Below are 128733 nucleotides of genomic sequence, written 5' to 3'. Positions count from 1 at the left end.
TCTAGTGGTCCCCAGATGGTGCCCTCATTCACGAGAAGCGAGAATACCATGTTTATTATTCTGGTTTCAAGTCATCCTGTGCAGTGGAGGAATCTCAGAAACAAGCATCGGGCTCATAACCTGAACTCAATGTCTTTTCAATCAGACGTACATGTTTATGGTATAATTTCTTCCTCGTTCTCTTCCCTGGGGTGGTTTCGTCTCACGGTTATTGACAAAATCCACAGCATATCTCATTTGATGATCTGACAGAAAGTCAGGAAAATGTGTCCTGTCGGTCATACTTTGAACAAGATCATTTGAGACTTGTTTTGGGAAGAGCATTGCCAAGATCTATCGCCTGGAAGGTCTTCGAGCAGAAAGTCAAGGAAAGCGTTCGGGAAAGACATCGTGAATCGCGTCGTGTGTGAGCGATATGGGCATTATGCAGCACTTGATGATAAAGGGGAAAAATGAATAGGTAGATAGTCGCAGCTAGTGTGAGGTACATAGAAGAATAGTCAGCGTGCAAGGTTTCTGTCCCCTGTGTTTGAAGTTCGACGTCTTCCATAATTGTCGCAGTGGCGTTCCAAGACTTGACTCACGGACCAAGCGTTCGAGCTCTCTGACAACTACTTCGGTCTCTGGACAGCTTCGGAAATGGAGATGTTGTAACGATGAGGGTATGATGAATGACAATATGTAGGGAACAATGGCCATGTCGAAGAGCAACAGGAAGATTATATTTCCAGGTCTTGCCCATGGCCAGCAATCCTGCAGCCATTCCTCTGTCGTATATAAGAGCAGAAACAGGGTTTCAAGCGCACAACAGGGAACAAATAAATCACATTGGTTTATATTGTTAAGACAGACACCCTGGTGGATTGTATATCAGCGAATAATGGGTAAAAGTCGCACTGAGCGGAAAATTCGGCTTCAGCCGATATATAGTTAAAAAAGCTCCTTATTGGTCAAGTGCTTTTTGCCGCTATAAACAGGGGCCGAATCAATGCCCTTGCAGTGGTCACAGAAATTATCTCGACTAGCCTATCGGGCTTAACTGAGATATGTAGTTTCGAGGAATGCCATGCCTGCGATAATTAATACTGTAGCTGCTGCAAAAGTCGCAAAGGCGGCCCTAATGGGTAGCTCATAATAACAGCATGCAGCGGCAGAATCTATAAGTCTTCTCCAACATTGTCTTGTTTGATGTCTGGTTCCAACGAAAGGGAAACAGCTATCAGACCCATAGCTCCCCCATACCGCCGAGTCTGAGGGCACTGGCGAGCTTTTAGAATAGCAGCGAAGAGGTGAACAGAATGTGACAAAGAAAGTGCGATCTGCAATTTGCGCATCCTCTGGTAGCATAGTATTGCCAAGTCATGCTGTTACATACTGAGTTATAGCATGGCGATGATACTGACTTCGTAGTTTCGTCATCCTAGTTTGGTATGCCAAACACTTCCACGGCCGCTCGAGGCGCACCTGATTTGAATACCCCAGATCGGAGCCTCATGGCCCCCCTAGCCGGATACTTTCTCATTTCGCGGAGTGCCTGGAGCGCATCTTTGTCATCGCTATGCTTCTGCTCAAGAGACAGGCTGCATTCATCCCACGCCATAGCACAGATGGGGCCTTTGAAAAAGCTCGGACTTATGGTAATTTATATGGTGCCTCATGTCCCAAGTGGCAATACCTGCTACTTGTCGCTATTGGTGAGAGGAATGTGGCGTCCCTCGAAGATAATCTGCGCCGTAGGAAAGGGCTCAGGCCTCCCTGAACACTCCGAATGGCCATGGTATCATCTGATGAAATGATGCTGAAGAAATTTGTAAAGATCCCAGCCACGTCCAAGTAAATAACGCAGGGGTAATTATGCTTGAGAGAAGGTCAAATACCAAAAGTCATGGTAAGAAAGGTTGATTGCGTAGGTAACTGACTAGGCAGCTGCGACATGTCTTCATATGTGTATATAGTACTTTTTTTCTTTGTAATTCTTGTGCCACGTTCTTGAATTTTATATACAAGCGTGAGTTCTGCATTGCTTTCCACTTGCAAACTCTGTGAAAGCGTTTGTGAGAATAAGCCCATCATACAGGGACGGCCGACCAGCCATGATAACGGCGTTAGCAACAGCTCGTTGTAAGGTGGCGCCCGAAGCTCCTTGGCCACGTCACAGAAGTATATCCTGGTTTGCATGCGCTGCAGCAAATGAGGGAGAGGCATCTATGCTCGTTATTATAGTGGGATCCACGGTCATGACCGTAGTTTCGAAGACAAAGATTGAGCAACGCTTCGTCAGAGGGAAGGCAACGTTTATATGTAACAAGTCCTCTTCCTGGACTTGGAGTTCCCAGATGCGTTCAGTTTCAATTGCAACTTGTTGAGTTTCATTCTGCTCTTTTTGCGCCTTGTAACACCTATATCCTGGGTCACATCCCACATTTTCCATGGCCAGATATGACGGAAGCATCGTATTCATGAATCCCCCAGGGTCAAACACGGCATGATTGAAGGAGCGCATCTCCTTGGAGGCCTTGTTGAAATCAAACGGGAAGCCTGTACGCTGAATGCAGTAGTACGTAGTAGAGGGGCTAGCACAGGAGCCATTCGATACCGGATGTGAAGCACGTTCATACCATTCTTTTCATGTTGATATGCCGGATCAACGACGTATTTTAGAGTCACTCCTCTTTCAAGACCTCACATCGTGATAACTGCTTGAAGAAATCGAGGAAGAGCAGGCACTAAGTGGAGACCACAAGTAACTCAAAAAAATGAGGTGACTTTTACTTATCGAGACTTAATTCAAGCTGATCTGGTCATAGATCTGGTGCAATGTCGCAAGAATACCCCCCTTCTTTGTGGAGAGATTTCTCGGCACAGTTGCGTCTGCCTTCTAGATGAGACTGGAATATCTGTGAGCAGGATGTGAAGCTTCTATTCACCTAGCATCACTGCACGGATCTCGAGCAATGACATGGGCCGTGATACTGTCCTTTTGTTGGTCAATGATTCTGACCCTTGGCATGTCCGCGTGAAGGCTGAATTTGTGCTTGGTTTCTGCTGGTGTCCTTCGATCTCAGACTGAGCCACAATGACGTTTCTTGTCTCCGAATACGGTCTGAATAATAACCTTAAAGCTCAACGATGAAGCCAAGTTCATGAAATGTTGGCTATTCGTCTAGAGACACCACCACCGGAATTGACGGTGGAGTCTTCTGAACAATACCCCTGCCCTGCGTATTACGCCATTTTTGCCACTAATGGTAGATGTTCTTTGGGAGAGCAGGTGATGCTATCAGTTGGGATTATTCGAGCAAGTCACTCGACAATGGTGCTTTTGACGAGAGGAAGCTCGAGTTTAGTCTCAAATATGTCGGCGGTCTTGAAAGGAAAATCATGTATTCGGCCACGGAGGCGACTGAGAAGGAGGTCTGGGGCATTTATATACGTGTTCTAAGACCACTAGAATGTTAATTCAATATTGACGACTCACATGAAGAATCACGGGCCACGTAGCAGGCCATGGGCAAATTGAAGTGCCTGCTAGGTGAATCTTTGTATCTGTACGGCAGAACACCGGGAAACTTGAAACCTTGGGGGTATTTATACTTTTTCTGATGAATAAACTGCCCTTCGTCAGTCGGTCGGAAAAGTCCAATTCCCTTGTCATCGTCTCCGACTAATCCTAGGGAACTGCCGTGAATCCAGACCGTTCCCGTGCACCACTCTCTGAGTTGGGAGATGCCGACAAAGCCGCCGTTTGACAAGTGTTATGAGGTCATGAGAATCTCTGCCTTTGCTCAATTATGACGCTGTCAGCAGATCTGCGTGAAGTATTAGTATTGAGGTGTACAAAGAGAGAAAATACAGAATCCTAGTTTAAGTAGATTAGATAAAGAGTAAAATCTTATTGTTTACTTTCAGAAGCATCTCAAGAATTCCCGAAATACGAAGGACTAATGTGTTTCAATATTCAAGCCAAAACAAGCTCTGATGAGGTGACTCGGTAGGCCCTATAACTGAGGATAACCAGGCAGTAATTTATCAGGGACCAAATCCATCAGAACTATCAGGATTGCCAGAGCTACAGCTGATACCAATCCACGTCTGAGAGTCTGGAAATTGAGCAACGTTTGCAGAAATTGTCTGGCTGGTGTCGCCCTGACAGTAGTTATTCCTACTTTTGTGAGTTGATTGATCAATTGGAGCGGGACAGACGCGCAGTCATACGGGTACAGAATACAGAACTCATCCGATGCGACGCGGACAGATCCAATAGGGGCATCTCTATGTTGCAGCAGACAGTAGTCAGTAAATTGCTTTCTTCATAATAGGATGAGGTGTTAGGACAAGGAAAGAGTGGCACTCACCCAGGCAGAGTGATGCAGCCACCAATACTAGTGACAGCGGTGCCATCACTACCATGAAAATTTGCCAATGGGAAGAGCAATGTCTGGACCGCCAGTAAGTACCACACACAGAGAAAAAGCGACCAAGATGCAATGATGCAATGGCGCGTGATGCTCATGGACTTGACTTACGTGCTCAAAAGGCGTAGACTGCGCTGCAGTCAAGCTTGCCATGAAGGCGGGCAAGGATAGGGCCGCAAGAAGTCTCATTTTGATGTCACCAGTATAGAAGAGATGCACATAGAATTTGGATGGGGAGCTAGAATCAGCAGCCAGGTCGGAGAGGCAGGCGTATTTATGATTGAAAGGATGGGTGGCGCGACCACGAGGAGCTGAAATCGCAAGGCAAAGGACTACCTGTTCCTCCAGAAACCTATAGTGCCTACATTCCGGTGATTTTTACACAAAAGTGGAATCTGGGAATGCCTCCCTCTAAATTGTCCGCGGATAGACAGACTGTGTCATCATTCTCAAACTGCCCGCCATCTTGCACTTGTCTCTTCAGTACCATTACTCAGAGTGTAGGTATGGCAGAAAGCTCTGGATATGCTGTGCTACTGTTCAAACACAACTTGCTTATTGCCTCGGGTCCAATCTTAGAGACATTTCTCACAACTCCGTTCAGAAATATACTCCGAGTGAGCGAGTTAGTAGAAACAGTAGCCAACCCGGCGATTGTTGTTAAGACTGAAGGCTTTCACTACATGTTCTCATGGCGTTAAGTAAAGCTGCAGTTAGTTAGTACCGGAATAGAGTTCCATAGAGGGTCTGTGTGGATCATGGCTGCTTATTTGTATATACTCTCCTTCGTAGCGTTCCTTGTGTGGCATTTAGAATGTATGCCCCAGAAATATTACCCCAATTTACTTAGTGGTTGGGTTGCATGGGCTCACGTTAGGTTGAGGGATTAAGGGAGGTGTAGAGTCACATGCTTGATGCATAGAATGCCGCCGCGGAGCCTATTAGAAGAAGAGTATATTGGCTATCATTGAGGCATTGGATTGAAACCTTCGGAGTTTCCTCTGTCATGGTGGTAAATTTGTCGTCTCCGATCATCTCTGGGAAGTTGCTGAGAGGCCATTCCCACGCGGAGTTCCTGAGCGGCGGATGCCGATAAAGTGAAGCCTTCTCCCGAAATTTCCCTTTTTGGAGTAACTTGGAGGTTAAAGATAATATACTATTGACTGATGTTGGTCCCTCATCTAAAACCTTTTTCACAATTGTTAGCCTAACAGAGAACAACAGTAAGAAACACATGAGAGAAAATTCTTTTGTGACATAAGATGTACCCCATGATCAGTGGTGGATATTATTATGGCCAGTGTCTTCATGACAATGGTTTGTTTTCTGTTGTTCAATATTGAACGATTGAAGTAAGGTACCGTGAAGTGTAAGGCTAAACTAGTGATATGCATTATTACTCGTGATTGATTGCAAATGTCTTATTCCCGGATTGGTCTTCACTCACAGTGAAACAATAACTACATAAGGTAAGTTCCTAGTAAGAAAAAATCTGCCACTAAACACAGCCATGTCACTCGATATTCATTCTTATTCCTTATTGTTATTCCAATCCGTGGCAGGAGAAGCTATGGATTCTACTGATCCCTAAAACATTAACGTAATCAGGTCCTGTGAAAGTCCTCCCACTCTGCCGAATCACCTGTACGACATTGTACCCCCTACGTCCAAAACCTACCATGTATGAAACCTCGAACTCCATGCGGGGATTTCCGCTATTTGAGCACCAATCGCTCCTTCACAGAATAATCTCAATGACTGCATCTACAAATACCACCACCGTCCCATTCAATTTACTCAGTAGTCGCATTTACATTGGCCTTCCTCCTCCGCCCAACCCTACCAGACCGAGACTTCCGATCAATCTCATATTCACCCTTCCCGACTAAAGATGGAATGCGAGGGCTCACTGGATTACAAGGCTCTCTACTTGGAAGCCAAGGCAGAACTGGACAGAGAGAGGGAAAGAACCAAGAAAGCACAGGAACGCGCTGAGATGTATTGGAAAATGACTCGTGAAGCACAAGAAAGAGAAGAAGAAGCACAAGAAGAATTGCATGAAGCTCGAGAGAAGTTGCATGAAGCACGACAGCAATTGCATGAAACACGAGGAAGAGAATTTGATGCATGGAAAAGACTTCTAACAAGCACAGACGGAGAGTATATTTATTAAAAAAATATCTAAGAGCAACAGCAAAAATAAAACCGAGGACATCAAGAGCTCGATAAAGCACAAGAACAGGAAGCGAGGATAAAGAGAGAAGCGGAAGAAGACACAGCTTAGCAAGCGAGAAATAGAGAGCGGTGTCTACTATAATTCACTGCAATACAGACTCAGAGAGCAGTGACAGCAATCTCAACGAATACAAACCTTCATTCTGCACCCATAAATGCGTACTTGGAAAACTTCAATTACCATCTCCACAACATTGCACTCTACCAGGAGGCAGGACCAGATATCCAATACCACCCAACCCTTGCGTCTCTCCCAGAAAATCTGAGACATTTGGCATATAAGAAGCTTTCATATATTTCTAGAGACTTCTTTGAGAAGACTGGTAAATCTCATTTACCTGTACCATTGTCTTCAACTAGTCATAGGAAGTTGCCAAGACTCCTCTTTGTCCGTTCTGTTGTCACTATAACAATGTTTGCCTTTCATTGAACACACATGTCATTGATAGCCTGAGTACGGTGCAAGAAGCCACTGGGTTCGAGAGTGAATAAAAGATACCTCGCTATAAATACACTCTAGACTTGTGATACATATTAGATTCCTTGCTGCAATTATTGCTGTGCTTGATTCTACTTGCGGATACTCCACTAGGGCCCATGGAACACCGCCCCCCCCCCCCCCCCCCAAAGTATCCATTCAATAGATCGCAGTAGGCATTAGTAAGAAGATAGCGTGTTTAGTACAAGTCTGGACTAATCTAGGCTTCTCATAATGGTGGCAAGCCAAGCATGCAATCACGCGGGTTAACACATGCGGAAGACACCGACCATAAAGTTACTCATTCAAGCATCCCTAAAATCACACAAAAACGCTCAGGACATGTGTCCATACAGCCTTATTACCCCCACGCCAGCCCTGCGTTTGAATTTTTGTCTAACTTTAGCTGGATAAACGCGACTTATTGGCATTCGAATGTCCGAAAGTTTGAGTCACTCTAGACTGATCCACCAGAGACTTCTCCTGATCTGCGGGACCTGCCAGGCAGAATCCGACATATTCAGTATACAATTATGAGCTCGTCCAAAGATCGCTCTATGCCTGATGCTGAAGCTCTGGGATCTGGAAATTTCTTTTGTTTTTGAGCTGTCAGAACCACCTCTGTTTGAAAGGTGGGTTGGTACGTGCTTTTCCGTTTTGACGTGATACAGTGGCTCTACGATGCAGAATAGCAAACAGAGAGATTCTGGACAAAGGAGAAGTAATAGAAAACAATGATTTGGTTATGGTTGGAAAACAAGAGGAAAATCTAAATCGTCATCTAGCGAAGAGACAAATATGAATGGTTTCTGAACTGTTCTTGATACGATCTTCTCGATGATAGTGGAATGAAGATGAGAATGACAAGAGAGAATGGAACACCAGGAACAATGAATCTGGTCTGCAATATCTGATCAGGCGGGACGACACGGATTTCTCCGGTTGTTGGTACGACCTCAGCGATGGAAGTCTTTCAGGTACCTACATCTGCATCTGTTCTCCCCCTCATCAGCCCCCCATGGTGGACGCATCTTCCAGGTGGTATAAATGTATATCTCACATTAACAGAAATTTCGCGTTCTTTGCTTTCTCTCTCAACAGATGCCACCAAACCAACTCTTCGGGATCCCTCTATTCTCTTTGCTCGTGCCACCCCAAAAGCTGCATTTTCTTTACTATTTCCAGTGTGATATCCACACATAATGGATCGCGACAGCACCCCTGAGTACAAGACCCCCCCAGAAGAGATTTCTGAAGCATATAGCGCGGCTAGTGCAGCAAATACAACAGCTAATACAGCCCTTCAACGAGCTCGTGCAGCAGAGAAAAGAGCTGATATAGCAGAGAAAAGAGCTTATATAGCTGAGAAAAAGCGCTAATACAGCAGAGGAGAAAGCTAATGCAGCAATTCAAGAGGCTCATGCAGCCAAACAAAATGCCGAGGAGAACATCCAACGGGCTCAGGAAAATGAGAAGAAAGCACGGAAAGAGGGGGAAAGGTTGAGAGAGGAAATGGAGCTGGAGAAGGAGCGATCGAGACGTACGACATTTGGAGAGCTTCTTCAGCACTGCCATACCATATTTTCAGCACCCCTAAAAGTCGAAGAACTCACTCGCTGCACGAAGGGAAAGATCCCGCAGCCGAAAGGAAAATACTGCCCCTTGAAGTTCGAGCATTGGGAAGACTGTGACACCGAGCAACAGAAAATTTATCAGACTGTTCGCGAATATCTTGAACCGCCAGGAAGTGCTGCGTTAAGACTCTTTACATCTCGTCTTGGTTTGGAAAGCATGGGCGAATATTTTGGCAGGCCAATAAGCAGTGAACGAGATGTGGAAGCTCTTGAGCGATTTACCGTGGAGAGCCCAGTTCTTAAGATTATTACGGAGCTCTGCAATATACCGGCTGCAAGAGACGAATTTCATTTGGGAACTGGAGCTCGGTTCGACAGTCATGCAAACTGTCTTGATGTTGAAGCCGATAGAGAGCAAGACTGGACAGCGGAGAAGGACAAGGAGCCATCAAATTGCCAGAACCCGAGACCAGACCAGTATTGCATCTACCAAGTCGACGGTGACAATGACAACCTGATAATGACAGTCGAATACAAACCACCCCCACAAGCTACCTGTCGAGACTATCCGCTTGGGACTGCACCCAATGGAATTCTGGAAGGAGATAGTGAACACTAGAAAGATTCCCACCGGTCAGGAGGATAGAAAAATGTATGATGCGGCTGTTCTGACGGGTTCCGCTGTTGTTCAAGTGTATCATGTTATGATAATGAATGGACTCGAGTATTCTTATGTGAGCACTGGACTGGCATTGATCATGTTGCGAGTCCCCTCCGAACATCCGGGCACTCTGTACTACCGTCTCTCTGAGCCCAACAGTGAACTCGCTTCACAAGTTGACAAAAGACTCACAGCTCCCTTAACATCCGTGGCGCGAGTCTTGTGTCTCTGTCTGATGAGTTGTAGCTCGGAAGTCCGTGATAAAGTTTGGCGAGAAATAGCAAAAGAGGGCCTACCGACCTGGACAACAGGCTTCGATACTAAAACTTCCACAATTCCGCAATATGAGCCGAACACAAATCCCGCTGCTCCGCAATATTCTAACACCACGACCACTGCGACCACCAAAAACTACTCCACCTCCTCCACGGAATACCAACCATCCCATCATTCTGTTGCGCCATCGCCTGCAGAAGACTACAGGATGCCGACTCAATCCAATACACGGCGCGAGCGTACCCCGGACGAAGATATCGATACAAGCCCCAGTAGACAGAAGCGTCGGATTGGCGACGCCGCTAAGCAATCAGAACGCCAGAAAGGCCCTTTGTTTAGTGGAGGCAAGTCCTATGAAGATACACCCTTTTGTACTCAGCGTTGTCTGCTTGGTCTGCAGCGTGGGGGAGGTCTGGACAAACAGTGTCCGAATGTTGCGCTGCACCGACAAGGTGCAGATGTTGACCAGCACCCGATTACTGCTGAAGCCTTGGTCCAGCAGATCAACCGGCAGCTTAATGAAGATGTTACTAGCCATGGGTGCACACCCATGCGTGGCTATGGGTCAACCATTGCACCGTTCAGAATCACCTCTTCTGAATATGGATATACTGTGGTTGGCAAAGGAGCGTCATCTGATGCGTTCTGGAGAGAGAGTTCCTCGCGTGAAGCAGACGTCTATCGCATACTTTACCAAGCACAGGGATCTGCAGTCCCTGTTTTCCTTGGGACAATTGATCTGAAGATGGCTTACTTACATGGAGACCTCGAGGTCGACCACATGCTCCTCGTGGCATGGGAAGGAGAACGGATCAGGAGCCGCGATGGAAAGTCCTTCAAACGCGAAGTCAGAAGATCTGAAAAGGAAGTTCGCTCTCTAGGAGTATTATGCCATAACCTCCGGCCCGAGAATACTCTGTGGAATGCTGAGCTACGCCGGGCGTTAATTATTAACTTTAATCATTCGCAACTCGACCCACTTCCTTTCAAAAAGCGACAAATCCTAACGGGGAAGACAAACCGTGACCCCTACGGCCGAAAGCGGCCATGTTCAAACCCGCTCGATTTATAGGCTATATATCAACCTAGCCTCTTTTCATATTTTCTGTCTAACAAACCGGTGGCTTTATAGCGCTGCTTGTTGTTAGCATGTGCTCGACTTATTTCATATAGACGCAGCTCATTCATGCTGCCTTTTTTTCCCTCTCAGATGATTCATATTAGACTAGCTGAGATGTATATTGGATATGATATTGAATATTATAGTGAATTCTTAGATAGAAAGAAAGCGGAGAAGTTCTGTGTTTAAGGACAAAAGTACAAACCTATTGCTCGGGAATTTCAATATCGTTGATTTCTATCTAAGCAACTAGCATCATACAAGTATGAGGAATCATGGATAGAGCACCAAGAATAGATAATCATCAATAATACGTCGCCAAAAGCTCAATCTTCTCAACCACTTCCTCTCCCTGTTTATTGAACATCGACAATGTCAGATTACTCCCCGATTGCGTGCCTTTATACCTACAACACAACCCCCAAACATCAGTAACGCACTCATCGAGTCCAAGGCAACTAGCCCAGGAAGAAAGGAAGAAAAATTAGAATACCAGTAATAAGTCATCTCCCTCTCCCCATATAAGAACTCAATCTCCTTCTCCCCGGTCGACGTGATAACCGCCTTATCGACAGTCCCCTGCGCAAAGGAATTGGCTTTTGGCTGACCGGCACCATCTCTAGTCCATTGGAGGATCACGGCTACTTTCTCGCCTTGTTGCATGTTGTTGCTGAATATGACGGCGAAGAGCTCGTTCATGGCGTAGGGGGGGTAGTTTAGTTTGCCGAGGAAGATGAGCACTTTTATTTCCTTCTTTTGCTTTGTTTTGGTGGTTTGGGGAGTATTTGGGGTGGGGGGCTTGTGAGCAATGAAATACTGTCCACTGTTGTAGTCTGTGAGATCAATCATGAGGCGTATATGAGCTTATATAGAGGGGCTGATGCAAAGATTGTTTAGAATCAAGGATACATGGAAGCTGACATGGTCTGCATGGACACAGGAGTCAAGATACGAATCCCACGAGCGGTGTTATTTTCTATTGTCTATAAAGTGAACATCTTAATTCTTGTCTTGGCAGGAATGATCCTCTATCATGAGGTCAGTGCAATGTAAGTGACTCGATATAGCAGTTGGATTTGCAATAAGCCTCGTCTCGTGGTCGACACCCGTGAGGCTGTCAGCAAGGTAGATCCTTCGGACCTGCGTCATGTCTAATGTGGCTTGGGGATTGTGTCGAACGGTCAGGCAACTAAGTAGTAATAGTACGTAGTTATCATTCATGTCTAAGCGGGGTGATAGTGCCTACTAGCATGCCTTGTGTCGTGGCGACTGCATGGCCCAATGGCAAGGCAATTCAAGTGCAGAGGCACGGGTTACGAATATTATGAGTTGCATGACCTCATCGACATTAGTGATAGTAGGAATATGAACACCAACACCATCTCTCATCACTATTACCCGGCCAATAGTCTATTTCCAAATCCAACGGTATATACAAACACACACTCACACTCTGGCAGTATCAACAACACACACAAAGCTAATAAGATACATCCATCCGCCATCGTTGATCCCACCTTCCACACAATATAGTATAAAATCATTCATATGAGCACATAAGCACAATCCTGTACATGACCCAAGGTCAGAGGAAAACAAAAAAGCAAACACCGCTCCCAAGGTAACAGAACAACGCCATATAATCATGGTCCGGCAACCGGTAAGATGCAACGGGACATATAATAATAAGAGAAGAATAAGATATGTATGGTGTATGTAGGATTATGGTTTTTTCTTCACGTGACTCCCTGATTCGGGCGGGGAGCTCGCGTCATCGCCTTCTAGGATGCGCCAGAGTCGGCGGGGAGAGAAGCCGCTGCTGAAGAGGTAGATGCCCACGAGCCAGGCGGCGAAAAGATTAGTGAGGTGATGGAGAAGGTAGCCGTAGGAGACACCGTAGACGGCGGAGTAGATGGCAAGGGCGAAGAGAAGGAGGGAGGTGATGTTTTTTAGCCTGCTCAGTTAGTTTGGTAGGATACTATGTAGCAGATTGGACATACCGTGTGCTGACTCGAGGCACCATCGTCCCCGTGGTCATGGCCTCAACGAGCAGAATAAACGGCATGACGGACAGCACATTGTGGTGGGAGGAGAATGGCATAAACCAGTGCACCACAAGGTTATGCGCCCACACGAGCAGGACAAGGATGTTGATCGGCAGGATCCACAGCATCAGGAGAAAGATCGAGTATGTAAAATTGGCGAAATTATAATGAGTCGTAGATTTCTAAAAAAAAAAAAAAGTATTAGCAAACGCTAGTCAACAAGGCAAGTATACACACCGTTTCTTTCGCATGCCATTGGGCTCGCACGCAAGTAGCGAGCTGCACGATGCATGCCACCATATAGGCAAACTGATATGGGATAGTAGTCGCGACGAGAAGCAGCAGAACAGCCGTGTTGATCAACCGCCGTCTCGGTGTAGGTGTCGAGAAGATGGGAAGGTTGCTGACGGAATTAGCAATATTCACAAATAACTGATGACGACTTACCCCTTGTCATCACGCTTGATGTACCCCGACTTGCTGTTCAGGAGACCATAGAAGAACGACAAAACCGAGAGCAGGGACAGCGCCACGTAATTCATCATCACGCAGACACCGACGCTGATCAGACCGAATATAGGGACCAAGAACCAAAAGAATGCGTCTTGCGATCCCAGCAGTAGGTCGTTCTTCGTGAAATCAATGGGCGATTCCGTGGAGTTAGTACGCCAATGAAATGGATCATCGCTCGGAGGCAGCGTAGTCGATGTAGCCAGAGATGAAGCCAGCAACGACATGGCGAGCAGCAAAATTGGCAAAGACGACCGCAGTGTGCTATCCAACCCTTCTGCGAAGGTGATGAAATAACCTGTCTCGTCATACACCTGAAACTGTTTGCGCAAAACCAAAGCAATTACCAGAATCGGGAAGGCAGCAAAAACGGTGCGATACCGCATCACGAGCTCACCCAGACTGCCCAGAACGTCCACTGACAAGGAGATATCAACCGTTGACTCGCTGCTCGGATCCGTCCACATCTGGAAAGACACTCCACCCAAGCTGGCTTGCTCGCGAAGAGGCGGTGGCATGAACGGAGCGACTCCGTGCAGATTGACATTGACCTGCTTCACATTGACAAAGAACTTGGACTCGTGGGGATCAGGGATCGACTGGCGCAATAGCGGTGCAAACAGCTCGGGCTGTTCTCCGTAACCCCGACGGACGATCTTGAGCTTGTAGTTCAACAGACTCGAATGCAGCGCCGGAATCTTCACCTCAGTGAGCATTGGGCGGTTCGCCGGAAGTCTCATCTTCAGTCCAGCACTGAGCAAGCCGCCCAAACCCACACGAGCCCGGATGACCGAGTCAGAGCTGTCCGAGAATTCCGCCACCACCCAGCCGCGAGTTGGAGACCGCGCTTTGTCGACCACAGCCACAAACTGATGCTCGACCAAATCCTCCAGATCGTACTGGAGATATGAGAAGGGAGAGGTCCGGTCATACGCCTGCTTAGAGGTCCGCGTCGACGCTGGCAGGTGTATGCCATCCTCCGCAGCGTTCTTGCAAGCCAGACGCGTCGAGCCCGCGCTGCTCCCAGAGAAGTCCATGTTCATCGAGAAAACGCTGGCAAACTTGCCGTTGTGCAATGGGAAGACACTACAGAAGAGAACCTCCAATGTCCCCTGCTCTCCGGGGTTGTCCAATTTCTGATCTGTGAGAAGGGTGAACTTCTTCCCTGACACACCTTGCGGCGGGACGGGAAGCAGGTGGACGTTGGTATTCGGGCTGTGGCCGAGCTCGCGAAGAATCAGACGCTGGCCTTGCGGCAGGATCAGGTTGGTGCTGTCCTCCAGCGTCAATAACGTAGACGGTTCTAGTAATGGTCAGTAAGAGCATCGCCGAGCGTTATCACATACATACCTTTCTGCGGAAGCGTTCTTTCAGCGGTCGGCTCCAGCCCGGTCAAATACCATTTCTTGAAAATCCGCATGCGCTCGGCCCTGGGCTTTGTCTGGCTGGCCCGGCGGACATCGACCACATCAAACAACGACTTGATGATCGCCTTGCGGAACTGGTCACACCACGTGATAGATAGATGGTCCATACCGATCCAGACATCAGGGATCGTCGATGTAAATACCGTGAAGCCGTGCGTGTCCGGTACCAGGGACGAGATACTAGCGTAGTCCGACGGAACCACCGTATCGCGCGAACCACCCGCGATCGAGATCAGTGTGAGGTGCCACAGCGGGTTATTGTTGGCCCAGGTCTGGGAGTAGGCCTCGCGCCAGTAATCGTTGATTTGCTTGTATGTATGAACGATGTCCGATTCGAACGAGACCGGGGGCTTTGCGTGCGGTGCAGACATGGTGACAATTGTGTTGACCGAGTTGGCCTGGTAATTCGTCATTGTCAACGCCGTGCGTGCAACAATGCCTCCCATGGAATGCCCAATTAAAATGACCGCGCTGGGGTCGGGAAGGCTAGGGTCCCTCCGTGACCGTCGCGGATCATGATAGAGCGAGAGAATGTATGACACGGCTTCGTTGACGTATTCCGCTTGATCGAGTAGTGTCTGGCCATGGAAGGCCGCCAGGTCCTCGTTGAAGTCGATCATGAAAAAGTCCAGGCTGCGGGTACCAGATTTGAGCCGCTCCTCGTCATGTCGGACGACGTCGGCATAGTGTCTCGAAGCTTCGGCGGCCAAAGAGCGAACTTGTCGATAGCTGCCGGCATTTCCGGGGAGGAAGAGGACAGGGGCACCGTTTAACTGGATGCAGCAAAAAAACACAGTCAGCCTGAGATCGGGGAGGAAACGCCACAGCCACGCGACACAATCATTGGCCAGGTACTTACGCCCAAGTTCTCCTGGTTGTACGGGTCGACACCCTCCTCCCGATAGAGGAACAGATTATACTTGCTCGCGAACCGGGTATGTTCCGTATCGAAACCCACCATGCGGAGGAAGGTAGGACTCATGACGGGAATCCCACAGCCATCGCCGCCAATCTGCCGTTCGGAGAAGGACCGGAGGATGAAAAAGAGGAATATCGAGGCGACTAGGGTGGTGAGCGCGGTCAGGATGGAAACGGGCCAGGGACTGCGGAGGCGCGACGGTCGAAAGCGGAGGTGACCGTCCGGGGAGGCTTCCATGGGCAATCGCTGGGAAGCCAGCGGCATCATAACGGCGGAGGAGCGGGATTCAGTGGAGGAGGAAGTGCGCCAAAGGCTAGAATTTCGGGAACGCGGATTGGAGGCATCTCGACGAAGATCGAAGCTGGTGCCGGTCCTGGCAGCGGCCTGCGGACGCGATTTTTCCGGCGGGTCGAGGACTTGAGGCGCAGGACTCGGGTCTGTCGGGGTGCGAGAGACGGGGGCCAGGGATTCTTCAGCGTCGTCCTCGGCCGGCGAGCCAGACGAGCGTCTGTGCATTGGAAGAGGCGGCGATCGGGATACTCATCCAGCGCGTAGGGGGAGGGGGAAAGAGCCGGGTTCGTAAGCAGAAGAGGAGGAGGAGAAGGCGGCGGCGGCGGTGGTGTTTCGGGGGGAAGAGGGTAGGATCGTAAGGAATCTGTGGGGGGAAGGAGGAGGAGCCAGGCGGCAAGGGGATCACGGCTGCTTGTTGGACCCTGAGGAAAAGGCTGGAATGCGCCAACGGATCGGATCGCGAGGAATTGAGCGAATGAGGGATTGCAGATGCTGGTCGGATTAACGCAGGAGAGATATATTAGTCGCGTTGGAGGTTGAAGCTGCTCCTCGTCTTCTCTAAGCTTTTCCCTCTGCCCCCTGTGGGCGTTGAGATCGGACCCTTGCAGTCGGGGGGTTCGGATTGGGGACGAACGAGGGAGTGGCCGACCGAGGGGAGATGAGGAGGAAGGAGAGATCCCAGGAAAGAGAAGAAAAGGGACCCGAAACGACCGAATGGGAGAGGAGGAGGTCAAAAAGAGAGGGAGGGAAAGATGAAGCCCGAAGCGGCGGAGGAGAGCGAAGAGCGAAGCAAACGAAGGCAAGCAAGTGGAATGAAAGTTGAACGGAAAGTGAGAGCAGCGCCAGTCCCGGTCCGGGGCTTGGCGGTTCTGGTCGGCGTCTCTCTTTCGCTCTCCTCTGGCTCTTGGTGTCGGGATGACGATCTCAATTCCTTCTTGACTCGTGGGGGGAATATTGTGAATAACTTGAGATAAAGGATATCTAATACATCTGCATTACAAGTAGAAATCGTGGGTAGGGGCGAAAAACAAAAAAAAAAAAAGAAGGATGAGGTGACGATGTTCGAAACCCCGAGGTAGTACCGTCAGGATACATCCACCAGGAGAAGCTAGTTGATTGATGTCAGAGACAGCAGGGGAGACCACATAGAGTGAGATTCATCCATGGTATCCTCCATCTCTCCACTGAAGAATGACAGCTATCAACCATGTTGGTAAGAACCATAAACCATAAGCTCATCACTCCATCAGCCAACTCAAATTAAGGTCATGAATCAGACCCTGAGAAAGAGCATCGCCGATCTCCGCTCCACGAGATTGCGATGCCAATGTCCGAGAGTGGATCCGTTTCCTTTGATCTCGATCTAAACTCAGACAATTAGCCATTCTACTGACATTCTATACGAAGAGTTAGTCATGATTTCCTACGAGTAGAAAGTAAAATCCAACGTGCATTACAGAACTGTCAGCATCCCTGTTCACTGCAATGCAGTTTAGTTTCATCCGTGCGGGGTTGGCTGGTTGGTTGCCTCAGGACCTCTCCTGACCGGCTGGCTGTATAAAAGGGTCCGTGTGCCCAGGGGAAAGGCCACTATTCGGACATTTTGCTTACTTTCTTTCATCAACATGGACATTCAAATTTCTACAAAGTGTCTTTAGTCCAGTAAGTCAAAGCTTTCCTTGCTACTCAAGAAGAAGAGATGAGTTCAATGATGATCCTCCATCTTCAACCCGGTGATCGGTCCCCAGGGGATTGATGAGCATTGATTATTAAGCAGATCCTGATGTCTTTCTTCCTTCTACTGTCAATTTTGGGTGTCATCGTACCAATGTCTAGACTAATGATATAAATCGGATTACTTTAGGTATCTGCGACATCCCCACTGATCTGCTCTGTGTAGTGGACTCTACAACACGATAGGGTGTTGGGCTAGGTGGAGTGAGACATCTCGGGACGGAGTTAAACAACAATTCGTCCACTGCTTTGTCCAGCGGGCTGCTGTTTGCTGCGGCCTATGTTTGACGCAGAGATGAATAATACAGAGGCAGAAATAAGGTCGAATTGTGCCAAATTGTATTGTTCGATCTTAATTAAGGATCAAAGTTGCAGACAGCAGACATAGGATGGGGCGAAAAAGTGCAGCTAGTCGGCGGTTCCCAAAAGAAAGGTGCAGGTCCTGCCTGCGATGCAAATGTACTAAACAACAGAACATACCATACAATCTCATGCAATGCGATCGGCTATATAAGTTGATACTATATGTCACTCTTCTCATTACATCATAACATCATCAGCAGCACATCTAACCAATAGATCAAATCAACCCTCCACCATCCTCGATGTACCCTTCTCCGGATCACCCTCTACCTCCACCTCCCCATCCGTACCCCGTTGTGCCGCCACGACCGCCATATCCCCATCATGCGCGACATCAAACTTACGTCCCAGTCTCTCGGGGCCGATCAATGTCACCAGAATCGTATATCCATACACACACCCCATGAAGATACAAATGACCTTGCCATACTGGTACCGCTTGGTACCATCCTCCGTGGGTGGCAAGGGGAACCGTTCCCCGATCGTGGACTCGATCGTCGAACTAGCCGACGAGACCAGGTTGCCCAGCTGGTAGGCCGTACCCACCGCGAAGGTGCGAATAGCACCCGGCGACAGCTCCATCAAGTGGATGGGGATGACACCCCATGCGCCTTGCACGCAGAATTGTTCAAAGAAGGCGGCGGCCATGACGTTGTGGTTCGTGACAAAGGTGTAGGGGTAGAGGAGTGCGCCGCCAATAATGCAAATGAAGACGATGGAGAAGCGACGACCGAAGATCTGACTGGCCCAGCCGCAGGTGGTACCACCAGTCAGAGCGCCAAGGTTGGCGACGACCTGGGTGACGGTGACGGCATCGGCGGAAAAGTTGAATTGATTTTCAAGCATGGTTGGGTAGAGATCTTGGGAGCCGTGGGACTGGGATTTGGTTAGTGATGCTCTTATAATAGAACAGATGGAGTAGAAGGATAAATACAAACGTACCATGAAGTTGAAGCCAGCCATGAGCAAGACCAGATAGATCAGAAGCAGCCAATGTCTCTTCAAGGCCGTGTTACCCTCTGACAAGAAAGTCGTAGTCACTCCACCTCGAACATGCTCGCGAGTGGCCTGGCGCTGGAGGAAGGTATCGGTCTCAGGCAGGAACATCCGGTAAATGATGATGAGCACGGGCGGACAGGCACCGAACCAGTAGAGCGGTCGCCATCCATGGGAGGTAGTATTAACCAGGCCGCGGGCAAATGCCGTAGCCAGCAAGTATCCAAACGCATAGCCTTGCTGCAGCAAGCCGGACACAATACCGCGCGCCTCCATGGGACAGTCCTCGAGCGCGGTCGCCGCGGCATTGCCGTACAACCCACCCATGGCAATCCCAAAGAGAGCGCGACAAGCCAAAAATTGCTTGTAGGTCTGACAGAAACCCGTGCCCAGCTCCAACACAACAAACAGAAGATTATTCACGATAAAGGGCCACTTCCGACCCCAGCGATCGGCAGCGACTCCAAATGTAATGGCGCCCACGGACCGAAGCATCAGCACCAGGGTGATTCCCCAGGTGATGTCAGTGACAGATTTGTCGAACGTCTTAGCAAGATCGGTGGCAGTCAAGGACACGGTGAAGAAATCGAAGGCATCCCATGTCCAGCCGGCAAAAGCAACCTACAACCGCGGTTAGTCATGGCGCAAAAACGGGGTTCGACATCGGGGGTGAAACATACCCCAAAAAAGAGCCATTGCTTCCGATTGAGGAGCATGAGCGCCTTAAAGGGATTGGGGGCTGGGTTCATCGGAGGCACCAGAGTTGTAAGACGAGTGGCCATATACTTGATGGGACTCATCGTGGGCTGCTCATCCTCGTCAGCAGCCGATAGCTGGACGGGAACGGGCGCCCCTGTGGAGGGCTTGTCCCCTTCGTAGTAGTGGGACATGATGGAAGAAGGGAGGAAGAAAACCACAGCGAGAGCGCGTCTACGAGCGCTGCGCGGGTGGGAGACACGAGGAAGTGGGAGGCAGGAGAGAAGGATGAGCTGGAGGGAGAAAAAAGAAACGGACAAGCCACCAGCTGGCGGGGGACAGGCTTATATGCCCCGATTATCGGGCAGAAGGACGAAGCCCGTGAAATAGGAGCACAAAGCCGACGACGGTGAGCATGGCCGGACAGGTGCCGATCCCTCCCATGACGAGCAGGAGGAAGATGCATCTTCCGGAACAGATGGGTCCCGTCAAGTCATCTGGAGAAGCTTTGGAAAGCTAGAAAGGAACAGAAAGCAACGAGAGAGGTTGGAAAGCTTAACGCCGCCCCTCAACCAAAGTTTCTGAGCAAATAGTGAGTGACCGGGGGATTTCCTTAGTCAGGCCGGATGCCATCATCACACACTGCTTGGGCCTCCTCCACCAGCACTGCTTGTTGTTCCTTTGTTGTTGAGGTTGTTTAAATTGTATGAGCACTTTATTTATTTCTTGACACATCGTTCGCCATGCCAATTGCTCATCTGATGTCATCGAGTGATCTGAGAACACTGGTTTCATTCCTTCTTTGTTGTGTGTATTTTCCCCCGCCAAGATTTCCCCAGATTTACTGCCAAGAGGCTCTCCATTTTCAACTCCACCAGCCAAGCCCGCCTTGTCACGGCTTGTCTCTTTTCTCCCTCTTCTTGTTTTTCTCCCCAGTTCTGGGCTTCCGTCCATGAGAAACTCTCGATGGTGTTTACTGTTCCATCACCTGCTTTTTTTTCTTGCGCCGCAATTTAATGGCTGCACAGGGTCCTATCAACTCTAAATGAATTCCAGACCGCCAATGGCCGCCGGGGTAAGCGAGCGCACCAGGATGAGAGAGAAACCCTCACCCCCCGGCCGTGCGTGGCTCCATCGCGGGGTAAAACCCCGAGCTATCCTTACCCTTAGTTCTCATCTAGTCCCAGACTAAACTTTTAATCTCCCACTGGCATCCCGTCAGCCACCAACTTGCTCGCCAGGTTTCTCTCCCAACGAATCAACGGTTTTCGGCCCGGACACGAGACCCAGTTCGTTCCATCCCAAGAATCCTTTTGCGCGCGGATTTTGCCCGAGCGCCCCTCCCATGTTGGCCGAATTACCATTTCTTTCCCTTCCTTATTACCTATCTGTCGCTTCTCAGCTCCGCGGGGGTGCCATGGGGTGAGCCAGTCCCCATTTCGGCCGTGGTCAGCTGGTGCCACACAATCGCTGAATGGTAACCAATCCCCGCTGAGTGGAAAAGAAATTGGCCACCGTCTTACTTGGGAAGTAGCCTATATCCCTCTCTGGGGTTTGTTTTGAAAATAACCCTGCTTTGACTCACCGGTGCGGTGGTCGCACAGAACGCCTACATGTCGGCCATCTGGTCACTTACGCGCGTACGACTTTTTTATGCAATAGTTCATTTCATAGTCAACACTTGTGCAATAATGATGGTGAAAATTGCAAGACTTCATTCTAGGCCAGGCTAGAGTGGTAGTACACGCTTACATAGACCCCCGCCTGGCTGGTATACGCTAGCGACACCCACGAGTGAAGCCGGGCTGACTGTTCAAGGTCTTCATCCGGACTATCCTCAACGTCAGTCGGAATAATGGGGATCAAGGAAGGTCAGAACTCACAACAGATACTGCACGTTAGCCACATAGCTCCGAGCCTCGTCCGCCCAGCCGAGGGTGTCAAAGAAGCGCGCCAGCGTCTTGGCCACGAACATGTCGTTCCGCCCAAGAAGAGGGAGGTACAGCTTCGGGATGGGCTCATCGCGGCCCGGTCGGATCTCATAGTTCCACATCAGTATGGGCGCTTTAGAAGGCTGTTGGCCTTGCTGACTATTGCCGTTCAGCAGGTCCCATAGCCGTCGGACCAACTCCAGGCCCTGCATCGTAGCCGGATCCTTCAGCCTTCCACCCATGGTCCATACTTCCGTAACCTTTTCCGTCCTCAAATCCCCGAGTACCCCATAAACCTTGATTCGGGACTTGGCCGAGTCGACAAAGTCCCAAGCCAGGTATGTGTACTCATTGAATCCCCCTCCTTCTTCCATGTATTCAATCACCTTTTGAACTGCTTTTCTGTCTCTTCTCTCTGCTGTCACATCCAGCTGGTTCAATGATTCACGTAGCAATTGTTGCATAGGCACGCCAGATGCCCTCTCCTTCAACCTGAGAAACACATACCCCTTTGTGTCCACACTAGCTGCCCCCATTCTTTCAAAGGTGAACCCTATATTATACATTGACTGTACCGAGTCCCTCTTAAATTCCCCTTGCTTCGCCTTCATTGTTTCCATTTCAGTGATCCCAAAATCCCTAGCGAAATGATGGTACAGCCTGCGATCCAGCCCTCCCAACGTAGACAGCCGACCAACTAACCGCTCCGTAGCAGTCTGGTTGAATCGATCGCTGGATGTTCCCGCGAACTCACTGATCGGCTCGATGCCCACACGCACAGTCGATGCATGATGATCCTGGAAATTCACGCTCATCTCAATCGGTAGGTCGGTATAGGTCATGACGCTTGGCCAGCGCTGCGGGTACGGTCCCAGGGCGGGAACAATGTGATTCCGCGCGAAGATTAGATACTCGAATTGCATAGGCACAGAGTAGCCGGTTACTTGCAAAAGTCGGCCAAGGAGCGGGCCAATGTCCCGCCACCAGGACGATTCGGCGGCATTAGTTGAGGTTGGGTAGTTGACGATTATATCCCATGGCTTGTGGGTTGACTGGGCGTCGGATCCAACGCTTGCCTTCTGATGTTTAGGTGAATCGTCAAGTGGTGATGCCTCCACCTTTTCCGAATGAAATGTGGCTTTGTCCATCGGAGAAGATGAAACCGTCTTTGTTCACAGGCGTCTCTCGGGGTAGATGATGTTCACAGAATTTCTGGTCCAGGAGGTTGATATTTCAATATCAACAACCCACCAGTCTCTTTCTGAAGGAGGTTGAAGAGTGCCCTGCAGGCATATAGGCATTTAAACAAAGCACGAAAAGGCACGCACAAAGCAAACGCCTGTGTAACCACGAAGATATTTACCGATAGACCTCTTGAACATTACACTGCAGTAACTAAATTCTCCGAACTCCGGTGCTACAGCCTGATGTCCACGACCTACTCCAGCCATGAGCGACTTTAGGGTAGAGTATAGGTCGTAGCCCAGGAGATAACAGGTGCTTGAAGAGACCTCGATTAGGCCTTGAAGATACTCTTAAGCAGGCGCCAACTAGATATAGTTTTCTATAGTTTATTTTGGAAAGGGAACTATGATGACCGGGCTGGGGTGCAAAAATGCATGAAGGATTGACAGACGTAACTCTGCCAGGAACAACGTACAACCCTAAATACCGGCTCATTGGAGATTCTCCACCTGCTGCATGCCGCAAGCCTGGTAACTAGCTCAATCAATGTCAAGGATGGGTACCGGTCTGTTTAATTCACGGTAGGACCAGCGTCTGCGACTGCGAGAAGCGATAGGGCAACTGCGGATAGGGGTATCAGTCTCATGGCCCCCAGCATGTCGTGCTCGAGATTCTCTGCTTCATGCGGCCGCGGGGGTAAGATGTGCAAAGGGATATGGACAGGTGACACCTATTATTGGCGATGCTTGTACTACCTGAATTTATCAGGAACACTTAGGCAGCATCTATACAACTCCACTATTGCAAAGCCTTGTTAGAATACATGTCGCTCTTTAGCTTTCCCTACTATCACTAAACGTTCTTCCCCTCCTTCACAAGATTTGTTCAGATTCCTGTGGCATGAATTTGGAAAATGGGCTACAGCTAAAAGCCGGAGCTTTTGCTCTAGGCGTGCTGGCTCATAGCGTCTACTTTCGCCCTGGCGAGCACCACCTCCATCCAATCCGATATCTCTATGCATACGGTAGCTTAGGGATACTGATTGCTGCAATCCTCTATTATGCGCAGAATATCTCTCTTACTCGAGCAAGCACCGTATCCCTGAGCCTAATCTCAACACATCTGCTGGGCCTATACTGCAGTCTCATCATCTACAGAGCGTTGCTTCATCCGCTCAGACGATTTCCCGGCCCCCTTGGTGCACGCCTGTTTGGATTCTGGCTACCAGCAAAGCTTCTTCACCGTCCCCTCTACCAGGTTCTCGAAGATCTGCATAAGAATTACGGACCGTTTGTACGCATAGGGCCCTCAGATCTATCCATAACCCACCCGGACGCCGTCAATATCATCTATGGATTTAAATCCGTGTGCACTAAAGCGCCCTTCTATGATCTCGGTGCACCAGTGCAATCATTACATGCACATCGGGACAAGGAAGCTCATGACCAACGACGGAGAGTATGGAGTCTAGGGTTCAGCGATAAATCACTTCGAGTATACGAGAAACGCATTCAAGTCTACCGACAAAAACTGATCGATCTTTTAACGTCAGCCGGTGATGATCAACCCATCAACATCAGCAATTATCTCACATGGTACAGTTACGATGTGATGGGCGACTTGGCTTTTGGTAGAACTTTTGGCATGCTAGATGCTAGTGCCAACCACTGGGCAATACAGATCTTGAACGACATGCTGAAGCCGTTGGAATATTCAGTGCCTATATGGGCCCTTCGACTGCTGGGCTCCCTACCGGGGATGAATGAGGATGCGTTGAGATATGAGGAATTTAGTCATCGGCGTCTGAAGACGAGAATGGAGGTACAGTCTTGACTATTTCTGATGCTTCATATTCGATCGAATTGCTTACAGAGTCTCAGGAAAAGCCCGAGATGCCCGACATCAGCTCATCACTGCTCGAGGAGTTGCAAGGACGAGACCCTACAACGAAAGAATACTATCAGTTGCTTGGAGATGTTGAATTGATAATTGCAGCAGGAAGGTATGCAACGCTTCGAACTTATTCTCATAACAAGATAGGCTCACATGTGAAATGACAGTGACACTACCGCGGCAGCCCTAATCACCGTTATTTACGAGCTGGCCAAACACCCAGTACATGTGGACATAATCCGCGAAGAGCTTAGCCTATGTGCTGTCGAGCCTAGTGGAGAGTATATGCACGAGAAAATAGCAGGTCTAAGACATCTAAATGGATTCATCAACGAGGTGCTCCGCCTACATCCACCAATTGGAAGCATTATCCCCAGAAAGACACCACCGGAAGGTATCACTATCGGGGACACCTACATACCAGGAAACATGACGGTCTCCTGCCCGCAATGGGTAATCGGAAGATGTAGGTGTACTGCATATGCCTTCAGTACAACAACTTGAAGCAAACGCTCACCTTTGTAGCCGATCTCTTCTACGAAAATTCACATCAACTCCTCCCTGAGCGGTGGTACAAATACCCTGAGGCGATGAAGCATAAATCTGCGTATGCTCCTTTTTCAGTCGGTGAGTAAGCTTTTATCACTAATTATGCAAAACATTCCGCCAACCTGACTAACGACACTCTGCTCTGCTACCAAACTGCGCGTCATTCCACAGTACTGACTTATATCAAGGCCCCTACGCCTGCATCGGCAAGCCACTAGCACTCATTAACATGAGAACAACTGTTGCCCGTATAATAATGGCATTTGACTTGCAACTGCCATTGGACGATGACGGCACATTACTCGATAAGAATATGAAGGAACATTTTTCTAGCTACGTCGAGGGCATCTACATTATTTTTAGGAAACGGTCTCAGAACTTCCAGACAGATTAGTCTTTCTTTGAAATAAAAATATATTAGGAAAAGCAGTAATAAAAAATGAAAAAGAAAAAGAAAAGAAAACAGGCCGGGGCGATCGTTGGTTACAACAGATAATCCGGCTCGCATCCGCTGCCAAGAGGACCCGTTCGCAGCAAGTTCCAGGAGAGGTGGGCTAAACAGTGGAAGACTGGCCGTACGGCTGCACCTACCAGGCGCCTGGTCCAGGCTCCCAGTAAAGAAACAGTAGGACTCTACGGAAGTCTTCCCAAGGCGTACACATTCATAATCATACAAATACGCACGCACAGGATCGGTCTAGCGCACTTTCTATATAGAATCAAGGCGCAGGAGAGTAACTGATACAGCTGCGGGGAGAGATCACAGACCCCGAAGCACATGCTTCTAGCATACTCATGCTTTGCAGGGCTGTATAACCAGATGGCTCGATCAGGTATAAGAATATGAATTGAATTGGATTGTATTGAATTGAATCGATCGTTGGTTAAACCAACGATTTCAACTCTTTCACAACTTTCTGGACAGCGGCACTTTCTTCATCGCGGTCTTTTCTAGCTGCCACCACGTCTTCCTCCTTGGCTTCTTCCGGAGCCTTAATCTGCTCCCTGTGCCACTCCTCTCTGGCGGCCCACAAATCCTCCTTTTCGTGGAGGATTTTTCTCTTCAACTTTTCAGCCTCTTGCCGCATGGCCAGTTCCTCGCGTAGCTCTTTCTTCCGAAGGCGTTGCGCGGGCGTGAGCTCCCGCGGGAGTGCGGTGGTGAGCGGGACGAGCAGGAGGCGCAGGAGCAGGAGCAGGAGGCCCAGAAGCAGGCTCATGGTGGGTGGCGGGGGTCTTTGGCATATGGTTAGGAATGTATGTCTGCTTATAGTATCATTGACTTGCCCGTGACTCTCTCCATGTTCTCCAATAGCCCCCTCGAGGGGCGCGGCGGTTGGTATGCTATTGACTCAGATATTAGCCTATGTCTTCAGAATCATCAAAGGACAATGTGTGAAGTTTCTCATCGAATGACTTCTTATGAGGCTGTCTTTTTCGTAAGAAAGATTGTTTCTTGACTGACTTGGTGGTTGCTTTTGTGCAAGCCGGTATCCCGCTGGGTAGGTTTCAGGGTGATGGAGGAAATGAGCGGAAAGTAAAAGTACGGTGAGCCTGCCATGTAAAGGAGTTGATGGGTCGTTCCGCAGCACCCCGCCGCCTCTTCTCCTTAATCCCCCCAAAACTCCTCAATCTGCTCCCGGATGTGGCGGAGGTGCGCCTCAGTAGCCTCCAGTGTCTTCTCCAGCGTCTCCCTTCGCCGCCAAGGAGAAGAAGCGGCGTAAGCTGATGGAGCAGTTTCTTTTGCGCGGAAGATGATCTGATACGTCACTCTCTCGAGCTCGAGGAGAAGGAGAGATACTGGAGGGAGAGAAGGGAGAAGCTAGAGAAGAGAGAAGCTAGAGGCCTCCTCCAGGCTCCACGTGAGTTATCATTAGCCACTATCATCATGAAAGACATAATATCACGTACTAACTATTGCGGCTGACCACGGCCCGGTCGGTTGTTGCTGCTCCTTTAATGAACCTCAGTTGGTATCAGGGTCAAGTATATTATACTGAGGTGATGAATGTTATATTGTGTTGATAGTGAGAGGTGCTGTATATCCGACTGAATATCGTTGTTGACGGGTGTAAGCGAGAAGACTGGGAGTTATGAGAATTTGGGAGGTTACTCACTTCGCTGGTTAGAGGGAAACAGTAAGTATGTTTTGATAGATTATGGAATGATGTGGGATCTTCTGAGGTGGTACTTACCAGGCATGGTCGTGGTGGAGATGGCGATGATGGAGATGGTAGCTGAGACGAAAAATCTAAAGACAAGAAGGCGCGGCCCTCATACTGTAAACAAATCACCTGACACCCTGCCTTTTGTGGCATTCACTTTCAAATATCCTTCGCCGGTATGGACTCGCTGTAGGAAAATGATCTAGTACCGGTGTACATCAATTAGGCAACATACCGGGGGCTCCTTTACAGGATCATCATTGAGGGACGAAGTCTGCACCAGAAAAAGTATTCCTTTCTACGCAATACATCTGTAGCCCAATAGGCTCTCCATAGTATTGGTGGCGGTCGTGACATGGCACTATGTCTCGGATTTTAGTTGGCCAGTCTTCCATGGACACTGTCTTCGAGTTCCTTGTTCTCTCAGACATCTTCTCCTACACACATCCTCTTTGTCTGAACTCTCGCTATCTTCATTAACTCCTGGTTTATCCTTCGAAGGACAATTGCCTGATATATCCAGAGTTGATAAATTGGAGTCTTCCATTCAGATGCGCGCACTTTAACCGGAATTTGTTGACTATCCGAAGAACCATATCTATCATGGACCCAATTGCTGACTTCTTGTTCTATTATAGTACTACTTCATCATCCGAATCTCTTATGTTACTACGAGCGATTCCAGCTACCAGAATCAGAAACTGACCAACATCCCCTAACTCCCTCCACATGCAATCACTGTCCCCCTGCCAGCCTACTCCGATACAATGATGCAGAATAGGATCATGTCAAGAACACCTTTTTGTCGCCTACAAGCAACCAAATGAACTATATACCTCAGCCGGCATGAAGCACCTCCACGTAATAAACAGCTTCCGAATCAGTTTTCGGCCCACTAGCATCCACATCAAGCACCCAGCCAGCCAGAGTCTTTACAACGGAACAGTAGCGAGGCCAGAGTACAAAAACCAGGAGAAGAATGGTTACTGAAACCGCATAATCATGGTAAAGATGTTTGAGATGCAATTGCTTCCATTCTTTCTCGGTCAGTCTTTCCACATTTTGAATCGTTGCACTAGAGTCCCGGGCGTCAGCGCGCTAACCTGAGTTCCAAGTGTTAGATAAAGCATTCGTATCCGAATTATCGGCCAATAAGTGCCCACTTCTCACAGTGAGCTATTAGTACTATCCTACACACATCCGCACAAGACCTAGTTCACAGAGAATTTGCTGGATCAGGTCACGATTAACAGCCAACACGCTTGATTGGATTTTCGCGCATATAAGATTGCGTATTAAGACCTGCATCGACGTCTACTAGAGTATTCGTGCTGGCTTATTACCTTCTATCCCGATCTACGGTCCAGCTTCACTCCAAGTGTCCGTGATCTTCAGGCAGTCTTGAAGGTGGAACGCCATACAGGCGGGTGGGTTAGAACTGCAAAAGGAATACTACATTAATCTAGGTGATGCTCTTCTTTCCATTCAACGTCTTAAGATTCTCACTGATATGATGCTTCCTGACATTCAGGTCATGCTTTCCACTTTGTATCATCGCAAGAAGTACTTCATTGTGCTTGAATAACTAGAGATGCTACATCATATTAGCTTCGTTCTGCCACCGCTCCCTTGATTTACGATATTGATAAGATTATTGTATCATACACTAGGGGAACTCCAGGTTGCTGACGACCGTTGATCGCGGAATGCCCCTGCTCCATGAGGCCATCCCTGTAGTTCCTCAACCGATCAGATATTCCGTAGCCTAAGCTTCCTGAATCCCCTCATGGTCTAGGATCTATCTTTAGCTCTCTCAGTACTTTTCAGTACGGTCGTGGAGTAGGATAATGTATCAGCGTGGTCCCGTTGGGGCCTCCTCACGCCTTGTTGCACGTACTGTCTCAACCACTCGACTAGTGCCACATCGCGATCTGTATAATTGTTGACCCCATAAATTGCATCAAAGCGTTCTTATGTTCAGGCATCGCCTTCCACATCAATAAGCCACCCTTCCCAATTATTGTATCCGGTTGAAGAACCTCCCGTTCCGGTCCGCATGTATGCCTTTCCATGGGATTGAAGGATGTTTAAGAGATTCTAATGGTTTCTGTCATCTCAAGACTGCGCATGTTAATATAATTACACAGTACACTGAATACTTGTACGTATGGAAGAAAAATATAATAATACCTTCGAGCATTAGAAGATAACCTAGGTCGATAGGCATATCAAAAGCCGCAAGCTTTCGGGAATGCGTCTCAGCTCCATCTCGTCAAATTTGCCGGTAGTGGAATCTTCGGGAGTTTGCCTTTGACAGTCCCTTACCAGAGTCGCGTAGCCATGTCTAGGTGCTCCTCAACTCGGTTATTCAGGCAACCAGATGAGTCTATGTAGGCTTCATGGCTGGCATCGCGCAGGTGATCTAACTCACCAGTAGCAAAATAGCCATAGACATCCTATCTCTCGTATGCCTTGCATGAGTAACTGAAGGAAAGAGTCCACAGTCATTAGAGTAGGGAGGGTTCAGTAAACCATAGTCACCAGCCAATCTATGCCAACATTATCGCGAGCGTTGTATCCCATGGCCCACCCTCGAAGTTCGTCAAGGACTTTTGCAATATCTGCAGAGAGACACAATTAACATTAGCAGCAAGTGATTGATCAATTGACCAAGACAATATCACCTCTTCGAGCTTGACCTCGCCCTCAATATCATCAGCGCCAGGAAGGTACTCGTCGTCCTCGGAGACATCACTGTCATCGACTTCAAGCGCACACGCTTCTAGGGATCGAGCTCCTCCTCCTCCTCCTCCTCCTCCTCCTCCTCCTCCTCGTCGTCGTCGTCGTCGTCGTCGTCTAATGATGAATCATTCTTTTGGATATCTGTCAGCTTGCTATGACCAGGACTCTCGTCCAATTCGTCTTCCGAGTCTTTGACCTGGAGACGCTTCCATGCAACGGAGTCATTGGCCTCATCCATCACCCTTTTGTTTGTAACTCTCTGAAGTCACTTTGTTTTCGAGAACGTATTATCACTATCCTCGTGTCAATTGTCTGATTGACCAGTCTTTGTATGTGGCTTGTATCAAGTATTATATCAATGGTCGATGCCTGAATCAATGTAAAGCAATTCATAGTGACGACCCCGCGTATACTCCCTACGCGTGAGGCGTGACCAGACCCTTTTGGGATATCAGGGTATAGGGCCCACAATCTTCTATATATCTCCTTCTTCTCTTTTCCTCTCTTCTGCTCTCTTCTCATCTTCGCCATCAACAACTACTCTCCCCCTCCCCCCAACCACAGTCCTGCGCCTCCCTAACCCAAGAAACAAGGTCCCCCCCGTCCCATACCAATGGCTCGTAAGTCATCTCATGATGGACTCTGGTGTTAGAGCTAGAGGAGTGCTGATATTCTGATCTGCTCTTAAACAGCCCACCACCATGTGAGTTTAATCTCCTGCTCCCTTTCTCTTCCTCTTGGTTTCAGGTTGTTTCTTCGCTTCATCGATCGGGGTCTCATCATGTTCTCTTTCTCTTTCTTTCGCCTTACTCTGTTCCTTTGCTTCATCAACAGGAGCATCAGTCCCTCGACTATGGATGGTCTAGTGTGTGCTGTCCATCTCAGGTTGACACTACATGCGCATTACCATGGGTCTAAGCAGCTCTGGTGATGCAAATGTATCTGGTGATGCTCTGTCCTGACATGGCCATCTGTGGATGAATCTCTTACAGTTTCCAACTCATTTGAGGAGAGACTTCACTCACTGTGAATTGATGATTCTGAAGACATAGGCTAATATCTGATTCAATAGAATGCCCACCGCCGTGCCGCCCGTAGGGGCTACTGGAGAGGCTTCAGATGGACCAGGGCAAGTCAATGATAACATAAAGAGAGACACATTCCTAATATATTGCCAAAGACCTCCGCCGCCCACCACCAGCCTGCTGCCCCCGCCACCCCCTACCACCGTCGCTCCGCTGGCCCTGCTGGCCCCGCCGTCCCCGCCGTCCCCGCCTCCCCCACCGAAGCTCGTGGGCCCACTCGGGTCCAGCTGGAGCGGTCTCGAGTAAGTTCTCTATAATATGAGATTTGGAGCATCTGTGTAGTACTGTACTGGGTCCTGCAATAGCTACACGTGTCTATATCACATGTGGAGCTTTCGAAAGACTTATACAGAATTCTCTGTCTTGATATTTCATGCTTAAGATATAGATTATGTCTGATTATGATTTATTTGATAAATTACTGTTCTGTTATTGATATATACTGATACTAATTGAGTTCATAGATTGCCGACGCCCTGGAGGACGCGGGCGTGAGCGTCCCCGAGGGGGTCCTCCCCCCCTCGAGGGACCTCACGCCCGCACAGCGCCTTCGTAAGAAGGAGCTGAGGGAGGAGTTGGCCAACTTGAAGTCCCTGGAGAGGCAGCATAAGCAAGTGCTCCAGGAGAAGGAGGAGAAATGGGCCATGCAACGAAAAGTTCTCGTAGATATGATTAAAATACACGACGAGAAGATGGCGGTGGATGTAGCGCCGGTGAAAAAACTTGTTACTGATGTTGATATCAGTATTAAAAAGGCTGTTGAAGAGCTTGAAGGATTGGTCTAAGCCAATCATTGTCTTTGTTCTTTTTTTTTTTTTTTTTTTTTTTTTTTTTTTTTTTTTTTTTTTTTTTTTTTTTTTTTTTTTTTTTTTTTTTTTTTTTTTTTTTTTTGTTTTTTTTTTTTTTTTTTTTTTTTTTTTTTTCTTATTATTGTTTTTTTTAAGATTTTTTTTTTTTTATTCTTATCTTAACTGCTGCAACGGGTTGAGCTTTCGATATCAGAGGGCGGTTGTTCTTGTGCCAGCAGACTAAAGCATATTTTTCGTGCAAAGGAAATGACGAAGTCGAGAAGCACGGACATCGAGCATTATGCGGGATACTTGAATGGTGCCACGAAGCAATTCTTAGTAAGACCGGCAAGTGCAACTGTAAATAGGACAAAGAGGCAACCACACGACTACCCAGTCCCTCCCTCCTCCCTCCTACCATCGTCATTTTATGTGCCTCCATAGATCATATTGTACTACGTGCTGCATCTCTTCTAAGTCCTTTGGGTGACAACATCGATATTCACATTGTCTACTATCCATCATGTCGGATCCATACCACCAATATTACTACAATAACCAGAACGATCATCCCCAGTATGACTACTATGGTCATGGTCAGCAAGCTGCTGGATACAGATACGGAGATCCCCCTGGCGGTTATTCCTCACCACAATACCAGCAAGAACAGCCTTCGCAGTATGCACACAACCCGACTCCTGTATGTCCATCTCTGCTCAATATTTCCCTTTCCGTATTCGCATGCTTTATGTGTCGAGAATGCATCCATGAAGTTAACGAGCTGATTATTCCTTTAGCCTACCAACAATCAGTATGCGAACCCATTCCCCGGCAGCTATCCTGCACAAAATCAGCCAAGCTATGCACCTCCCTGCGACGCAAGGCAACCAGGTGGAGAATATTGGCATGAGCAGAACTCGCCTTATCCACCACAGCCTTCGCATCAGCAAGGCCAGAATGCGTCCTACTATCAAACGCAGTCAGAGCCTGTTCCTCCGACAAACCCATCCGAGGGTGAAAAGGGTTTTGTCTCGAATGCAGCAGGCGCGGTAGGTGGAGGCGCTTTAGGTCACAAACTGGGAGGTGGGATGCTCGGTGTCGCAGGAGGTGCATTGGCAGGAGCTGCAGGCATGAGTATCGCAAGTAAACTGTGAGTCTACCAGTGATGATGGCTGTATACATGCGCTAATATGTGCTTTTACCAGACGTAAGAAGCATAAGAAGAAGCACCATGGCAAGGGTTCTGGTCGTCGGTCAGCGTCAAGTTCGAGCTCCAGTTCCAGCTCAAGCTCGAGTTCAAGTTCCTCTAGCGATAGTGATTAGTTGAGTGCGGGCCGTGTCTTTATGCTTTTCCTTTATGTTCTGTTTGTGTTGAATACTCCCTTGGTTATTCGTTATTACTGGTAGGGAACATGTTCCTGTATTCGTAAATCAGATTGTCAGTCGACGAGTCAGTGCGTAATGGGAAGATATCTTGTTTGGCATCATAGAGGGGTTATTTGAGTACTAGTGTTAGAAGGGTTGGTATGTAGTAGTGTCCCGTAGCTCTGCAACTTCAAGCAGGGACTATAATAACGAAGAAAGAGGCTATACCATTGTCGGATATAGGTCCAGGGATATGTTTGGGTGGACGGGAGCCAAAACAAAAAAGCCAAAAAGGAAATTCGAGTGCATCATCCGTGAATCGAACACGGGCCTCATCGATGGCAACGATGAATTCTACCACTAGACCAATGATGCTGTTCGTATCAGAATCCTTCAAATCTTGTAACTTATTGCAGATCTAATCTATCCTCATCAATTCCCCTGATACAAGTACACGAAACGAACAACCCATAGCATCCAGATAGCTATTTTCTGAATCTCTTGGTATCATTTTGCATGTAAGACATTGTCCCTTGTTAAAGTGCCACTGAGACCATACAATTATCTTCCCGGAGTACAACAACCACCTACGATGCACGAGTCTCGTCAGTCGGTCTCGGGATCTACCGTATATAGATCACGCTATATCAATAACCGTCGTCATGTGTCCTCGCCATGCCCTAATCGAGAATCACGTAGATGTGTCCAAGCTATGACAGCATCAGACGGTATGAGTCGGGCAAAGGCCAGAGGTATGTAAGTATAGTGCTTGCGCATCGTCAATATTCCTGACGCTGTTCTGAAGCGCGAAGCACCAGTGCTACGTCCCAAGCAAGTAAATATGATGAAGAACGGAGAACACGGCTTTGATGTTAAGATGAGCTTAGAATTGAAGTAGATGAATGCGATCTAGAACATGATTATCTTTGTGGCGCTGGCTACTTCAAGTACTCAGCCTCTTGACTCTTCCATGGTTGGATGTAGATGAGTCGGAAGGACCTGAGTCCAGAGCTAACTATTACTTTATTCATTACTGCACGATGTCGCGGATCAGAACTGAGTAGTATGAAGTAAAAGCCATTTGGTAAGAGCGACGCGATGCGATTGTTTGATAGCCAATAGCTGATGTGTCGTTTGATGTCCAGAATATAGTAAGTAAATCTGCCCTACCAAGGGAGCTGAAGGTTCACACCCGAAGTAACACCAAAATGGATAATGTGTCGATGGAAGTCTGGTTAAGAATGACTCATCATGAGATAACCAAGATATTTAGTGAACGTAGAGGAAGACTTGTATCTGCCAAAAAAAATTTTAGAAGTTTTGCCATCTCGCGAGAGTTGAGAAGAGTATTGGATGTGCACCGTAGAAACTGCGAGGTGTCGGTAGAAGAACAACGTGTCGACCCACCATCATGGGCGAATAGCGCTCACAGGTGCAAAGAAGGTTCCTACTTCCACCATTATTGTGGCAATAATGTGGTTGCCAGTTGCCACTGCAGATTTGGGTATTTTCGCGGGGGATAAGGAAAGGAAGGGGATCCGGAGAAAATTGAACTCAAATTTCAATAGTCGATAAGAGCGATAAGAGAGGGGCCCCCATATTCTGATGGTGCACATCATAAGGCACGGTTCCCCTGTTGGCTGAGGCGGCAGGTCTGGATGTCACTGAAGGTGGGCTGTGAAGGTTTCAACACGCTAATCAGCAAAAAAAAAAAAAAAAAAAAAAAAAAAAAAAAAAAAAGTAAATATAGCTATTTATTTTTGAATGCGGTGAGAAAAGCCTGAGTCAGACAAATGGCGGTGATGCGTCGTCTCCTGCAATAAACCATTGTTTCAGGCGTGAGTTGCGACGCTTGAACCCCGGAATTATGCCTGAGAATGTTTAGTCTCGCATCCCTTTGTGTTTGGCAATAATAAGGCCTCCGTGACTCTCTGGGGAGCAATCTCCGGGCGCAAAAGTATAATGCTCCCTTCCCTGACAACATGGTTATGCTTCGGGCAGGATTTCCCCAGGTCTGCCTGCATCTTACCGTTGTCCATCCCAAGTCTGGGGAAAATATTGTCAGGCTTGCTTCGCTTATGGCGGAGTAAACATCTTCACATGTGGATGCCAGCGTAGCAATGCTGTGAGGACAATTCAGTACTCACTCTTAAGACTAGCCAGTCATCAATAACCATTAGTTATTCATACCTTGAGCCAGTCTAGGCTGACGGGCGAAAACGGAGAACGATCTGGCTCTGGGCCATGGCTCTTGGTAACTCTAACGAAGTAAAAATTCTTGATTATTTTTATTTCAATTTTTTCCCCTTCTATTATTCCTTTTCTGAAGCCTTTCTGTCTCGAAGGGGGGCTGCGCCACTTCACCCCCGGAATGATCAGAGGTGGCGACCGGCATGAAAAGCAGCAGTATCTGCAGGGCCAACCAAGCCATGATTACACGGAGGGGCGGAGACTAGCCGGCCGCAGTGGATTATTATCTCGCTATCTATCAGGATGGTTGCATCCCCGGAGTCATGGCGTGTCAAGGACATTTTCAAGGGATGCGCCAGCATGCAGCGCCACCACGGTTATAATGAAAGGTGGTTTTTTAGATACTTTTTGTGGTAGGGAGGATTCTGCGACGTTCCAAGTATCCTAGGAAGCACCGATAAGGGGCGGAAAGGGTTGTACAGAAACCGGCTTGTTCAAGGCCCTCTCAGCCCTGCCAAAGAAAGGGGCACTTGTTGATGCTTGCAAATGGCTTGATGATCTGAAAGGGGATTGGCTGGCAGCCCATCCCATATGATACAAACTAGAAAGTATGCAAAAATAATCATATTCCCTTTAGACGGGGTAATATCGGTCGGGGAAGAACTATCCATGATCCTCCAAGATGTCCGCTCCCACTGCTCCATCTCCGCTGATTCCCGCACGGAAAAGAGTCGGGACGAGCGGCAGGGAGGCGACCGCCAGAAATAACCTTCAATGATCCATGATGGCAGCAGGCAGGCCGTGAGGATGGAGCCAACCTGATGGTTGAGCAGCAGCCAGGGCAACCTTGGCTGAGGGTTCAACTCGGCTGACTCAGCGAAAGACGGGAATCCAGCCAATCAGCGGATGCAGATTGGGTCATTCACGAGCCACGGTTGGTTGCTTCGACAGCCCATCGCCGCTACACCGGAAACGAAGTTAGTGCGGGACAATTTCTAAGGAACAGCGAAAAATTTTTCATTAAAAGAGATTTTCTGGGACTGGCGGCGGGACTGAAAAAAAGTTGGGCGGCGAAACGCAGGCCACAAAGCGATAAATATCACTTTCCTCCACCCACCTTCGCTTCCCCCCCCCTCCTCCCTCCCTCTTTCTCTCCATCCTTCATCTCTCTCTTCTAAGAGGTTTGCTCCTCTAACTTCAAAAATTTTGTTTTGTTTTTTTGTCGTCTTTCAGACAAAAAAAATAGATTTCGCCTGTGCGGCCGTGTTAGAGCGTTTGCTGCGTCCTGTGAATTTTTCCAGACGCGGTTTCGTGGGCCCGCCACCTCTTATCGAGATACCCTAATAGAACGCTTTCCACCCGTTCTCGCTTCTTTTCTCCTCCTTTTCCTTCTTCCTTTTTCTTCTCTCCGACGTTACGATATCGTCTTTCACGAACAAAATGCCTGCTGTTGATGTTTCGTCCGTTCCTGCTGTCTCCGGCAAGGAGACTGCTCAGTCTGTCGCTGTCCTTGAGGACCTCATCAAGAACCTCAACATCTCTTCCTCCCAGGATGAGGTGAACGCTGCTGCCGACAACCTGGCCCACCTGTTCAGCGGCCCTATCCCCGAGCAGGCTCTCCCCCTCAAGTACGTATAACCTACAAGATACCCCGCTATGCCGTCGAGGTGACCGGTGGCGGATGGCTAACATGAAAATTTTTTCAGGGCTGTCGAGACCTTCCAGAAGCAGCTCAGCAACAAGAAGGATGCTGTTGTCCGTGAGCGTGCCTGCGAGGGTATCCGTGCTATTGCCTCCCACGCCACCATCGCTCCTGGTGTCGAGCCTCACCTCGTCACCCTCCTTGGCCCCGTTCTTGCCGCCGTCGGTGACAAGATGGTTCCCGTCAAGAACGCCGCCCAGGGTGCTGCCCTCGCCATCGTGAAGGGTGTCAACGGCAACGCCGTCAAGGCTGTCCTTCCCCCCATCCTCGAGTCCCTCGCCAACGCCCAGAAGTGGCAGGAGAAGCTGGCTGCTCTCGAGTGCATCAACGCTCTCGTTGAGACTGCCCCTGCTCAGCTCTCTTTCCGTGTCCCCGAGCTCATCCCCGTTGTCTCTGAGGCCATGTGGGACACCAAGGCCGACATCAAGAAGGCTGCCTACGCCACCATGGAGAAGGTCTGCGGACTGATCGTCAACAAGGATATCGAGCGTTTCATTCCCGAGCTCATCAAGTGTATCGCCAAGCCCGAGAACGTCCCCGAGACCGTTCACTTGCTCGGTGCTACCACTTTCGTCTCCGATGTCACCGGACCCACCCTCGCCATCATGGTTCCCCTGCTGGACCGTGGTCTGGTTGAGCGTGAGACTGCCATCAAGCGTAAGTCCGCTGTCATCGTTGACAACATGTGTAAGCTTGTGGAGGACCCCCAGATTGTCGCTCCCTTCTTGCCCAAGTTGATGCCCCGTCTCGAGAAGAACTACGAGACCCTGGCCGACCCTGAGGCTCGTGGTAAGACCAAGCAGGGTCTGGACACCCTGTGCCGTGTCGGTGATGTCAAGAACGGCAAGATCCCCGAGATCTCCACCGCTGGTGACATCTCCACCGTCTCCGCTATCCTCAAGGAGATCCTCTCCCCCAAGTTCTCTGCCCAGGTTGAGAAGGCCGAGTCCGTCATCACCTACGTTGCTGCCATCGCTGGTCAGCTCGTTGACGAGAAGGACCCCGAGGTCACCAGCTGGACCCAGAACGCCCTCCCCTACATCGCCGCCATCGTTGGTGATGAGGAGGCCAAGCCCATCGTCGAGACCCTCCGCAAGCGTGCCTCCCCCGGTGCCGCTGCTGAGGATGAGGTTCTCTCCGACGAGGAGGAGGGTGAGGATCTGTGCAACTGCACTTTCTCCCTGGCCTACGGTGCCAAGATTCTGCTGAACCAGACCAGCCTCCGCCTCAAGCGTGGTCAGCGTTACGGTCTGCTCGGCCCCAACGGTACCGGTAAGACCACCCTCATGCGTGCCATCAACAACGAGCAGCTTGAGGGTTTCCCCAAGAAGGATGAGGTCAAGACCGTCTACGTCGAGCACGACTTGGATGCTGCCGACACTGAGCAGACCGTCATTGGCTGGACCATCAAGAAGCTCCGCGAGGTCGGTGTCGAGACCAGCCAGGCGGACGTTGAGGCCAAGCTCGAGGAGTTCGGTTTCCTGCGTGAGCAGTTCGAGGGTCCCATCACCTCCCTCTCCGGTGGTTGGAAGATGAAGCTGGCTCTGGCCCGTGCCGTCTTCGAGTCCCCCGATATCCTGCTGCTCGATGAGCCTACCAACCACTTGGACGTCAAGAACGTCGCCTGGTTGGAGAACTACCTGTGCACCTCCCCCTGCACTTCCATCATCGTCTCCCACGACAGCAAGTTCTTGGACAACGTCATCCAGCACGTCGTCCACTACGAGCGCTTCAAGCTCAAGCGTTACCGTGGTAACCTGAGCGAGTTCGTCAAGCGTGTCCCCTCTGCTCGCTCCTACTACGAGCTGGGTGCCTCCGAGCTCGAGTTCAAGTTCCCCGAGCCCGGTTTCCTTGAGGGTGTCAAGACCAAGGCCAAGGCCATCATCCGTGTCAACAACATGTCCTTCCAGTACCCCGGTACCCCCAAGCCCCAGCTCACCGACATCTCCTTCCAGGTCTCCCTGGGCTCTCGTATTGCCGTCATCGGTCCCAACGGTGCTGGTAAATCCACCCTGGTCAACGTCCTGACCGGTGAGTTGATCCCCACCACTGGTGATGTCTACCAGCACGAGAACATCCGTATCGCCTACATCAAGCAGCACGCTTTCGCTCACATCGATAACCACCTCGACTCCACTCCCTCCGAGTACATCCAGTGGCGTTTCCAGACCGGTGAGGACCGTGAGACCATGGACCGTGCCAACAAGATCGTCACCGACGAGGATGAGAAGGCCATGGACAAGATCTACAAGATCGAGGGCCAGTTCCGTCGTGTCATTGGTATCCACGCTCGTCGTAAGTTCAAGAACAGCTACGAGTACGAGTGCTCGTTCTCGCTGGGTGAGAACATCGGCATGAAGAGCGAGCGCTGGACTCCCATGATGACCACCGACAACGCCTGGATTCCCCGTAACGAGATCATGCAGTCCCACGCCAAGATGGTTGCCGAGGTTGACCAGAAGGAGGCCCTTGCCAGCGGTCAGTTCCGTCCTCTCGTCCGTAAGGAGATTGAGGCCCACTGCGAGCAGTTCGGTCTCGATGCTGAGCTGGTTTCCCACTCCCGCATGCGCGGTCTGTCCGGTGGTCAGCGTGTCAAGGTCGTCCTTGCCGCCTGCTCTTGGCAGCGTCCCCACGTCATCGTCCTGGATGAGCCTACTAACTACCTGGACCGTGACTCCCTGGGTGCTCTGTCCAAGGCTCTGAAGAGCTTCGAGGGTGGTGTCATCATCATCACTCACTCCCGTGAGTTCACTGAGAACCTCACCGAGGAAGTCTGGGCCGTCGTCGACGGTAAGATGACTCCTTCCGGCCACAACTGGGTTCAGGGACAAGGTTCCGGTCCCCGTCTTGAGGCCAAGGATGGTCCCGAGGAGGTCGTCGATGCTATGGGCAACAAGACGGTCGTCGAGAAGAAGAAGAAGCTCACTTCTGCTGAGCTTAGAAAGAAGAGAAAAGAACGAATTGCACGCAAGAAGCGGGGAGAGGACGTTTCTGACGACGAGGATATCTAAATTTGAGGTTGTAGCTCGTTTGGACGATTTTTATAGAGGTTACGGTCGTATGAAATCAAAATTCGCTTAATGACCAAAAATTGGTGCCCCCCGAGTAAAATAACTTTATAGGAAGACGCAGCAATGCTCGTAGAACCATTTGATATGTTTCTTTTTCGAATTGCTTTGATATTGCGCTGGATATAAGACTTCGTTGCGATCCATATGTCGATGCGGGTTTGCCAAGACTTGGTGTTGAGGTTCAGGTGAGGCTGATGATGGCGGTGAAGAATGGCAGAATTCAGACTTCATCAGCAGAGCCTCACCTCACCACACCACACAGACCCACTGCCTGACCATTCTTTGACATAACCAAGCGTTGCACAGTGATCTACCCTACTCGTGTCAGTCTAGAGAAGTCCCATCGTCATTACTTCTTTGATTCAAGGCATTGCGAAGCATCCTACCCTTAAGCGATCTCTACTGCATCTTTCTACTAACTAGTATCACTGTAGCACTTAAGTTACTACTGAATATGTAGTTTTCAAAGGACTTTCAGCTAATGCTCTGTTAAGCACACACCTCACAGATACCCCTCCAGGAAGCACACCGCCAAGCAGCCATGCGATTTCTCACATTATAAATTTCCTGCGATAGTTGAGGTTCTACCGCAGGAAGGCATATTACTACCCGACACTGTGCCTTTGTGGCCTCTTCCTATACCTTCTATTTCTCATTTTTGCATCCTCGCCTTTCTGGATCTGGAGCGACATATGCGTCTTGGTTATTCATCACCCCCCTACCCTCTTGGACTAGTACGAGCTTCTGTTCTCTTACTCTATTGGATGTCCTGTTTGCCTCGAGCAGCTAGTGGCTCCCATGAGCGCCATCTACCATTCGACACTTAAGCTCATTACTATCGCACAGACAGATAATACTCAGGATGAACGAACGGAAGACCTAGTCCTGGTCGATTTGACTCTGAGCAGCCAAGTCCACGTATAGACTGCATCTGCACTTGGATTTTTGTGTGAATTTGCAGTCTATCATTCAGTAAGACCTACACCAACTAGAGCCTCGTTCTTTACCTTCATACCTCATTTTATGCCTTCTGTGCACTGCGGATGGGTATTCTTGGGAATCTCCACGTAGATAGGCACTTCACCAGACCCTTCGTCTGCTATATAGCCTCGTTCTCCGATCCTTCGCCTCCATCTTCCTAGTTTGCCTCACATCCATAATAATCACCAGTCGGACTCCCGATCCCACACATGTCGGAGTCCTAACACTTTGCCCTGTGCCTGATCTGGCGTTCGTTTTCTAAGGAACGTTTCTTAGGGCTACCTTTCCCTATCTAGAGGTCGTTGCAGCCTAACCGGAGCCTCATTTTGAGCCGCCCCTTAATCCAACCTCCATCCCGCTCGCATGTCTGCAGCCAAAGTCGGGAAGGATCCGCTGACACCGTTCCATTTAAGGAAGAGACGCGTTATTGAACAAAACATAGTCGCCTATCTACTACTAGGAGATATGTAGGGGACGCTGTTGACTCGCAATTGCGTGGATGGGCCTATTAACGCCCAAAAGATCGTGGTGGTTCTTCATCAGGCCAGTTGTTGCTACCGCATCATGTCATCAGCGATCTAGTTCGAAAGTGGCAAGCTGCGTACGATAACTTGCATTACCCAGTAAAATGACAAGGCAAGGTGCCATCGGGCAAAGATTCCTCCCTACCTACGATGCAAAGCGTCATACGAACGGCAAGTTCGTCGCGACTAAAGGAACTCCTGGCTACAACAATCGCAGGGTATAACAAGCCATTTAAGACGAAATGTGTTCAAAAAAACTTATGATGTTAAAGGGTATGAAGAAGCCGACAAGAAAGGTATCCTACCAAAGAAGGGGGAACCGACACTGGAAGAGCAATACTAAGCTGCGTTGGAATGTTTGTCGATGGAGAGAGGCCGTTACTCCAAACGGATAGCGAAAATGAAAAAACGCACCAACGCAGAGAAGTTGATAGTGAACCATCGCAGACATTGCGAAGAAGATCAACAGGCTTACGAAACCACTTATTTGCGGGCAGTTAGCAATTTCTCCTGGTGCAGCTTATTCGACTTTATTCCGGCGAAATAGAGACTAGGCAATTTGAAACCGCTCTTTCTGATATCTAAGCACTCATATTTACTGGCTAGTAACAAGCGAGCCATTTTCTGACATACCTAGAATAGTAAATGAATAGAGGAAAGTGTCCGCACCCGGTCAGTGACTAGGTAACGAAGACTAGTAAGCGTTCTACCTTGCCCAGCAAGCATTTACTACTCTAAGATAGTCCTTGCAGGAAGAAGAAGAAGCCCCTGGTTTTCAAAGCAGCTTCTGTGGACATTAGGATTAACGAGAAAATATCATCTCAACTTTCAATATCCTGAATATATATTGATATGTTAGATCGTGATGAAAATATCGGCTCTTCCCTGTCTCTCGTACTCTTGTGGCTACACGTCACGTCCGAGCAAATGGAGTCGGCCAACGATCTTTCGAAAGATTTCGACAATGTGATCATAGACACGGAGCCTGTGACGGCTGAGTCCACTGAGGAACAGCTCCTAGCTACATTTTCTTGGCCTCAGTAGATACGCAAGTGCTACAAGAACCGCTTCTGGACATCAATAGGAGGTTCGCTAAAACAAAGCCCCCCTGAACATGACAGCCGGTGCAGTCCCTCCGAGCTGGAGGTCTTGACGCAGTAAGTATGGGAAAGAACACGCTGATATTCATCCTTAACAGTATCAAATCGAGTCTGTTCCCCTAAGCTGATATCTCCTAAGAGGGCATTCAGGGGAGAATCCAGAAGCAGGGAGGTTCGCGTTAAGAGAGCAGTCCTATTTTATCATGAATATCTCTATATACTAGCTTAGCTGCTGGATTGATAGCAGTGACAGAATGCAAACCTCCCTGCTTCTGGATTCTCCCCTGAATGCCCTCTTAGGAGATATCAGCTTAGGGGAACAGACTCGATTTGATACTGATAAGGATGAATATCAGCGTGTTCTTTCCCACACTTATTGCGTCAAGACCTCCAGCTCGGAGGGGGTAGAGCAGTCGGACATTCAAAGGGACTGTAAATGATCATATGGTGGTAAGCGCTTTAGTGGGTGGCTTATACAATGTTGAAGACAAAGAAGAGGGGAGGAGGTTAATTATTACCAACTCACTATCCACAGAGATTTCTAAGCGGAATACGAGGCGACTTTGAAGTGATTGACACTAGAACGAGCGGCATGCACAAGGAATTATGGAATTGAAGAATCGTGGCACAGCTCGCCTGAATGCGGATTAACTATCGTACTTTACACTCTAGACAAACTGAACGATTCAATTCCGACAAGGCACTCAGTTAATTAAACATACTTTCGTATATTATAGTCACCCAAAAGTAGGTTAGTCCGATGCTGGGTAATATAGAATTTTCTGCAGTAATTGCTAGGGCACGGGATCTCATTGGCTCGGAATAGAACTAGTTTCGGAGTTGAAGTCTCGTGCATCGGAGTCGGAATAGCAACATCTCTTACGGTTCTCGACTTCAGGCAGCATTCTAGACTACACTTTAGCCATAGCTAATATGATTTTGGCTATGATAGAACATGTGTCAGATTCTGCCTGCTCAAGGCAGTGCCTTTGTCTGGCTGCGTCACACACGGTACAACCTCAGGCATTGAGTCATCGTAGGCTCGGCGCGCCTTAACAACGTCGACTAAGACTTAATTACTCCAAAGCCACATCGAGACCAGTCCGACTATGCTGTTTTAGTACCCCGACCGATTGCCCTGGGCCGTATTTCGGACCACATCCCACTTCAATGCAAACTCAAAGGGCGTCGTCACCCACCTCTCAACAATATCAGGCAGATCTTGACCTCCATTCCTTCTCGAGTCAGAGAGCGGCGTTCCCAATGGCGGCCACCGCACTGGGTTAGCGCCTCGTGTTGACACCCAACCACACGCCCTTCGCTCCTTGGTATGCGGCCTACCACATCATGGGTGGGCCACACCAAGCAATGGCTTGCGCTGATGATTCACCAAGATAAGTTGCAGTCTAAACTAAGCATCTGACTATGTAGGGTGCTGTCCGATTGCTAAGCCTCGATCATTTGCTCAGACGTCAGGGTGGGTCGTCGTGGATTTTACTCCGCGGGCTTCGGACTAAATCCATCATCACGGAATGGACGCATGCATCAGTATATAAGGACCATGGAAACCGCCTGGCAGCCTTGCTTCGTGTGCTTCAGATCTCAGCTATTAAGAACCTTCTAGATTATTTGTGACTGTTCATACTCATCATTTACTGTCTTACTTGACTCTTTATACAACCACCACCACCACCACCACCACTACTACTACTCCATTTGAACTATATATCCACCCAGACTAGTAACCAGTGCTACCAACAAAACCATACACTTCCTTCCTCAAGCATTTCGAAAAAATACAACCGAAACCATGCCTGAATCAGTCAAGTCCACTTCCACCTTCGACGACGCCTCGTCTAGCTATAGCGTCTCCTCTACCGCATCAACATTGAAAGACCTCAAAGCCACGAGCAAGAAGTGGCTACCTAGCAAGGAGAAGAAGGAGGAGACCAAGTCAGCTTCGCCTAAGCCTGCCTCGCCTAAGCCTGCCAAAGAAAAGAGCCGTGCCCCGTCCACCAACTACACGACTCTCGCGACGTACTTGTCTTTGAAATGAACGCCTATCTGCAGTTGGGTGCTGGACATACAACATGGATGAGGAGGAAAGAGGACTTTAATTATAACGAGGATATGCGCGTGCTTTATATAGACTTTGTTCATTCGCTGGGTCTGTGCTATGATAATGGCGTCGGAGTTGGATAAAAGCTGCTTTGATGATTTTGTTGCTACATGACTGGGGAAGACTTGCTTGTGGATTCACAGACCTAATCGGACGCTTAATTCTTGTCATCACTTTTTGTAATCAGAATAATTATCATTGCTTCGTCTAAACTGTCATCGTTTGTACTGTTGTATAGATCTAGGGTCCGCACACCCACTAGTGCTACAAAGGGCCATTAATTAATCGGGACTAGCGCGTCCGCGGCGCGTCGCACGCGTCGCAGATCAACTCCATCAATCTATCATTGCATCAAACAGCCCACTCGACATCATCAATTCGCGCCGGAGTAGATACTCCATAATAATTAATATCAACCCAAATGACAGCGGAGTTGTTTTGATGACGACGTCGCCCCCGTCCATCCCTCCCTCCTTCGATCCGGCCATCCATCTTCATTCCGAGGGAGACCCTCCCGAACCCCCCTCCGACACCTTCTCCGACGAACTTGAGGCATTGAATTTCCAACAGGAAGAAAATACGCGCAAAGGAATAGTTATTCAGCACCGGTCGTGGAATTTGTCTGATGTCTTTCGCAGTGACGAGGATATAAGGCCTGGTAGACTCCACGATCTACAGCGTTGGGTAACATCCACTGATTGAGATCAGATACTCCGACACGAACGTCCAAGCGGAAGAACATCTACTCTCCTATCCGAACACTCACCTTGCTGCCGTCTTCTCCTCCATCTGCTATCAGAATGCCGCTCATTGCATCCCCCGCTCCCTTCCCGTCGAGCGCTCCGTCGCCGGAGTCGCAGAAAAGAAAGAATGAAGAGCAATCGCAAACCGAAGAGCCCAAGCGGCAGAAGATCATGGGCGGATTCTTGGATGAGGCAGACGACGATGATGATTGGGATGCCTTCAACGATGCGCAACTAAGAAGCGAGTTTCAGGTGCAGGAGGACATTATTCAACAGCCACCTGTTGAACTCCCTGAAATCCCGTGGCCTTCTCAACTGCCAACAGAATCGACTCCCAAGCCAGCGTCTACTGCGCCAGACCTTGACCCCACTCCCATTCCGGAACAGAGCACAGTCACGTCACTTCCCTCACGAAGACCATATCGATCAATCCAAATAAAGACCTGCTCGGGCAAGACGCACCATGTTTCATTGAAGAAACCCGCACCGCGGGTCAGCTACGAAAGACTGGTTGCTGGTCGCTCCGTGACTGCCCCCGGGAAGGCTCAGAAGAGCTACTACGGAATTGATATCCACAGGCTTCTTGATGAAGCTGCGAATGAGCCGGAAGCCCCCCCGGCCACCGAATCACGACCTGCTCCAACGGTACAGCCGTCTATCGAAGCCCCAATCCACGACCAGAAGAGCGCAAAGCTGGCTGCAGCCATGTGGACCGAGAAATACCGCGCACGGAAGTTTACTGAATTGATCGGAGACGAGCGCACGCATCGATCTGTTCTGCGCTGGCTGAAGGCCTGGGAACCTATAGTCTTTCCAAACATCGCTAGGTCGAAGGCAAAGAAGCCGTATGGCAAAGAGGATGAGGAACGGACACATCGGAAGGTTCTACTGCTATGTGGCCCGCCGGGTCTAGGCAAAACTACGTTGGCGCATGTATGTGCTCGACAGGCTGGCTACGAAGTGCTGGAAATTAACGCGAGTGATGATCGAAGCAAGGATGTGGTTAAGGGCAGAATTCGGGATTCCCTGGGTACAGAAAACGTCAAGGGCATGAATGTGGAGATCGGCGAGGAAAAGGTACGCAAAGCAGGACGGCCTGTTTGTGTTGTCGTCGACGAAGTAGACGGCGTCGTCAGCGGATCTGGAGGCGGTGGTGAGGGTGGTTTCATGAAAGCCTTGATCGACCTGGTCTTGCTGGACCAGAAGAATTCGTCAGGTTCCACTGAGCAGACCAAGGGCAGGAAAAAGAAGGGCGACAACTTCCGATTCCTGCGTCCGCTGATCATGGTCTGCAACGATGTCTACCATCCTAGTCTACGACCACTACGCGCGGCCTCGGTTGCAGAGATCATCCATGTCCGCCAAGCGCCATTAGAGAACGTCGTCACACGCATGAAACGGATCTTTACCGTCGAAGGCATCCCATCTGACAACGATGGTGTCCGACGGCTCTGCGAAGCCTCCTGGGGCCTTGCTCGCCGCAAACAAGGAGGCGTCAAGAGCAGCGGAACAGCAGAAGGCGACATCCGCAGTGTTCTCGTGGCAGCAGAATGGGTGGCGCATAAGCTAAGGAACGAATGCCCATCCACCCTACGGCTGACCCGAAGCTGGCTGGAACAAAAGGTCCTCAGCGCCAACAGTAGTGGCAGTGCCTTCTTCAAGGGTCTAAACCGCGGTGGTGTGCGCGATCTCATCGAACGAGTTTTCACCGAAGGAGCAGGCTTCACGGATGCACCTGTTGGCGTCGACTCCTTCCGTGATCCCTTCTCCAACTCCGAGGACAAAGTACCAGTAGGCGTCGCCGACCTCCGGAAACGCCATGCCATTGAGCGACTACGCGAAATGGTCGACGCCAGCGGCGAGCACGACCGCGCCGTGGCAGAATGCTTTGCATCCTACCCACTGCAGAGCTACCAAGACGACACCTTCCTCTCCAAACCCAACGCAGCCTACGACTGGCTACACTTTCACGACACTATGTCCTCCAAGGTCTACACCGCACAAGACTGGGAGCTGAGCGCCTATCTCAGCCAATCTGTCGTAGCATTCCACCATCTCTTCGCCACAGCCCAAGGCAAAGCCAAAGCACCGGAAGTCAACGATGAAGAAGAGGAACATCCATTCTCAGGCCCCCGAGCAGACTTTGCAGCCTACGAAGCGCAGAAACAGAACCGAGCCATCCTCACAGAATTCCAATCCGCATTCTCAGCCCCCTTATCCCGCCTCTTCCGATCCACCGATTCTCTAGTCATCGACCTCATCCCGAACCTCGTCCGGATGCTCTCCCCGGACGTGAAACCAGTCGTCGTCCGCGGCAGCGGCGAGCAGCGCAGCGTAGCCAGCGTGCGCAAAGAGAGCGAACGCACCCTCATTCAAGCCGCCGTCCGCGTGATGGCCGGTCTAGGCGTCCGATTCGAGAAAGTACGCATCGAGAACGCCGGAGCCCACGGAGGATGGGCCTACCGGATGGAACCGTACGCTCCCCTTTCCCTCCCCTATAACCCTTATACAACCAAACTAACCCCGACAGGCCCCTCGACACCTTCATCACATTCTCCAAAACCAAATCCGCCCCCACAGCCAGCGGCTCCGCCCCGGTCCGCTACGCGATTCGCCAGGTCCTGGACCAAGAATACCGCAAAGAGAACATCCGCAAGCAATCCGAACCCCTAACGACATCCAAGATCGGCAAGAAGTCCTCCGGCAAGTCCGCCGACGGACAGTCCAAGGACGACGGCGATGCGAGGAAGCCCGCGCACGGGCCGAACGTGAAACGGGACTTCTTCGGCAGAGTCATCAAGGAGCCGACGCCGCCGCCGTCAGATGAGTCGCCCGAGGCGGCGAAGCAGAATGAGACGTTGAAGGCGGGCAGACGCGTCTGGGTGACGTATCATGATGGGTTTTCGAATGCGGTCAGGAAACCGATCTCGATGGGAGAGTTGTTGGCGGAGTTGTAGGGTGCATTGTGTACCGGGTGGGTAATGATTATGATTTGGTATTATGTATATCTTGATATCCGGTAGCTTAGTGTTTAGATGGTAGATATTATTTCTATATTGAGTTAGAGCGTTATTCATATTTGATGAATTAAATAGTTACAGTTAATGACTATCTATAAATCCTAGTCACATGACGAGGACGAACAAGGGTGGTGACTAAGCGTGGCCCGCCAAGCCGGCAGAACAGCGACCGCCTTCCCATGAATTTTTTTTTAATGATAGAAAAATATCCCCGAGATCGAGACCCATCGCGACATTTGCACTTGTACCAACTCCCCACGATATATCGCAACAATGGTGTCTTCGACGGCGCTAACGACGAAGGTGACTTCGGGGTCACCCTACCAGTTGGAGAAGACTCAGGTAAATCCATGCTCCTTCACTAGCGTTTTGAATTTCATGCATGCATGCACCGCATATCACACCTCCCATTACATACTACCAACACAAAAATTCATACATATATATATAAAAATACTGATAATGAATAAATAGGTCTCTCGCGCCTCCACCGCCCTCCTCAAACACATCAAGACCAAACAAGACGAGAAAGAGAAAACCGCCACGAAGAAGACCCTTATCGGTGACAACGACGACAGCGACGCGGAAGAAGGCTCCCCTCTGCACAACGAAGCGATCTGGCTCGTTCTCACAACGAAGAAGCACATCGTGGACAAGAACCGCCTGAAGCCAGGCAAGATCCCGATTCCGCACAGCCTGAACGCCTCCCCGTCTCTCAGCATCTGCCTGATCACCGCGGACCCTCAGCGCAGCGTGAAGAACATCGTCACGGACCCGTCGTTCCCTGCGCACTTGTCGTCCCGCATCGAGCGGGTCATCGGATACTCGAAGCTGAAGGACCGGTACAAGAGCTTCGAGAGCCGGAGACAGCTCCTCGCTGAACACGATGTGTTTCTGGCTGATGATCGGATTATCATGCGGTTGGTGAATACGCTCGGCAAGGTGTTCTATAAGAGCAGTAAGAGGCCAATTCCGGTGCGGATTGCGGAGATTGAGAAGGTGGATGGAAAGAAGGTGAAGAAGGATCCGAAGGTTAGGAATGCCAGGAAGGTGGAGGGTGAAGGTGATAAGGAAAGTGCGTTTGCGACGCCGGCGATTGTGGCCAAGGAGATTGAGAAGGCGTTGAATTGTGCGCCGGTGCATTTGGCGCCCGCTACGACGGCCGCTATTCGTGTTGGGTCGAGCAAGTTCTCGGCGCAGCAGGTTGCGGAGAATGTGGAGGCTGTTGTGAAGGGGTTGACGGATAAGTTTGTGACGAAGGGGTGGAGGAATATTAAGGCGTTGCACATTAAGGGCGCGAATACGATGGCGATGCCGATTTGGTTGGCGAGTGAGTTGTGGGTTGAGGATGGGGATGTTGTTGAGGAGGAGGAGACGACTGCTGTTGAGGCGGGTAAGAAGCGCAAGCAGATTGGCGATGCTGATGAGGAGAAGTTGATTGAAGAGGCGCCGAAGAAGAGCAAGAAGCCTAAGGCGAAGGCTGCTCAGGATGATGAGGAGACGCTGTCGCTGGCTGCTAGGAAAGAGAAGCTTCAGAAGCAGAAGGCTAAGGCGTTGGAGGATGGTGCCGTTGCGGTTCCGGTGTCGGCGACTGGTGCTGGCAAGAAGAAGAGAAAGTCGACTTCTTGATTGTCTGCTTTTGCTGGGTTTATGTCCGGGCTGTATTGAATAGCAATGGGTGTCTCTTTTATGCTTTTACTCCGGCGGCGCGTGTTCGTTTCTTTCTTTCTTCTTGTTCATACATCGGGGCTTAATCAATACCCTTGGTCGAATAAAAGTTATGTATAGACGAGCTGGTGCTTATTGATCGTAGCATCTTGTAGATCAGGTTATTATCATAAAACCTCAGACAGATGTTGAGCAGGCGTACAACATAATACATAATGGCATTGGTATATCTATCGCCTCACCTCCCCACCCACATCATACAAAGAAAACATAAAGATGGATAAATCACTGCTTCAACTTCTCCGTCAACTCAGGCACCTTCTCAAACAGATCCCCAACCAGTCCAACATCCGCAACCTGGAAGATCGGCGCATCGGGATCCTTGTTAATCGCAGCAATAACCTTACTATCCTTCATACCCGCCAAGTGCTGAATAGCACCCGAGATACCCGCACACAGGTACAACTGCGGTGCGACGTTCTTACCCGTCTGTCCGACCTGCAGACTGTTATCCGCGAAGCCACTGTCCACAGCAGCACGGGAAGCACCGATGGCAGCGCCCAATGTATCAGCCAGGGGAACGATGACGCGGTCAAACTCCTCCTTGGACTTGAGACCACGACCACCGGAGACGACGCGGGTAGCGGTACCAAGGTCAGGACGCTCGGACTTGGCGAGCTCCTCGGACACCCATTCGGTTTGGGCGGGGGTGTTGGGGTCGACGCCTTCGGTGACGGAGGCGCTGCCGCCGGTGGTCTCGACGCCTTGGAAGGAGGTGCCGCGGACGGTGAGGATCTTGATGGGGTCGGTGGATTGGACGGTCAGGATGGCGTTGCCGGCGTAGATGGGGCGGACGAAGGCTGTTCATTGCTTTGTTAGTATACTTGTATAGGAATTGTGCGTCTCCGACACCGGAGCAAATTCCCATCCCCAAGCCGGACGAAGTCATTAAAACATACTGTCTTCACTCTCAATGCCCGTGATATCCGAAACCTGCTGCACATCCAACAAAGCCGCAACACGAGGCAACAAACTCTTTCCGAACGCCGAGTGGCCAGCCACGACGTGCGTGAATTCTCCCTTCTTGATGTTCTCGACGAGCAACGGGGCGTAGTTCTCGGGAAGACCCTATACCATGTTTCGTCAGCACTTACCCTCCCCAATTTCATGTTCAATGAGTAGATAAAGGATAAAAGATACCTTCTCATAAGCCTCATTCTCCACCGCCAACACCTTGTCCAGACCCTTAATCTGCGCCGCCTCGGCAGCAGACGTGCCCTTCACGCCAGCACCCGCCACAAAGGCCGTCACGGGACCACCGAGCTTCTGAGCCGCAGCGATAGCGGACAAGGAGGAGGCTTGAAGCTTGCCATCGCGCTGTTCGAGGACGGCGAGAGTGGAGAGGAGGCGGGCGAGCGCGGAGGTGGTGGTGATGCTGGAGCGGGGTGCTGTTGTGGCGCGGAGGGCGCGCAAGGCGGACAGTCTTGTCTGTGGAAGGAGCATGATTGTATCCTGTGTGCGTGTACCTATATGGGGTTTCTTTCGGTTGAGGGGATGATGGTGGTGGTCAAGAGGGGAGAGGAGTCATTTGAAGGCGGAGAGGAAGAAGAAGCAGAACTAAGGTTATCGTCGGATTTCCCGCCAAGCTTGTGTCGCCGATCCGTCGGAGCCTTCGGCTTAGCGTCTGCCTCGGTGCGATGGAGGCGCGGATATGCTCGGTTGGTGATGGAAGTGCTGGATTGGAATGTGCTTTTACGTCATGGGAGGTTTTCAGAGGATTCTTCAGATGGTATGTTAGGATTGGGGTCTGGGGGTTTATTCAGTGGTTGGTGGTCGGCGACGGTATTCAGTCCAGTGTAGGAGGGGACGAGTTATAGTGGGAAGTAGTGATTCACATGCTAATCCTTTCTACTCACTACAATCTAATCGGGGAGTGATATAGACTATTAGGTTATCTTACCGGTGCTAGTCAGTTATTCTCATCACTCCTCACTTCAAAACACACATTTAGCAGATGGTCGTACAATTCCGCCAGTTAACGAAAAGGGAGTATTCGGCGATCGTGCAATAACGCCGAGGATCCAATATAGAAGGGCTACACAGCAATCGACGAGATAGAAAAGATTCCAAGAATCCCCATGTCTCTGAATACATCTTCTAAATAGTTGGATATTTGGCTTTGCAGCATGTTCATATCCTAGTGGTTCCAGTTTCTCACTGCTTGATCATTCAATGCTGACTTCATACCATATCGGCTTTACGGGTTAATCTCGACTAGAGCAGATCTGGATGCACCAACTGAATCGGTAGCATGTTCCGATTATTTTGCTGCCATTCAGCTCGACAGTTTCTGTCCTTTATATTTGGTAGCCGTTCTCTGAATCCTTGAGGTGATCAACAATGCTTAATACACCGCCAAGTCTGAAAAGTGCAGACAAATCTACACAGTTGGCAAGGACTGCACATCCGTGAGAGCACCGACTTCGCGATGAGGGCAGAGGGAAGATTCGTTTAGTGGCATCGGCGGTGTGCATTGTATATTGCTTAGTAAAAATGCTGATATGATCAAAGTAAGTCGAACCAAAATTGATAGTTTTGCCTCTTGAGTGAGCGAATCCAGTGAGGATAGCTAGGCTATGTAGGGATGGACAATGCCTTGACTAGATCATGTTCACGCGAGTCAATTTCCTATTAACCAGCGCGAAATGCTTCACCAATATACGTCTCCGCTAGAACAGTAGTTCACTTTGTGTTGTTTGAGCAAAAGATGGGCTCGATTCTGAGTGACGGTGTAGGATAGTGGAGCCGATTTAACCAGGTACAAGTAGACTTTGGGCTGTAAATAGCATGGCAATCCTACCAGTGGCTCCATGATGGAACAGTGTATTGAGCAGTGCTATTGGCCCGGTTGGAATGGACTTGAAACCGCCGATAGGCTCGTTCTCAACAGACTGGGAAGGTTCTGGGCGTTGTAATCGGCAAAAGTACTGATCATCTCCCTTGCCTTGCCACTGACTCCGATACGTCCCCGGTGCAAACTTACTTTGCAATCCAGCCCTCGCATCTGCCTTCATACCACGATAGTCCCACAGCAAACATGGGCTGCTCATGCAATCGCTTCCGGATCAAATCCCCACGCCTATGGAGAGGTTGGTTGGTATTACCACATCTGCCTCGCTTCCAGGCCGCAGGCTTCCGGACATTAACCGTTCCAAGGCACAGTTGTCTCTTGCATCGGAGGAAATAAAGACTTGCATATTGCATCATAACACAGGATCTGCACGGGATTAAAGGCGAGGGATATGAGTCATCAAGCCATGGTTGTCAACTTGATTTCACGCTCTCCTAATTTCCGCTAGACTCGATGGTTTGAAGTCGTCATGGTTATAGTCTTCTGTCCATGTCAGTAACAAGAAATTTTTCATTCACTCCGCTATTCTCATGTCTTCCATTAGAACATTCGCCAAGCCACCCGTGAATAACAACCAAAGACCCAGCAGCATGGCAAACCTAATTTCTCACGGGCCAAGTTCCGGACTGGTTCCGCGATAGGCGGGTTGTTCAACAGTCCCTTGCATGCACCCATGGACGCGGACATCTTGGGACTGCCAAGGGTTCCAGAATCCCAGATGCTGTATAGTAACGGCTTTGTATTCATAACCGCCTTTGTTAATCTGTGGTTGCTTTGAGTGTTGCAACTGTACAGCCAAGATAGTGCAATCGAGGCCTAGATTTCAAGGCGACAAGGCAATCAGCCAGTCAGGCTATCGCAGAAATGTATGCATGTTGTTTGCTTTCGAGTCGTGCTCTGTAAACAGCGGATAAAGAAACAGCAGCGCTGGCTCTAACTCTGAGACATCAATAACAAAGACATGAGACGTCGGTCATTTGCTTCTATCGAGGCATGCGATTGGATAATACTCTGTAGTCTGAATCCGACACATCCCGCAACGGATGCAACTATTGGCCCAGCTGCGGATTGTTAGTAACTAGTCGACAGTCCCAATCACTCCACAGCGACATTCAAGAGATAACGAACAAGCCTCGCATCTAGTCTAATGTTGTGGGTATCAACCGCTCAGCCCGAGCCATCCGTCAAGGAGAGCCTCGGAAACCCCTATTTGCAGTTAAGGGGTAGTAGTAGTTGCGAGTATCGAACCCAATCTTGAGTCAATAATTCTCCAGATGATATGCCGATATTCATTAATCACGCACCGTGCGTGACGTCTGAACCGGTGGACTGGAAACAGCGAGGTGCCCTGCTCAAATCTAACTATTCGAATCGGCTGAACGGGGCGGAAACCAGACAAATGCTCCAACTGTCTCCGACGGATAAAATCTAGTGGAACAGCGGAGAAAGTAACGGAACCTGGAATGGCTCAGGTACAGCTGAGCAATGATAGGACAAAGACATCGGTGCCTGAAACAGTTGCGTCGTTAGTTGCTTGCTGTACCTCCGTTCAGCGCGCATCTCAGTCGTCTGCAGTTCCGACGTCAATTGACTAATCGACGAGAAAGGCCCTCAAGTCGACGAATCATTGGCAGACATTCAAGTGCATCATCTCTGGCACCACATTTTGGACAGGGACACGTCAATAGCTGATGCGTTGGGAATTAGTTCGATATAAGAATTCAATAGTCGAATGTCAATATGGCGGGTGGGAGGAGACTATTAGTCCACGGGAGGAGACACGGGCGAGGCGGATGCGTGGAAATAGGTTGTGAGCTGTCGTCGAGATACCGCGTTGGGCGTAGTGACTGCGCTTCACCCGTGGACTTGTCCATTCAAGAACGTTCCAACTCTCTCCGGACTGGCTCAGTAAGAAACATCGAGCATGTAAGGTCCAAAAGCTTCTTGTCCCCACTATAGGCCGCCAAATAATTCTGGCGGTTGTTTATCGAACAGTTGACCATGCAGAAAGGCGGCGCACCACCCACTCCACCTAATTAATTGAGCTCTCGGTTCCCCTCCTCCGTTCACTCATCCAGAATGCGGAGAAGCAGCGAGGACTATCAGATTGGCTGAAGCGAATCAAGCGATAGGCATGTCCGATAGATAGGCTTCCTCGCAGGCACTTGGCATCATCTGAGTACGTAAACGGCGGATAAAAGCCGCGCAAGCAAACCAGCAACGAATATCTACCGCGCTTCTCCCTTTTGTTGTGAGCTCCGTGTTAACCGGTGCTAATGAGTCGGTCTTGGCCGCATTGGGGGTTGGAGTCTCCAGTTGCCAAGCTTTTGGAGCTGGACGCCATCGGACGAGATTCACTTTTTCGCGCTGTGTCTCTTTTTGCATTATGCGGCGATAAGCATGGCTGGGATGGGGCGGATCCATCACTGGCTTAGTACGGAGTAGTTAGTGTAGTTAGTACGGAGTACTTAGGAGTCGGTTAGTATGGAGTAGTAGACACCGTCACCGCTTATACGGTATGATTACCACTATGGTATCTAAACCATTTCCCAACTGACCTACCAGTGCAGTCAGTCTCAGTCAGGGGTCCAATAGTAATCTATCGCAAAAGGGTCCGTTACTGCTAGGTAGACTCCAGAACCCCTTGGTTGCGGGCGCAATGACCAGGAAGAAAGACTTGGCCCGGGGGCTGAGGGGCTGAAAGCCTGAAAGGACCTTGGAAAAGAGGCTGGTGGTGTCAATCCAGGAGATTCTCGCCTGCCTTCCTCGTCTCATAGGCTGCTTGTTCTCGTATTACTGCTTGGTGCCTGAGGTACCTCAACGCGAAGGAATCCATGCAAATAGGGATTCTCCCCTTCACAACCAATTAGCTGGACGCTAGGTTTAATGACGGTCTTGGCCAGGTAGGACCTGTACAATAGCCTGGGCGACAACAACAAACGCCGCGAGGTTGGACGCAACACCGCTACTCGCGACACCACCTCAGCATACCCGACCAGCCTGTTAGCGAGATTCCGATCGATATCAAGCAACCTCAGATCAGAGAACTATGCGATGAGAACTATCACCTAGTGTGGAGCGACATCGGCAATGATGATGGTTATTCTATCGCAACGCCAATTCCTCAGGACCTGGGAAGATTGACGACATTAGATTCCGTAAAGCCGTAGTACAGGCTGACACGACTCAGCAATCGCCTGCAAGGGCTCGATATCTTAAAGGAGCCCGAATCGGACCAAACAACGAGTGTCACACTTGAATAGATAGCCAACACATCCATCATGGGATCTGCGTGTCAAGCTAACGACCAGTCAATCAGTGGTGAAGAGAACCCCGGTAGGGCGGGAATAGATGTTCGAAATCCTCCGAAGGTTCTCGGCAAATAAGTGGGATCTTTGGCGAGCCCAAACTACACAGCTACCCACGCCGAACACGTCGAAGATATTGTAAACATGTGTCAAGTGGTGTAGCATACACAGAGAGCGCTGCCAATGAATTTCAGATCAAAGATTCCGCCCTCGTTGCATATAATACCGATAAACACCTGGCCATGTCAGGTAGCGTCGCCTTGTCGGGGGTACCTTGCCACGGCGATGCAGGAAGATATCCGTTTGGACCAGATGTACTCCGTACCTGCGTATGTACCCGTGGTCGGACAGCCAATGAACACAAGGCTGCTAGATACCCCATTGTTGTTGATGGTATAGTGTAGATAGACAGTTGTTCCAGGTGGGCTATGTAGATGAGACGTGTAGTGTATTGAATAGCGCTCGGCTTCCTCTTTCCCTCTTTGCTCATTTTGCTCAGAGGCGGCATCGTCTCTAATCAAACCAATAGCCAATGATATCCCAACAACCAACTACATATTCATCAAGTTAGGTGTTAACAGCATCATGATAATATCTCTGAAAGAGTCCTTGTATTGGAATGACGACATGTACGATGAGCAACCGGTCCAGACGTGGCCAGGGTCTCAGATCATGATTCTGCATGTTGAGATTAACGTCTGCATGCTCCGCAACGGGCTCTAGTCGGTGGAAACCAGGCCGTACAAGAAGTCACCTGTTCCAGGCCAGATCGTAGGGAGGGAAGTGAAAAAGAGACATCTTTAATTACTCTGCATGATGTGCACTGTCTAGTATGAAAAGTGGGCACCAGGCCGAGAGAATTGTACTCTGTATGTAAGTAATCGCTGTATCCCGTTGAGTTGTAGGCGGGGTATATGATAAGGACATTGACGACGCAGCTACGGAGAGAACAATATGAACATAAATTAGGCAGCCACTTCGTCTCTGATTGCTCGAACATGAGGGGAATCAGTGACAGCAGAATCAGATGAAGGGAATTCCCGCACTCCGCCGGGGAAGATGTGTCATCCATATTGCTGGATGAGTTGGCCCCGTTCGTTCAACCAACAAAGGTGTACTTATGGAACACTTTGTGAGAGAAGTAGACTGACTGGGGCATGGTTTCGGGGCTGAAAATATATTTACCGCCCGTCAGAACAGACTGGAACGGTGAGCAGGACTCACTAGAGGACTACTGGGAGATAGTAGGTGAGTAGGTGAGTGCTAATATTACTTACTCTGTACAGTCCTCCCTCCCTACTGCAGGCCAACATTGAGATCCGACATGAGACATTCCCTGGTAGGCCAAATTGTGGCAATGGTTCGGCAGCGCAGCACCTGCTGATTGGTGTACCTGACCGGGGGGAAGGTTTGATGGCCCACCGGCTGGTGCCCGAGAGCTGATTGTGAGTGGCCAGCGAGACTCTGGGTAATTTCGGTAAACGCCAAGCTCACTTTCAGGAACAGGAAGGCCCCAAACACAAAAAAAGAAAATGAAAATGAAAAGACGAGAAGATGATGAAAAAAACGTAAGGGTTTCAAAGGGGAAAATCACCGCCGTGGCCCAGCAAAGCCCAAGGCTGGCTTGCTGGCCCAGTGTTCCAGAGCCCAGGCGGTTCCTGTCTATTCTCTCCACTTGACTCCACTTACAGCTGCAATTCTCAGCGGTTCTCACGACTCACGTTGCGCCGTCCATGTTGACTTTTTCTATTTCAACCCCGGTGGTTTCTTGGCCTTCTTCTCCAGTGCCGCGGCCCCCCCTGTCTATCGCCTGACCACCACAACGGTAGGGAAACGAAAAACGGGTCTGAGATCCTTTTGTCAGTGATCTCTCTGTGTCTGTCTTGTCTCTCTTACTCACTACAGAAAGTATTCTCGCCCCTTTTTAAATACTGTGCCCGTAGATTCTTTCCATAACCTTTCCCGTCCACTCCCATAGTAGTAATATTCCATACTCGTCGTCCCTGATTGTCTCCTCGGGAGTAGAGTTACCGTCCTGCGACAATCACTAATGGTTTTATACTCCGTAGCTTGACACAAAAATAGGGATTTAATATTGCCCACCCCCAAAAGGAGAAGAGAACAATACAGCGCAGTTACTACAGATACGGACGACTGTAACAAGCTAATTTCCAACGCTAAAAGGCTAACAGCCCACACTAACTCAACCCGATGTCTTGAGCCTTCGGGCTGTGGGCCCCCCTGATGATTATTATGATTATTTTTGTTATTTTATTAGTATTCCGATTATTCCCTGCCTGTGAGTTTTTATTCTTTTTTGGTTTACCATCCACTCATTTGGTCCAAGTGCCACGCTCTCTCTCTCTTACACACTCTCACACTCTCTCTTGGTTCCTTTGGTTCACCCCCTGGAAAAAAAAGGTCAGCGCACGCCTTCCTTGTCCCTCCTTCCCACATCCACACTAGTTAGTTGGTTATCGCCTCTTGCCCACTCACTGCCCTCCCCCCCCCTGGACCACGGCGCGAACTAAACCTTTACTTACTCCTTCATCTCCCTCCCGATTCCCTTTTCTCCCTCGAGATCCCCCCTCCACATTTTCTTACCTCCCTTTCCCCCCCAGAGCGTTTCATCTCCGGCCCTTCGCCTGCTATCCTTCGCGAGATTTCCTATCCGACCTGAGGGAACTAGTTTCTCTCTCGTACGCTCTTTTGGGAACCTGCTTCTCTCTCTCTTCTTCTCTTTCACTCTTTAACTCTCATACTCTATTCTAGGCAACTTGCTTTGACTCTGCCAGACTCTTAGCAACCCCTGCCTCACGAGGACTTTCATTCGTGTACAGACTTTTTGCAAGAAGCGCGCGACTGGCTTGCTGTGAATTTGGTATGTCTCCTATCCTGTGTACCTTCGCGAATTACCCGGGATCACCCAGCACATACAATCTCAATGCGACTCTTCTTTCTCTCCTGCACTACGATGGAAAGAAAGCAAGCTAGCAAGCACATACATGGCCAATGCCTAGTATCGAACAGGCCGTCTTGTGGTCAATGGAGGTTGAGCGCATGCTAATATGGGATCCCGTGGTTTATATAGATTAGGTCCACATTCTGACGCAATACTCGACAGCTTGCAACCCCGTGCGAAATAAATAACCAACACGATGAAGTTCAATACTGTCGCCCTCACCCTGGCTACCGCCGGCATGGTGTCTGCTCAGCACCACCACCAGCACCGCCATCACCACAAGCGCTCCCCCGACACCGAGGTCGTCACGGTGCCCGGCCCTACCGTCACCACCTTCGTTCTCGACGGCAAGGTCATTACCTTCGAGGAGGCCTGCGATGGTGTCGCCAAGGGTACTTTGAAGTTCTCTGGCAACGTGCCTGCGAATGTTTGCCAGTCCTCCTCTTCGACTGTGTCTTCGAGCACCACCAGCCCGACTCCCACGGCTTCCGTCCAGGCTGCTGCTGAGTTCATCGAGGTCGCCGTCAACAAGCACTCGAGCAGCTCCAGCTCCAGCTCCAGCAGCACCAAGACCAGCAGCTCGTACGCCGCTGCCTCCTCCAGCTCCTCCGCCAGCAGCTCTAGCAGCAGCTCTTCCTCTGCCACCGGCGTGGACAAGGAGTTCCCCGATGGCGAGCTTGACTGCGACACCTTCCCCTCTGAATACGGTGCCGTTGCCCTCGACTACCTTGGCCTTGGTGGTTGGTCCGGTATCCAGTACGTGACCATCGTCGACGAGATTGTCGACACCATCGTTACCGGTGTTACCGGCGACTCCTGCATTTCCGGAGCCATGTGCTCCTATGCCTGCCCCGCCGGATACCAGAAGTCCCAGTGGCCCAGCACCCAGGGTTCTACCGGCCAGTCCGTTGGTGGTATTGAGTGCAAGAACGGCAAGCTCCACCTTACCAACAAGTCTCTGTCCAAGAAGCTTTGCATTGAGGGTGTTGGAGGTGTCCACGTCCAGAACACCATGAGCGAGGAGGTCGCTGTTTGCCGTACCGACTACCCTGGTAAGCATTGAACCTCTCTTCCGACAGGTGGGTCCAAACAAAGATATTAACTCTGTCTGCAGGTACCGAATCCGAGACCATCCCTCTCGCTGTCGCTGCCAACAGCGAACTTCACCCCCTGACTTGCCCCAACGGCGCCACCTACTACAAGTGGGAGAACCAGACCACTTCCGCTCAGTACTATGTTAACCCCAAGGGTGTTTCCACCGAGACTGGTTGCCAGTGGGGTAACGGCAGCGCTCCTATCGGTAACTGGGCCCCTATCAACCTTGGTGTCGGTTACAACGATGGCAAGTGGCTTTCTCTGTTCCAGAACAGCCCTACCACCACCACCAAGCTCGACTTCAACGTGAAGATCGAGGGTGACAACCTCAGCGGTTCTTGCAAGTACGAGGACGGTACCTTCTACTCCGAGTCTGGCTCCAACGACTCCGGTTGCACTGTAAGTGCCCTTGCGTTTGTTTTTGGCTGGGACTTTTCGCTGATCATCATCTCCTCTCCAGGTTGAGGTTCTCTCCGGTTCCGCCACCTATGTCTTCTACTAAGGTAGTCGAGGGCCCGACACCCACCCGCCATCGCCGTCCGATTCGGTTCGCGTCCGCTGATTTGAATCGAACCCCGTCGGCTCGCAAATAGAAGAACTTTCATGCCTCTGTTCATTCTGTTCATGATTCTCTGTCCAGTGCGGTTGCTTTCTTCTCTGTATCTTACTATATTGTCCTATGTGGCTTGGAAAATATAGCACCTGTCACATATGTCGCGTCGCCATTCCCTTGATGGAGACGATTGTGGTTAGACCTTACCTTCTCTACTGCAAAGTAACACTGATTTCCCGTCTTTCTAGCCGCACTTTTCTACCTTATTCCCCCCGTGAGCAGCCAGATTTGCTCGTCATGTTATAAGCTAGCAATGCCTTGTATAGTAGTTTTGTTCATGTCAGTTGATAAAGATAGTTTTTGACTTTTTGTCCCCATCTGAGACCATCCGGAGTGGAGTCGGTTGCATGAACGCCGTGTTCGTGATGACCGCGTAAGGCGACAACTAGCTTTCGTTAAAAAACGGCCCTACGACACCTGGCGGGTCCCACCCCAGCCTCCTGAGTTTAAGTAGAAGCAGGTGTGTCATGGCTGGCATGTAGATTACCCTTCGATAGAGTGCACGGGAGGCGGTGGAGGTGCATTCCAGGGCGGCATCCACCTGCGTCATGCACGGTCTGATGTGTCCATCTATCAGATATCGGTGACCTTGGAATGTGCATAAGTGGAGCCAGCGATCGGTCGGTGAGTTCTTCAGGGTTCTGTCACCGGTGATGTGTGGCATGTCAGAAGTGGGCTGGGGGGTTGGCATTTCAGGTCCGTCATATTCAATAATCATGTTTGGTTCTTTGATGTTCTACAGCAGGTTCAGCTGTTCGATCGCCTAGTACTTATGTAGTCCGTGTCTCCATTTCCTGACTAATGGATGTATCATTGATGGTTACATTGTGAAGTGAGATCTTAAGTCAGTCACAGAAAGCCGAATGTTATTACTACAAGTATGTTGGGTTGGATTGGGGGCGTAATTGCGACTGCTTCCTCAGTAAGGGTACTACTGCTACTAAGTATATACTTACCGCAATGAGGGGTGATGATGCCATGGTCCGGCGATTGGGAGTACAGATTTTGACGTTCTATCACACCATAACAGGTTTCATCTTACCGGGTGTATTTTCCGGATCTCTATCTGGCTCAGTGGGCATGAACGGATGAGACCATCTACTAATTTCCAGCCTGCGTAGGTAGTATTCTGGTGGATTGCCATCAGGGGCAGTTGAAGTCATCCACCCCGTTGGAGGACCGTCACGTCGCACGCACTAGTCCCGATGGGGATAGCGAGTCACGATCTGTACGAAATCCCTGCAACGGGCACATGGCTTTACTGTTTTGGGTAAGGCCTCGACTGGTCATTGGCCGAGGCTGGACGTCCAGTACCACGTGATCTGGCGCGCCATCACGGGGCCCGAACCAAAGAACGCGGAGCACATGACTCCTAGACGCGGAGACGCGCCTCGTTCCTGCCTGGGGTGTCGACGGTGTGTATACCGAGACTATAGAACAGCCACCTTCCCCGTCCGACATGCAGGGGAGTGCTGGAACTCAGGGAGCCGCCAGGGTTGGTTTTTTGCTTTCTTACCTGTAAAAGCAAACCGAAGTCTGGCATATTTTGGCAAACCTCCCTCCACCACCCCCCAAGTCAGCAGTGCATTGCATAGTTTCGGACGGTCCAAGTTGCGAGGCTGCGCGAGCTTAGTGGTGGAGCTCTCGACCCTCGTCGGCGCCTATCGAACGCGTCTCGGGTTGTAAGCGTGCATTTCCGCGCTGGACGAGACGCTCCGTTCCGGCAGGCATTCCACCACACACCATCCTTTCACCCTTTTCTTCAATGTTTCTCGTTTTTTTGCCTGTTCGTACCCAGTCTCGTACTTCCCCAACCTCCTGGCCCTCGTCTTGGGGGGTGAAGCCTCAAAGTTCCTTCCCTTTGTCATCCTTGACACGCTTCATCTTGTCTTCCTCGCTCTCTCTCTCGCTCTCTTTCCTTCGGGACTCTAGGTCTCGTGAATTGACCTCCCACTCATAGACTTAGACATTCCTCCCCCAACCTTTTCTTCCTCGACGCGACTAAAGCCTCAATTGATCTTTTTTAATCCTCGTCCACCCCTCCTGCCGTTGTTCGAGTGGCATACGAGCGTGTCCGGGTCGTGGTTCACGACCAGACGGCCTTACTTTAACTAAATAGCATCATGGAGTCTTCGCCTCCAAGGAGCAGTTTGGCTGCTCCTGTGGCAGGTGTGAAGCGTCCCGCGGCCCTGTTGCCTGCCTTTGAGCCATTGAGCTCCTCTCCCTCACTTCCTCGTCCACAGAAGCGTGTAGCACGCGACAATCATGGCATTGTCTCGACTTACCCTACGCCGGTGCCGACCTCGTCGACCCATATCTTGTCCTCCTCCCCCCCGAGAATGGCCCTGCCGCGAACGGCCTCACGGCGTACATTTACTTCGTCCAGCTCCGAACGAACCCCTCTGTCTGCTGTCCCTACCATAATGCTTCCCGAGAGCGGGGAGCCCGTCCTGATGGGAAGATCCAGTGCCTCGTGCCATCACCAGCTCGCGGCCAACCGTATGATATCAAGGGTGCATGTCAAGGCCACATATAAGCCCGCAGCTAATCCCTTTGACCCTGACAGAGTGGAAATCATGTGCATGGGATGGAATGGAATCAAATTGCATTGTCAAGGGAAAACATATGATTTGGCCAAGGGGAAGACGTTTACCTCGGATATCAAGGATGCTGACATCATGATTGATGTTCATGACGCCCGCGTGCTGGTCCAGTGGCCTCAAAGTGACCGAAAGGATTATGCCTCGACGGATTCCGAGCAGACATGGGAGGAGACTACGCCCAAACGTAAAGCACAGTCCCGTCGGAGTATTCACGAAAGCCCCAATGTGGAACGTCAGCGCTTGGCGTCTCCCGTCTCGCCGTCCCCTGCGGTCAAGTCTCTGGTGCCCCCATCGTCGCCCATATATACCCCAACACGCTCGCGGAATTCTGTGGTTGTATACGAAGACGACGCTTCGCCTAGCCGTCGCAACAGCACTGCTGATGCAGATCAGAAGTCATCGTCCATCGCTAGTGACATTCTGCAGAGCTCGCAGTCCAGCGAGTTGAGCGAACTGAGCAAGCAAGATGACTTCTCGGATCATGATGAAGAAAATGACCCCATTGTTCATTCCTTTGGACCATTTGGTGACAATCTGCTTCCTCGGATGGCCTCATTCACTGCAGATGAGTCTCCACTCCGTCCTGCACGGCCCCGCAACCAGGTTGTCCAGCCTACCAAGTCCCCGAGACAACCATCCAAGACCGTCGAGTCCACCGAGAGCACAGTAACCAAGCTGGAGCCGTTGAGCGAGAGCTTTGAACGTGTTCAGAACCATGCCGCCAACCAATTGGCGTTCTCTCGACTCTCGTCCACTCCATTTTCGACGATCTTGAATAACCTCCCACCGTCCTTATGGAGGCGGGACGGCCATCACAAAGAGGGCCCCACGAAAGAAGAGATCCGTGCCATCCTGGACACGACCAAGTGCATTGGAAAGGTGGCACGGGAAGGAAAGGATGCCGCAGGAAAGCCTCTGGAAAGCGAGTACTATTACATTCCTGACTTTGATGAGGACGACATGCGACGCGAAGCGGTCGTACATGATCTCAGAAAGCCAGGCCTCCGCAACTGCCGCAAGCAGCATAAGGTACGTGCATTCCTCCTCAAACAAAATGACTTGTAGCTGACCTTAGCAGCAATACTTCTGGCGCAAACCCAAATAAACAATAAAAAGTCATTCGATCCCTGCTAATATCTTGATACGACCTTCTTGGATTCTGAGTACATATTTGCAACGTTACCCTTTTCTTTCTTTCTTTCTTCAAGGACTCGCATAGCGTGGCGTGGGCATACCCTGTCGATTTTTTTGTTGCTGAATGAAGGTGTATGATGATGTGGATTTCTTTCCTTTGTTGTGTTCTGTTAACGGTCCCCCAAGCCAGATGTATTGTTCTGTCCACGTGCGATGTCTACTGTGTTTCCTTTTGTGGCGGCATTGACCATTACGAGTCAGGGTCTCTGTCCATGCCTCATGGTGTAGACCTTGCTTTTCTGTGGGCGCTCGAGACCAGACCCGTGTCTTGTGTGACGTCCGTCAACGAATCCCCATTTGAAAATTTCCTTTGATGTTGTCCAATGCGCTGTTGGCAAGATGCCCATCAGCCTTGGGACCCTCAACCAACCCAACCCAACCCCAACCCTCATGACCTGTATGTTATCACAGTTTCTTAGGGAAACAAAAGCGTTTAGTTTATGTTCAGATGCAAGCCTCTTACATCGTACACGGTAGATCCCAAGCCAGGAACATGGAACGATCATTGGTTTTCACCCCAGCTGGCATCACGTGCCTGCGCCATAGATGATGTCCCAATGACTTCAGGTCCAAGCACAACACCACCATAATAATCTGGCCGCGTCGTGTGCAGCAGTATTGAGTATTGTCCATGCTCCTATGCCGGATTTGGATGCTCTTGGCCGTGGTTTAGACGTCAGCCCACATCTCGTATCGCCACAATCGAGTTCATCCCCTCCAAGATGCGTGATATGCATTTTGTTAGAAGGGCATATTAAGCCAGTAGACCCGTATTTCATCCCCAGCACATCATCCATCCTAGTTTGCACTTGCATCTCCCGAGCATACGAGTCAAGATTGCTTGACCGACACTACCTCGCAGGTAGCTATACCAATCTACAGCCTACCTACCTACCTATCTACCCACAAACTCCAACGCAACTATCTTACCTCCCTTCCCTTCCCAGAATCAAACCAAGCCAGAACATCACCATCACAATGTCCATAAACCCACGAATCATCCCCGCCACCGAAACCAACCTCCCCCGCATTCATCGCCATCAACCAGACGACGCAGACGCAGACGCATTGCACACACAAAGCAGCCCCGAGACAGAGCAAGATCCCAGCAGGAGTATCCTAGGCAGGAGTATCAAGCCGCCCGTGGTACGGCATTATAGTTGGAGTGAAGAGGATCGGAAGCATGCGTTGCAGGCGAGGTTGTTGGAGACGGAGGGGGAGATGGGGTTTTCGGAGGTGAGGAGAGGGCAGGGGGGTGGGATGGGGGATGAGTAGGATATTCTTTTGTGAAGTATGGAGATGGATTTGACGGTGATATGTGATTGAAAGATAATGGGAGATTGAATGAATGTGTGTTTGGGTTGTGGTTGTTTGATGTTTTGATGTCTGATTCAGGTGAATGTAAGGTTTATGGGGATATTCCGGAAGGGTGAATTCTTTCAGGGAGATTGTGGGAGATGAGCAAGCTGGATCAGTAATATAAAATTGATGGCAGTGCCAACAAGGAGTACTGTATCTCTCGATTGAAGATGATTATTTCAACATACTTAGTAGTGGCATAGTTCTTGAAGTAGAAAAAGTATTGAGTGACGAAGTCCCTCCGCCTTCGGCCCACTTCTTCACCAGCTGCTCTTCACTTCAACTTCCGTCAGCCACTTCAAGGCTTGCCTCCCCCTCTCCACCTCCCTTTGACGCCCGAGACACCTTGCGCGTCACTTGTCTGCTGCCCGCTTCACCAATGTGGCGTTCAAGTCACTCATGCGCTTTCCTTTCCCACTCTTTGAAAGGTTCCCCGGACAGTTGAGATCATCCCACGCGCCGATTGCTGCACCACCGCACCGCGGCAAGCAATGGATCGTCAGAGGAAGCGTACGTCCAATCCCACTCCACCACACATGTCACCAAATCCAGCCAGTTTGGGATCGCTAACATATTATCTCCCTATACAGGGGATCTCCGCCTCCAAAATGAGAGAGTCTGGGCCGGCGAGAGTGGTAAGTCACCCCTCATCAATTTAACACACTACGCCAATGCGTGAAGGACCTTGAACCGGCATCGGAGCCAACATATAACCATAAATACTAACCAACTGATCGCTCTACCAACAGATGTCTTCCCGGTCAGCAAATCCCTCGATTCAGCCCTGAAAAAGAACACCGCTTTCATCAAGCGTCTCCGCACCGGAATCAACGCCGCTGCCCAACAAACCTTCCTAACCGATATCCGCACCCTCTCGCTGCACAAGTACCTTTCGGAGATTATCTCCGCCTGCTACGAAGGCCTCTGCAAGCTCAAATCCCCCGGCGAAATCGCTACAGGTGTCGAAATCACCAGCGCCCTGCACCAGCGCTTTGGACCTGCCGAATTCACCCGCCAGATCGGATGGCTCCTGGGGCGAGGCCTGAGCACCCCAGACAGAGGACAGCTGAAGGCGCTCAGTCAGGAGTTACGCGAGCGCGAGGAGAGAGAACGGCTATCTCGGCATCGGGTGTTGTTGAGGGTTGTTACGGAGTTGTGGTTGGTGGGGGTACTGAAGACGTTGGACGATATCGAAAAGCCGGATGATGTGGGTGCGAAGGGCAAGGATGGAGTCGTTGGTATTGGTGGAAAGGCGACGGATGGACCGGTGAGGAACAGGGCGCCGCCGTCTGCTGGTAAGGATGGTGAGAGGGAGCCCGAGCCGTTTCCTTTGGAGGTGTTGAAGGACCTTCTCGGACATGATCGCGATCATTCGAATTTGCCACTCGCCGTGCTGTTTGTCAAGAGCTTCAGTTGGGATGTGCTGGGTGTGAAGATGGTCGACGAGGGTAGGAAGACTGTCGAAGCTGATGGCGCTACAACTACTGTTAATGGTGACGGCGTGGATGCGGATGCAACGGACCCGGAGGGTGATGACCCGCCGCTTACTTCGGAGAAGTCTCAGCTTCGGTTCAAGCATATTCTCAATCGGTATCTGGAGGATGTCAAGGCACATGTTGTTCGTGATCAGAGAGCGTTGGCCGCCCAGAGCCGTCGCAATGCCGAAGCATACGTGAAGAGTGGCGAGATCTTCGAAGACCGCCAGGCCAACTTTGAGAAGCAGACGAAGTCGCTGGAGAGGCTGGTTACCAATACTCAGGTTCTGTGTGAGGTTCTGGGCGTGGAAATGCCGGCTTTAGCTGAGAAAGAGTCCGCTGATGCTGGAGCGGGCGGTGGTATCGGCCTGGTGAAGGCTAGCGAGTACTTGCGTGGCCAAGGAGAGGGCGCTGGTATCTGGGAAGACGAAGAGGAGCGGCGCTTCTATGAGAACCTGGTTGACCTTAAGGGTAAAGTGCCGGCTGTGCTGTTGGAGGACGGCAAGAAGAAGAAGGCGGAGGATGAGACCGGAAAGAAGAAAGAGGAAGACGGCACAGATACGGAGAAGACTGAAGCTGGCCAAGCCCAGTCAGCTGAGGAGAAGGCTGCTGCAGAGGCCGATGACCAGTCTACTGCTATAGCAAGCAAGACAGTCGGAGCTCAGGTAGACGCGCTTCTGGCTAAGCTGCCCGATCTGCAGACCAAGGACCATGTCGACCAGCTGGCGCTAGACTTCTGCTTCCTCAACTCGAAAGCGTCTCGGAACAGGCTTATCAAGGCCGTCTCCGATGTCCCCAAGGGCCGCATCGATCTTCTTCCCTTGTATTCTCGCCTGGTTGCAACCCTAGGACAGTACATGCCTGACATTCCCCAGGGCCTCACCACCTATCTGGATGAGGAGTTCCGAAGCCTCCAGCGCCGCAAGTCAAAGGAGTTCTTGGGACAGGTTCGGATGAGCAATGTCCGTTATTTGGCAGAATTGACCAAGTTCGGTGTAGTTCCGGAGCATATCATCTTCCACTGCTTCAAGGTTTCGCTGGATGACTTTTCGCGCATGAACATTGAGATCATCGGGCATCTCTTGGAGAATTGCGGACGCTATCTGCTTCGGAACCCTGACACCTCTCCGAGAATGGCTTCTTTCCTGGAGACCCTTGGAAGGAAAAAGACTGTCCAGCATCTGGGTCAGCAGGAACGGATGATCATTGAGAATGCAGTCTACTACGTTGATCCGCCACCGCGACCTGCCATTCAGCAGAAGGAGCGCACCCCTATGGAGTCTTATATTCGTAGACTGGTCTATCTGGATATGAACAAGCGCAACTACACCAAGATCCTGAAATCGATCCGCAAGCTTCATTGGGAGGAGCAAGATGTGAGTACAGCATGGTGTGGTGCGGTGTACGAACATTATACTAACTGCGTGATAGGTGGTCGATATTCTGGAACGCGTCTTCAGCAAGCCGGTAAAGGTTAAATATGGCAACATCCACCTTCTCGCGATCCTTGTCAGTGCCCTTTACAGGTATCACCAGGACTTTGTCATTGGCGTTGTGGACAACATCCTCGAGCAGATCACGCTGGGTCTGGAGCAGAACGACTTCAAGTTTAACCAGAAGCGAATTGCCGAAGTCAAGTATCTCGGAGAGCTCTACAACTACAAGATGATTGACTCGCCGGTGATCTTTGACACCTTGTATCGCATTATTACCTTTGGTCATGGTGAGTGAGTCGACACCATCCGCGAACTTCACTAACAGCTCTCAGAGGGTGGCACGCCCATGCCTGGAAGGATCAACCCGCTTGATCTGCCCGATGATTTCTTCCGTGTCCGCCTGGTCTGCACTCTTCTCGACACCTGCGGCCACTGTTTCGATCGGGGCTCGGCCAAGAAGAAGCTTGATTTCTTCTTGACCTTCTTCCAGGTATGATTGTCTGTATTTCGCAAGAAATCCAATGCTAACTCGACCAGTACTACATGCATACGAAGGATCCCCTGCCGATGGACGTCGATTTCCTAGTCCAGGATACCTTCTCCATGACTCGTCCTCAATGGAAGCTAGCAGCTGACCTGGCCGAGGCTACGCAGATTTTCAGTGAAGCTGTGGCACAGAATTTCAAGACGCAGGATGCAGAAAGACCTGCTGAGCCTGACGAGGACGATGCGGACAGCAGCTCGTCGGACGAAGGTCTGGAGGAAGATGCAATGCTCGAGGAAGAGGACCAAGAGTCGAGCGACGAGGCTGAGGTTTGTTTACCGACGTCGAGAATGTGATGATATGCTAACGAGTTATTAGGCGTCCGGCCCGAACCCGGAACAAAATGGTGACAGTGAGTCCGAAGACGAAGAGATCTTCGTAACTCGGCAGGAAGAGGAACGCGACCCAGAGGCGGAAGCCGAATTTGACCGTGAATTCGAGAAGATGATGGCGGAGAGCATGGAATCCCGGAAATTCGAACGCAAGGGTGTGTTTGACATACCTTTGCCGATGAAGCGGTCTGGACGTGAGGCAGCGCTTGAGACGCCCCCGCCAGAGGCACCAAAGCCCACGAATAATACCATGGCGTTCTCTTTGATGACCAAGAAAGGAAACAAGCAGCAGGTATGCTCTCCTCTTTGCCGTGGCAAGACGCACTACTAAACCATACAGACCCGTACCATCGACCTGCCCTCTGATTCCAGCTTCGCCGTGGCGATGAGAAGCCAGCAGCAAGCCGACCGCGAGGAGCAGCAGCGGATCAAAAACCTGGTCCTGAACTACGAAATGACCAATGAAGCGGAGACCAACACCGACGGTACGTCCTTTACAGTCATTTCGGATGTATAATACTAACAGTGTTGCAGCCGCAGAGAAGCGTTCCCCTCATCGCGACACCAGAATGGACAAGTCAAGCGCGGCCAGGGCGGCGTTCCGATCCCGGAAGCTCCAACTGAGCGACGTGAACTGGTAGATGACGCGTTCGATAGAAAGCTAACAGTCATGGTATTCATACATGAACTAGAGAAAAGACCAGCAGTGCGCTGTTCCGACTATTCCTTGTGACTCATGCTTTTCGCACATCAGCGTCAGCCATCAGTCAATGGGGTTTGGTTTATTTGATAGTCAGCTTGTCGCAGACACAGGACTATTCTAATCCAGCTACCCATATCAGCAGACAAGTCCTGTCTATCGACTGATCGATTGATAGAACGGGTGTCCGGTATTGATACATCGGCGATGTGACGTGACTGAATGGGTATGGGTATGTTGCCTGCATCCCAAACATAACACATAACAACAAACAGATCATCTGTTCAACACAGTGATCATTCCTTAACTTTGTCTGTGGTCCTCAACCGACACATAACTATGGTTATACCAGGGAGATAGAGACCTCCGGGCACGGCATGATTACATCCATCCATCCTACTCCCTTCTCTAATCCATTCAACTGGCTGATTCCAGCTGGGTAGCGCAGAAGGAAGAGAGACATGATGTGATGTGATGTGATCTCTTCTAGTTCCTGCCTGGAAATGCAACATGCATATACACTTACCCTATCGTTCACTCACTCACATGAGCCAGCCAGTTAAATTAGAAATCATCTTATATCAGAATGTACATCAGTTGCTACTACATTACTTAAATCAAGAATAAAAACGGATGGAAATGAAATCATCTATGTCTATTCATTCTACTTCGCTCTCTCTCTCTCCTCTCTTTTTGACCGAGATGCTAAACATGAAAAAGAAAAGGTACAAGTACAGGTGCAGTTACTTAGATACAGTATCACTCGAAAAGAAAATGGATGAGGAAAAAAAATAAGAAAAGGAAAAGTGGATATAGAGATGGTCGGAGATGCTGATAGATCAATGAGATGAGTCAAAGTCAAGCCCAGACTGGAGATTGGAACAGAGACAGAGACGAAGAGGTAAAGGAGAGCGGAGAAGAATATCACGAACAATTGAAAGTAGAATGAAAGAGAAAATGGGAAGAGACGAGACTGGACGAGGGTATAAATATGAGCTGAAAAAGAAATCATGCATGCATATAGTAATACACTGCCTTGCCCGATCTTATACATCCGATGTCCCTCATCTTCTCTATTTATTCAGTCACATGTGCTTCCTGTTCTTCGATATTCCAATGCTGCATCTTTCCAATTCCATCCTGTCTGATATGGTATATTCATTGCTTATTTCTCCGTCTCGGGAACAGCATCGTGAGCCGCCTTGGGCACCAAGGTCTCCGCCTCAGCCAGCTCGCCCTTCTCGGCGAGTTCCTGTTTCGTCTGGGCGTTGATCTCCTGTGCATGGACGCGCTTCTCCTCGGGGTGGGAGGCGGCGTCGATCTGAGCGGCCGTCACGGGCTGCTCGTCACCGGCCTCGGGGACGGCAGCAGCGGGAGCAGCCTCCTCGTCATCTTCGAGCTCAGCGCCGTACACGTCGGGGTGTAGTCTGAAGCAGTCTTGCATGCCCCTGTTAAGTGGTGGTTCCCCGCATTAGTAATGCATTCGATATTATATGGTCAGAAGGTGGGTACGTACTTGAACTTCTCAATGCAGTCAATACCCTTAGGCTCCTCAGAGGAGTACACGAAGCAGCTAAAAGCAGCCTTGAACTCCTCACCGCAAGGTCCGTGGGCCATACCGCCCAGGCAAGGGCAGTCCCAGTTAATCTCGCCGGTCTCGGGGTTGAAGGCGCCTTCCTGGCCGGCCTCGGCCTCGAGCTCCTCGGGGGACTTCAGCGTAGCGGCTTCGGGGGAGGGTTGTTGCGCATCATCTTGAGGGGCTTCGGGGGCAGCAGGAGCAGGAGTGGGAGCAGGAGCAGGAGCCGAGGACTTCTTCTGTTCGCGGATCTTGGGCTTGATGGAGTCGATGGTGAGGGAGGATTCGGCTTCGACGGAGTCGGACTTGGATTGGGAGAGAAGAGAGACTACATCATTAGCTGGACCAGTCTGAGCGAGGGAGGTGAAGGTGGTGTGTGATGATTTCTTCTTCTCCTCCGAGGCATGACGGCGAACCGCCATGCATGCGGTGGGAAAAAACCAAGCGGCAACGGCAACGGCAACGGCATCAGGCACATACAGGACGGGGTTTGAGCGAAGTAGGGGCTCGTGTTGTAGTAGTAGACGGCGCCAATGGCCAGACCCAAGCGGGCAGCGGTGTTCTTCCAACTCCTCGGCTTGGAGTCGGCGGGTGTGTTGGTGCTTATCAATCGTCTGGTAGCCGGGCCACGGACTGCGACGGCCGGTGCGCGGAGGATAGCTCGAGGTGCGGAGCGAAACATGGCGGGCGAGAGGGGGGGGAAGTTGGGATTGATAATTAAGGGAAGTGAAAGAAAGAGGAGAGGAAGAGGGGGGTATCACCGCGAGGCGAGCGGCATGAATTGAGCGGGAAACAGACGGATGGGAGTGGATGGAGGTGGACGGGGATGAGATGGAGATGCAGATGCAAACCAAACCACCAACTCGATTTGACGCCCGTTGCCTCAGGCATTCAAGAATTGCCTGTTTGGGGTGTCTGCTGGTCGGCCCCGAATTGGCCAATCAGAGGGCGCCGCGATACGCTGTTGGTGCTTCCAGTGCTGGATTGCATGGTTTTGATGGTTTCTTCATCTTAGCGTCTGGTGTCATCTGTATGCCGTAGAGCTGGCATCATGTAGATAAGAGAGGTGCGCCCGGAGGGTCGCTGTTGAGTCTGTTGGAGTTCAGTGTCAACTCTAGTCTGCAGTCCGACCTTAACTAGTATATACCGGTTACACAATACACATGACAATATGTATACTGGACAAAAGATGATGATGGCACCTGGTATGGCTTCTACTTTACAGATAGTAAATCCCTACATAGCATACAGCTAATATATGCGTACCAGTCAATATCCCCAGTCAAGTCCCATTGGAGATCCTGCTCCTCCTCTTCGGTCTCTGCAGACCAATCGAGCAATACATGCTCCTCTTCTCAGCCCCCGAGCTCATCCATCGACTTTCCTCCAAGCATCTCATGACACGAGAAGCAAACGGCGACACTCTCCTGCACATTCTCGCTAAAGACCAAGGTCCATCGCGACAACTGGCGCGGGCTCTCTTCTCCAGGAAGGAGCTGGACGTCAACGTGCAGAACAACAACTGGAAGATCCCCTTGGTATGTGCCGCACAATACGGGAATCACTGGCTCGTCAAATTACTGCTCGAGCGGGGCGATTTCAACAGTTACATGCTGGACTACTTCTACTTCACGCCGCTGGTGTGGGCAGCCAAGAAGCAGGACGAGGGGTTAGTGAAGATCTTGCTGGCGAACAGGAATGTTCGGCCAAATGAAGTGGACATTTTCCGGCGAACGGCACTGTCATACGCAGCGGAATATCGAAATGAGGCGATTGTGCGGTTGTTGCTCGCGGATGAGGATGTCGATGCGGAGTGGAGTGATGAGACGGCGCGATCACCGCTGTCTTATGCGGCAGAGGCTGGGAGTAAGAGGATTGTGGAGTTGCTGTTGGATCGCGAGGAGGTGAATGCGCATTCGGTGGATTCGTTCATGAAGACGCCGTTTGTGTGGGCGGCGGAGTATGGACATTTGGAGATCATGATGAGATTGGAGGAGTGTGAGTATTAGCTTTCAGCTTTGTTCATATTACTTTGTACGTAGTTGATAATGCTTTACTAGTTACTGTCATGACTGAATGATATGCATGCACTACCACCAATAACCTCTCTCAAATATATTTAGTCAGCCATTTAGAGGATCACTGAGGGGCAGTGATCGCGTGCACATTTAGTACTAACTTCTAATCAGTACTAAGACTATAAGTAGGACTATATCACTACATCATGAACGGGTTTATGTTGTTATCACCGAACTCAACCAAATTTTCGCGGGACCGCAACACCCCTCACCCCACCAGACTATCTTATCATCCACTTCCTAGCTACTACCTACTCCTAACATAGTAAATCTATTCATATATCTACTACTGAAGCTACTCATATACCCACCCTACCTTATACCATCCAACCCGACACCCAGTGAGCTCATGGCCAACCCCAGGATAATGACCTGGGACCCAACCCAATTCTTCCGGACGGAAGAAGGCCTTCCCCCGAGTCCCTACGCCCTGCTCATCCTCAACCATCCAATCAACGAGAGAGCATATGATGTTTTACGAAAGCATGGTATTACCACCATATCCTTTACACTCTATATCATATTCCATAAAGAAGAATGTATACTGAATAAACGGATAGCACTAACAACCGTCTGCGCCGACGGCGGCGCCAACCACTTCTACGAGATGATGAAAGCGCGGGGGAGAGAGGATGTAGATGTATGTATATACCCACCATATCCATGTTATACATATGCTACATACTATATCCATTCATATGATATGCATGCAAATATCCTTCTGGATAGGAAGTATAGTACTACACTACACTACATATACCCACCACAATAATTCCTATACATGAAATAACTAATAATAAATCCAGCACCCCACCACCATAATCGGCGACCTTGACTCCATCCACCCACACATAAAATCCCACTACCAGTCCCACGGAGTAAACGTCATCTACCACCACGATGACTACAGCACCGATTTCACCAAAGCGCTGCGGTACATTCGCGCCAACACCAGCGAAATCTTATCCTCATCTGCTGCATCATCCACCCCTGACCATGACCAAGCAAACAACACCCATCAACAATACAATCAAGATGACAGTCTCTCAATATTAATCCTCGGCGGCCTCGGCGGCCGCGTCGACCAGGCATTCTCGCAGATACATCATTTGTATTCTAACTCTACTATTCCCTCCTCCCCCTCTTCTAGTTCTTCTACTGAGGAAGGACGGAAAAGAGGAGAAGGGGCATTATACCTCGTCTCCGAAGAAAGTATCACGTTCATTCTGCATCCGGGGAAGAACGTCATTCGCACGCCGGGGGTTAAGAGGGGTGATATACCATCGTCGTCATCATCTTCGTCGGACTCAGGTGGTATCAAGGGAAGGGAAGAAGAATATCTCCTTGAAGAAAACGTGGGCATTATCCCCCTCTCCGGGATGGAGCGGATCACGACAAAAGGATTCCAGTGGGATGTGGAATCCTGGGAGACGGAGATCGGGGGCCAGATTAGTACGAGTAATCATATCCGGGCGGAGGAGGTGGAGGTTACGGCTGGGGGAGCGGTGTTGTTTACGGTGGAGTTGGCGGGGAGGTTTAAGCGGATTTCTTCTTAAATGCATCTTTTGGTTATATGTGTTTGTTGGCTGGGTTAGTGGACGGTTGGTATATAGATGTTGTTGGTATTCATTCATCCTAACAGTTAGACTAATATGAACTTATCAAGCAATACTACAGCGCCCCATCGCCATCAAAGCAACATAGCAGTAACAGCAGTCCAGTCCGCTGATACGCCCTGACCCGAAACAAGACAATAGACAACATAGATAGAAGTGACAAAAACGAATTCAAAAGGAAAGAATAATCAATCAACACCTCCACTCGCCTCTAACTCAGATCATCTGTACTCTGTCCACCCACTGCTGCACCAACCTGCAAACTATACATCACTTCCTCAGAATAGCTTCATACAAAGTCCCAATCACTCCAATAGCACACCCCGCCAACGCCCCATTCAACCCCCCGGGAACAGACCCCTCCAACCGATCAATCGTCAACCCCTGGTAAGTGCCCCAGAAGGTAAACTGCTCCGTATACACCAAATACGTGATCACCGCCTTGGCAATATAGAAGCTCAACGGATCAAAGCTCGCATGAACGCCCGAGCGACTGCGACGCGTATGCGTAGAGGACGACCCAGCCTGCGCAGCCTGCAAGCTAAGATTGAAAAAGTACGCGACAGTAAAAGGCAGCGCCGCACTAATCAACGCCCACAGCGAGACAACAGCCCAGAAATGCCCCTCAACCAGCACGAAAAGGTCCGGAATGGCGATCTCCAAGTCCGAGACATGCGTCCATGGGGGCATGGGGACGGTGCCCACGTAATTCTTGGGCACAACAGCCCGCAACACGTTCAGGGCTTCGACCGATAATATCAACGTGCCAAAGGCCTTGACACTGCTAAGGTTGGAGCGGAGCGACTCGGTGCGCTCGTGCACACCCGTTCCCGACCACAGTTCGCTAACGGACTTGCCCCACGCGGCTGTCTGGCGATCAATCACGTCGGTAACCACCGCCGGCGAGGGCGGTAGCTCCGACACCAGCGATGACATCGTTGGCGGCTGCACGCCCACCACCTGTCCGGGGGTCTGAGGCTCGGACTCTTCTCTGTGAGAAGTTAGCGAAAATAGTCGCGACAATGAGGGGGTTATCGTGTAGGCATCATACGTAGGCTCGCGCTCCACCTTGGCCTTCACCTGCCTTCGGCGCACGGATCGAGGAGCTTCATCCGGCGTCGGGGAGGCTTCGACCTTGGGAGCTCTCTTGGTGGGGGAGTAAACGCGCGGGGATTGCGACAGTCGCCGGTAATAATCGGCCAGGCGCGCGTCGGTTTTGAAGATGGACTCGTTGGCTTGGAGATGGCTGTCCAGAGCGGCAGCGAGGTCGGGTTTGGTCAGGTCCTCATAGCTATTGCTTTGTTAGAGAGAGAGGGTGTGTGCGCGCGCGGCACGGCGCAACGCCAGTCATCATGGACATGGGGAGCTGCTTACTCCTGGAGGTCAGTGAGCTCCGCCCATTCTGTAAGTTGGGGCTTGCGCAGTTTCTGCAAATAAGGCAATCCGGTAGGCATGACGATTCGCGCGGGTACGGGATCCACGTTAGACCATGCGACCAGTGGCACAAGTGCAAGGGATAAAGATAGGGTGGGTGGGTAATACTAGATATAAGGGTATATAGATAGGGAAGATAGGGAGGGGAGGAAGAGGAGGAAGTAGTGGTAGTAGTGGGAAAGGTAAACAAGGGTAACAAGGTAAACAAGAGACGAACAGGGGAGGAGGAGTAATAGTACCAGTGAGAAGTAACCAAAGCCAAACTAAGAGAGCAGGTGAATCAGAGGCAGTTCAGCGAGCATCTCGTGAGGTCACGGCGGAGGGGAACCAATCCAGGCGGGCAGCTGCTCTGACCGCATCCGGCTTTGTTTACTTTTCTCTTCGCGCCCCTCGGCAACTGGCGGGTTTCTCTTTGTCGATCGCTTTGTTTTGGCTGGTCATCATCTCTGGTCTTAGTAAACTCTGTCCTCTCTTGAATAAATAATATACAATGCTTCATTACCAGCCTTTGTCTAACGTCTATCAATGGTAAGTATCCGTACATGAGATGATGTCTTTCCTCCTATACACAAAATGCGCGCCCGAAACCACAACCACCCGAATCATGCAATCATGCTCTCAACATGCGGGGAAAACGACAGGAGGGGAATGGGAATCCAAGAATTAGAACACAAGAGGCCGAAAAGTAAGATAATAAGAAGAAAACAAAGTAAGAAATCATGCCACTCCCGTCCGGTCGCCCTTCCAACATAGCCGTCTATAATGCTCATGCTCATGCCCATACTATGCTCATGCTCAAGCTCCGGTTGTGGTGCGCTCTTTTCTTATCTACAGCGAACACAGCACCCTGTGTCCCAGACACCCGCTGATGGTAATCTATCGGGTCGCAGATGTCAAATCCTCAATGCAAGTCGCGGAAGCTCACCCTTACAGCGGGCTCAGGTCTTCCACCCCCTGGTAAGCTTCCAGTTTCTTCAAAAGGTACTGGTACATAACCAGCATTGTTCCACTCTGAATACTGGTCCACACTCCGCGGGGTCCGACTCCGCGGAACCATCCCGCGATTCCCTCGGTCTGGTAGATCATCTTCAGGCCAGTGAAGAAAGACGAGGTATCCAGACGGGGAGCCCCGGGCGGCGCGACCGACGTCGATGCTCCAGACGTCGAGATAGGTCGCGAGTGTGTGCGCAGGTTGGATGTCGTATGCGATGACGTATGCTGGCGCGGGCTCTCCTTGGTCGACGCAGGCTCACCCGACGACTTGGTCGGGCTCGAGCTTTCCGGGTTCTTCTGCGTCTGGATCCGCGTCTTGACAACGTCCATCGGACAGGTCATAACACCTGCCATTCCACCAGCCGTGACAGCCGTCAAGATCTCCATGGGCAGTCCGATTTCTCGCGAGCCCACCCATTCTTTCGCCAACCGCTGTTCTTGTTCGTAGAAGGCGAACTGCAGGGCCGAGAAGGGAAGGTCACGGTAGATGGTGGCCCGGTATCCGTAGAAGAGGGCGGAGAACCCTTCCTGGCGAACAATCGTGCGTAGAGCATCCGTGGTCGAGCGGTAGTTGTATCCCGAGTTGAAATGCGGGTTGTTGTAGCGTCCCTGCAACTGCAGTCGCGTCTTCAAAACCTCGGAGGGAACGTATACGATGGAGGCAGCCAAATCAGCGAAGAAACCTAGCAGCAACCGAGTTAGTATCACCCATCCAAGGTGAAGCCACAAAAACACCCTTACCTCCAGACAGATACGCAATATTGGGGTTAATCCCAGAGTCCAGCATCTTCCGCTTGGTGAACTCATAAACACCAAAGAAGATGACCGTTCCAGGAAAGGACCCGAAGAGCGCCGGCGTAACACCACCATACAGACCACGGAAGAAACCCTCTTGTCGATAGATAGTCGCATACGACGAGGTCATGGAGGTATATTTCGGAGGGAAGTGGGGATCGCCTTGCTGTCGAGTCTTCACCGTATCTAACGAATGCATAAGCATGTCACCGCAGGTACCACCGGTACCTCCAGCCAGCATAGCCTATTGAAGCAACAATGGTCAGAACCAACGATCTGGAAGCTATACCGAGTAGTAACGGAACCTGCGCGAACGGGGTCGCGCTCCACCAGACCAACACAAACATACATGTAAATAGGGAGGCCGAGGCTCCTCCTCGTCCGCAAGGGACGCAGCCTTCTGAGCATTATGGTCGCTGGTTGCGCTTATCGGGCCGGCGGAATGAAAGACATGGTCGCTGCTAGCGGAAGCAACGTTGGGGAACTGAGAGGCCGACGCAGGAGAAGGGGGATCGGTAGACGGTGTCTCTGTCGTCGTGAACAGGCCCAAGACGCGCGAGGTCAAGCTCATTGCAAGAATACCGCAACCCACCGGATCGTGGTGCGGACCAGACCACGGGGGTTGGGATGCGGCGAGCGACTGTGGTTTTTAACGGAAGGACGCCACCCCGGACAAGAATGGGATGACGGTCGAGAGGAAAGGGGCGTAGAGCAAGGCGGACGAAAAGGTGAGTTCGGGGTGAATTACGTTGCCAACACAGGTCGGGAGAGGGGAGTTGTGAGCATCGCACCTCTCGAAGATAAAAAAAGATCTTTCGGGCATCATTGCCAACGTCCGGGAGGCCCCAAAATTTCGGTCGGTTTCCTGTTTTCTCCGCCGTCCGAGTTAGAATGGAAGCCTCAGGCACCCAGTCTCATAAAGCTTCCGCCGGCCAATTCGCCTATCGCTGCGCTGCTTACGCGCTGACTGAGCCGTGGCCAACTGCAACACAATTCCGCGCCTCGATCGGAAGTCTAATCGGACCCGCCGAACGCCGACTCTCTCCAAAGGCTAATTCCGATCCTACGGCTCCATAGTCCCTCATAATCCGGTAGGAAGGCAGAGTACGACAGCCACTAACATTATACTGTCGCATTGGAATATATAACAATGAGACGTATTCAAGGACAGAAAAAAAAAACTTGCTGAGACATTTCACGTAACCTTTCCTCCCGTGTACTCCCCCCACGAGCAATTAGAAATACCATCCCGGATGCTACTCCCAAGTCTCGCTTCGTCTCCCCTCCACTATTCACAACCTTCATTGTTCATCAAAGGGCCGTGCTCCTCAGCCAGGATGATATCGCTGGCCGTGGAGATTCATTACCTGCACATCAGGCTCAATGATCGGTGTCCAGAACAAAACGGCTCCCAAAAACCCAATCATGCACGTAGGATCACGGGGCAGTTCACCAATTCCGTTGTATATCCTGAACGTCCTGAACCACTCCTGATGGCCCTCTATTGGGGCTTCTTCGCAGCACCGGAGCTCATACGGTTGAGATCCGTAGCCTCGTAGGCCTGGCCCACGGCAGCCTTGAAGGACTCCCATCCCTGGCGAACCGCAGGGGGGGTGCTCTGGTGGGAAACCGAAGCATCAACTCTGGCGATGAAGTGGCGGACCGCCTGCTGGACAAAGGAGCTCTGGGAGTATCTGGCGCGGAAGAAGGCCAGGTAGAAGAAGAAGAGCACAAAGCTACCCTTGGAGAAGGTGAGGATGCCCACGGCCAAGCGGAGGAGAAGAGACATCTCCAGCTGAGCGACCAGGTGCATGCTGGCGTCATAGTACTGCTTGACGAACCGTCCAATGGTATCGGCCAAGGGAGAAGGTCTGGCGGCGGGCTTGGGACCGCTAGGAGAAGCAGGAGAGCCGGGGACAGCACCAGGAGCGGGGCCCTGGATGGTGGGAATCAGGTGGGCACGAGTGTAAGTCGCAACATGGAAGATGGAGTAGACGCTGAAAGGAAGCAGGGCCAACGGGATCTGGCGCGAGTAGAGCCAGACCAGTGCCATACCTGGTTACTGCTTATCAGTATCGTTGTCTTCGCTACTCGATCACACCATCACTTACCGAGGTACTGGACATTTTCATCACCAGCCAGCTTCAGCGCAATGTTGGGAACACTGCCCTGGAGACGGCCACGGGCAATGTGTCCCTTGTACACCACAATTCCGTATGTCGCGGCAGCGGAAACAAACGCAAGGCGGTAAGCTACCTGCGCCGACGAGGAGTAGTAGTTGAACGTGATGTAGGACAGGACATAGCGGAAGACCGAAAGAAGCAGCGTCACATGCCTATGGTGCGTTAGCGAATATGCTCGGTCCGACCGTTCAAAGCGAGAGCTGGCGAGGGATGGTCCAGTGGGCAAGTCCTGCTGGACAGGCCCAGGACTGTGATTTCATTGTATGATGAAACGTCGTAAACCAGAACAGGCAGGCTGAAATATGGCGGAGCTATAACCTACCCAGCGAACCAAGCAAATCTAAGTAGAAGAAGAGACCTCGTCAGTACCAGCTGTTAGTTCCGGGACATGCGACACATACTGCAGTGTTTGAGCCAGAGCCTTGAGTCTCTCAGGCAGAGGCAGATTAGCGGGCGGAGCAGGGGCCATTGCGATCGCTTGTCTCGGGAAGTCGGGTGAAGAAGCAGGAATGTAGGGAGGGTCGTTGGCAAGAAGAAAGGGCCGAGATACCGGGGGGGTGTGGAACGGCGGTGCGGCACTGGAGCAGCCAACAGCAATAGATGAGGAAAAGGGAAAAGGAGGAGAAGGAACGAAGAAAGAATATCGGGGAAACTAATTGAGCGGTGGAAGCAGATGGATATCCACTTGGAAGGGAGGCTGGGCGGGGACGGCGGTGGGTTTTGGCCTTGAAGGGAACGGTTTCTGGTGCAGTTGGAGAGGTTGCCAGCTGAGGAAAGCTCCTACTATTACTACTACGTACTTCTTTTAGACCTACTCAGCCTAGTCTCGCTCGGTCGACTGGTTCGTTAAGAGCATCAGCCGCACTCCCGTGACGTCGCCCGCCCGCAAAATGATGCAACACAACCGTCTGTGGGAAAAGCTTATCGATGTCATGATCCAGACGAGCTCTTCCCGGTGTCGTGTGCACTGTTATTGTTCTATCCATCCTTCGTCACAAGTATGAGTAATTGCTCGTTGGAGTCCCAAACAGGTCAGTGAACCTATTGTGCGTAGCAAACTCGACTCCTCCGAAGCATCCAGCAATAGCCAAAACAGGAGCGACCACAAAGACGATATTATTATTACGGACACAACGCCTCCAAACACCTTTCCTCTCTTCCATACGGGTAGAAATGGAGATTAATCGTGAGCCACAAAGCTGCCCCCACCGACATTTTAGGTGTCGAGCTGGTAGGTGCTGCGTTTGTGCATTGTATGAATGAATACCACTATTTCACAGTAGGCACATATCCACCCTACACTCTTCTTACTAGATACGCCCTTGTCGAATGAACTCTGCTGCTGTTGCACCCCGACGACCATAAAAGTATACCTCAACCGAAGCTCCACCAGCTTCGTCTTGCTTTCTTCGCTCATACACTCACGTACACTCTCCCTCTTCCATTATCTTATCGTTCGCTCTTCAATAACACTTCAGATTGACAACTAGCGCACAGAAACAGCAGAGGAACAAGGAAAAACGTCCAGAAAATAAAAAGATGGTCAGGGGTGGGTGATCTCACTAAAATGGTGTAAAGGAGGCAAAAAAAAAATAATAAGTGTACCGAAGACGAATAAAAGTAGGAGTACCAGGCCACAACGGGGAATAGGAAATCGGACGGGAACAAGGTATAGCGTAGGCAAAAGTACATAACAAGAAGCGAATGGTGGACATGAAGCAGTGAATTCCGAACCCAAAGCGGTCTTCCAGGCCGTCACCCCGTGCGTCGTCTTGCAATTCCAGGACCAGAAGCACGGGAGCATCCAGACATTATCACCAAGCTGGATTCAGCTCCGGTGTTCCGGCCATGTCTCCTAGTCAAGCCCCAACTGGTGATTGGTTTTGGCTGAAGAAGAGAAAAGAAATAAAGTAACGGAGCCATTCTTTTCTTCTGCGGTCCACCCGGTCGATAATAGAGTCATTACTGGAAGCAGATACGAGAAAAGTAGAGGATTGAGGGAGTGTGGGGGTGAGAACAAATAAACACAAGAGAAAAGAGGCGGCGGGTTAGAAAGAGCGTGCGGTCAATCGGGAGTCGTGGAGAAATCAACATAAAACCACCTGAGTGCCTCCGACGACCATCCGTAACCTCGGTGGTCCTTGATGTAATTCCCTTGGCAAAGGCATCGGGGTACCAGTCATGCGTGCGTGCGTCTAACGAAGCGAGAATCCCTTTCGCTTCGTCTCCTTTTCGATTGGCCTCCCACTTTCGAGGCGCGCCTTTTTCTCGTCCAGCTCCAGACGTTGCCGTTCCAGTTGGTCCTTCATCTCGCGATGTCGGGCGTATAGTTCGTCTTCGCTCTGTTTCAGCTTGCTCTCCTTCTCTGCGACCTTCTGTTGGAAGACCATCTTCATCTCTGCCTCCATCTTGGCAAGCTTCTGCTCGTGGAGGGCACGCTCCTCCTCTTGCTTGACAGCAGGGTTGACCTCCTTGAAGACGCTTGGGTCCTGGGCCACACCCATCTGGGTGAGCTTGTCGGAGCGGTAGTTCTCGTACAGAGAGTTGTTGGTGTGTTCCTTGAGCTCCTCCATGTGAGTGCGGATCAGCATCTGGCGCAGCTTGACAAAGTCGCAGTGTTCCTCGTTGTCGACTTCAATGATACCCCAGGGGTAGCTTCTACCGCGCACTTTCCGGCCATCAGGGGTCGTGACCTCGGAGTTGGCTCCAACGACAGCGAACGGGACCTTGGACATGATCTCCTGGTTCTCGGCAATGGTCTCCTCGTCGTCAAGCTCATAGCGGGGGCCTTCGAAGATCTGAATGGAGTGGTGCTGGATATCGGCCAAGATCTGAAGAGTAATTGCATCAGCATACTATACAAAAGAAATGAAATCAGGGGTCAACCTACCCTCTTCTTGAAGTCCACAATCTCCTCGTCCGTCAAGGTGTCAGCCTTGGCGATCACAGGAATCAGGTTGACCTTGGTGTGCAACCTGCGCATGACTTCGATATCGAGGGGCTTCAAGGAGTGGCCAGTGGGCTGGATGAAGTAAACGCAAGCGTGGATGCGGTTGTCGACAATGTTGGTTCTGTTGACCTTGTTCTCGGCCTCCAGGTAGGCATCGTATCTCTGTTCGATGTTCTCCACAATCGGGCGCCACGAGTCGTCATTGTTCACAAAATCACCGAATCCGGGGGTGTCAACCACGGTCAGACGGAGACGGACACCGTTCTCTTCGATATCGGAGCTGATAGATTGGATAGAAACGGTCTTGGGAATAATGTCGTGGCTAGGGCCGGTGCGTTCCTTAGGAGGGTAGAGCGAGGCGTTGAAGAGTGTGTTCACGAGAGTCGACTTTCCGAGACCAGACTCACCTAGCGGCGTATTAGATTAACCACGTTGCCATTGGGAGTGGTTCCGCCCATGTTTAGCACTTACCAACAACCATCACGTTGAAGTTGAATCCCTTGCGGACACTCTTACGGTGCCATTGGTTGGGCAGGTTGGCAAAACCAACGTAGCCGGTCAGCTTCCGGCGAACGACGTTCTTCATATCCGTAGCAGCTTGAGCAACAGCCTTGGGGTCCTTGGAGCTCACGGTCTGAGCGTTTCCCGCGCCCATTGGGTTACTGCGCTCAACGAAGGGCGAACTGGGCTTGCTGCTGGGGGGAGAAGACGAGACGGGCGTGCCATTGGCAACGGGTGCAGGAGGTGGTGTAGCTACATCGTGCGAAGTAGAGTCAGCAACTGGTTCATCATCCTGTCGTTCACTTTCGGAGGACAAGCGATCGAGAGCAGGCGAGAACGAATGGCGCTTCGGTCTCTGCGAGCCCTTCTGGAGGAAACTTGAAGGAGCTTCTGAATCTCCTTGAGAGCGACCATCCGCACTTCGGTTCCTGGAACGTGCCATGGTGGTATCACAACGCGCTAGGATTCCGGGTTTCGGACACGATAGGGAGAATTGGTGGCAGGTAGAGAAAGGGGGGGGGGGGGGGGGGGGGGGGGGGGGGGGGGGGGGGGGGGGGGGGGGGGGGGGGGGGGGGGGGGGTTGTCTTTCAAATCGCAGGTTGATGAGGAAAGGAAGGGTACAGGGCGACAAGCTTACCCATTGTGGAAGTTAAGGGTGTGCAGGTGATATGAGAAGCGAGCGTAGAGGAAGCAGGTGGTAGCGAGCGTCGATGAGGAAGTTCCCCTGAACAGGTAGTACCTTCTCCGTTAGCGACAAAGTCCTTGCATCAAGCAGTCAAGGGGACGGTCTGGAAGCAGCAATAGTCGAAGCAGCAACGTGGAGGATAACCGTTTTCCACGTATGGTCCGTGGGGATGCAGAAGAGAAGGGAGGGGGGGCGGTCCAGAAAATGGAGGAGCCAGGCTGCCTACCAGGATACTATTATTCACCGGTAAAAGGGTGAGGATCAGTTTCAATCAGGAGCAAAGGGGATGGAATAGCTGGAACCCAAGAAGGACCTCAAAAACACAGCTAACAAAGCAGGGTGTGGAGGAGATGATGCGAAACGAAACAGGAAAAAAAACAAAAGTCGGGGAGAAGAAATGAAAAGGACGATGAAAGAGAGAAGTGAATACGTACTGAGGGAACAGGGGAAAGAGGGAGAGCGATTGGGACCTGCGGAGTGATGGGGTGTTTAGTCGTTGGAGCCAGACTGTTTGGTGGCCCTGTCCGAGAAAGAAAGGGGGGGCTCTGGTTTCTACTGCTAAAACTAACCTACTAACGTACTGTATGGGAAGAAGCTAATCAATCCTTAGTCCTGCTGCTCTCTGTCGCCCACTTTTAATTCCCCAATGGATGATTGATTGATTGCATTTATTCTCAGACAGACACCGTTTGGTTTTTGAATACGACACTCTCGTCCTCTCTCTCGGATTATGGGTTCTTTCCCAGCGTATTGTTTACCCTCCCACACTATCTGGGACCGCGACATTCCGAATTACAACGGCTCCATGGTCATCATTATTTCACTCGGAACTTCATTGCGAACTAATTACCCTGGGGTATTTAACTGTCACTACTTACTGTACTTACCTACCTTAGGAACAGGACCAGTGTTTTTTTCTTTTTTATTTCTTTTCTACCGGACATGTCCATAACGAAAAAAGCAATAAGAAAATCCCCCAAAGTCAAACTTAAAGTCCCTCGAGATCTTTTGGACACCACAGGCTTAATAAGAGATGCGAAACAGCAGCCCCCCCCCCCCGAAGTCAGGTGTACTGCATACTACGACTAAGTCAGTAAGATCGTGGGGAACCAACTAGCCAACCAACCAACCCTGGAGCCATTGACTATCTATCTCATAGAATGCGCATCCGAGAATGGGAAGATTCCATTTTCGGAGGGCGAGATTTGGAGCTGTACAATCAGGAAGGACTGATAAATTGAACTCCTGACCCGTGTGTCCTGCACAGTGCTCAATCTACCGGACCTTGGGTCGACGGCAACCACTCCCAGGTTTGCTTTCCAAGACAGATCCGCTGCGGGTGGGCTATTATTAGGTGGAAGGATGCTTTGTGTGTCCGGTGCGAATCATCTGGGACCTGCAAGTATCATCCGATGGCCATTTATACGCAAGCCCACCCACCTGTCTTGAACGACATACAGATAATCGGGCGTAGAAGCAGCTGGTAGGTAAAGCTAGCTAGCCGGCAGGAAAACTAAAGGTTGCTGGCACCGCACGGGACACGCCTTTCTCTCCTACTAGGCTGTATTTCCATGCGTAACCGCGTAACGGGCGGGACGGAAAGCAGTCAGGGGGGGGAAAGAATACCACCACTAATACCCATTACGGACACTTGATTCTGTGTGTCGGGATCGGAAAAACACGGTGTGCCGTGTGTTGCAGTCAAGGCTTTTCCTCCTTCAGCCAATCATTGCTGCTTCGCCCAACGGTCTGGAAGCAGGCGTCACACCATGGGAAGTTGCCGGCTGGTTCTAGCACTACTACGAAAGAGATAGGACTATTTGAGCCCAGTCGATCCGAATTTCATTCAATTGTACATCCATCCATCCATCCATCCATCTCTTCAATTTTGGACCCAGATGTTATTACCTCCACTAAAAGGGGTTTGTATAATAAGTACTTCCCTCCTCAAATCAAGATATCACCTACTCCGTACCTACCTGGTAGGTAATTACTTACTGACCACCCTTCTATAAATAACCTACTTAAACCCAATGAAACACCACCACCAACCCTGCATCGTCCATGAACCAGACAGAGCAAGGGAGCCAGAAACCCGACTCGGAGTATAAGTCATGAGGCTACACAGATATTTAGTACTTCTACCTACCACCTACCTCCTGCTTCTGCCTCACACATCCCCACCCCCCTACACCGCACTTCATTATCCGAACCTATCGTAACCTCCCAACATGCAAGACAGGTTTGAAATAACCATGGCAATCGGGCATATTTCGTGTCCTGCAATCACAAACATACATGCAGCAGTAGTTAGACTATCTACATAACTACTTGCTGCCTTGAAAGTAAATACTATACTTACTTAATTAGTGCAGCTCGCTTAACCCCGAACTACCTATGTACTAAAATGAACTCGAACTCGAACTCGAACTCCCAGCAGGGATGTAAGTACCACAATAATGGCATGTGACATATCCTATATTGAGTCACCATAATGATGGTTGAGGACGATACGAGTCGAATCTGTCCCCACTTACAGAATAGAAGGTTTGGGTTCTCGTTCTATGATCTACGATCATGGCTACTGCTAACGAACATGGATCGTCGTCCTGGTTAGGTACGACGGAGGGCTTATGACATATTATGCGCATGACATGCAGGTGATAATCGATAGTGTTGCCAATAAGCAAACTTAAGTACAGGAGTTTGGTGAGGAGGCGGGGAGTGGATCGAACTTGTTGATTGGATGTGTCTTATTGCTGTGATGTTTTAGATGGAGTAGCTGCGTTGGTGGACGGGATTTCCTAGCTAGCTATGTAAATAGTTACGGAATATTGTGTGCTGTATTGAGTCAACGGTCCTTTGTGTGTGTCATCGTTTAGAGTACATTTACAGATATTCAAAGAATCCAAGTACACAGTGTGAGGCAGAAGGAACTATGGTAAATGATAAGCCCGGTTCATTATGCGAATATCATCATAATAATGGGGGACGCGGTCGGGAAGAATTTTCAAGCAGAAAGGCTTGAGACGTTAAAATTATTTCCCAACCTTCGTCTTCTTCTTTGGCCGCGCTCCCTCCGCCTCTGACATTGGCTCATCCTCATCTTCGTCTTCCCCATCGGATGCATCCCCCATCTCGGCGTCACTTGCACTGCCGCTGCTCTCGTGCGCGGAGTCGTATTCTTCCGCGACGTCAGAATCAGACTCGGCCTCGAAGTCCTCGTCAATGGATTCTTCGTCTTCATCGGCGGAGCCACGATCAGCCCGGACGCCCTCGTCGTCGCTGGAGCCCATGTCGTCATTGTCAAGAGCTGCCGCGATAAGAGCCGAAGCCTAGTCATGGGAGGTTAGTGATGACGAACACACAAATGTATGAGGAATTTGCAAGGTTACACATACATCGTCGGACATTTCGTTCTTAAAGCGGATGTTCTTCGCCTTGAAGAATTCCTCGAGTGGTTGTTGCTCCTCGCTAGGGAATGTTAGCCTCTGCAAAATATTTGAGCGTTATAGAGATCCACATACCGGTTGATGTTGCTGAATTGATGCTCTCCCAGGCCAGCCTTCAAGCTGACTGTGATGTCAAACGTTCTGCTGGCCGAAATGGCACCACCCACCCGAGACATGGTAATGATCGCAATGTTCTCAATCTGAATGTAAGTGGCAGGCTTGGGGACGAAAATCAAGCTCTTATCCAAGAAGTAGAGGAGACCCTCGTTCGCCTTGATGGAGCACTTGACTCCACTGTGACCGTGATGGCTGTAGAATGTCAGTAATCAGAGCATAAGCTAACATGGAACAACGTAACACTGACCTGACAAAGTCCTTCGACGGCATGATGACCTTCTTGCCTGACAGGCCACGGAAGATCTTCGTGACCACCTGGTGGATGGGTTCCTCGTAGCGGGGCTCCAACTTGTCTTTGTAGCGAGTTTCCAAAAGTTCACTGATAGATTGTCAGCTGTATGCGATCAACTGGATCCCTCTGTATGCACTCACTCCGTCATGTTGAGCTCCAAGCTAATCTCCTCGTCCAACTTCAACTGCATAACCAAGAATGGGTAGCGAGTCTGGCCCTGTCGTAGCGGGGGATCAAGTCCCAGAACGATCAATGTATGTGTGTCATCGTTCTTCGGAAGCAGGAAGAACTTCTTGATAGAAGCGTATTGAATCTTGTAATCGTAGGTTTTACCACGTAAACGGAAGGATGATTCGTACATGTCGATATCGAACCGACCTCTGCAAATCCGTTAACACACTGCCATTATATCTTCCGGATAGTACGCACCTGGGTGTAAGATGCAGAACATCCAAGAAAGTAGCGAATGTGTCGCCAGCCACATCTCCAATCTCCGCCTTGTCCATGAGCATCTCGTAGAACAAGTTCGCCGCATTCTGCTCTTCGCCCTCTTCCTCCTCGGCTCCGTTCTCTTCGTCCGCGTTTTCTGCGTTTTCCTCCTTGATACCCTTCTCGGTCTTCACGGCCGTTCCTGGGATGTAGAATCGCATCTCGACAAGCTCGTCCGGACCCGAAGCGGCCTTGCGACCACGGTTCTTCGTGCTACCAGCCGGTTTGGCAGGCTCATTGCCCTCGCCACCAAGAGCAAACTCGACAGCGACTTCATTCTTTCCGGCAAGGTTCGTGTTCGATATCTCGGAGTAGGGGATTTCGAATGCTGGCCGGTTCTGCACGTTGAATGATAGTTCTGCTTTTGTGAACTCTGCCTTGCCCCAGTTCCATCCTCGAAGAGCGTGCTCTCGGCTTTCCATGTTGATACCATACCAGATCTTGAATGCTTTGCTCAATCGCTCGAAGTCCTAGCATCGACGGGGGCAAAGATTAGGCAAACTCTTCTCTCATATTGACATCACTCAGACATATTCCCGGACATACCTCCTGGTCAAAACCATCAAGCTGGATGACTCCCGAGGAGCGCGACAAGATTTTCAGCTCATAACCCTTCGCTGCTCGACTCCATTGGGCTGCGCCGATGTTGCTGCTGTCAAGAGTGAACGTTTCGCCTCCTCCGGAAGGCTTCCATCCTAAGCCAGATTCCGCCAGCTTGCATTTTCCATGCTGCTTCGAGAGGTCGAGATAGATGTTGTCGAAGCTCTCCCTAAAAGAAGAAGAAATTAGCACAGTAGCCGGCGATGATAGGTAAAGAAGCTCACATTTTGGAGGAGCCCTCAAGGGTGTCACAATAAGCGTAGTGGGTATTGAAAGGGTTGAATCAGTTGCTCTCAAAGCGGCGACAAGATTCAGGGGAGGGATTAGTGGGTTGAGAGTGCTTTTTGCAGATAAGGTGTTTGGGCTACTTCCGATACTGAGCTCCGATATCCTTTTTCCTGGAGTCTCGCGTTGCGCGCGGCTATGCCTCTTACGCGGTGCGGCAAGTTCCTGGCACCACTTCTGCAGAATTGGATTAGTGTTTGATGCCTGAGGCATTAATTGTCAACCACGGTCAAAGTCTCGGTTTGCCTACTCTCAATTGAGGTAGTTGTAATAGGTCTAGTGATGAATACGTGGGTTACTCAATTCATATGCTGTCTGTTATTTGCCGCCTATGGAGAATACATACCTCGGGAATGGGATGCTGCTTTCTGGCACTGCTAACCTTAGTCTCACTTAACATCCCAATACAAGGGGACTTCGCGGTACTCATGGAACTAAGTTGATCTTGTTCATCGCTTGTTGTGTTAATCTTTTTAGTAGAGCACATTTCAGATATTGGCATCATCTTGTCGTATGCTTGAGGCTCATTCTGTTCATACTGGTATGATTTGGCGTGGTACTACTACTCAGATCTATATATATCGACCCGCACTTCCATTTCAAACCATACCATTGTACTATGTCTACAAGTACTCAGCTACTACTGAACTGAATACACCAATATAATTCAGCGAGCGTATCTCCGCCAAAAGAATTATAAGACAGAAACCTATGACGGACATGTTATAGGGAGTAATGTTTTAGAAGCCAACGAGTGCCGGATATATGGCTTCAGTTTAGAATACTGCGCCATGTTAACCAATGATTAGACTAATTGTCAACCGCCCCTAATTCCGAGACCAACCATGTGCCCGCAGTGGGGAGCGAGCAGTTGGTATATCTAGGCGCACAAGAGAACTATGTTCAAGGTTTGATTGATGCAACAATATCGATAGACTTCTATTGAACAGCTTGCAGATTAGCGTTCTTTTAATGTATACGTCAGATGATGTGCCGCGAGTAACTGTTAATGACTGGGCATCTCCGAAACCCGCGCCAGTTCATAATCTGAGCACCCATGGCTTCTGGAAGCTTCTGGATACATTGCATTCCTGACCAAGCTTAGGATATCCCTGGTACCTCTGCGTACATGTGGCCTGGGTACTGTGGCTCTATAATAAGTAAGGCGTGCTCTTGGTGTATGTGGAGGGCAATATGAAGAACGAGGGCATAAATTGATCCTGTCGCTAAGGTTTCGCTTTACTGACGTTTGATTCTGACTTGCAGTGTTCTGTACCTCCTCGGGCTACAAATCTTACATATCCATTGCATGCTGGTAAGGACACGGTACTTCTGACTTGTCACTATTGGAGGCCACGATTGCTCTTGGCAAGCATGTACATGGACGGAACTAGCCCTCATCTTTGATAGAGAGCTCCCCGCGTGTATTGATTTAAAGGTCTAAAGCAACTTGAAAGCGCACCGAGAAAACAAACAACAACTCACAATATAAATTTCTTGTATTCTATACAAGAAAGGATATCACGAATCCATCCTCGTAGCAAGGAGAAAGGAAGGCCAACCCACACAGCACTGTCTGTGCCGGGTGTGAAGTCTGGTACTATGCAGAAATCCTGGGGCCTATACGCTAATATCATCTGATGCAGCTTTTGATTATGGTTTAGGAGGATGAGATGAATACTGTCGGTGAGTGCCCAAGACTCGCGATTCTATACCTGACAGTATGAGATGGCTGCCTCTGGGCGATAATGAGAAGGAATTGCTCGAGTCTAGTACAGAGCAGATCAAAATAAACACGATGTAGCTGCATGTAGGTGTATCGTGTTAGATAAACCTAATGTAGCTCCTGCTGTGGGCATATAGAGTTAGACTTCGGTAACCGGTTCATGCGACTCTGGCTGCATAGTACACCGCCAGTAAGGACGATTTCAATCAGGTAAAATGCATTGATCCTGAGCTGACGTCTGTGAAATGAGGACCTCTAGACTTCTTATTTCACCCCAGTCTCCCGATGCTGCCCGTCATTACCGTCGTTATGACAGCGTCCAATACTAGGGGTGGGGTGAATGGAGAAGATCACCTAATAATAGGTAATCCCACCGGCTGCAAGGTATCTCTGGTTCGGAGGCGCAAGTAATGATCCTGCGGAGATGATCAAACCAGCCTCATCCCTGATGATGGTAGTCTAGAGCCATTCCATTAGCATCCTTTCCAACCTGATCGGAGAGTTGAAGGGTTATGCAAATACCAATAATGATGTGACCACTCGATAGTACAGGAAGTAAATGGAATGAAGCCCGTAATTGAGGGCGCCCCCACTTTGCGGTGGACACAAACTGGCTCCCAAAGTAGCTCCATTCCGTGGCTCATACGCAACAATGGATCCTCTAGCGAGCGAGTAATGTTGCGTTTCACCTTCCCGGGCCGATGAGCATCCCGAGGGCCCCCTCACAAACGAGCCATCGAGAGCTGCTGACTGCGCAGCTGGTGGAACCCGGAACACAGCCAAATGGGCAATGACCGGGCGGGAAATGATGGTACCTGAAAAACCACTAAGTACTTACCACCGACCAGCATCTTCTGGGAACAAACAAGCCCCTGCCGGCCATGTCACTCGTTCGCTCCATCCAACTTCTTCTCCCAGTCATTCGTTAATTAATTTTCACCTGGCTGTGGCCATTCCTGTACTATCGGGCTATCTCTGCCTGAGATCACATTCGTTCCTTATCTCTCTTTTTCGTTCCTTTCTTTTTTTGTTCTTCTACACCTTCGTCTATTAATGTTTTCTGGGCCCGACCACTCCTTTTCTCGTGTTCCTCGTGCTGGTAGCTCAGCCTCCTATTAGGAAAACCACCGTCTTTCTTTTACTCAATTCTACCCGATCTCTTTCAAACGCCTTACTCGGGTTCAGACAATTTGTTTTCGATTTCAATTCCCTTTCTTCAATCCCTGGCCTTCAACCTTTCTTTGGCCTGTCGTCGCGAACCTAAACAATGAGGGCACCCTCACTGTTTGGGCCTGCGACGGCTGGCTTGTCGACCGTCCTCCGCCTTGGCTATATTCTCCAGTCGACCCCCGCTTACGCACTCACCTTTCAATCCGTCTCAGAGCCCGAGTTAGATCTGTCGCCATTGGGCCAAATCGCTTTTACAGGAGACTTCGATGCCATTTCCCTCTATCAATACACCGAACAGTCCGACACCGCGACCGAAGATGACAATGCGCAATCCCTTCTCACCCCTCTCCCGAACGGAATTCTCACGTCACTCGAGTCGTCCAACGCCCATATTCGTGCGATGTGCCCCTTCACGAAGAAAGACGGAACATTCTCGGGTATTTTCGTCGGAGGCAACTTCACCCGCTTGGGAGGGGTCGACTCGGAAGGTGTTGCGCTGTACAATCCGGACTCGAACAAGGTGACAGCATTGCCAGGTTTGTCGGGCTCGGTATCAGCATTACTTTGCGACCAGGAAACGAACAGTGTTTATGTCGGAGGAAACTTCACATACTACAATATCACGAACGCGGTGGCCTGGGTCGGAGATGAAGGCTGGTCGAACTTGACGTTTGGAGGCCTGAACGGGCCCGTCAACTCGATCATGAAAGATAGCAATGGCCATATCATTTGGGGCGGTTCTTTTGACGGCATCGGCAACTCTACGTCATCCGAGAAAGGACTGCAGGTGATAAACCTCGAGAACGCTACGATTACTTCCGACGCAGAATCATCGACAAGCGGCTATATCAGTCCTCGTAACATCATATGTCAGACGAGCGGCGACGATGGCGAAGGCAAGACTTGGTTATTAGAGGATTATTCCCCAGGGTACTGGCGCGCCATGATGGGATTCGAATATTACCCTACCAAATTTAGACTGTACAACACTCATTATGAGGGACGCGGCACGAAAACGTTCCTGTTCAGGAGACTTCCAGACAATGGAATTATGAACTTGACGTATACCGACCCCAACACCGGCAAGGACGTTCACTGTGATCAGTATTGCTCCCTTTCAAACAGCACATCGGAGAAGTATCGCGAGTTCCGTTTCGTCAACAGTGTTGGCATGAGTGGATTTCAGATCGAGATCCAGGACTGGTACGGCAAGGGTGCCGGTCTGAACGGGATTGAAATGTTCGAGACCAGTGAGTTATCATCTCTCTTTCCTTATGCTGAACGTGAAATCTAATGGCTGTCAGACATTTATGCATACGCCATGAATGCTTTCAACGAACCGACCTGTTCTGGTTCCGATTATCCGTCGAAGTCCACTCGCACGGGGTCGTGGTCTGTCGCACCGTCCGGCCAGAGCTCGTCCGAATACTTGACCACGCAGGTGACAGAATCAAATGCAACCAGTGCTTCAGTAGTGTTCGAACCCGATGTCAAGCTGTCCGGAAACTATTCTATTAAGCTGTACACACCCGGTTGCGAGCAGGATAGCACCTGTGATTCTCGTGGCATCGTCAATGTGACAGTCACTCCTACCAGCGATACCGACGAACCTATCCAGACGCTTATCTACCAAACCAACTTGTATGAAAAGTACGACACCATCTATACCGGCCATGTGGATGCCAGCGATGATTCTTTCCGTCCCCGTGTCAAGTTGACCCCGACATCCGGCCAAGGGAACAATGTCACTGTGGTGGCGTCGCTAGTTCAGTTCGTGGCGAACTCGGTGTCAGGCAATTCGAGTGATAACTTGAATGGCCTATTTGACTACAATCCGTCGAGCGACACCACGAATGTCACGGCTTCCGCGATTGATCAGGCTGGCTTGGCCCTCAAAGATGAAGCTTCCGTTAACGCCCTGGCCAGCCATGATAACATCGTATATGTCGGTGGTAATTTCTCGAGCTCCAATATCGAGAACATCATGTACTTTGAACAAGACGGCAATGCCACCGCAATGCCTAAGGGTGGATTGAACTCTGAAGTGACTAGCATGGCGGTGCTGGGCGACAACCTCTATGTCGGTGGAAATTTCACTGATACACACGATGGTGGAAACGATGGCCTGAGCTATGTCGCAGCATATTCTTTCGACTCGAAGACGTGGTCAGCATTGGGCGCCGGTGTCAATGGCCCTGTTAACAATGTCCTTGCTGTCAAACTCAACGTTTCTTTGGATCTCAACGAGACGATCGTGGGTGTTAGTGGCCGGTTCGATCAATTGCTACCCTTTGATGACAGCCCGGCGACCAACGTCTCTGGATTTGCCGTCTGGGTTCCTTCGCGCAACAACTGGCTCCAAAATCTCAATGTCAGCCAGTACGAGTTTGCTGGACAATTGTCAGCCTTTGCTGAGGCAGATAATGCAACTATACTTGCCGGTAGTCTCTCTTCCGGTGGTCTTGCCGCAGCCGGCGCTGTAGCTCTTCTCTATGACAACGAGCTGAGTCTGGCGCCTCTCCTGACGGATTTCAACACAAGCGGTCAGACCTACACAGGTCTTTTCGACACGAGCTCGAGCAACAATCTCACGATTCTAGGTGGCCACTTCACTACCAATGCGACTAACGGGTCTGCGATCAATAACCTCGCCATTCTTGACGGTAATGCCGCTACCATCCGTGGTCTAGGTGCAGGCATTGACAGCAACTCCACGTTCTTGGCGTTGGCAATCTCGGACAACGTCCTCTACGCAGGTGGAAATGTTACTGGAAGCGTCAGTGGTTCGGAATTGAATGGTCTGGTGGTTTACAGCATGGAAAACAACACGTTTTCCCAGTACCAGCCACCCCGGTTCCTTGGCGACGATGTGACGGTGAATGCCATTGCTGCCCGCCCTAACTCGAACCACATCTATGTTGCAGGGCAATTTCAGAGCGCGGGGGCTCTGCCCTGCCCGGGCGTTTGCTACTGGGACACGGAAAGCCAGCAGTGGAATAGACCAGGCGCGAGTCTGAACGGAACCGTGCTGGCGCTCAAGTGGCTCAACAGTAAGGAACTGTTGGCAATCGGAGATCTCAATATCGACGGGAACCAGTCCGTAGTCGCGACCTATACGGTCAAGGAACAGAGCTGGCAGACTTTCGAAGGGGCTTCGACCTCTGACATTCCTGGAAGCATCACTGCCTTCACCCCGGCTAACACCGCGGTGTCCAAGTTCTGGCTTGCGGGCGTGTATACTAACGGCTCCAGCTTCCTTGCCGCCTATGACGGATCTAGTTTCAGTTTCGTGAGGAACATGTTCGACGACGAAACAGAGATTCGTGGGCTCGAGGTTCTTCCCATTAACAAGAACCACGATGGTGTGAGCAACCTGAATGATGACCAGATGCTTCTGGTCACTGGTCGGCTCCAGCTCCCGGACTTTGGAAACGCCTCAGCGGCCCTATACAACGGGACAACGATGATACCTTTCATGCTGTCTTCCACATCTGATGGCCAACCGGGCAGCATTGCTCACATGTTTTTCGCGAACTCGAACCCCTACACCAGTGGAGGTATGCACTCTTCCTCAATAATCTGACTATAGTATCGAATTCTAACATTTTAATCAGGAAAGCACCTGTCCAATGGTATCGTCGTCCTTATCTCGTTCTGTTGCGCTCTCGGCTGTGTTTTCTTGATCGTCATAGCCGGTATTATCTTCAACAAGATCCAACGCCGTCGTCAAGGGTACATGCGGGCTCCTCAAGGAGTCGGAATGGACCGTCCTTCCAACATGCGGAGGCTACCTCCGGAGTACCTCTTCAACTCCATCAAGCAACCGAACCCGGGTGCACCAGCCATCTGATTTGGATGGAGGGGCATTTCGCCTGCCCCGGATGCAATACCTTGCTGAAAAGCATAGAACGACCATATAATTTGACACACCATCTACCACCATGTTGATTCCAGTCTCATCTGATACCTCGAACGGCGTTCTTGGGAAACAATCCATCATATACCCGATTCATTTTTATTCTTAATTCATGATGTTTTTCGACCTCCTCGCACTTAGAGGGAGGCTTTTTGTCCCGTTTTCGATTTTATTCTCTGCTTGAAATCTTGCCCATGCCCCATCTGCCTTGTGCATGCACTATATGCGCATGCATGTTCTATCTGGCCCGGACCCACATCCGGGCACCGTCCAGTCCTTGCCATGCTATAGTTGTCATCGTTGTCGTTGAGTGTGATCTCTTGTTCAGTACCTATTGTACCATACACTCACACCCTGTGTCTTATAGACCGGTGTGAGACCTGCCTTTCATTCCGCTCATCATGTGAGCAGTGGATGTCATGTTACCGGATGGACATGTACATACATAAGTTAATCCGCGCGAGTCCGCGGTAATGAACAATATTTGTGCATTGACACTTACAATGTCTTAGTCGGGTACTTCTCCCATTTTTTAGGTATTTTAGTAGTCAATAATTCCCCGCCCTGCAGGTGTCATGCAGAGTATAGACTCCTCCATTTCTTCACTAGTAGATATGTTTACTTCTTCCGGGGGTCAATAGAGCGAACTCTGATAAATTTAATCCATGTACTCCGTAAAAATAAGTATCTTACTGTCCCTTTCTGTCTCTCCACTTTTAATTTCCTATTCATGTAATGTATTAATAGCAAGCCTATCATATGATACAGTGGACTGGTTCAAGGGAATCCGAACTCAACGTGATTGGTGGGGGAACGGGAAAGATGATCGAGATGTGCAGGGTTAGACACTTGCTAGTAGTAGTTTATCTAGTTCGATTCTGGGGCCTTATCTACTTTCCATAGGATACTTGGTGAGTATCTATCTAACCTCCACGATGTAAATCATGTCAGTGCGTTATTCGTGTACTGTAGTTAAGTAGCTAAGCGAGAAGAAGGAAGGATGAGGATTGAAAAGCGGGGGGGGGAAGGGAAGGACGGTGTAAGCAACCCACAGAAGAAGATGATCGCGTGAGGGACAGAGATTTTGAGGGAAAATAGACAAAATACGGAACACTAGAGATCCAAACGAGCAAGCGAGTCGGAGACTGGATACTTCTTAGCTAAGGAGTTGGTATGCGCCAACTGATCACATGAGGCACTTTTGGGAATTTTCCCCGCAAGACCACCGGAGCAACAAAACTGCGGGCAACGGAATTGGGCCAGACTCTCTCCCCCAAGCAGAGAGTATTTGGAGTCTCCAGCTGGAAACTAAACTAGACAGACACTAAAGCCCCCCCGCTTTTCTTTTTCGCCCGCTTGCTTGCTTTTCTCTTCCCCCGTCCCGCTCTGTTGGTCGATGGGAAAAGGAAAAGGAAAAGGAAGAAAAAAAGGGAAGGGCAGAAAAAGCGGATGCAGTGAGCTTTGAAGCCGTTCTTTTTTTTCTGCGCCTCTCCTTTTCGCGCCTCTTTTGCTGCCTTGCGATCGTCCCCCGTTCAGCCTCCTTCGTCCTCCCTTCGTCTCTCTCGCGCCCTTCCTTCTCTTCTCTTTCCCCAGATAATCGCTCTCCGCCTCGGTTGTCGGGCCTAGTCGACTTTAGGGCGCTTTCGGGCCAGTCTCGCTGGCTGACCTCGACTTGCTCACCTCTCTCTCATTTACCTCACCCAGAGTTGTTGTTATCGTCGGTTCCCCACTGAGCTCTTTCGGATGCTGCAGCTCACCTGCCAGCGGTCCCAACCGGTATGCGATCCCGCACAGGCTGGTACGTCCAACAATAAGACATCACTCCCTCCCCATGTCATATGTGTTGGGAGATCGGGAACACCCGCCCCGACCTCCTAGCAACAATCACCTTGTCCTTCTGCTTCTGGCATGTCAAGACACTGACTGTTGGGCCCTCTGCCACACCTACCGCAGCCTGACGTGTCGTACCCGGAAACTCAAATGTAGGTCTACAACCTTGCTTACCATCCCTGCGCTGGGCGGAGATTACAGATGCTAAGAAAAGGTGCTGGGCCTAGGTGACGAGCAGAAACCCGAATGCTCACAGTGTCGTAAAGGCGGCAGGGTTTGTCGCCCCAGCGAGGGGATCGTTTTCCGCCATCAGCAAAATGCCTCGATGAACAAGGACCTGAGCGATGCCGCTACCGGCCGTGGCACTCTGAAGGGGTTCTACTCGTATAAGAATACCTTTGACAAGGACAGTGTCTGGCTCGACATCCCAAAGCATGGTATGGACAAGGAAACCATCCCCGCTGTGAGTCTTGTTAATCTGACAGGTGCTCTGTCTTCCCTGTAGTCATCTTCGTCGATAACTCGGATCCTTATGCGGAAGACCTTGAAGCTGCCCTGGGAGAGTCCGAAGCCGCCATTTTGGCCGCAAACTCTCATGCGCGTGCTTGGAGTGCTCAGCGCACTTCGTCCGCTGACGGCGAGACCCATGGCTTGGAGACCCTTTCCACGGTGGCAACCACCGATCGCCTTTCTTATCCTCCCTTGAGCATTGATCAACAGTCCATCCCGTCAACAGACCACAGCATACCTTATAATAATGTCCCATCTACAGCATCTTCAGATACTCCAAGCCAGATGCGCGGCGTCATCGCACCTCAGATCTCTCCCTCTCTCTCGATGTCCTCCAACAATACCAATAATAATAATATCAACTTTCTTCTTAATCCTTCACAATCACGGTCTCCGCCTGTGGATCCCAGTCTTCAGCATGCACCAGAGCGTAGGAGCTCATCATTGACCGCCAGGCCACCAGTGCCGCGAGCCACGTCCGGCGATTCGAAGTCGGAGGCACCCGCAGAAACGGACCACGAGGTTGCATATCTCCTAAGACATTTTTCAGAGGCACCAGGACTTTGGTAGGTCACCAAACCACCACCACCACCCGGCTGAACATTGTTGATGAGATGGATGATAGGATGGATCTGTTCGATTTAGGAACCTATTTCGCATCGTCCGTGCCGGTTAGAGCTCTCCGAAATCCATTGTTGAAATACGCCGCCTGTGCGTATGCTGCGAAGCAACTGGGTCGTGTTAAAGGAACACAGGTGACAACCGGTGGTGTCTATTCTAGGCATCTCTCCAACAACGTAGATTGGTCCTGGTCTGGCGCCAAGTATTATGAAAAGGCCATCCAACTCCTAATGAAAGAATTGCAACCTGATAAAGGACCTCCGCCGCTGAGTACCCCAGAGGCGTTTGGGCAGTGGCAGGCTGCTGAGTTGTGCGAAGACCAAGAAAACCCTCGCAAACGCCGTCGCCGTTACTCGGACAGTCGGTTCTCGAAAGGGGTCCATTCAGATGAAATTCTTGCTGCCACAGCCATACTATCTGTATATGAGTTTTTAGATGCCACAGGTCCGGCGTGGAATCGTCACCTGAGCGGCGTGAAGTCCTTGTTGGATGTAGCGGAGGTGGGAATGATGCCAGTCGAACAGCGCCATTCCCCCGGGGGAACACCGTTGCAACAAACCAAGGTTCCGGGGCTCTCGAAGGCGAGAAAGGCGACCTTCTGGAACTTTGCACGACAAGACTACCTAGCTGCCTGTGAGTGCATTTATGACCTGCAACAAACGCCCTTAAATGTGCTAACTGGGTTTCATAGTCATCAATGAGAGCCAGACAAGGTTGAACACGGACGATCTGGTTTTGTGGACTGAGGCGGGTCTCCAAATCGACAACATGGGCTTTGTACGCTCCAGTAATGCGACTGCAATAGGCTATCCAGACGGCGAAGAACCCATAAAGGAAGATCTGGTTTCGAATGGTCTCGTTTGGATTCTCTCAAAGATCGTTAACTTTATCAATGCTGGTGATAACGTCCAGTTGAACCACCCTGGCTCGATGGGGACGGGTCCTCTGGGCCTTTCGCAGCAGGTTTTGCTGGAGCGATGGTACCGCCTGGAAGCTGAGCTCGATGCCTGGTACAATGGACTTCCTGAGACGTTCCAGCCGTGTGCCCGGGTTGACCTGTCCAAATTACCTCAGAATAAGGATAACCCGAAGTTTGACGCTGGCTCGCTGTCCGAAATATGGTATAGCCTACCCCTGTGCTCCTCGGCGATGCAGCATTATCATATGGCTCGTATCCTCCTTCTCATAAATAAGCCACATGAGTCCACCAGCAGAAGGAGCACCATCGCTGATAGGCTTAATTCATATCGCTCGATCGAGAGTGATATTCGATTTCACAGCCGGGAAATTGTGGGGATTGCGTTGGCTTGTCCAACTGGCGCGGTCCGCATCAATTCCCTCCAGCCGCTGTTTGTTAGTGGTCAGTGCCTGACGGAACCCGGAGAACGGCGGACAGTCCTTGCTTTGCTTCATGGAATCGAAGCGGAACTCGGCTGGGCAACCGAGTATCGTGTAAACCAGTTGCTCAGAGAATGGGGCTGGAACGAGGATGCTGCGAATGCGAGCGTCCCGTGAGGCCTCAAGAGGCAAGACAATGCCATGAGTAATGGTGCTCGTCTCTGAGACATTCGTTTCAACCAGTCATGAGCCACACCTAAGCATACTTGCTTCAGGCCTCGCGATTCTCGCCATCACCGTCCATTCAAGTGGAACGAGTCATTTCAAGTCGACGCCAGCGGGACTTGTAAATATGCGGACCTGCTACATCGACCGCCGCCTAGGACCTGAGACATAATTCAGCCTGTCCCAGGCAGGCCAACCCGGAATGGGTTGCATATATGCGCATCTGTTTTGAGAATCAGCCTGTTGATTTTGAATGATACCAATGTGTTTTGTGATTTGAACCCATACCGTTGTACCCAGAAACTGCATGAATGCTAATGCCAGGGAGGAGGCAAGAACGAGGCACCTCTCACTCACTCACTATTATGACTTCTTTTCACATCGTGGATATGTGTTTTCCTTCTTGTATCATGAGTCTGTTCCCGAGCCACATGTTGGCGGTTAGTACGGAGTAGCCATCGAGACAATATGACCCCTCTAGCCCATAAGGACACAGCCAACCTAGGAGTAGGAAGACGGGAAGAAGCTCGAGCGCAGAGGTGGGCAGCAGAAGAAAAGCAGCTAAGAAAGAGGCCGAGGGCCCTGAGCCTCGAAATTTGCGCCTGGGAATTGATTCGCCGTCAGACACTCGGCAGAGTTGCCTGCACCTTCCACATCTGGCAGCTGCAACATCGGGATGCACGTGCCGCCGTTCAGCTTCCCGCCTCCTGATGGAGTCGCTCACTTTCCTCTTCCCACCACGGAGAACTAAGCTCTCCCTCTCCATCACACCACATCATTGGAGCTTCATACCCCTCGAAAACTGGAGATCGAAAACAACCGACCATCCATCCACACCTCCCTTCCATCGACTCATTATCCTAGCAGGTGTGGATTTTCCTCGTGAAACTCTGCACACATATCGGCAACACCTTCAGGCCTGCTAATGATCGCCATGGTCGTCACGGAAGGTTAACCGACCATCAATTTGCCCCGCGACCCTCTTCTTCTTTTTCTGCTCTTAATTCAAAGTTCAGACATCTATCGTCATTATCGTGAATGATCTTCGCCTTGTTCCTTGGTTGCGTTGCGGCCCTTGCCCACTTTTTCCCCTCTTCCTCCTCCGCCCATCATCTTGCAGATATACAAGGGAATGGTGTGGAACAGGCACACACACACACTCTCTCTTCAGTTCCGACCATCCCGATTCTCACCGCAACCCTATTGATCTACTTTCCGTACTCCATACTACACAGCAAGGTAGAAATTATTCTTGTTGATATCGTCACGATTTAACTACCAAGTAAGAAGTATCACCGATTATACCCGGCGTGCAGGAAAGTGTTCCGACCGGCTAAGCTAGCTGGCTTGGTTTCCTGTGTCAAGGGGACTGATTCGCTGGCCTTGTGGAGTAGGTTGTTGGCTTAGTGTAGCTTAGTTGTTGGCCTACTTGCCTTACTAGATAGACACGGAGTAGATACCTTGTATTCTGCAGCAGTTGCGATATTAATTTGATTCTGCACACTTTAACCTACGGAGTACTTGCTCAGTAGACCAAGTAGTAATCCTGGTTGCTTTCGGGTGAGCGGGATGATCCTAATAGTTACCGTGCCCTACCTAGCCTTTAATTATCTGGAACTAAATACTTCCTGTATAACCTAACCAACTACTCCGTACCTACTCCGTAATCCATTTTTATATAGTAATTAGATTCCCCAGACGGGAAAGTCATACCTCCCGTAGATATCCACATCCGAATCTGTCGGATAGCCCAAAGGAGTAATCCGAAGCAAGAGTAGTAGTACATAGTAATAGTAGGCATCTTGGAACACCATCCAAGAATTCAAGGATCCGGTTCGGGCTGCTTGATGATCCTTGGTGGGTTCGGTTTGTTTTATGTGGTGAGGGGTAAATGCAAGTATCTGAGACAGTGTGGTAGTGGTGTCACGTGTATTATGGGAATCAACTGTAGATACGACTTAGTACTTACTGTTGCCTTTGGGGGAACTTGGTTGATGTTGTTTCATTTGGGACTTTTGACTGTGTACTGAGACATTGTAGATTGGTCCACACTTCTGCTGCAGTCGGGTTTCTTTTCTGGTTTTGGTTTGCTATCAGTGGTAAAAGAGGATGGATATAGCATGTAGCATGGATTTGAATTGGAGTATGGTCTATGATGATATTAAGTAAGAGTGGTGGTATTATACAGAGTATAAAAATCATTTCTTGCGAAGTCGCTTCGACATCCTCCTTGTCGTCGTTGTCTGTGACGCTTGTACGATGGTGTTCATCAGCTTCTCCTTCTCTTTAGTTTCATCTTCTTCTTCAGCCTTCACCCCCTCCTCATCTATAGGTCTCTTGGTAGGCACCGCAATCGCCGTAATGACCTTTGTCTCCACCTCGACACCCTCCTTGTCATCCTTCTCTACCTTCACATCCACCTTCTTCGACGTGGTAGCAGCCAATCGATCCGAAAAGGTCCTCAGATCAGCCGTGAACAGCACACTATGCGCCCACCCCGCTTCTTTGCCCCAGAGCTTGCGGAAATGGTTTCCCACGGCATCATAAGTAACCTTCGTCAGGGACTTATTACCGCCCTTTCCAAACTTGTAGTCTCTCTGCGCGATTTGCCAGACTAAAACAAAGACCATTAGCAATCAAATGTGACGTGACAAAGGGAGCAACCGAGGTAACAAACCATGCGTATCAACCGGAACCGCCTCCCCCCATCCCAGCCCCATCAAGCACACGCAATCAGCGACCTTCGGCCCAACCCCCTGCAACTCAAGCAACTTCTCATGTGCCTCGCGATACCCTTCCCTCCCCTCGGGTTTCATCTCACCCGCCGGTGCAGCTTCCACCCCCCAAGCCGGACACTCTGGGTTACATAACGAATCCAACCACCCGCTCTCTCGCTCCTTGGCCACCATCACCGCCGTCTGATAGATATATTTGGCACGGTACCCGAACCCCAACCCGCGCAGCTTACCCTCCACGTCGTGAGCGGTGAGGGCATCTGGAGCCGGGAAACCGTGATAGGCGCGGCCATTGATGGACGCAATGAAGGGACCGTAGTTTAGGCAGAGCTTCTCGACCATCTGCGAGATGCGCGCGATGTTGTTGTTGCTGCTGCAGATGAAGGAGATCAGGGCTTCCCAGGCATCTTGGCGCAGGATGCGGATGCCGGTGAATTGGGGGGCTTTCTTGCGGAAATTGGGGTCTTGGGCGGACCATTCGGTGTAGAGGGAGGTGAGGTTGGCGGAGAGGTTGAAGTAGTGGGTTAGGAGGGAGAGGGTGGTGTCGTCGTCATTTATTTTGGGTTTGGGGGTTTGGGTGGTGCGGTAGGTTCGGTAGTAGAGGTGAGTTGGGTCTTGTTTTAGAGAGAGGAGACGGCCGTGGAGAACGCAGCGCCATTCGTCTGTGTCGGAGACATTGTGCCATCTGTAGATGATAGGGAGTTTGGTTAGATTGCATGTCCGGGGAAGACGAGGAGGGTACTTGCGGTTATTGTTACCGAAAAGATTGACCACAGCGGAGGGTGGTGTTGATGCAGAGCTCATTGAGGCTCACGGGCAACTTGCGCCATTCTGAAAAGGCGCCGACAGTCATTATGCGAGTGAATTGAAAATCTATCAACTTGTCGCTGAGGAAGGCGAATGTGAAAGCACGATAAATCGCGATAAGTTGATTCTGCCAGGAAGATTGGCTGACACAGCAGGCGGTCAGGACTCCGCAGACAGGAGGCGCTAACCAATTCGGACGGGAGTGTCGCCGATCGTCACCTGCGAGTTTTCCCTCCAGCGCAGCTCTTACTTTCTCCCCGATCACCCTGCTTCTATCCTTCGCTGCCATCGAGCTTGCCTTTCGGAGTGTCTGATCGTGTTGGATCTCTCTCCGACAATTATTCGCTGTCCATCCCTTTCGTCACGTGGAACGGGAAAATAAGAGCCAAAGAAATATTGCCGGAGCTTTCAGTATGAACGGCGATACGTACACGTCCAGAGGTAAGCTTTATCGTCACCATACCATTTACTACCGAGTAGGGTGGCTAACAGAAATGTCGCAGATTCTGGTCGCCCTAGAGACTACTACGTGAGTGAAATTCGAACAAGGGTGTGTCTGCCCGGAGCTAACTGGAGTGAAACGATAGCGCGAAGAGCGTCGCGAGCGCGGCGGCGACAGAGCAGAGAGAGGAGAAAGAAGACGGTCGAGGTCCCCCCACTACAGTTCCAGAAGCTCCCGACGCGAATATGAGGTAGATTCGTATTCGTCCAGCCGCGACTACCGCGCCAGAGAACGCGAGGACCGTTATTCTAGCCGCAGAGACGACCGGGAATGGGATCGGGATCGCGGCGACCGCGGTGATCGCGGTGATCGCCGACGCAGAGAGTACGAAGATAGACCTTCCCGCCGCGAAAGGGGAGACAGAGATCTGTTCGAGGATAGACCCCGACGGGAAGGCAGGGGTGACCGCGAGCGTGAGCGTGGAGAGCGTGGAGAGCGTGGAGGGCGTGGAGATCGCGAACGCGGCGAGCGAGGGGAGCGGAGACGGAGTGCGTCGCCTCCTCGAAAGAGAGAGGCCACACCCGACCTCACAGATATCGTGTCGGTATTGGATCGGAAACGTCGCTTGACGCAGTGGGATATCAAGCCTCCGGGCTATGAGAATGTTACTGCCGAGCAGGCGAAGCTGTCAGGTAAGACAAATTGTCTTTTCGTTTGGTATCTTTGTAGTCTAATGTGATCTTTCACAGGCATGTTCCCTCTCCCTGGAGCCCCCCGACAGCAGCCGATGGACCCCAGCCGCCTTCAAGCGTTCATGAACCAGCCCGCCGGTGGCAACGCGGACACGTCTACCCTCAAGCCTTCCAACTCTCGCCAGGCCAAGCGTCTCTTTGTCTACAACATTCCCGAAAGTGTCACCGGCGAGACCCTTTTGGCCTTCTTCAACGTCCAACTCAACGGTCTCAATGTTATCCAGAGTGTGGATCCTTGTATCTCGGCCCAGGTGGCCCAAGACCATACTTTCGCCCTGCTCGAATTCAAGTCGCCCAATGACGCTACGGTTGCACTTGCTTTCGACGGAATAGTGATGGAGGAACACGAAGCTGCTGGCAACGGTGCCGCTAATGGTGCCGCTCAGGGCTTGGAAGTTCGGCGACCCAAGGATTACATTGTCCCTGGTGGAGCAGAGCAGGAATACCAGGAAGGCGTGCTGCTGAACGAGGTTCCTGACTCTCCCAACAAGATCTGCGTGTCCAACATTCCCCACTACATCCCCGAAGAGCCGGTAACAATGCTTCTGAAGTCGTTCGGAGAACTTAAGTCGTTTGTTTTGGTGAAGGACAGTTCTACGGAGGAGTCTAGGGTAGGTTCCTATCAAATGACTCCTGGAAGTGTACTGACATGAATAGGGCATTGCGTTCTGCGAGTATGCCGATCCTTCGGCAACAACCATCGCGGTGGAAGGCCTCAATGGAATGGAGCTGGGCGACAGGCACCTCAAGGTTGTGCGCGCCAGTATTGGAATGACCCAGGCTGCAGGCCTTGACATGGGCGTCAATGCGATGTCGATGTTCGCCAAGACGACATCCCAGGACCTGGAGACCAGCCGCGTCCTGCAGTTGCTCAACATGGTGACACCGGAGGAGTTGATGGACCCTGAGGATTATGACGGTAAGTTTGCCTGTATGCATGAGTAGGAGCCTATTGACTAACAGAACAGAAATCTGCGATGACGTACGCGACGAATGCTCCAAGTACGGCACTGTAGTTGAGCTGAAGGTACCCCGTCCGACAGGCGGCAGCCGACAGTCGCCGGGTGTGGGCAAGATTTTCGTCAAGTTTGACACGGTGGAATCGACAACGAATGCTCTGAAGGCGCTTGCGGGCAGGAAGTTCTCGGACCGGACTGTGGTTACAACCTACTTCTCCGAGGTGATATTCTCCCATCCTGATTCAGAAACCTGGCTCAGACTTGCTAACTTGTGCAGGAAAACTTCGACGTCAACGCATGGTAATGTAGGATGGACGGTCTATACACATATCCCATTTTTTCTTTATATCATCTATCTCCTTTGTTCTCTTTCATTGCCACTTCATGACGCGTAATTGATCAAGGCCAACGATGCCTGGGGCAGGCGATGCAACAATCTGTACTGGAAGTTAAGTTATGGAGAAGGGGGAGTGAAACAGTGGTGGTTGAGATGCGCTCTCTAGTACTGCAGGGGTTACGATGTACCATAGCGAATGAACTTGGATCTTGACATGCTTCAGGTAGATGCTTTGGAGGTACTTGAATACCACCGTAAATCATTCGATACATTCGCATACCACACGTTTACGAGTTTGTCGTAAACCATCACATCACTGTCACCGTCATCATCACTATCACAACCTCGAGTTCATCTAAAAGTATCTAGTTTACATCTACCGTGAAAAGAAGCATGCTAGACAGGTATTTGTGGCGAAGCTGAAGTGGCAAAGAGTATGTACAAGGCATGTCAGATAGTATTTCATAGGCTTTCGATGACTGGCTATCTGTGCTAGACAGAAATTCGGGGACGAAGCTGAAGTGACAAGGGATAGAAGGCAGGTTACACAACGTGCAAAGATATTTCAATGATTGGATATTAGAACATGTTTGTTCATATCCATGTAGATACAGTAAATTTCATCGTCTAGGATTTATTGTATAAGTAGGTAGTTATTCACCCATCAAAGCTAACTCAATTTTATTGCAGTCTCTACCACTTCGGTACTTGACCTGAATAAGCCGTGGCTATACAACTACCAGCCAAGATGGTCTGACTTGCTCACGCTTTTGTTTCTCTAGTACTTTCGCTGCCATGTACCTTGGCAGATATCCAGATACCCCAATGGTATTAACCCCATGCCACACAAATTTAGTATACTCATTACTGATGGTATATACAGGTTACTCTTTACAAAGACATATACTTTACGAGGGAGACAGTGTCTAAATCCCCGCGGATTATGTCTGCTATTGTCTCGACCAGTTCCAGCCCGACCTGTAAGTCAACCTTGCGAGATATATAACCCGCTAAGAATAAAATAAACATGTCTAATCTTAAGAAGGACGGACCAGGTTTTGTCTATCAGAATTCCTGATGGTGTGCGATGCTGTCTGACGGAGTAAGTTTCGAATAATTAATAATCTTGCAATGAAGCTAACATAGACAAGATGGAAATGTGAGAGTATCTTCGTCGCCCCTCAAACAAAAATTATAAATGCTCCTGGACTGGGAAATCTTTATAACATTGATTTTAATGATAAGCTGGAGAAGATTGATTGTTTCTACAAAGGAGAGCAGCTTTCCATATTCGATGGGCACAGGTCCGTCCGATGTTACTGAGGTGTTGCAGAACGCCTAAGGTCACGGTCGATGAGTCCAGGTGCTTGTTTCTGCAACTGGTTGCTTGAGTATATGGATTGACCGTCACCGTGATGCTTGAGCTGCGGTTTTGGTTGGTTGGTTCGAGAATGTATTAGATAGTTTGATGGCTTGTCCTGAAATCGTGAGATGAGAGGATACTAGTGTCAAATATCAATAGAGTGTCAGTCTGATTATATAATTGCTATGGTTTGAATCATATAACCGGGTATAAAGTGATTAGTATGTGTCGATAAATTAGATTACCAGGTAGGTTGATAAATTAGCCTTCTATATACCCCGGAGTACTAGCTACTAAGGTATATATACTTACCCTTGGCGAGTACATTGTTCAGCTACAGTTATTAACCTATAACTAAGTAACCTTCAAATCACTCGTCACCTATTGCTCTATCTATTACCGTTTAGAACCCACCCCCAATATTATTTCCCATCATGCAATAAGCCTGGAATGAACTACTTGCCGAACCCAATCACATATTCTGCTAACACTAGTAAGTGTTCCTCGGCACATACATTCCCCATGCATGCATGCAGACAGACAGAAGCCGAGGACGATCGATTTCCTAGTAGATTGAACCCCGAGTGATGATCACTCTGGTCCCCGATGGTTTAGCCTAGTTCTAGCAGACAACTGGGTAATTATTTACTTAGTAGTTACCCGCCGTTGACCCCACATGTTGATATAGGAACGGGCGAGCAGTTATCAATCAGTGAGGTATACACATAGTACTAGCATCCCTCTCCCCATCATACACACTCACAGGGCGGGCGAGCGAGCGAGCGAGAGTAATTCATATACGGGTTATATTCAAAAATTAAATTACTCATATGCCCAATTACTCGCACTAGAAACATCCTACGATAGTAAAATGACAGACAAGCACTACTCACGCCACAACCAGCCCTCAACTAGATCAAAATACTCCCATGGATCACTACTAAAATGCCTCGTGGTAGTTCTGCTCCTCGGCTTTAATATACACTAGGTCTGTGCGTCAGGGAAGGATCTCTCATCCGTTACTACCCTTCTGCTCGGCTGGAACGGAGTACTCCGCCTAGTTAGTAGTAGTAGAATAGAGAATAGTCTGGCCCAATTCCCCGCGAGGGAAATACTATATCGAGCGTTATTAAGTAAGGTATAGGTAGGTAGGTAAACAGTAAGCACGTATGTCCGTTTACTAGTATTTCTCCTAATTTATAAAAGATACATGCGATAATCATGCCGGTGGTAGTGGGATACATTATAGCCACTCGAAACTAAAGGACTGAAATCAATCTACGTTCCACAGAATACTTTGCCAACTAAATATTGAAAGAGATAAGTGAATACGAAAAGTAGAACCCCCCAAAAAGACAGATAATAGACCCCCTGTAGGCACCTAGCACGGGGATGACTACCTAATCGGTTTAGTATATACCAGGGTGTAGTAACTATCCCTCCATCCATCCCATCCATCCATCCGATGCCGGACTGCCGTGCCATCAATTTTGCAAACTCCGAGGACATCAATCTATAGTGTGCTTGGACATCCTGCCTCGGCTTTCATAAAACCCAATTCCAATTCTAACGTTCATGTCCGTGCCAGCACCCTACAACAAGAAACAGATACTCTAAGCCTCGGTGATCCATTGATCAAGTGAAAAGAAAAGCATGCATATGCAAAGCAAGGGTTAGTGAACAGACAGAACTAAAGCAGAGAAGATAGTCCAGTCATGTCACCGAGCAATACTACCTGCCTGGAAAAAAAAAGAGGGGAAAAGAGGCCAAGAGATTCTAGACCGGAGAAAAGAAAAGAACAGAACATAGTGGGTGGCGGTTAGTGGTGGTGCCATCTCCGCTTGTTGCTGACAGGAATCAGCATTAGAATAAGCCCTGCGGGGGTTCATGATGTAACTAAATTGCTAAGTTGGTTAGTAGCAATTAGCCGAAGGATCCTTTCATTATGCTGACTGCCAGACCGTTGGGGGAAGTTAAGGTTTGGGGGTGGACCGGGGGTGTTTAGTATCTTGTACTACTGTGGTGGTATTGAAGGAATGGAGGATTAATTTCCCACTCACTGTAAGATTCATAGAACTTGGATTGATTTGGAGTATTGATGTAGGTGTAATGATTTTTCTCTTCTTTTCTTCTAGTTATGGTGTGGTATTGTATACATACAAACATAAATGCATCAGGGTATATAAAAATCTCAAATCCAGCCGTAAACAGTTAGTAGTTTCACATCATATCACACAATAATAAGATAGAGCAGCTCTTCCATGCGCCCCATGGTAACAAAAGAACCCTTTCACAAAACGCCAATCCCACTGCATCATATGGACCCCTTCTGTGAATGGCTCTTAGCAAACGTAGACTCTGGATCCCATTCGCGCTCCGGGCCACCCTGCGTCGCACTAGGCGGTCTCGGGGACGAGAAACTCATCGAAGGCCGTACATAGCGAGCCTCACGACCATAGTGCTGTCCTCCCGTCGCCTCCGGACTACGGGCGCCCATCGTCCGTGCGGGACTCGGGGACCGCACAACCGGTTCAGGGGTCTTATACGGAGGTAGACTGGAGCCCGAGATCATCTCGTAGGCGCGAGGATCTGGCGTCCTGCGCGCATCAACGGAGACGAACTCATGAGGCGGAGTAACGCGGGCCTTGAAGAACTCGGCCCAGCCGGCGAAGATAGAGGGACGGGCGTAGAGGACGAAGTTCCAGAAGCCGACCGTCGCGAGAAGAATAAGGACAGCGAGGAGGGTAGCTTTGTTCGGGACGATGGCTTCAGCTTCACTGGCGCATTTCTGGATGTTGCCTTGAGTTTCGACGAGACAGGTGAGCCAGGGGGTGGCGAGTTTCATATTAGCGACGGTGCTGGTAAGATGGTTATCCATTTTGATGAAGACGACGGCGAAGAAGATGACGTTGGTGAGGATGACGAGGACTAGGGCGACGCCGCGCCATTGGAGTTGTAGGACACGGCGGATGCGGCGGTAGGCTTGACGGGCAGTGACGGTGCGGACGCTGGCGGAGTAGGAGGGGAGACCGGAGCTGGTGGTGGAGGTTTCCTCGTCGTAGAGGGATTTGACGTAGACGTAGATGCAGTAGACGAGGGTGGCGAATTGGAGGAAGAGGGATGCTCCGCCGAAGGCGACGACAGGCGCCCAGTAGTCCTTGTTGCTGTCGTGGACGTTGATGTGGCAGACGGTGCCGAAGCGGTAGGATACCCCGGTGAGGATTAGCATCTCGGTCAGGCCGACGGCCGGGATACCCCAGCCTAGGATGAGTGCTGTCCACATGAATTTCGGACCGAGCATGATTTCCCAGCAGACTTGGAGGTGGAAGGCGAGTGTGCGGATGAAGCCTGCAGTGGCTGGTTAGTCGTTGTTGGTACTGGTGGTGGATGTTATAGAGGCATACTAAATGTGACGCATACCCAGCCCCCGAAGAGGAGGAGGGCTCCGGTCCAGGCACATGACAGGTCGGTATGCATGTCATTGGGGGTGATTTGGTTGTAGCATTGCTCTGGCTTGACTCCTAGCGGGATGATGAAGGCGATCTGGGGTTGAGTCAGAATACAAGCCAGTTGATTCACGATTGCAATCGACCCACCTCCATACAGCAGATTCCCAGGGTGAAGCAAATGCTCAGATAATGACGATGCGTCCATTTCGGGGGCAGCACGGCGAATGATACCAGGAGAAAGATGCACAGGGGCAATGTAGCGACACCAAGCCAACTAGCGACCTTGGTTTGAGAGATCAATTCTAGTTGCGACAACGTCCTTGTTAGCTAGGGCTTTTCGGACAATTGAGGATGCGTGTGGCAGACATACTTTCGCCATAGGTCCATTCTGCCAATGGACAGGGCAGACAGCAAGAAACTTTGCCATACTCTGTAGTAAGCTCCTCACAAAACCGTCCATCAATGACTGCGACGAAGCACACGATCAGTTTTGTCATCGGCAATTGGGCCCACACTAGCAAGGGATAGCGTACATCCACCTTTCGATGGGAACAATGACTCCTGGAGGAAAGGAGTCGGACAGTATCCAGACAATGTTTCGTTGGCCATGGTGTCAGCCTTTGACGGCTCTCAGAAATCTTCGTGAATGCGCGACGGATGCGATAGAGGCCCGGAGAGGGTCATGTCCTGTCCTCGGGGGCAAACGAGTGGCGGGATTATCAATAATACTAGTGACTGTGCCCGGGCGTGGTTACCCCGCGCAAGAGGCTCACGGCCGTGGAACGATTGATATCAATCGAACAGACAGCCTTGCAATTTATCGCATGATACTAGTAGGAAGAGAGGGGAGCAAGAGACAGGTGGGCGCGGACGGACATGGGGGGGTGGGAAGGCTGATCAGATATACTAACTACGAGCTAGGGCAATGGATGATGTACCGACGACCACAAAGATGGTACCGTCTGGGTACCACTAGAGGATTGGTTGGGGCAATGGCTATGGATTGATAGGAGGCCCGTTCACCACAAGAGCAACGCAGCGTCGCCATGGCCTGGGACGCCGCTCATTGGGTTCTGACGGCAGATGGTGGGATTCCCCTCCATGGCTCGGAACGGCGAGAGAGACAGAGAGAGAGAGAGTGAGAGAGAGACTACGGTAAGGTTTGGCACCAGGGGGCATTGATGGACTTGGTGGAGTCGCTGCAATTCATTTGACTGGCTTCGTGCGACAACGCCCGTTCTGGGCAAAGAGAGACAGAAGGAGCGAGTCCCAAGCTCCGTCGGGGTTCCAATTGACTGGGAGGCGCAGAGGAGAGGCAGCAAAGAAAATGATAATAATAAAATAAAATAAAATAATAAAATAAAAGAGAAAGCGAGCTAGTGAGTAGCATCGGGGACCAGGTGGAATCAGGAGAGGAAGGAAACGAACGAACGAGAGGCCTGGGAGACGGTGGTAGGGCAAAGACGAGGAGCGGGGAATCAGATGCCGTCGCCGCGGACGTTGGTTGACTTGGGTTGACACTGGCTTCCTTCTAACGCCTTTGGGTAAATTGGCGATGCCTGCATCCGCATGGATCGGAGTACTTTCGTCTTGCTGATTGGCCCTCAAGTACCGACTGGACCTGCTCCGTAGGTTTTTTGCTGGGCATTTTCGTTTAGATACTGCTTCTAAAACGGAGTCGGCTACTTAGTTACTGCTAGAGAAGGGGAGACCCACCGAGCTATCCATGGATCTCTCGGGGGAGGCTTCCATAAATTCTCTTAGTGATGAGATAGTGAGCCATTGATTCCTCTCGGGGTATGAAACTCACTAGTCTAGGCTATCTTTTTTTGAGGAGGGGAAGGAAGTCATCCTAAACGTTAGTGACAAGTTATCCGCAGCCTCTTCCTGCGTGTGGTGGATTAGGGCATAATAACAATCCCATTATTTATTTAGTACTTCGCTGCAATATTGGGGATCTGTCTGTGTCCCCATTTTCGGGCAGGAGTTGCTCTACAAAAATTCTCATATCTCGTATAGTTATGGAGCACATCACATCGCCCCTCCTGCAGGCTGATCATTGGCCAATGTCAAGTTTTATTTCCCACAATCCCCTCGGAAGGTAAAATTTAGGATTTCTTGGACTAACCAGCAGCCTGCAGTCAAAAAAACTCAGCAACCATCCGCGTACCTTACAGCGACTGCCTCCTGCTTAGTGCGTCGGCGGGCTTCGTATGCGGGCAGGGGTTGAAGGCACTACGATCAACCTCCACCATACCCGAACCAGCAATCTTCCCAGCCACTAGAAGACTCATCCTGGTCGTTTTGAGTTCGACCGGCTTCGCACGAGTGTCGCGACGATTACTGCCTGTATCCATCGTAGTCTGCAGTAACCCTTGCCCCTGGGTGAGGGTCGACCTGCCACAAGACTCTAAACTCCCCATAGCCGGGTTCTGACTCGAAAGTGGTTCCATGGGAGTTGAATGGTCTTTTTATGGTCACGTTACATAACTCCCAGGATTTACTCTGTGCTATATTGCAGTTATCTGGGTTTGTTTTTTTCTCCTTTACCCCCTAGTCTCTCAATCTTGAGCCATCTGATACCTGGTGTGACTCAGAATAAAGCAGATCTCCCCTTTGTGCCCCTGACTGTGTACAGAAAAGGGTGCCACTGACTTCAGGAACAAATAGATCCACTCCTGAACACAATCATCAGCCAAGTAAAGTACCTTTGTAACCCAGCACGTAAGCACAGGAGGAGTACAACTTGATAACGACGCCTCCGTCGCACTTCCATCGTCATCGGCACGGGCATCAATTGCAACAACCCCTCCACATACCGTGTAATCTAGATCGATGCCCCAGTGGCGGCGGGCGCATGGACCATCAATTTACTCCAGCAATACTACTACATCGTGCCGCGGCCGCTGCGAGGACTTGTGCCCATCGCCATCCAGGTTACATCCTCGAACTGCCTGCCACACGGACCTGCATCCAGTTTGCCGTAGCCGCATATCGGGTCTAGTTAGTGCCATGTCCATCATCCCCAACAAACCCTCGTCGCTAAGTAGATAGTGTAGATATCCCGTTGCGCGGGAATTTGCCGCGGGTGTGATCGACATCAACCTTTTTGTTTGTCAAGCATCCACGGTAGTTGAAGCCTACCGAAGGACGTTCCCTCGACCGGCTAAATTTAGGGCATCCACTCCGGCACCCGAAGCCTGGGATACTAGTTTAGTCTCCCCTTCTTACTTGCCAGGAGCTTTTGCGTGATCCAGTATGGATTGACGTTCCTCTAGTCTTAATCTGGCTGATAGAAGTGGGTTTTGCATATCCGGACTGATCGACTTCGGTAGTAGTTAGCTATCATTTTCCTCTAGGAAAACCTTGGTAACTTTGGAAACTGGGTAGCGAAAGCCGTAGACCAAGCTTTTTGAGAGGGGGGCATGCTTATTTTCCTCATTGGGTAACGTGGACAGAGAGCAAGCCAGCTGTTCGATGGAGGACTGGGTATATACCGATCTTCAATCTTCAGTGGACATCTACGGGCGGGTGCTAGATTTTTTCGATGCCGATTTCGATTCCGCTTCTTCCCACAATCCCATTGATCGCCCAGCCTCTGGTTGCAACAATCCAGGCTCTAAATTCATGTATCCCAAACACCGACCAAAGAGATAGATAGTCAGCGAGCTGGCTTACTCCATAGTCTGTTGACACCACGACATGACAGACGTAACCACACGTGGAGAACTTCTATAAATGGTTCTGGCAATAATGGGAATAAACATTTGCCACATTCTCTTCGCGGCTTCTAGTCCAGGTTACTAAACTTTGCTGCATTACAAAGTTTTTTGTTCAACTTCCCACTTGGATGGGGCCTTTTGCGACAGTCTGTTTCGCTTGGCTTTTTGGACCTCTACCCGAGTCTAGAATAGCTACTAAGTTTGTACGTTTGTAGACTGATGAAACTGTCAATCTCCAGTTATGGCTCCATCCCGTCTTCGGCATTGCTCCCGCGCATCCCGCAATACGAGATGTTAACTAAACCGATACTAAGTTATAGCTCAACCAAACTTGCTCGGGAAGTATCCAGATGCCTTTCCAGACGCCATAGACGCCTCGCGTCGAAGCTCCGTCGTAGAACTTTCCATCCAAAGTATCCTTCGTGTCCTTCTATGCGGGTTCCTGATTAGACTTTTCCCCTTTGGGTTTCTGCTCTTGAATTCAAATTCAACTCGAAATATGTCGCTGCCTTGGTGGACTTGCATCAGGGATTACTGGTCCATTGTAGACTAGTTGGCAGGGCCATGCAGGTGTGGCAGCTATTACAACTTATGGAGTATAATCCAGGATTTCTTTTGGACCAAAAGAGTACCTTCACATTTGTGTAGTAGCAGGAAAAGCAATGCATCGCTAGTGAAACAACTAAAGTACATACTACGGAATATTCTGATAGTTAGTCCCTAACCCCCCTAATGACTTTGATAGGGTGGTGTACTAACGAGGCGATCAGCCACTAGTATTGACAGACAAGCAATAAGCAACAAACAAGACGAGATGCACGCAAGAAAACATCATCCCTTTGTCCTCCCTACGCAGACAATCAATTCAAATTCTCCTATTTGCTTATTGCATTCAGATACTAGTTCCTCTGAAGGAATCCAATAGTATGCCGGGACTACCTGCATCACAGCTCATAGGGCTGTCAGAACAAATGCTCGCCGCCAAGCCAGTTGAGAGGAGACGAATGAGCAAGAAATTTGAGGGGAATCAATCATCCAACTGGTCGCCCGTTGGATAGAGATCCTTTCAGCTATCTGTGATGTCTGTGCTATCTTGTCCACTCTCGAATCCTGACTGGTGTACCTTTTGTATACGGTCAGCTTTACCAGCGGGGCAAATCAGCTGGTAGAACAGCAGCGACCGTGAAATCCCACCAGATCATGCGATGAAGGCAAGACAAGACAAGGCACATCGGTACTCGGATGCCGTAAGAGGCAATTCTCACTCTTGCCTTCCCAGCATATCCTGGCGATCCATCTCAGATCCCATTCGAAAATATCCAGCCCGTGCAACTGCGCCATCAGTTGTGGATGAAGGAGGCAAGCCAATCAGTCGCTGCCATCCAGCAGTGACGGTGACGGGGGCGATCATAGGCTCATCGCCAGCTGACCGGTCACAACGCGTGGAGACCGACGCTCGTTCACAGTACCCACGATCTCACCTCTCCGTCTTGTGCTATAGGGTCTCTCTGTGCTGAATGGTGATACATACGGGGCTCAGCTTGCCCTCGCACTTGCCCCTCTCCGCGCCGTGCCTGGTGTCGGTCGCACTCGACCGTCTGATTTGGCGATCCCTGAGATCAGACGTCAACGCACAGCTCGTGGAGTGGTCGAATCATGGACCTGGACTCGCTTGTCCCGATTACTTGATCGCTTCCGAGTTTATCGTCCCTGGTCTAGACTTGCCCTTTCTCCAGTTTACTTACGGTGTACAGAGTGTTACTGATCTCGCACAACACGGAAGATGACCGCTTCGATCGTACAAACAAAGTACGATTCGATCTTATTCTCCTCGTTTCGAATACCAACGTGTTGCTGATACCCACTTGCCTACTTTTATGCTCCACAAATAGCGGTCACATCAGGCTGGGCTGAGTGAAGCCTGTCAGTGACTCAATTACCACTACCAACGGCTGATGTCCACAGCCCACAGCTACTGCTGCTGCAATACTGACACATCGCCAATCCACAACGCGGGTTTACATGCCCAATCGAATGGCCCCCTTGGCTTCAAATGCGACGCATACAGATGCACACACAAATATTACCGTGTAGCTAGTTGGCCTAGGGCTTACGCTTACGCGGGTCTACTGTTGTTTCGGAGTTGCTGCACGAGGCAGACAGCTAGATAGACAGACAAATCGCGTCATGATCATCTATCTATCTACAGGATGTTCGCAGCAACACTCGATGCACGTCGCAGAGCAGACCATGGTTCGTCCGTCCTGCACACTGCGCGTCCATGTAAGTTGATTTGAAATATCGATCGACAAATCAGACTATGTCTTTGAATTTCCTACGATGTCGCGCGGGACTCGCTGGAAATGCAAGAACGAGCCTGATAACAGCAAGTGGGGAGAGAATTGTGATGCTGAAGCGGATGCACGAGGATGTCTTGGACAGATAGCCATGCCTCGTTGCGGTGTGATACTGCTTGCATTTGCTTGACATCGATGGAGATGTGCAGCTACGATGACTGTGTCTGTTGGACGATTGATGATGGGCTTTGCAACTCCACGGGGCTGCATGGTTCGTTACGAAGTCCTTTGCGATCGTGATAATGGCTCATTGTATAGAATGCATTGCCGATGAAATCGCAGTATAAGCTGCAACACAACTGTATTGTGTGAAAGAACATGGTCATATATCCCGTCGATTACATGCACAAGACGACGTATAGCCCGTCCTTTGCATCCTTTGAAAACAGCTACGATATGGTGTCAAGCGACTCCACGATCTACCCAGGCAGGAAAATAGATTTTAAGATCAGTTGAACAGTAGACACATTCATTGCTATATGCGCTATAAAACCCATCTTCCGATACCATGTTATCCTCAAGTCGATATTTGGCAAACCTATCTTGATGCGAGTCAGCACAATGCATTTCAACTCCCATGACATAACATTTCGAGGAATGAATGGATATCAGAAGTCCATTTAGATCATCGAGATAGACCGAAGCCTACCTCTGACATAAGAGGTACCAGAAAAATAAAAAAATATGGTGTGTTTCATCCTGTAAAGCAGAGGGGAAAAAATAGGGAGTAAAAACCAACCTTATAGCCAAATCTGCCAGCAACATAGCTGTAGTATTAGTCGAACATCATATAGTGAAATGAGAAATAACAGAGCACCATAAACTCTGAAGTAGCTCGCTGGCATACCACAAGAAACAAAAACCAGAGACGCAAAGGAAGTCAAAACGGAGCTTAAAAAGGTGCAGGAAGAAAAAATAAGCGAACCGCTCCCACATCACATGACCTTATCCACACAATCCAGCAAATCTGGAACCCACGTGACCCACGATCGCAAAATCCACACACGAAAAATAACCTCTCCTCCTTCGAACTTTTCGATACTCGACCAGCTCACTCACAACCCGTTCGACAACCACCCCGTCAACACCACCAATCAATCAAAATGGGTCGCCTTCACTCTAAGGGAAAGGGCATTTCGTCCTCCGCTCTCCCCTACTCTCGCACTCCCCCGAGCTGGTTCAAGGCTTCCACCGAGCAGGTTGTTGAGCAGATCTGCAAGCTCGCCAAGAAGGGTGCTACCCCCTCCCAGATCGGTGTTGTCCTCCGTGACAGCCACGGTGTTGCCCAGGTCAAGACTGTCACTGGTAAGATTCCCCTCTCAATTCTCAAATCGCGGGGATGGGAAGGATACTAATATGTGGATGAATAGGTAACAAGATCCTCCGTATCTTGAAGTCCAACGGTACGACATCACCGACATGTTCCCTTTCACCAGTCGCACCAGTTATATGAGCATGTTGTGGATGTGAAAATGGCTGCGGAAAATGGAATAGGCGCGAGCAGAGCAGCAGCTAGGACCCGGATCGGAATATATCCGGCGATTCGATTTCAGCCAGATTACGGGTTTGATTGATGGACAACGATACGATATATTCTGCACGGAAGTGAAGAAGAAGAAAGAGAACGAGGTTGAAACATACCCGGAATCGTTCTCGACTCCGTATCGACATGAACACTCGCAAACCTACAGCCAATCGCAATCGCAGCAATCCCGGCGCTCTCTGCCTCCCACCATCTCTACACCGCACACCCACAACATGTCCATAAAACTGGAGGGCACCAGAAGCAAAACTTCAACACCAACTCGCAGAAATGCAGTTGGATGTTGGAAGTTTCTTTTGCGTGATCCCGTATGCCTCTGCTTGGTCAAACCACAGGCTGACAGAGTGATCTTTTAAACAGGCCTTGCCCCCGAGCTCCCCGAGGACCTGTACCACCTCATCAAGAAGGTATGCCGTTCCCCATTTATCTGAAAACACGATGGTAGATAGAATACTAACAAAACTGGTATTAGGCCGTCGCCGTCCGCAAGCACCTTGAGCGTAACCGCAAGGACAAGGACAGCAAGTTCCGCCTGATTCTCATCGAGTCTCGTATCCACCGTCTGTCTCGTTACTACAAGTCCGTCGGTGTCCTCCCCCCCACCTGGCGTTACGAGTCCGCCACTGCTTCCACCCTCGTTGCTTAAGCGCGTGCACTTCTTGTGCTGGGGTAGAAGTTGTTGTGGTGAAGTGGCTGTCGTCGTGGTTGATTGGGTCGATCTGGAAGGGTTGATTCGCGATAGTCATGAAATAAAATTATGACCACACTATCTTTCTTTCTTTCTATCATCGTAGATGTTAACTGTAGATCTATCTTTCCATCTTCTATATTATATATGTAGTATAAGCGCAACGCTATTTACGTACATCTCACGAACGTCTAACCTCTTTAGCAACAACATTACAAACCTCTACCCTCACCCCAGCAGACGCCAAAACATGAATCCACAATCTCTGCGAATCACTCAACCGATCGTTCGCCGACTTGACCTCCACAAACATTACTTCTCCGTACCCTTCTTTCCCCTCAGCATCAGCATCACTCTTACCCTCCTCCCCTCCGTCAACGCCCTCCCCACCACCATTCTCCTGTTTAAATACCCTCCAAACCAGCAAATCCGGGACCCCACCTCCCCTTGCCTGATATTCCTGCGCCATCACCCTACAAACAGCCGCTAGCGCCTCGCCCCTAAAACACCTGACGATCTGGACCAAATCATCCAACTCAAACGACCAATCCAGCCCAATCGCGCACGTTTGGCGCGGGGATTGCTCCGCATGGACAGCGCGGATGAGACGCTCCGACTCGCCGTTGGTGATCTCCACAAGACGATGGTTTATCAGTGAGAGACGGGTCGGGTAGAAGGCGTCGGTATGTAGGTCTAGCGGGCTGGTTTGGAAGGGTGTTTGGAATACGTTGGGGATGTAGGTGTAGAGGATGTCGTAGAAGAGGTAGGTGAACTGTTTTACTTGTTAGGTTATGGGGTTGGGGAGGGGGAAGTGGGGGGAGGGTAGGAGAAAAGTTACCAGTGTTCGGATAATGCCTCCTTCGGAGTGGTAGCCTTTCCAGCCACGGTCTCTGTACCAGCTGAGACACATGCTTTCGACGCGGCATTCGCCGCCGTCGCGGGGATCGAGCCAGATGGTTGGGCGGTCGCGTTTGGATGTGGCAGTGGCAGTGGTGGTAGGGGTGGTGTCGTTTGGGGTTGAGGGTTGGGTTGGCTCGTCACGCTCAATCTGGATCCCTTCGATCGTGCGCTCCGCGGGTTTGGCTAGTCGGACGTGCCCGAAGTCGTGCTGTTCGCGCTTGACGACCTTGAGGGCTTTTTCGAGCTTGGTAATCCGTTTCTGGAGGTCATAGTGGTAGATGAGATGGCAATCTGGGTCCTGGAGACCCGTTTCGCAGGTTTGAAGGGCGATGCGGCGCCAGTGTTTGCGTTGAGCTTCTTCGGTGCGTCCTTCGGAGGGTTTCAGAGCCCAGAGGTAGTGTTCTTCGAGAAGTGCTTTGCGCTGGTACCACGCGCCGCGACGGGCAGCGTGGAAGAGACGCTGGGCTAGGAGTTCAGACAGGAGGCGGTGCTCTTCTTCGTGCTCTTTGAAGCGGCCTAGGGGGTGGAGGCCCTTGTGGATGATGCGCGTGTAGACCCATGCTGGGGAGAATCGGCGGAGGTAGGCGCCTTCGTTGTAGTCGTAGATGGTGTCTTCTTTCTGTTGTTCCTGATGGAGGAGAGTTCTCCACCGGGGGTAGACTTTATATGCGAGGTCTTTGACCTGTGTTAAGAGTTCGACGGTGGGAGTGCCGTTGAACTCGAGGAGGTTGTCGATTAGGTATTGAGTGCGCAAGGCGGATTCAAATTCTAGGAGGGTCTCCCGTGAGGGAAAGATGGAGTTGGTTCGACAGACTACGTACTCGGGGAAGTTTCTGCGGGAGATCTTGGCTAGGATGATGGTGGTGAGTGATTTCTCGGTCCATTCGGTGGACCGGTAGAAGACTAGATGGACTCGTTCGAATAGGGCACGAGGGCCGGATGCTAGTCGGATGCAGTCGCCGGTGTAGTCGAGGATTTTTTGGATGAAGTGGTCCTCTCTGTTGTTGCCGTTGGATTTACTATTCCAGTCGAGGCCTGTCTGTTTCTGACTTGACCGATGCAGGGCAGTTATGAGCTCCTTCTTACTCTTCCCTGTTACTTTGGCGTCTTTCGCGAGCGTTTTCAACTCGTCGAGTAGTAAGAGCGAGGACGCTTCTTCCAGGGTGGTTATCTGATCCATCTCCTCGGCGAACTTGAATTCGCCACCTTGGCCCAAAACAAAGCCCGTATCGACGGGGACGGTGTCATCTGCGGAATTTCCATCTGCAGATGCCAATGATGGGAGCTTGCGAGCGCGGCGCAGTTCAGCTACCACTCGGGGCATGTCTGCAATATCCGAGTAGTAGCCTAGCCGGTTGACTCGATGCCAGGCAGAGGTCTTGCGAAGGAATAGACGCACGTATCTAGCCTATTAGCATGTATACATATACGAATAAGTCGGACAACACACAGATACTGAGACTCATAGTCCAATTCTCGCCACTTCCTAAACACCTCCATCTCTGCCTCATCGAACAAATGCGCCTCCTCATCCAGTACAGTTTCCAGTGCCAGATTGAACGCATCCACGTAGATGGAACTTCGACCCTTCCGCCATGTACCATCCCTCAGTCTCTGCTGGAGGTCCGGTTCATTCTCATCGACTGCGCGCGAAGCTTCATATTCCTCGATTGCGCGATTGTCCGCCTGTATGGCAGGCAGGGAGGACTCGAGTTCGGTTTGGCTGTTTGAAGGGATTTCAGAGTCATCTCCAGCACCTTCATTCCCGGCTTCAGCAGGGGTTGGATTGTAATCTAGTCGCACCGGCAGCGGTGTTTCAGAGGGCTTTATCAGCGGACTATCAGATGAGTCGGGAGTGTCTTTCTCATCGCCGGTGTCAGGCTCTTCCCTGGTAGTTTTTCTGCGCTTTGCAGAAGGACGAAGGGTGTCCCAGTAGTCCAGCAGGGACATGCTGCAACCAGAGCAGCAGCACTAACACATAGTATGCAATGATAATATCTCCATTTGCTTCTCGCTACAGGAAAAGAACGTGACGCGGAAAGACACGAAGTCACCTGACCTATATATCCCGATATGGACAAGCACAATGTATAATTTGCACTGTTTGCACTGATGCTTGATGCTGCGAAGCACAAGATGAAGCGCATGCAGTAAGCCGGCCAGTTCCATCGAAGATAATCCCAGATCCCTCAAATATCATATCATAGCTACAAGAATATTAAAGTTCACTCAAATATAAACCATGGCCGACGACAGCGCGGTAAGAGACGTCCCAGAACTGCCAGGAACCACTCCTGCACAGCACACAGTACACTCTCCGTCGCGATCCCCACAGGCGGAGCAGTGCAACTTGCTCCGCTTTTGTTTTACTCTTGAATTCTTAAATTTGCCCCCCATTAACCAAACCAATTCACTCCAATTGATCTCTGCTATTCTTTTTATTCTCACTTTTTGACCGCTTTTGAGCATTCACTCATACATCCCCTCCTACAGCAGGCAACAACATCTCAACAACCTCAGCCTCAACCTAATCCTCCACCGCAAACTACTTCTACTACATCTCCCTTCCCTCCCCAGAACCAACAACCACCGTCACAACCACATCCATCCCTTAATCCCGACAAAGATAAAATCATGGCTTCCGACTCAGCTGCAAACACCCCCGGTGCCGACTCCGCCGCTGCAACCCCCTCCGCCACCACTCAAGTCCGTCCCGGCGGCGCCCCGATAAGAAGATACATGAATGAGAAGATAGTGCCTCATCTTCTCGATGGGATGACGGTCGTTGCGAAGGAGCAGTGCGTACACCACTATTTATTCTCACTGTATTCTATTCAAACGAAGTGCCATCGTAAGGAAGCAAGCTGACAGTGTCTATGATGTGAATTGAATAGGCCACCCAACCCCCTCCGCGTCCTCGGCGAATACCTCATCCAGAAGAGCAACGAGGTCGAACAGCAGGGTGTTTCGAAGACTCCGGAGTAGACGTTCTTGCTTTATCGACTACTTATTGGTGCTGAATGGCAATGTGTGTTGTGCGCTACACATGAGACAATCATCGGGCCCAGAAATTATCCAAAGCATGGTGGAATAAGACTGGATGCATACGTACATCAGCATGTACCTTCTGTACGTGACGCTGATACTTTCAAGGTTCATCTCCATCTGCATAGGAGTAACAAGGAGATGAATGCTGATCCGCTCTAGTCTAGTCGTTCAGTCGGAGACGCACCCCCCACACAGATGAAATAGAATGGTTGGTCTTGGGTAGCTTTGGCATATGGAGAGGTTACTTGCTCGCTATGGGTTTCTACTCCTTAGGGCAGTGAATGAGTTTATCTTCGGCTCTATGTCTATATTGGATGGAGATAATGCGGTCATGAAGTTATGATTTGGATGGATATGTATGAAGAATTGGTTTGGTGGCTAGATATCTGTTGTCTTGGGATTATTAGGCACGGATTTTCTCATGGCCAGGCAGTCATTGTGTGCTGCATGTTGCCTAGATACTAGACACCAGATAAGATTTTTGCTTCTACGCCTACGTTCTATCTACGCCCCAACCAGAGGGTCCTAAATTCTCCATGTAAGGTACGGAATGCTACATAGGAGTACAGCGAGAACCAATCTAAAAAAACGAATTCATTCCCGGATCCCAAATGCGACGAAGATATCTATGTAACAAACAGATATCAAGGATGCTGCCCTGCAGTTAGCCATTATGAGATGATGGTGGAAAAACGAAGAGGAAAGAATAAAGAAAAAAAAAATAACAAGAGACACATGTAGATGTCCCCTGCTTTCAACCTAGGTCAATCAGAGCATAGCATTCTGATATTCTTGTTTCCAATCAGTCTCAGACCGATCGAACCTACCTCAATCACGCCCCTTCCATATGGCCGGATTATCGATTGCACCGGGGGAAAATGTACCGACGCCCGGAATTACAGGGTCCACTTGTTTGCTGCTGCCATCAAATTGGCTCTATTGCGAGAATTGGACTCTTCCCCTGGCGATACTACAACGCAAACGCTTATGGCGAACTGGTGCCGCGCGACACTGGTCGACCCCCCTCCAGACCGCCGGGTGCAGAGAGCGGGATCCAGGGCGTAAGCAATAGCCTCTGCAGGCTGAGCAGATTTATGAAGCTTCTGGCCGAATACAATCGAAAGTCGTTACGTTAAGATGAGTTGTATAAGACGCAAAGACGCAAACAAAGGCGAACAGCTGACTAGCGAGATAACGACCAAGTTTCCGGAAGGGTTGAAGAGTGAAATGTAGCAGTGTGCTGAAACCCATCTGACAATCCGAGGAATTACAACGTTAAAGTTCTTGTTCTTTCCCATGCCGCCAAATATTCCGGTGTTGCGAGCGAATTTAACAAAAGAAAACATCAGCGTGTGAGGAGTGTCGACGACACCACATAGGATTCTCCTTTTCTTTTTTCTTATTCTTTTTTCCCTTGGTTTTTCTTTTCTCTTTCGAAGATCGACTGGTCGCATAAACGGTGACATGTCGGTTTCGCCGGATGACATGTGAATGCGATGAAGACTTCTTCTCTCCATTTTCGACAAGACAACAGATGACGCCCCACCGTAGCCCGTTGAGCGCAATTCCATTCGAATGGGGGTATTGGGAATTAAAAAACCATTCCAGGAAATAGGGTAAGTAAGGGAATGTCACAGAAAACAAAAGGCGTAGGGGGAAAAATTGAAAGAAGCGCGGAGGCTAAACGGACCCATCACTGGACGAGGTTACGTGCTCTGGGTCCTGTTCCGATCGTCCAGATCAGTCAAAACTTCACCTACCTAGTGCTGTAACGGTCATCACGGGGATCATAGGAACGGCCGCCGCCGCCGCCACCACCGCTGCTGCCACCGCCGCCGGCGTAGGCATCACGAGTGGGAGCTGCGGAGCCGTAGCTGGGCGGGTTAGCATCGCGGTCATAGTAGCCACCACCGCTGCCGCCACGACGCTCTTCACGGCGATCGTCACGACGGTCCTCGCGGCTGTAACGGTCCTCGCGGCCACCGGAAGCATAGCGATCAATGCCACCGCTGCTGCCACCACCGCGGTATCCATAGTCATCACGGTAGTCACGACGGCCACCGTAGTCACGGTAGTCACGACCATAGTCGCGGCGGTCGCTGTAGGAGTCATAACGGCCATAGCGGTAGTCGTCGCCACGGCGCCAGCTACCACCATAAGGACCACGACGATCGTCATAGCGATCGCCACGGCCGCCACGGTGACCTCCACGGAAATCTGACGAGATTGGACATGCGTAAGCCACATATCAATATACAGAGGGAGTCTGGATAACTAACCACGCTTGGGAGGACCGAAGTACTTTCCGGGGGTCGGGGTTCTGGGACGGCTACGACGAGCCTTCTCGATGCTCAGGGTGCGACCTTCGATGACCTCGCCCTGGAGACCCTCCTTAGCGGCATCGGCCTGCTCGGCAGTGACCATCTTGACGAAGCCGAATCCACGAGACTCCTTGGTGTGGGGGTCGACCATGATCGAGCAGTTTTCGACATCACCGTACTTCTCGAACAGACGCGAAATATCCGACTCGGTCAGACGGGGGTGGATACCAGTGACGAACAGGTTGGATCCAGTGTTGATAGCACCCTCTTCGTCATCGAGAGACTTGCGGGGATCAATGGGGGCGCTAGTTATGAGGAGCTCCAGTCAGTCTGGCTGACGTCTGGGGGATGGCTAGCTAGCTAGCCAGATCTGCACGTAAACATACCGGTCATCGACGCGACCGTTGGGAGAACGGCTACGGGTGCGATCAGCACGAGGCTCATCGCGAGGAGATGCGCTGCGGTCGCGAGCGAAACGGGGCTCGTCTGAGCAGCGAGTCAGCATTGTTGTGATGATGTTACCGGGGAAATCAGCTGGGCTGGCGAGGCAAGATAACCGGTTGACATACCGTCGTAGCGACCGTTCTCGTTATCGTACTCTGTAGCCATAATGACGGAAACCGAAAAGACGAAATGAGAAAGCTAAGTGTGTTGGAAAGGGATGGGAAGGCGCGCGCGCGACGCAGACCGAGGAAAGTGCTGGTGAGAGGCAGAAAAATTCAACAACCGAACCCGATAGCTATCCGACGCGGATATCAGAAAGCCAGGAAGCTAAGATGGCTCTGATGTCCGAGAGATTAGAAAGAAGAGGAGAAGAAAGGGGATAAGGAAGGAAGGC

At 50.3% G+C, this 128733-nt stretch overlaps 44 protein-coding genes and 1 non-coding gene across 45 annotated transcripts in view; 24 read left to right on the top strand and 21 right to left on the bottom strand.

Moving 5' to 3' along the window:
- Positions 1 to 4029: 4029 nt before the first annotated feature.
- BDQ94DRAFT_170307 (uncharacterized protein) lies at positions 4030 to 4604 on the bottom strand (the record flags this gene model as incomplete). Its single annotated transcript, XM_026771461.1, has 4 exons — positions 4030 to 4162; positions 4216 to 4272; positions 4356 to 4438; positions 4527 to 4604. 4 exons carry the CDS (start codon positions 4602 to 4604, stop codon positions 4030 to 4032), a joined length of 351 nt encoding a protein of 116 aa, XP_026626749.1.
- A 3726-nt stretch (positions 4605 to 8330) lies between these two features.
- Positions 8331 to 10711, top strand: BDQ94DRAFT_159432 (uncharacterized protein; the record flags this gene model as incomplete). Its single annotated transcript, XM_026769073.1, has 3 exons — positions 8331 to 8442; positions 8513 to 9195; positions 9254 to 10711. The coding sequence occupies 3 exons, from the start codon at positions 8331 to 8333 to the stop codon at positions 10709 to 10711; spliced, it is 2253 nt and encodes a 750-aa protein (XP_026626748.1).
- A 1405-nt stretch (positions 10712 to 12116) lies between these two features.
- BDQ94DRAFT_178689 (GPI inositol-deacylase) lies at positions 12117 to 16176 on the bottom strand (the record flags this gene model as incomplete). Its single annotated transcript, XM_026773176.1, has 6 exons — positions 12117 to 12713; positions 12760 to 12986; positions 13042 to 13207; positions 13252 to 14617; positions 14665 to 15514; positions 15601 to 16176. The coding sequence occupies 6 exons, from the start codon at positions 16174 to 16176 to the stop codon at positions 12482 to 12484; spliced, it is 3417 nt and encodes a 1138-aa protein (XP_026626747.1). The 3' UTR covers positions 12117 to 12481.
- Positions 16177 to 18253: 2077 nt separating this feature from the next.
- BDQ94DRAFT_32750 (sugar transporter family protein) lies at positions 18254 to 20114 on the bottom strand. The gene is made up of 3 exons (XM_026775501.1): positions 19725 to 20114; positions 18991 to 19665; positions 18254 to 18924 (listed from the first exon to the last, which is right to left on the bottom strand). The coding sequence occupies exons 1-3, from the start codon at positions 19932 to 19934 to the stop codon at positions 18271 to 18273; spliced, it is 1539 nt and encodes a 512-aa protein (XP_026626746.1). The 5' UTR covers positions 19935 to 20114; the 3' UTR covers positions 18254 to 18270.
- A 1225-nt stretch (positions 20115 to 21339) lies between these two features.
- Positions 21340 to 23026, bottom strand: BDQ94DRAFT_178686 (DMATS type aromatic prenyltransferase). The gene is made up of 2 exons (XM_026773175.1): positions 21624 to 23026; positions 21340 to 21571 (listed from the first exon to the last, which is right to left on the bottom strand). The coding sequence occupies exons 1-2, from the start codon at positions 22817 to 22819 to the stop codon at positions 21460 to 21462; spliced, it is 1308 nt and encodes a 435-aa protein (XP_026626745.1). The 5' UTR covers positions 22820 to 23026; the 3' UTR covers positions 21340 to 21459.
- A 730-nt stretch (positions 23027 to 23756) lies between these two features.
- Positions 23757 to 25692, top strand: ftmC (cytochrome P450 monooxygenase ftmC; the record flags this gene model as incomplete). The annotated part of the gene is made up of 5 exons (XM_026771460.1): positions 23757 to 24677; positions 24737 to 24858; positions 24917 to 25215; positions 25275 to 25376; positions 25487 to 25692. 5 exons carry the CDS (start codon positions 23757 to 23759, stop codon positions 25690 to 25692), a joined length of 1650 nt encoding a protein of 549 aa, XP_026626744.1.
- A 490-nt stretch (positions 25693 to 26182) lies between these two features.
- On the bottom strand, positions 26183 to 26515 carry BDQ94DRAFT_170300 (uncharacterized protein; the record flags this gene model as incomplete). The annotated part of the gene is made up of 1 exon (XM_026771459.1): positions 26183 to 26515. One exon carries the CDS (start codon positions 26513 to 26515, stop codon positions 26183 to 26185), a length of 333 nt encoding a protein of 110 aa, XP_026626743.1.
- Positions 26516 to 31275: 4760 nt separating this feature from the next.
- Positions 31276 to 32072, top strand: BDQ94DRAFT_170298 (uncharacterized protein; the record flags this gene model as incomplete). The annotated part of the gene is made up of 3 exons (XM_026771458.1): positions 31276 to 31296; positions 31383 to 31529; positions 31752 to 32072. The coding sequence occupies 3 exons, from the start codon at positions 31276 to 31278 to the stop codon at positions 32070 to 32072; spliced, it is 489 nt and encodes a 162-aa protein (XP_026626742.1).
- Positions 32073 to 32494: 422 nt separating this feature from the next.
- BDQ94DRAFT_32716 (putative glutamine-serine rich protein MS8) lies at positions 32495 to 33558 on the top strand. The gene is made up of 3 exons (XM_026775500.1): positions 32495 to 32775; positions 32873 to 33225; positions 33281 to 33558. Exons 1-3 carry the CDS (start codon positions 32599 to 32601, stop codon positions 33396 to 33398), a joined length of 648 nt encoding a protein of 215 aa, XP_026626741.1. The 5' UTR covers positions 32495 to 32598; the 3' UTR covers positions 33399 to 33558.
- Positions 33559 to 33744: 186 nt separating this feature from the next.
- BDQ94DRAFT_t137 lies at positions 33745 to 33815 on the bottom strand. The gene has a single exon. It is a non-coding gene; the product is annotated as a tRNA-Gly (tRNA).
- Positions 33816 to 35324: 1509 nt separating this feature from the next.
- BDQ94DRAFT_143636 (uncharacterized protein) lies at positions 35325 to 35700 on the top strand. The gene is made up of 2 exons (XM_026766285.1): positions 35325 to 35563; positions 35631 to 35700. Exon 1 carries the CDS (start codon positions 35403 to 35405, stop codon positions 35556 to 35558), a length of 156 nt encoding a protein of 51 aa, XP_026626740.1. The 5' UTR covers positions 35325 to 35402; the 3' UTR covers positions 35559 to 35563; positions 35631 to 35700.
- Positions 35701 to 36768: 1068 nt separating this feature from the next.
- On the top strand, positions 36769 to 40464 carry BDQ94DRAFT_143635 (putative translation elongation factor eEF-3). The gene is made up of 2 exons (XM_026766284.1): positions 36769 to 37258; positions 37337 to 40464. The coding sequence occupies exons 1-2, from the start codon at positions 37071 to 37073 to the stop codon at positions 40341 to 40343; spliced, it is 3195 nt and encodes a 1064-aa protein (XP_026626739.1). The 5' UTR covers positions 36769 to 37070; the 3' UTR covers positions 40344 to 40464.
- Positions 40465 to 42122: 1658 nt separating this feature from the next.
- Positions 42123 to 42563, top strand: BDQ94DRAFT_143634 (uncharacterized protein). Its single transcript, XM_026766283.1, has one exon. It carries the CDS (start codon positions 42273 to 42275, stop codon positions 42453 to 42455), a length of 183 nt encoding a protein of 60 aa, XP_026626738.1. The 5' UTR covers positions 42123 to 42272; the 3' UTR covers positions 42456 to 42563.
- A 2064-nt stretch (positions 42564 to 44627) lies between these two features.
- Positions 44628 to 45419, top strand: BDQ94DRAFT_143630 (uncharacterized protein; the record flags this gene model as incomplete). The annotated part of the gene is made up of 1 exon (XM_026766282.1): positions 44628 to 45419. A coding segment is annotated over exon 1 (241 nt), but the record flags the coding sequence as incomplete, so codon positions are not given.
- Positions 45420 to 45568: 149 nt separating this feature from the next.
- BDQ94DRAFT_178682 (putative sister chromatid cohesion factor (Chl12)) lies at positions 45569 to 48939 on the top strand (the record flags this gene model as incomplete). The annotated part of the gene is made up of 3 exons (XM_026773174.1): positions 45569 to 45785; positions 45836 to 48344; positions 48401 to 48939. 3 exons carry the CDS (start codon positions 45569 to 45571, stop codon positions 48825 to 48827), a joined length of 3153 nt encoding a protein of 1050 aa, XP_026626736.1. The 3' UTR covers positions 48828 to 48939.
- Positions 48940 to 49118: 179 nt separating this feature from the next.
- Positions 49119 to 51188, top strand: BDQ94DRAFT_143625 (uncharacterized protein). The gene is made up of 2 exons (XM_026766281.1): positions 49119 to 49232; positions 49365 to 51188. Exons 1-2 carry the CDS (start codon positions 49164 to 49166, stop codon positions 50517 to 50519), a joined length of 1224 nt encoding a protein of 407 aa, XP_026626735.1. The 5' UTR covers positions 49119 to 49163; the 3' UTR covers positions 50520 to 51188.
- Positions 50677 to 52401, bottom strand: BDQ94DRAFT_32665 (electron transfer flavoprotein subunit alpha/FixB family protein). The gene is made up of 3 exons (XM_026775499.1): positions 51759 to 52401; positions 51518 to 51686; positions 50677 to 51418 (listed from the first exon to the last, which is right to left on the bottom strand). Exons 1-3 carry the CDS (start codon positions 52059 to 52061, stop codon positions 50844 to 50846), a joined length of 1047 nt encoding a protein of 348 aa, XP_026626734.1. The 5' UTR covers positions 52062 to 52401; the 3' UTR covers positions 50677 to 50843.
- A 776-nt stretch (positions 52402 to 53177) lies between these two features.
- On the bottom strand, positions 53178 to 55216 carry BDQ94DRAFT_143622 (uncharacterized protein). The gene has a single exon (XM_026766280.1). It carries the CDS (start codon positions 53666 to 53668, stop codon positions 53369 to 53371), a length of 300 nt encoding a protein of 99 aa, XP_026626733.1. The 5' UTR covers positions 53669 to 55216; the 3' UTR covers positions 53178 to 53368.
- Positions 55217 to 59935: 4719 nt separating this feature from the next.
- sun1 (SUN family protein UTH1) lies at positions 59936 to 61336 on the top strand (the record flags this gene model as incomplete). The annotated part of the gene is made up of 3 exons (XM_026769072.1): positions 59936 to 60791; positions 60854 to 61233; positions 61295 to 61336. 3 exons carry the CDS (start codon positions 59936 to 59938, stop codon positions 61334 to 61336), a joined length of 1278 nt encoding a protein of 425 aa, XP_026626732.1.
- Positions 61337 to 63475: 2139 nt separating this feature from the next.
- On the top strand, positions 63476 to 65298 carry fhdA (putative transcription factor Tos4). The gene is made up of 2 exons (XM_026775498.1): positions 63476 to 65079; positions 65129 to 65298. The coding sequence occupies exons 1-2, from the start codon at positions 63571 to 63573 to the stop codon at positions 65153 to 65155; spliced, it is 1536 nt and encodes a 511-aa protein (XP_026626731.1). The 5' UTR covers positions 63476 to 63570; the 3' UTR covers positions 65156 to 65298.
- A 626-nt stretch (positions 65299 to 65924) lies between these two features.
- On the top strand, positions 65925 to 66836 carry BDQ94DRAFT_143615 (uncharacterized protein; the record flags this gene model as incomplete). The annotated part of the gene is made up of 1 exon (XM_026766279.1): positions 65925 to 66836. A coding segment is annotated over exon 1 (293 nt), but the record flags the coding sequence as incomplete, so codon positions are not given.
- Positions 66837 to 66842: 6 nt separating this feature from the next.
- Positions 66843 to 71118, top strand: BDQ94DRAFT_32586 (regulator of nonsense transcripts 2). Its single transcript, XM_026775496.1, has 9 exons — positions 66843 to 67113; positions 67194 to 67238; positions 67353 to 69454; positions 69510 to 69801; positions 69847 to 70004; positions 70052 to 70327; positions 70377 to 70682; positions 70731 to 70875; positions 70925 to 71118. The coding sequence occupies exons 1-9, from the start codon at positions 67095 to 67097 to the stop codon at positions 71029 to 71031; spliced, it is 3450 nt and encodes a 1149-aa protein (XP_026626729.1). The 5' UTR covers positions 66843 to 67094; the 3' UTR covers positions 71032 to 71118.
- Positions 71119 to 71562: 444 nt separating this feature from the next.
- On the bottom strand, positions 71563 to 72283 carry BDQ94DRAFT_32588 (uncharacterized protein). Its single transcript, XM_026775497.1, has one exon. The coding sequence runs from the start codon at positions 72142 to 72144 to the stop codon at positions 71755 to 71757; it is 390 nt and encodes a 129-aa protein (XP_026626728.1). The 5' UTR covers positions 72145 to 72283; the 3' UTR covers positions 71563 to 71754.
- BDQ94DRAFT_143610 (coiled-coil-helix-coiled-coil-helix domain-containing protein) lies at positions 72199 to 73483 on the bottom strand. Its single transcript, XM_026766278.1, has 3 exons — positions 73147 to 73483; positions 72607 to 72994; positions 72199 to 72538 (listed from the first exon to the last, which is right to left on the bottom strand). Exons 1-3 carry the CDS (start codon positions 73346 to 73348, stop codon positions 72256 to 72258), a joined length of 873 nt encoding a protein of 290 aa, XP_026626727.1. The 5' UTR covers positions 73349 to 73483; the 3' UTR covers positions 72199 to 72255.
- A 378-nt stretch (positions 73484 to 73861) lies between these two features.
- Positions 73862 to 74675, top strand: BDQ94DRAFT_170288 (ankyrin repeat domain-containing protein; the record flags this gene model as incomplete). The annotated part of the gene is made up of 2 exons (XM_026771457.1): positions 73862 to 73871; positions 73936 to 74675. 2 exons carry the CDS (start codon positions 73862 to 73864, stop codon positions 74673 to 74675), a joined length of 750 nt encoding a protein of 249 aa, XP_026626726.1.
- A 418-nt stretch (positions 74676 to 75093) lies between these two features.
- Positions 75094 to 76300, top strand: BDQ94DRAFT_170287 (thiamine diphosphokinase; the record flags this gene model as incomplete). Its single annotated transcript, XM_026771456.1, has 3 exons — positions 75094 to 75232; positions 75305 to 75384; positions 75551 to 76300. The coding sequence occupies 3 exons, from the start codon at positions 75094 to 75096 to the stop codon at positions 76298 to 76300; spliced, it is 969 nt and encodes a 322-aa protein (XP_026626725.1).
- Positions 76301 to 76341: 41 nt separating this feature from the next.
- On the bottom strand, positions 76342 to 78100 carry BDQ94DRAFT_32567 (uncharacterized protein). The gene is made up of 3 exons (XM_026775495.1): positions 77735 to 78100; positions 77412 to 77651; positions 76342 to 77351 (listed from the first exon to the last, which is right to left on the bottom strand). Exons 1-3 carry the CDS (start codon positions 77812 to 77814, stop codon positions 76631 to 76633), a joined length of 1041 nt encoding a protein of 346 aa, XP_026626724.1. The 5' UTR covers positions 77815 to 78100; the 3' UTR covers positions 76342 to 76630.
- A 116-nt stretch (positions 78101 to 78216) lies between these two features.
- Positions 78217 to 80623, bottom strand: BDQ94DRAFT_143603 (putative mitochondrial carrier protein). Its single transcript, XM_026766277.1, has 3 exons — positions 79932 to 80623; positions 79529 to 79826; positions 78217 to 79470 (listed from the first exon to the last, which is right to left on the bottom strand). The coding sequence occupies exons 1-3, from the start codon at positions 80151 to 80153 to the stop codon at positions 78722 to 78724; spliced, it is 1269 nt and encodes a 422-aa protein (XP_026626723.1). The 5' UTR covers positions 80154 to 80623; the 3' UTR covers positions 78217 to 78721.
- A 14-nt stretch (positions 80624 to 80637) lies between these two features.
- BDQ94DRAFT_143602 (uncharacterized protein) lies at positions 80638 to 82537 on the bottom strand. Its single transcript, XM_026766276.1, has 4 exons — positions 82167 to 82537; positions 82088 to 82105; positions 81694 to 81917; positions 80638 to 81637 (listed from the first exon to the last, which is right to left on the bottom strand). Exons 1-4 carry the CDS (start codon positions 82232 to 82234, stop codon positions 81084 to 81086), a joined length of 864 nt encoding a protein of 287 aa, XP_026626722.1. The 5' UTR covers positions 82235 to 82537; the 3' UTR covers positions 80638 to 81083.
- A 1227-nt stretch (positions 82538 to 83764) lies between these two features.
- On the bottom strand, positions 83765 to 86386 carry aspB (septin AspB). Its single transcript, XM_026775494.1, has 5 exons — positions 86128 to 86386; positions 85854 to 85940; positions 85187 to 85468; positions 84656 to 85122; positions 83765 to 84596 (listed from the first exon to the last, which is right to left on the bottom strand). Exons 2-5 carry the CDS (start codon positions 85855 to 85857, stop codon positions 83961 to 83963), a joined length of 1389 nt encoding a protein of 462 aa, XP_026626721.1. The 5' UTR covers positions 85858 to 85940; positions 86128 to 86386; the 3' UTR covers positions 83765 to 83960.
- Positions 86387 to 88939: 2553 nt separating this feature from the next.
- On the bottom strand, positions 88940 to 91349 carry BDQ94DRAFT_159415 (FACT complex subunit POB3; the record flags this gene model as incomplete). Its single annotated transcript, XM_026769071.1, has 8 exons — positions 88940 to 89236; positions 89303 to 89375; positions 89429 to 89662; positions 89718 to 89849; positions 89903 to 90142; positions 90192 to 90721; positions 90798 to 91016; positions 91104 to 91349. 8 exons carry the CDS (start codon positions 91347 to 91349, stop codon positions 88940 to 88942), a joined length of 1971 nt encoding a protein of 656 aa, XP_026626720.1.
- A 982-nt stretch (positions 91350 to 92331) lies between these two features.
- BDQ94DRAFT_143592 (uncharacterized protein) lies at positions 92332 to 93477 on the bottom strand. Its single transcript, XM_026766275.1, has 2 exons — positions 93385 to 93477; positions 92332 to 93321 (listed from the first exon to the last, which is right to left on the bottom strand). Exon 2 carries the CDS (start codon positions 92535 to 92537, stop codon positions 92376 to 92378), a length of 162 nt encoding a protein of 53 aa, XP_026626719.1. The 5' UTR covers positions 92538 to 93321; positions 93385 to 93477; the 3' UTR covers positions 92332 to 92375.
- Positions 93478 to 93740: 263 nt separating this feature from the next.
- Positions 93741 to 98439, top strand: BDQ94DRAFT_143591 (putative cellular morphogenesis protein (Rax2)). Its single transcript, XM_026766274.1, has 3 exons — positions 93741 to 95282; positions 95337 to 97589; positions 97647 to 98439. Exons 1-3 carry the CDS (start codon positions 94130 to 94132, stop codon positions 97880 to 97882), a joined length of 3642 nt encoding a protein of 1213 aa, XP_026626718.1. The 5' UTR covers positions 93741 to 94129; the 3' UTR covers positions 97883 to 98439.
- Positions 98440 to 99779: 1340 nt separating this feature from the next.
- BDQ94DRAFT_170280 (uncharacterized protein) lies at positions 99780 to 102424 on the top strand (the record flags this gene model as incomplete). Its single annotated transcript, XM_026771455.1, has 5 exons — positions 99780 to 99930; positions 100006 to 100215; positions 100284 to 100854; positions 100914 to 101542; positions 101601 to 102424. The coding sequence occupies 5 exons, from the start codon at positions 99780 to 99782 to the stop codon at positions 102422 to 102424; spliced, it is 2385 nt and encodes a 794-aa protein (XP_026626717.1).
- A 212-nt stretch (positions 102425 to 102636) lies between these two features.
- BDQ94DRAFT_32387 (uncharacterized protein) lies at positions 102637 to 103374 on the bottom strand. The gene has a single exon (XM_026775493.1). It carries the CDS (start codon positions 103236 to 103238, stop codon positions 102849 to 102851), a length of 390 nt encoding a protein of 129 aa, XP_026626716.1. The 5' UTR covers positions 103239 to 103374; the 3' UTR covers positions 102637 to 102848.
- BDQ94DRAFT_143588 (uncharacterized protein) lies at positions 103241 to 103866 on the top strand. The gene has a single exon (XM_026766273.1). It carries the CDS (start codon positions 103511 to 103513, stop codon positions 103745 to 103747), a length of 237 nt encoding a protein of 78 aa, XP_026626715.1. The 5' UTR covers positions 103241 to 103510; the 3' UTR covers positions 103748 to 103866.
- Positions 103867 to 104597: 731 nt separating this feature from the next.
- BDQ94DRAFT_143586 (8-oxoguanine glycosylase OGG1) lies at positions 104598 to 106109 on the bottom strand. Its single transcript, XM_026766272.1, has 3 exons — positions 105966 to 106109; positions 105150 to 105892; positions 104598 to 105086 (listed from the first exon to the last, which is right to left on the bottom strand). Exons 1-3 carry the CDS (start codon positions 106058 to 106060, stop codon positions 104671 to 104673), a joined length of 1254 nt encoding a protein of 417 aa, XP_026626714.1. The 5' UTR covers positions 106061 to 106109; the 3' UTR covers positions 104598 to 104670.
- A 143-nt stretch (positions 106110 to 106252) lies between these two features.
- Positions 106253 to 108772, top strand: BDQ94DRAFT_143584 (splicing factor u2af large subunit). The gene is made up of 7 exons (XM_026766271.1): positions 106253 to 106455; positions 106518 to 106543; positions 106602 to 107148; positions 107206 to 107819; positions 107866 to 108127; positions 108177 to 108388; positions 108445 to 108772. Exons 1-7 carry the CDS (start codon positions 106428 to 106430, stop codon positions 108469 to 108471), a joined length of 1716 nt encoding a protein of 571 aa, XP_026626713.1. The 5' UTR covers positions 106253 to 106427; the 3' UTR covers positions 108472 to 108772.
- Positions 108773 to 111937: 3165 nt separating this feature from the next.
- gprM lies at positions 111938 to 114130 on the bottom strand. The gene is made up of 5 exons (XM_026766270.1): positions 113850 to 114130; positions 113687 to 113782; positions 113464 to 113618; positions 113272 to 113410; positions 111938 to 113215 (listed from the first exon to the last, which is right to left on the bottom strand). Exons 1-5 carry the CDS (start codon positions 113923 to 113925, stop codon positions 112182 to 112184), a joined length of 1500 nt encoding a protein of 499 aa, XP_026626712.1. The 5' UTR covers positions 113926 to 114130; the 3' UTR covers positions 111938 to 112181.
- Positions 114131 to 117596: 3466 nt separating this feature from the next.
- On the top strand, positions 117597 to 118311 carry BDQ94DRAFT_143581 (uncharacterized protein). Its single transcript, XM_026766269.1, has 2 exons — positions 117597 to 117913; positions 117978 to 118311. Exons 1-2 carry the CDS (start codon positions 117853 to 117855, stop codon positions 118094 to 118096), a joined length of 180 nt encoding a protein of 59 aa, XP_026626711.1. The 5' UTR covers positions 117597 to 117852; the 3' UTR covers positions 118097 to 118311.
- Positions 118312 to 118898: 587 nt separating this feature from the next.
- Positions 118899 to 119282, top strand: BDQ94DRAFT_32334 (uncharacterized protein). The gene has a single exon (XM_026775492.1). The coding sequence runs from the start codon at positions 118994 to 118996 to the stop codon at positions 119207 to 119209; it is 216 nt and encodes a 71-aa protein (XP_026626710.1). The 5' UTR covers positions 118899 to 118993; the 3' UTR covers positions 119210 to 119282.
- Positions 119283 to 120498: 1216 nt separating this feature from the next.
- Positions 120499 to 121584, top strand: BDQ94DRAFT_170276 (40S ribosomal protein uS15; the record flags this gene model as incomplete). Its single annotated transcript, XM_026771454.1, has 4 exons — positions 120499 to 120700; positions 120766 to 120798; positions 121299 to 121345; positions 121411 to 121584. 4 exons carry the CDS (start codon positions 120499 to 120501, stop codon positions 121582 to 121584), a joined length of 456 nt encoding a protein of 151 aa, XP_026626709.1.
- Positions 121364 to 124478, bottom strand: BDQ94DRAFT_178676 (fanconi-associated nuclease 1; the record flags this gene model as incomplete). The annotated part of the gene is made up of 3 exons (XM_026773173.1): positions 121364 to 122398; positions 122465 to 123929; positions 123977 to 124478. Coding segments are annotated over 3 exons (2558 nt in total), but the record flags the coding sequence as incomplete, so codon positions are not given.
- A 378-nt stretch (positions 124479 to 124856) lies between these two features.
- Positions 124857 to 126143, top strand: BDQ94DRAFT_143575 (DPY30/SDC1 family protein). Its single transcript, XM_026766267.1, has 2 exons — positions 124857 to 125324; positions 125421 to 126143. The coding sequence occupies exons 1-2, from the start codon at positions 125161 to 125163 to the stop codon at positions 125509 to 125511; spliced, it is 255 nt and encodes an 84-aa protein (XP_026626707.1). The 5' UTR covers positions 124857 to 125160; the 3' UTR covers positions 125512 to 126143.
- Positions 126144 to 127769: 1626 nt separating this feature from the next.
- Positions 127770 to 128733, bottom strand: part of BDQ94DRAFT_143572 (RNA recognition motif domain-containing protein) — a 1008-nt gene continuing 44 nt past the window's right edge. Inside the window, exons 1-3 of the mRNA XM_026766266.1 lie at positions 128465 to 128733; positions 128282 to 128381; positions 127770 to 128200 (exon numbers count right to left, since the gene is read on the bottom strand). The exon at positions 128465 to 128733 is cut by the window's right edge and continues 44 nt beyond it. Coding sequence (XP_026626706.1) covers positions 127849 to 128200; positions 128282 to 128381; positions 128465 to 128504 — 492 coding nt within the window. The 5' untranslated portion in view covers positions 128505 to 128733 and the 3' untranslated portion in view covers positions 127770 to 127848. The remainder of the gene's footprint in view (positions 128201 to 128281; positions 128382 to 128464) is intronic.

The sequence above is a fragment of the Aspergillus welwitschiae genome (assembly GCF_003344945.1).
Source record: "Aspergillus welwitschiae strain CBS 139.54b unplaced genomic scaffold BDQ94scaffold_15, whole genome shotgun sequence".
Classification (NCBI taxonomy): domain Eukaryota; kingdom Fungi; phylum Ascomycota; class Eurotiomycetes; order Eurotiales; family Aspergillaceae; genus Aspergillus; species Aspergillus welwitschiae.
Note: the sequence above shows the minus strand (reverse complement) of the source record. Positions and strands in the feature narration are given on the sequence as shown.

Coding starts and splice junctions, on each gene's coding strand:
- BDQ94DRAFT_143575 (XM_026766267.1), top strand. CDS start 125,161: ATGGCTTCCGACTCAGCTGCAAACACCCCCGGTGCCGACTCCGCCGCT. Junction 125,325..125,420: donor ACGGTCGTTGCGAAGGAGCA/GTGCGTACACCA, acceptor TGAATTGAATAG/GCCACCCAACCCCCTCCGCG.
- BDQ94DRAFT_143586 (XM_026766272.1), bottom strand. CDS start 106,060: ATGACTGTCGGCGCCTTTTCAGAATGGCGCAAGTTGCCCGTGAGCCTC. Junction 105,893..105,965: donor CGCTGTGGTCAATCTTTTCG/GTAACAATAACC, acceptor TATCATCTACAG/ATGGCACAATGTCTCCGACA. Junction 105,087..105,149: donor GGTTCCGGTTGATACGCATG/GTTTGTTACCTC, acceptor TCTTTGTTTTAG/TCTGGCAAATCGCGCAGAGA.
- BDQ94DRAFT_32567 (XM_026775495.1), bottom strand. CDS start 77,814: ATGCCTACCGGATTGCCTTATTTGCAGAAACTGCGCAAGCCCCAACTT. Junction 77,652..77,734: donor GAGCTCACTGACCTCCAGGA/GTAAGCAGCTCC, acceptor ACAAAGCAATAG/CTATGAGGACCTGACCAAAC. Junction 77,352..77,411: donor AAGGTGGAGCGCGAGCCTAC/GTATGATGCCTA, acceptor AACTTCTCACAG/AGAAGAGTCCGAGCCTCAGA.
- BDQ94DRAFT_32750 (XM_026775501.1), bottom strand. CDS start 19,934: ATGTCCCACTACTACGAAGGGGACAAGCCCTCCACAGGGGCGCCCGTT. Junction 19,666..19,724: donor AGCAATGGCTCTTTTTTGGG/GTATGTTTCACC, acceptor CCGCGGTTGTAG/GTTGCTTTTGCCGGCTGGAC. Junction 18,925..18,990: donor TGGCTGGCTTCAACTTCATG/GTACGTTTGTAT, acceptor ACCAAATCCCAG/TCCCACGGCTCCCAAGATCT.
- BDQ94DRAFT_32716 (XM_026775500.1), top strand. CDS start 32,599: ATGTCGGATCCATACCACCAATATTACTACAATAACCAGAACGATCAT. Junction 32,776..32,872: donor ATGCACACAACCCGACTCCT/GTATGTCCATCT, acceptor TTATTCCTTTAG/CCTACCAACAATCAGTATGC. Junction 33,226..33,280: donor ATGAGTATCGCAAGTAAACT/GTGAGTCTACCA, acceptor TGCTTTTACCAG/ACGTAAGAAGCATAAGAAGA.
- BDQ94DRAFT_178686 (XM_026773175.1), bottom strand. CDS start 22,819: ATGGACAAAGCCACATTTCATTCGGAAAAGGTGGAGGCATCACCACTT. Junction 21,572..21,623: donor GCTAACGTGCAGTATCTGTT/GTGAGTTCTGAC, acceptor CGTTGAGGATAG/TCCGGATGAAGACCTTGAAC.
- BDQ94DRAFT_143603 (XM_026766277.1), bottom strand. CDS start 80,153: ATGAGCTTGACCTCGCGCGTCTTGGGCCTGTTCACGACGACAGAGACA. Junction 79,827..79,931: donor CTCGGCCTCCCTATTTACAT/GTATGTTTGTGT, acceptor TTGCTTCAATAG/GCTATGCTGGCTGGAGGTAC. Junction 79,471..79,528: donor TATTGCGTATCTGTCTGGAG/GTAAGGGTGTTT, acceptor GGTTGCTGCTAG/GTTTCTTCGCTGATTTGGCT.
- BDQ94DRAFT_143584 (XM_026766271.1), top strand. CDS start 106,428: ATGAACGGCGATACGTACACGTCCAGAG. Junction 108,128..108,176: donor GGACCCTGAGGATTATGACG/GTAAGTTTGCCT, acceptor CTAACAGAACAG/AAATCTGCGATGACGTACGC. Junction 108,389..108,444: donor TTACAACCTACTTCTCCGAG/GTGATATTCTCC, acceptor TAACTTGTGCAG/GAAAACTTCGACGTCAACGC.
- BDQ94DRAFT_32588 (XM_026775497.1), bottom strand. CDS start 72,144: ATGTATAAGATCGGGCAAGGCAGTGTATTACTATATGCATGCATGATT.
- BDQ94DRAFT_143636 (XM_026766285.1), top strand. CDS start 35,403: ATGCTCCCTTCCCTGACAACATGGTTATGCTTCGGGCAGGATTTCCCC.
- gprM (XM_026766270.1), bottom strand. CDS start 113,925: ATGGCCAACGAAACATTGTCTGGATACTGTCCGACTCCTTTCCTCCAG. Junction 113,619..113,686: donor AGAATGGACCTATGGCGAAA/GTATGTCTGCCA, acceptor TGTCGCAACTAG/AATTGATCTCTCAAACCAAG. Junction 113,411..113,463: donor TGGGAATCTGCTGTATGGAG/GTGGGTCGATTG, acceptor ACTCAACCCCAG/ATCGCCTTCATCATCCCGCT.
- BDQ94DRAFT_32334 (XM_026775492.1), top strand. CDS start 118,994: ATGTCCACAGCCCACAGCTACTGCTGCTGCAATACTGACACATCGCCA.
- BDQ94DRAFT_143588 (XM_026766273.1), top strand. CDS start 103,511: ATGATCTTCGCCTTGTTCCTTGGTTGCGTTGCGGCCCTTGCCCACTTT.
- BDQ94DRAFT_143622 (XM_026766280.1), bottom strand. CDS start 53,668: ATGAGCAGCCCATGTTTGCTGTGGGACTATCGTGGTATGAAGGCAGAT.
- BDQ94DRAFT_143625 (XM_026766281.1), top strand. CDS start 49,164: ATGGTGTCTTCGACGGCGCTAACGACGAAGGTGACTTCGGGGTCACCC. Junction 49,233..49,364: donor ACCAGTTGGAGAAGACTCAG/GTAAATCCATGC, acceptor ATGAATAAATAG/GTCTCTCGCGCCTCCACCGC.
- BDQ94DRAFT_143592 (XM_026766275.1), bottom strand. CDS start 92,537: ATGAGGGCTAGTTCCGTCCATGTACATGCTTGCCAAGAGCAATCGTGG.
- BDQ94DRAFT_32665 (XM_026775499.1), bottom strand. CDS start 52,061: ATGCTCCTTCCACAGACAAGACTGTCCGCCTTGCGCGCCCTCCGCGCC. Junction 51,687..51,758: donor AGAATGAGGCTTATGAGAAG/GTATCTTTTATC, acceptor AACATGGTATAG/GGTCTTCCCGAGAACTACGC. Junction 51,419..51,517: donor GGGCATTGAGAGTGAAGACA/GTATGTTTTAAT, acceptor AGCAATGAACAG/CCTTCGTCCGCCCCATCTAC.
- aspB (XM_026775494.1), bottom strand. Junction 85,123..85,186: donor CTTCAACGTGATGGTTGTTG/GTAAGTGCTAAA, acceptor ATACGCCGCTAG/GTGAGTCTGGTCTCGGAAAG. Junction 84,597..84,655: donor TTGTGGACTTCAAGAAGAGG/GTAGGTTGACCC, acceptor ATTACTCTTCAG/ATCTTGGCCGATATCCAGCA.
- BDQ94DRAFT_143635 (XM_026766284.1), top strand. CDS start 37,071: ATGCCTGCTGTTGATGTTTCGTCCGTTCCTGCTGTCTCCGGCAAGGAG. Junction 37,259..37,336: donor GAGCAGGCTCTCCCCCTCAA/GTACGTATAACC, acceptor AAATTTTTTCAG/GGCTGTCGAGACCTTCCAGA.
- BDQ94DRAFT_143591 (XM_026766274.1), top strand. CDS start 94,130: ATGAGGGCACCCTCACTGTTTGGGCCTGCGACGGCTGGCTTGTCGACC. Junction 95,283..95,336: donor GATTGAAATGTTCGAGACCA/GTGAGTTATCAT, acceptor AATGGCTGTCAG/ACATTTATGCATACGCCATG. Junction 97,590..97,646: donor GAACCCCTACACCAGTGGAG/GTATGCACTCTT, acceptor CATTTTAATCAG/GAAAGCACCTGTCCAATGGT.
- BDQ94DRAFT_32387 (XM_026775493.1), bottom strand. CDS start 103,238: ATGGAGAGGGAGAGCTTAGTTCTCCGTGGTGGGAAGAGGAAAGTGAGC.
- BDQ94DRAFT_143581 (XM_026766269.1), top strand. CDS start 117,853: ATGCACGCAAGAAAACATCATCCCTTTGTCCTCCCTACGCAGACAATC. Junction 117,914..117,977: donor GACAATCAATTCAAATTCTC/CTATTTGCTTAT, acceptor TGCCGGGACTAC/CTGCATCACAGCTCATAGGG.
- BDQ94DRAFT_143602 (XM_026766276.1), bottom strand. CDS start 82,234: ATGGCCCCTGCTCCGCCCGCTAATCTGCCTCTGCCTGAGAGACTCAAG. Junction 81,638..81,693: donor TGAAAATGTCCAGTACCTCG/GTAAGTGATGGT, acceptor AGCAGTAACCAG/GTATGGCACTGGTCTGGCTC.
- fhdA (XM_026775498.1), top strand. CDS start 63,571: ATGGAGTCTTCGCCTCCAAGGAGCAGTTTGGCTGCTCCTGTGGCAGGT. Junction 65,080..65,128: donor ACTGCCGCAAGCAGCATAAG/GTACGTGCATTC, acceptor TGACCTTAGCAG/CAATACTTCTGGCGCAAACC.
- BDQ94DRAFT_143634 (XM_026766283.1), top strand. CDS start 42,273: ATGGAGAGAGGCCGTTACTCCAAACGGATAGCGAAAATGAAAAAACGC.
- BDQ94DRAFT_143610 (XM_026766278.1), bottom strand. CDS start 73,348: ATGTTTCGCTCCGCACCTCGAGCTATCCTCCGCGCACCGGCCGTCGCA. Junction 72,995..73,146: donor CTTCGCTCAAACCCCGTCCT/GTATGTGCCTGA, acceptor CTAATGATGTAG/TCTCTCTTCTCTCCCAATCC. Junction 72,539..72,606: donor GACTGCATTGAGAAGTTCAA/GTACGTACCCAC, acceptor ACCACTTAACAG/GGGCATGCAAGACTGCTTCA.
- BDQ94DRAFT_32586 (XM_026775496.1), top strand. Junction 69,802..69,846: donor CATTATTACCTTTGGTCATG/GTGAGTGAGTCG, acceptor AACAGCTCTCAG/AGGGTGGCACGCCCATGCCT. Junction 70,005..70,051: donor TCTTCTTGACCTTCTTCCAG/GTATGATTGTCT, acceptor TAACTCGACCAG/TACTACATGCATACGAAGGA.